The 115,725-nt window shown below is 49.2% G+C and overlaps 2 protein-coding genes across 2 annotated transcripts; one reads left to right on the top strand and one right to left on the bottom strand.

The window, feature by feature from the left end:
* Positions 1 to 830: 830 nt before the first annotated feature.
* LOC141983432 (GTPase IMAP family member 7-like) lies at positions 831 to 32,045 on the bottom strand. The gene is made up of 3 exons (XM_074946565.1): positions 31,823 to 32,045; positions 20,307 to 20,406; positions 831 to 1,474 (listed from the first exon to the last, which is right to left on the bottom strand). Exons 2-3 carry the CDS (start codon positions 20,350 to 20,352, stop codon positions 831 to 833), a joined length of 690 nt encoding a protein of 229 aa, XP_074802666.1. The 5' UTR covers positions 20,353 to 20,406; positions 31,823 to 32,045.
* Positions 32,046 to 32,233: 188 nt separating this feature from the next.
* Positions 32,234 to 73,475, top strand: LOC141981837 (GTPase IMAP family member 8-like). Its single transcript, XM_074943476.1, has 4 exons — positions 32,234 to 32,313; positions 46,322 to 46,410; positions 61,856 to 62,656; positions 71,673 to 73,475. Exons 2-4 carry the CDS (start codon positions 46,377 to 46,379, stop codon positions 72,485 to 72,487), a joined length of 1,650 nt encoding a protein of 549 aa, XP_074799577.1. The 5' UTR covers positions 32,234 to 32,313; positions 46,322 to 46,376; the 3' UTR covers positions 72,488 to 73,475.
* Positions 73,476 to 115,725: the final 42,250 nt, after the last annotated feature.

Here is a 115,725-nt window from a genome sequence, read left to right as displayed (position 1 = left end):
ACCTTACAGGGTAATTAGATTCAAACATAGAGAATCCCTCTAGGCAAAACCTTGAGTTACAAAAAAGACACACAGACAGGAATATTCATTCTATTCAGCACAGCTATTTTCTCAGCCATTTAAAGAAATCATAATCTAACACATACCTAGCTAGATTACTTACTAAATTCTAAGACTCCATTCCTGTTCTGTCCCTGGCAAAAGCAGCATACAGATAGCCACAGACCCTTTGTTTTTCTCCCTCCTCCCAGCTTTTGAAAGTATCGTGTCTCCTCATTGGTCATTTTGGTCAGGTGCCAGCGAGGTTACCTTTAGCTTCTTAACCCTTTAGAGGTGAGAGGATTTTTCCTTTGGCCAGGAGGGATTTTAAAGGGGTTTACCCTTCCCTTTATATTTATGACATGGAGAAGTCACAAACTCACGTTTCCATGAGTGTAAGTTATTTCACTGAAAAATGGGGTCAGAGGGATTCCATTCCACAGTACGGCTGGAAATCCAGACAGACAGCGTTGTGCTGGTGAATGAGAACCACACCTGAACAAACAAAGGGAAGCTGACTGGTCTGGTTTCACTGCTGAAGCAGAGAGAAATATAAAAAGTAAAACAATAAAATTATGAAAATTAAATTTGATTTAAAATTCTTCCAGGTTTTATTATCCAAGGTGAAATTAGTGATACATTTTAGGGAAATGTTGTAAATACATTATTTTAATCTCAGTTCTACGATTTTTATACCAATAAAAGTCTTAACATTAAACAAGTGTTCCAAAACTCATTTTAAAATGGTAAAAAAACTACAATAAACCCCTGTCTCAGATGATCATAATCAATTAGAGTATAGAACAAAATCTTTGGAGAAATGATTTGTCCTTCTTAAACATTTCTTCAGTATAATAGGGCTTTTTATAGTTTCCATGCACCATGGCATCAATCATTTCAAGCAACTCAGACACCTGATCAGACTTTTCTTTTCCTTCGGCTCTGTTGTTGAAAGCGAGGCATCGGTTTTTACAAGTCCCAATCACATTTTGAAGATCTTTATCAGCCTTTGCTAAGAACTCGCCCAGTGTTTTCTTCCCTAAATCTTCTTTTCGGGTGAACAGGACGATCATGTAGTCCTTTGCTTCAAACTTGAAAACCTTTTGTATCTCCTTGACCACTTCCTTTTCTTCTAGGGTGAAGCAACCCAGCTGTATGACGTGAATAATGGCATGGATTCCTGGAGAGAGGCTTTTAACAGACTTACCTATTTCTTGGCAAGTCTCTTCATTACTTTTCTTAGTGTCAAAAATGCCAGGAGTATCAACCACCGTAATTTTCCTCCCATTAACAACCTGTTCCTTTTTTTCACACCGCTGCGTAACTGAAGAGGGTGAGATATCCGAATGAAATTTATCAGCACCAAGAATCATGTTTCCTGTTGCACTTTTCCCACATCCAGTTTTACCAATAAGGACGATTCTCAGTTCAGAGTCTGCTGGGAACAAGAGAGAGAGAGAGAGAATGTCAGCCTGTCAGTACAGCTTACTTCAATCATGAAAAAATTGTTCATGAATAGTTTGTTGAACTGGAAGTCTTAGCTCAGTTTCCCTTGTTTGTGATGGTTGATTTCAAAAGTTTACTTATGTGACAGGGTCGGGACAGATGGCTACAGGAGAGTGATTTTTTTTTTTTTTTACAGGAGAGTAATTTTTATTTCCATAACATACTTACAAAAAATCACCAAAAAAGATAAAACAAAACTATGCAACAAAACACAAGCAAACGCAATGTATAACACAGCAGCCTTCAGGGGAGAGAAGTGTTCAGGCTTGCCTGGGCCCAGAGTGGGGGGGCTTCCTCGACACTCATGGTCTTCCACCCTCCTGAGTTACCTGGTGGCCTAGAGCGGGGGGGCTTCCTCAACACTCATGGTCTTCCACCCCCTCGAGTTACCTAGTGCCACACCCAGTGTCACCAACTATTCCTCTCCTGAGAGTGCCTTACAAGATGGGCAAGGCTGCGGGGTGGGCAGTTGGTGGGGGGGGGGACGTGCACCCACGTGATATAGGACCCCTCCTAGGTGATGGTGATGATGGTATCCACAGCGGCAATGGCTGGGGCTGGGGTTTCTCGCTCTTCCCCTCAATCAAAGGGTCAGACGGAGGGAACCGGACGGGGTCACCGAGCAGAGAACCTCGGACAGCACCCACCGCTCCTCGAAGGCATCAAGGGAGTCGGTGGACGCCACCCAGAGGAACTCCGCCGGGATACGTGAATGTACTGAGGATCGGAAAACGGCCCTACAGTCGCAGGACGCTTCATTGGCCAACCTCCTCTCTCTGGTTTTATAGATGGCTGTTTTAGCTAGGGCTAGGAGGAGGTTAACCAGGAGATCCCGCGACTTTGTGGGGCCACAGATGGGGAATGTGTAAATAAAAAGGTGAGGGGAAAAATGCAGCCAAAAACGTAAGAAAATATTCGTGAGGAGCCGGAAAAGGGGCTGCAGCCTGGCACACTCTAAATATACATGTGCCAGGGTTTCCCTCACGTTGCAAAAAGGGCAAGTATCCAGGATGGGGGTGAACCGTGTCAAAGACACGCCCGTGCTCACAGCTCCGTGAAGGAGCCGCCAACTGATGTCCCCGACGGGCCTCGGGACCAACGTGGAGTACAGGCTGGCGCATCGGGGCTGCTCACCCTCCAAAGGTGGCAGGAGGTCCCGCCACTTTGTATCAGGGCGGGACACCAGGGTGAGGGCGTGAAGGGTGTGAAGCGTGAGTGTGTATAGATGTTTCCTTGGCGCGGTTTGGAAGCTGACCAGCTGCAGTTCATGCAGCCGGCTCGCAGTGAAAGGGTGAGGGGTTTGTTGGGATCTACGGGGTAGGGGCCCAATTGAAAGGTCCGGTGGGCCTGGGGTAAAGGGTGGACGGGGTGTGCCCTCGCGCAGGGCTCGGTTGAGATAAGCCCGAGCAGCGGGCGTCAAGGCGGCCTTCACCTCCTAAAGTACGCGCCGGGGGGTACGAGGTCTGGAGAGCCCCATGCGCCGAGCAAGCATCAGGGGATCCAGCTAGTCTCCCTGGTCGTAGTCCAGGAGGTCTCCGACTCTCGTGACTTCCACCAGGACCAAACTCTGGCGCACCGAGGGGGACTCCGCCGCCTGCACACGGAGCTGGGGGTTGTGTAGCAGGAGCTCCGTGAGGAGATCTGCTCCCACGGTGGCCGCCACGGACCTGGTCATTGAAAACAGTTTCCAGGTCCGGAGGAGGTCCTGGTAGAAGACCGGCAGCCCAGAGAGGTCTCGCGGAAAACCTCTCGGACAGAGATAAAAGAGCTGCCGGTCGTATCGGAGCCCGTGGAAGCAGCGCAGGAAGGCGTGAGCCAGTATGCTCCACGTCGAACTACCTGCACTGTAAAGGAGCCTCTGCAGGGCCTGGAGGCGGAAAACGCAGACTTGAGTGTACAGACACTTCAGGCCCTGCCCTCCTTCCTTCAGGGGTAGATGAAGAACCCCAACAGGAGCCCAGTGCATTCCTGACCAAAAGAACTCGGGCATGTAGGAATGAAATCAGGAGGGCCAAATCGCACCTGGAGCTGCAGCTAGCAAGAGATGTCAAGAGTAACAAGAAGGGTTTCTTCAGGTATGTTGGCAACAAGAAGAAAGCCAAGGAAAGTGTGGGCCCCTTACTGAATGAGGGAGGCAACCTAGTGACAGAGGATGTGGAAAAAGCTAATGTGCTCAATGCTTTTTTTGCCTCTGTCTTCACGAACAAGGACAGCTCCCAGACTGCTGCGCTGGGCATCGCAACATGGGGAGTAGATGGCCAGCCCTCTGTGGAGAAAGAGGTGGTTAGGGACTATTTAGAAAAGCTGGACGTGCACAAGTCCATGGGGCCGGACGAGTTGCATCCGAGAGTGCTAAAGGAATTGGCAGATGTGATTGCAGAGCCATTGGCCATTATCTTTGAAAACTCATGGCGAACGGGTGAAGTCCCAGACGACTGGAAAAAGGCTAATGTAGTGCCAATCTTTAAAAAAGGGAAGAAGGAGGATCCTGGGAACTACAGGCCAGTCAGCCTCACCTCAGTCCCAGGAAAACTCATGGAGCAGGTCCTCAAGGAATCAATCCTGAAGCACTTACACGAGAGGAAAGTGATCAGGAACAGTCAGCATGGATTCACCAAGGGAAGGTCATGCCTGACTAATTAATCGCCTTCTATGATGAGATTACTGATTCTGTGGATGAAGGGAAAGCAGTGGATGTATTGTTTCTTGACTTCAGCAAAGCTTTTGACACAGTCTCGCACAGTATTCTTGTCAGCAAGTTAAAGAAGTATGGGCTGGATGAATGTACTATAAGGTGGGTAGAAAGTTGGCTAGATTGTCGGGCTCAACGGGTAGTGATCAATGGCTCCATGTCTAGTTGGCAGCCGATGTCAAGTGGAGTGCCCCAGGGGTCGGTCCTGGGGCCGGTTTTGTTCAATATCTTCATAAATGATCTGGAGGATGGTGTGGATTGCACTCTTAGCAAATTTGCGGATGATACTAAACTGGGAGGAGTGGCAGACACGTTAGAGGGCAGAGATAGGATACAGAGGGACCTAGACAAATTGGAGGATTGGGCCAAAAGAAACCTGATGAGGTTCAATAAGGATAAGTGCAGGGTCCTGCACTTAGGACGGAAGAACCCAATGCACAGCTACAGACTAGGGACCGAATGGCTAGGCAGCAGTTCTGCGGAAAAGAACCTAGGGGTTACAGTGGACGAGAAGCTGGATATGAGTCAGCAGTGTGCCCTTGTAGCCAAGAAGGCCAATGGCATTTTGGGATGTATAAGTAGGGGCATAGCGAGCAGATCAAGGGACGTGATCGTTCCCCTCTATTCGACATTGGTGAGGCCTCATCTGGAGTACTGTGTCCAGTTTTGGGCCCCACACTACAAGAAGGATGTGGATAAATTGGAGAGTGTCCAGTGAAGGGCAACAAAAATTATTAGGGGTCTGGAACACATGACTTATGAGGAGAGGCTGAGGGAACTGGGATTGTTTAGTCTGCGGAAGAGAAGAATGAGGGGGGATTTGATAGCTGCTTTCAACTACCTGAGAGGTGGTTCCAAAGAGGATGGTTCTAGACTATTCTCAGTGGTAGAAGAGGACAGAACAAGGAGTAATGGTCTCAAGTTGCAGTGAGGGAGGTTTAGGTTGGATATTAGGAAAAACTTTTTCACTAGGAAGGTGGTGAAACACTGGAATGTGTTACCTAGGGAGGTGGTAGAATCTCCTTCCTTAGAAGTTTTTAAGGTCAGGCTTGACAAAGCTCTGGCTGGGATGATTTAACTGGGGATTGGTCCTGCTTTGAGCAGGGGGTTCGACTAGATGACCTCCTGAGGTTCCTTCCAACCCTGATATTCTATGATTCTATGATTCTATGAACTCCAGAATCAATATCCGGAGGTTGGTCAGGAAACCTGGGGCCGGGACCAGGGTGTTGAGCCGGTACCAGAGCGTGGACAGGACTAGTTGGTTAAGCACCAGTGCTCTCCCTCAGAGGGAGAGACATCGGAGTAGCCTCGTCCATTTCTGGAGCCGCTCTATCAGCCCGCCTTCTAAATTTTGCCAGTTCTCCGGCGGAGAAGGGTGCGTGGCAGAAAGGTAAACGCCTAGGTAGAGCAGCGGACCCACCGGATGGTCTGAAGCGCGGGTGGGAGGGAGCTTACCTGTCGCCAGTCCCCCACCGCCAAGCCAGAGCTCTTGACCCAGTTGACTCAGGCGGAGGAGGCTGCCGAAAAGATGGCCTGGCAAGCCTCCACCCGCGCCAAGTCGCCCAGGTCCTGGACCACGAGGAGCACGTCATCGACAGGACCAGCAGCAGCTCCGGCTCCTGCAGCACCAACCCTGTCAACCTCCTGCGGAGGAGACAGAGGAAAGGCTCGATTGCCAGAGCGTACAGCTGGCCCGAGAGGGGGCACCCCTGCCGCACTCCTCGCCCGAAGCTGACTATCTCGGTCAGGGTCCAGTTGAGCCTAACCAAACACTCCGCGGAGGCGTACAGCACCCGGAGAAAACTCACAAACTGAGGTCCGAATCCAAACGCCTGCAGAGTGCTCAGGAGGTACTCATGGTCCACTCTATCGAACGCCTTCTCCTGATCAAGAGACAGGAGGGCGAACGACAGACCATCTCTACGCCCGAGTTCCAAAAGGTCTCGGACTAGAAATAGGTTGTCAAAAATGCTGCGACCCGGGACAGTATAGGTCTGGTCTGGGTGGATCACGTCCGCCATCATGGACCCTAGCCGCAGCGAGATTGCTTTCACTACGATTTCGTAGTCCGTACTAAGGAGTGAGACGGGACGCCAGTTTCGTAGATCGCGGAGGTCCCCCTTCTTCGGCAACAAGGCGAGCACCGCTCGCCTGCACGAAAGAGGGAGGACCCCGCCCTGCAAAGACTCAGCCCACACAGTGGCTAGGTCTGGGCCAAGGATGTCCCAGAATGCGCAGTAGAACTCCACGGTCAGCCCGTCCATGCCCGGAGATTTATTGGTGGGCATGCAACGGAGGGCTTCCGAGAACTCGGCCAGGGTGAGAGGCAGCTCTAGCCGGTCTCGGTCACCCACGCTGACCGTGGGGAGTTCCTCCCAGGGCACCCTGCAAGCACCAGGATCGGTTGGATCCGGGGAGAAAAGGCTTGTGTAGAAGTCACGGGCCCTCCCACACATCTCCACCGGATCCGTGAGGGGGGCGCCGTCTTCTGCTAGAAGGCAGGTGACGTGTTTCTTGGCCCCCCTCGTTTTCTCCAGGGCGTAGAAGAAACGGGAGCCGCGATCCATCTCCCGAAGGAGGCGGATGTGGGATCAAAAAAAGGCACCTCGGGCCCGATGGTCCTCGAGGGCCCGGAGCTCCTCCCACTTCTCCCGGCACGCTCCGCAGAGGAACGGGTCCTCGGGGCTGGCGGCCAGACGCCTCTCCATCTCTAAGACCTCCCGTTCCAACTGCTCTATCGCCGCATTTCTCCATCGGCTGGTGCCCCGAGTGTAGTCACGGCAGAAGAGCTTGGCGCGTGCCTTCCCTAGATCCCACCATCGCCGCACTGAGGGAAAGGCACGCCGCTGCTCTCGCCAGGCCAGCCAGAACTCCCGGAAGGATGTCACAAAGCCCTCATCCTCCAACAGGCTGTTGTTCAAGTGCCAATAGGCTGGCCCCGGCCTCTCTGCACGGAGGGAGGCTGTTATGGTGGCTAGATGATGGTCGGAAAAAGGGGCCGGCCGAATGTTGGAGGAGTGGGCTTGTGAAAGATGGAAACGGGATAAATAAATACGGTCCAAACGAGAGTGGTGTGACCGATGGGCCTCCACCCGGACAAAGGTAAACGTGGAAGTGTCATCTGGGTGGTGGTCACGCCAGACATCTACTAGGGAGCGATATTCAACTATTTCTCGGAGAATATTCGCAGCGGCCGGGCTCAGCTCGGCCCCTGAGTGGTCCTGTTCCTCGAGGGTGGTGTTAAAGTCCCCTCCCAGGACTAGGCACTCGTGAGAATCTAGGGTGCCGAGGAAGTCGGACACCCGCTGATAGAATTGTGGCCGTTTCGGGCTCATAGTCGGGGCATAGATATTAACAAAGTTGACCACGAGCCCCTCTATACGGACTCGGAGATGCAGCAGGTGGCCCGGCACGGCCTCAGTGACCCCTAGCACCTCAGGCCATAGGTTGGGGGAGAACAGGGTCGCCACTCCAGCTTGCCATATCGTGAAGTGGCTAAAGTAGACCCCGTCCCCCCACTCCAGCCGCCAGATGTCCTCGGCGGTCGGATCCGTATGGGTCTCCTGCAGGAAAACTACAGAGTACCCCCCTTCCTGAAGGTAAGAGAGCACCTGGGACCTGCGGAGAGCCATCCTACAGCCCCTGGTGTTCAAAGTTGTGATAATGAGAGGCGTCATGCGGAGGGCTGTGAGTGTGGGGGTTCCTTATTGGCGGGGGTGTTCATGGCCCTCGGCGGGTCGCGCAGCAATCCGTGACCCATCCCGTAAGTGAGCAGATCATTACGGAAGCCGCGGGCCCGCCCGTAGGCCGCAGCACCGCGCCTTCCTTGCCCTCTACCCTCCTTTATAAGGGCCCTTGTGGCCTGGAGGATTTGAACAAAGTCCCCCCATAGCTGGAGAGCCAGCTGTACCCTGTTGCGGGCACCACGGATGTCTTCTAAAAACTCCCGCAATGCATTTCGCAGCTCATGGGGGGTGGGGTTACGATTTCCGGGTTGTTCCCTGGTGGGGCTCTTGGTGCAGCTTCATGGTCCGCTGAGGCGGGCAGGCAGGGTGCGGACCACTGACGGGGCATCTGACAGGCTAAAGTTATTAGGTCCATCTCACGCCTTGGGGTAGAAGGGGATGGCGGAGGGAAAATTGCAGCTCCTAATGGGTCGTGGCAGGAAAATGCAAAGGCTGCTCCCTGGGGGGAATCCGCAAAAAACGGAAAAGAAATAACCCCAGGGGTGGCAATAGCATTGCAGGAGGAGGTGGATTGGGCAGGGACAGGGGTGGGGGCGGGGGCAGAGGCGAGGCTCTGGGCTTCGGGAGGCAAACAGCTGAAAGGTGGTGCATCCCGAACAGATTTGAGGGTTAAGGGGGTGGGGAGGGGGCTCCCAGTGATGCTAGGCGCGAGCTCTGTGGTGGATTTGGCGGCCATGGCATCAGGTGGTGGACCACCTTCTGTAGGGTGCCCACCCGGGAAGGCGGTTAGGGGGAGGGAGCATGGGGAAAGGGGGACTGGGGTGAGGTTGCCCAGATCGAGGCCAGCCGGCAGTAGATCATCCTCTCCCTGGGTGACCGGGGTCAAACCTAGGGCCTCAATCTCCTCGTACATGGAGGAGAAGTCGTCTTCTGCTACCCCGGGGGCTCTCCTCTGGGGCCTGCCTCGACGATCACTTCGGGGTTCACGGGGGGTTCGGGTGGTATCCGGGTAGAAGGGGCTTCCTCAGGGGTCTCGGAGGGGAGGGTCTCCCGTGGAGGGGAGATTCTACCTTCCAATGCCATTCTGTCTTCCCCTCCCGACACCGGCGGATGGATCTCACTTGTGGGCATAGCGGAAGGCTCAGTATCAGTGCCTCCCCTCCTGGTCTTCCGGGGGGCCTCCGCATCGGATGGGTGCAGCGGAGCTCGAGCCTTCCGCTTGCCTCGCTTGCCCTGGACTAGGGTACAGCCCTCCATAGTGTCGTCTGGGGTTTGGTTAGTAGGGGTCGTGTTGGGGGGCAGACGCGATGGTTCAGGGGTTCGGGGGGGTAACGGTGAGGCAGCATGAGGGGCGGGGGGTTCTCCTTGGGGCGGGCCCTCTCCTATACCCGGTAATATCTTTGCCACACCCTCCTCCATAGACTCTGCCGGATTATTAATAGCAAGGGTGGGATTCCCTTGCCCGCCTGGGCGTTGTAGTGGAGGTGTCTCTTGGGCCCGGACGGGAGCAGCAGTGGATCGAGCAGGAGGGGAGGTGGTTTCAGGTGCCGGGCGGCCAGGGGCGTCGGCAACGACGGAGCCGATGTCCTGCCGGGTCTCGGGGGTCTCAGGTGCCCCTCCCCCCTGGGTCAAAGGGCAGTCTCTTCGGACATGCCCCGCTGAGCGGCAGAGGTAGCACCGGGCCTCTCCGGTGGAGTAAAAGACCCGATAGCGGGCTCCCTGGTAGGGGACTAGGAAGGACCCCTCGAGCGCCTCTCCGTCACGCACCCCCGCCGGCGGTAGAAGCTGCACTTGCCGGTGGAAAGAAAGGACGTGACGGACGGTGGGGTCCTTGCAGCCCAACGGGAGAGGGCTGATGACAGAGACAAGTTTCCCCAGGGTGGAGAGAGCGGGTAACAGGGCGGCATTGGGTAGAAAGGGAGAGACGGAGGTGAGGACTAGGCGAACGCCCAGGTCCTCTAGCGGCTCCAGGGGGACAAACACCCCCCCCACCGCCAGGCCCTTCTCCACCGCCTCCTGGGCGGCTACCTCCGATGCTAAGAAAAAGACGACCTTCCCGTACATTTTGGAGGCCGCCACAATAGCCGTGGGTCCTACCACCCTCGCCAATGCCTGCACGTAGGTCTCCACGTGGGGCGAGGCGGGGACCAGGAGGCAATGGACGCCGTGCTTCCTGGTCATGGTGGGAAAGGGGCCCCGGCCGCTATTGATGGTAGCGGAGGCGGTGGGTGGGCGAGATGACGAGGCGGCAGGCAGGGGCGGGGGTGCCACCACCCGGGCATATGTCCCGGGGGCCAGGGGAGGGACACTTGCAGAGCTGGTGGAGGGAACAGCGGGGAGGGACGCCATGGTCGAGGATGAGGCTACAGCGGTGGGGGCAGCCCCTGCCATGGGGGGCCTGGTGGTTTTAGCGGGGCCCTTTCCTTTCTTCACACCCTGGCCTTTCCGGCCAACTGGGAGGGGGTTTCCCTAGGATCTGGGGGGGCGGTGGACGTTGCAGCGGCAGTAATCTCCCCGGTGTCTCCTACTGCCGATACCCCAGCGGGGGCGGTGGTAGGTGTTTTGACAGCAGTGGTGGGGGGGAGGGCTTGGGGGTTGGGTAGGCGGGTAGGTGGGGGAGGGGCAACTGAGGTTGTTAGAGGGGCCTCACCCCTCTCATTCCCCGCCATTGTGAGCAGGGAGAGACGGGGAGACACCAGGAGGAGGAGGGGGGAAGGGGAAGCAAATTAACCACTCCTCCCTGCTGGGCTGAAGGCGGCGGGGGGGGGGGGTGCCAAATGGGTCGGACTGGACGGGGGAGGAAAACAGGAATTGGGGTCTGGTAATAGGGACAAACTGTGGGGTAAACAGCCTGGGGGGGGGGGACAGGGGGACGTGGACCCACGCACGTTAGTCCAAAGCATCTCGTTTGGGCGGCTGTTGTGACTGGTCCGAAACGGCAAAATTCAAAACAAACAGCTGAATCCAAAGGCAGATGGCAAGTTGCCAGCAGGGACGGACGGCGGGGGGGCCGTGACGGTCATAGTAGTGTTGGGGGAGGAGCACCGATGGATCGGGGGGGCAGCTCCGTGCCACACCCCCGTGCCCCTACGAACGCAATTAAAACACAGTCAAACTCCCCCCACACGAGAGTACAATTCAAAAGTTACTCAGTCTTACGGCCCCCTCCACGATGGTTCGTAGCTTCCCTGGGTGATTTTTTTCTGTCGGCTATCTTCTCTTCCAGCTTTGTAATGAGGCTTTCAGCAAGCCAAGAATGTTGCAGAGATAAGAAGAATCTTCCTAGCTCGGTACGGGTTTAGAAATAACAGCAAAACGGCTGGGTCTGGGGGTTTCCACTCCCCTCCTCCAGGTAGCGGGTCGGCAGTCCTCCCCCCCTCCTCCGGGGGTTTCAGCTGGAGCAAATAGCAGTGTCCGAGAACAGGCGTGGGGGGGGGGGCTGGCAGCAAGCTGGCAGCCGACCAGCACTCGAACGGCAGCAAAAAAAACAGCAAAAAAAAAGCGTCTGGCCCGGTCGGGGGGGGAACTAAAGCAGGGTCAAAAGTAAGAAAAATCCAGGCCAGGGGGCTTTAGGAGAGAATAGAAAGCAGATAGCGTAGCAGCAAGCGAAGGAGGTCCCTTTTCCCTGGGTAAGAGAGCAGGGAAGGTTCCAGAACAATTAGGAACTTTATGGAAACAATTAAGGTGGACAGGCTGATTAGAAAACCTGCAGCCAATCAAGAAGCTGCTAGAATCAATTAAGGCAGGCTAATCGGGGCACCTGGCTTTTAAAAGGAGCTCACTTCAGTTTGTGGTGTGCGTGTGAGGAGCTGAGAGTGAGAGCGCGGATTGCTGGAGGACTGAGGAGTACAAGCGTCATCAGACACCAGGAGGAAGGTCCTGTGGTGAGGATACAGAAGGGGCTGGGAGGAGGCCATGGGGAAGTAGCCCAGGGAGTTGTAGCTGTCGCACAGCTGTTCCAGGAGGCATTCCAGACAGCTGCATTCCACAGGGCCCTGGACTGGAACCCGGAGTAGAGGGCGGGCCCGGGTTCCCCCCAAACCTCCCAACTCCTGGTCAGACACAGGAGGAGTTGACCTGGACGGTCAAGCTGAGGGCTGCCGTGAATCTCTGAGGTGAGCAAATCCGCCAATAAGTGCAAGACCAACCAAGGTAGAGCAGGAACTTTGTCACAACTGGTGTCAGGGTGGGATTTGGTGTGCACAGTGCAGTGGAGGAAGGAGGGTGATTTAAAAAAAAAAAAAAAAAAAAAAAAAAAAAAACCCCAACAAACAAAAAGGAGAAGAGGGGTTCCCCCCACCCCCCACAATGGAGGAGGTAGTGCGGGCACTGATACAAGCCACGGCTGCCCAGCAGGAGGCTACCCGTGTCCAGGCAGCCGCCCAACAGGAGGCAGTGTGGCTGCAGCAGGAGACTAATCGCCTGCTGATGGACCAGGCTGCTCAAGACCGGGCTATGTTGCGGGAACTGGTAAACCAGGTAAAGGCCCTTACAGAGCTGAACCGCGGCCATGATGGGACGCAGATCATGCGGGCCAGCAATTGGCTGCAGAAAATGACGCGGGAGGATGATGTGGAGGCATACCTCCTGGCCTTTGAGAGGACAGCCCTGCGGGAGGCTTGGCCCCGAGAACAGTGGTCTGGCATCCTCACCCCATTCCTCTGTGGGGAGGCCCAGAAGGCCTACTATGATTTGCCTGAAGAGGCTGCGGCAGACTACCCCCAGCTGAAAGCAGAGATCCTGGCCAGATCTGGGGTAACGACCGCAGTGCGGGCCCAGCGATATCATGAGTGGAGATACCAGGAAAACAAAACCCCGCGGTCCCAATTATATGACCTCATCCATCTGGCACGAAAGTGGTTACGAACTGAGTCCCGGAGTCCGGAGGAGATACTAGAGGTTCTGGTCATCGACAGGTACATGAGAGGACTGCCACCAGACCTTTGCGCCTGGGTAAGCCAGAACGAACCCTCCCCCTACGACGAGGTTGTCGTGCTGGTACAAAGGCGAAGGACGGCGAGGGAGCTGACCCGACCAGTTAAGGAAGAAGCATCCCAGGTTACACTAGCAGCACCAAGCCCTAGAGCTCGGGTGACTGGGCCACCAGGAGAGCCCAGGTGGAAAAAGAGGGGGGCTGAAGGCCACCAGAAGCCACAAAGAGTCGGAGCACTGAGGGGAAAGAGGATCGTGATGTTAAACTGCCCAAACCAAGAGACCGGGGAACACCTAGGGCTCCATACAGATGTTACGCCTGCGGGAAGTGGGGACACATAGCTGCACAGTGTCGCAATGCCGAGGAGCCTATGCAGTGTAACCTGGGGAACTGGGCAGACCCATGCCCCCTAATCCACCTTATGGGGGTCTCACTAACCCCACATATGCTCATAGTGAGGGACTTCCCAGGGTTTGGAGACTTACTCCTGGTAGGGGAATTAGAGAAAGGGGGAAACCCTGAAGTTAGTGAGGCATCCACAGTAGACTGTCAACCCCCAATCTTCTCTGAAATATCCCCAGATTTGTTCTCCACTCCCAGACAGGGTAGGAAGTCGAAAAGGGAAAGGAGGGCAGCTAAGGCCTTGGGAACCCGAATACTGGCCCAAAGCCAGAGGGTCGCTCTCATAGGTAGGCGGGTGAAAAGCCGAGCATCTGAAAAGGAGGCCACCCAGGAGGGAGAAGCACCCGAATCTGACCCACACCCTAACGCCTCTGAACCAGTAAAGGCAACAGAGACTGGCCCCCTAGATCTTGGGCAGATTAGGCCCAGGAGAGGAAATTTTGGATGGGACCAGGCTGAAGACCCAAAGTACGACAACATTAGAAAGGAGGTGACCGAAATAGATGGAGTCCCCGTGGAAGGGAAAACCCAGGGACCAGGACCCTACTTCATAATGAAGAAGAATCTCTTATACCGAGTTGCACCAGTACAGGGGCAGAAGGTACAGCAGATCCTAGTACCTCAAAAACACCAGAATGCTGTATTAAGTCTGGCCCATAGTCATCATTCTGGGGGGCATTTGGGGGTAGAGAAGACCCTGGCATGGGTCCTGTGATGATTCTTTTGGCCCGGAGTACATGAAGAAGTGCGGAGGTACTGTGCGTCCTGCCCGGAGTGTCAGCTGCACAGTCCCCATCCCCACTTGAGGGCACCTTTAGTACCCCTTCCCATCATAGAGGTCCCCTTCGAGCGAATAGCCATGGATCTAGTGGGATCCCTGGAGAAGACAGCCCGGGGCCACCAATATATACTTGTCGTTCTGGATTATGCTACTCGCTACCCAGAAGCCATCCCCCTGCGGAACACGGCCTCTAAAACAATAGCTAAAGAGTTGGTGGGGATCTTTGCCCAAGTGGGGCTACCAAAGGAGATATTAACAGACCAAGGTACCCCATTTATGTCAAAGCTAATGAGGGACCTCTGTACGCTGATCCATATACATAGACTGAAGTTCTCAGGGTATCATCCACAGACCGATGGGCTGGTAGAAAGGTTTAACTGAACCCTCAAGGCAATGATAAGGAAAGTGGTAAGTCAGGACGGGAACGATTGGGACACCCTACTACCCTACCTTATGTTGTTTGCAATCCGGGAGGTACCTCAGGCCGCAACTGGGTTTTCCCCCTTTGAGTTATTATACGGACGCCACCCCTGTGGCATACCAGATATTGAAAAAGAAATCTGGGAAGAGGAACCCAATGAGGGGAGAAATATAATTGACCATGTGTTGCAGATGCGAGAACGGATAGCCTGGGTCACCCCTATTGTATGGGAACATTTGGAAAAGGCGCAGGAGGCCCAGCGAACCCATTACAATCGCCAGGCAAAAGTCCGACAGTTCCAACCAGGGGATCAGGTAATGGTGTTGGTATCCACGGCAGAAAGCAAGCTTTTGGCCTAATGGCAGGGGCCCTATGAGGTGGTTGAACCCGTGGGGGAAGTAACCTACAAGGTGTGGCAGCCAGGACGCCGGAAACAAGAACAAATTTATCACATTAACCTCTTAAAGCCTTGGCACCAACGAGAGGCGTGTGTAGTGGCCCAAGAGACCCCGATCCAGGGAAATAACATGTAGGAGCAGATCAGGATATCCACTGATCTGACACCAAACCAGAAGAAGGAGGTAACTGAGATGATCAACCGATACCAGGACGTGTTTTCAACCAAACCAGGTCGGACCACCAAAACATATCACCACATTATCACAGACCCTGGGGCAAAGGTAACTTTAAGGCCCTATCGGGTCCCAGCAGCAAAAAGAGAGGCAATCAAGGCAGAGGTAAAAAGGATGTTGGAGCTGGGAGTCATCGAAGAGTCCCACAGTCAGTGGTCAAGCCCGATTGTGTTGGTGCCCAAACCTGATGGCACCACTAGGTTTTGTAATGACTTTCGCCGGCTGAATGAGATATCCAAATTTGATGCATACCCCATATCGATGAGTTAGTTGACCGCCTGGGCAATGCCTGATTTTTGACACCCTTGATTTAAAGAAGGGATACTGGCAGATTCCCCTTGCCAAAGATGCGAAAGAAAAGACGGCGTTCTCTACACCAGAGGGTCTGTTTCAATACACTGTTCTTCCTTTTGGGCTGCATGGGGCACCTGCCACCTTCCAGCGTCTTATGGACAAGCTCCTACAACCCCATACCAGCATACCTGGATGATGTGATTATTCACACCCCCAACTGGGAAATCCACTTGGAAAAGGTGGAAGCGGTTCTGGACACGCTAAGACAGGCTGGCCTCACAGCCAACCCAGCCAAGTGTGCTATAGAGCTAGCCAAGGCTAAATACCTTGGCTACATTGTAGGAAGGGGCATGGTTAAGCCCCAACTGAACAAACTGGAGGCTATCCAAAATTGGCCCCGGCCGAATCGGAAAAAGCAAGTCCGGGCATTCCTGGGTGTGGATGGGTACTACCGACTATTTATTTCCCATTTCCTGTCCCTACAACCTTTCCAATTCACCACACAACACCGGGCTGGAAGCCACCATGGCAATGTAGATGGCTTGTTATGGGTTCACTGCCTGTGTTCCCAAGTTGCCCAACCTGTGGTGTTGAGCAGAGGGGGGGGATATGTGACAGGGTCGGGCCAGATGGCTACAGGAGAGTAATAGAAGGCAGATATATTAGCCCCAGGTTAAGTAGGTCCCTTTTCCCTGTGTAAAATAACAGGGAAGGTTCCAGAACAATCAGGAACTTTATGGAAACAATTAAGGCAGACAGGCTTATTAGAACACCTTCAGCCAATCAAGAAGCTGCTAGAATCAATTAAGGCAGGCTAATCAGGGTACCAGGGTTTAAAAAGGAGCTCACTTCAGTTTGTGGTGCGCGTGTGAGGAGCTGGGAGCAAGAGGCACTAGGAGCTAAGAGTGAGAAGGCATACTGCTGGAGGACTGAGGAGGGGAGGGGGAACAATAATCCCAGCAGCTCCGGGCAGCGCCCCTCCCTCCTGCCCCCTTCCCTGCTGTGAGCAATAGGAATAGAGTGGGGCTTCTGCTCCTCTACCCTCCCCCTGCAGCATCCAGCCTGGGCAGGGCAGAGGAGGTGACAAGCCCCTGGATCTGCCCTCCCTGCCTGGAACAGAAAAGGGAACCCTGCTGCAGCCACCCAGGCCTGGGAGAGGGTGAAGCAGCCCAGGGGGAGCAGAGGTGAGGCTGAGGGTGGCTGAACTGATGGGGTTTGGGGCTGAAATAATTGCTGGGCAGGAGCTGGGCAGCTGTGGGTGAGAGCTCCTGCAGCAGGGGCCGCACTCACCTCACCCAATATGTGTGGGGGAGTGGGCAGCACTAAGTGTCACCCCCCACATGCCTGGGCTGGGCAGGGGGAGTTCACCAGCGAAACACCCCAATGGCCGACAACAGGCACAAACATTTCTGTGGTGCCCCAGGGTGAGAGACAGAGAGGCCGACCCCCATTGCGTAGCACAGGAATGGCTGAAGTGGAATTGCTACATCTGCGTGTGAGTCCTGGGGAAATGAGCCCAGCATAGGGATGTCTGGCACTGTTTGTCTTCGGCTTTGTACATCTGAAGGTGCTGGGCTGATCTGCACCAAATGGAGCTTGTCTAAGTGGATTTTACTTCAGTTAGTGTTTGACCCCCTCTTTAAACTCGGGGAAACAGTGTTTTAAAAAATTAATATACCGTCCTGTGTGGTGTCTGACAGGGAGTGAATTGGAGCATCCCTCAAAGGGAGCCGAGCTAGGACAATGTGGGGTCAGAGCCGTCCCGTCCACAGGGGGGGCCCCACGCTGCTGCCAGCCCGGCTTGGCCCCACTCCTCTGCCCCACCCCTGCTTCAGGGGGACGCGGCGGGGCCAGCAGCAGCACTACCAACCTAGCCTGGCCCTGCTCTGACCTGCCGGCTCCCAGCATTGCTCGGGGGAGGAGAGGGGGATGGGAGTTTGGGGGAAGGGGTGGTATAGGGGTGGGGCTTGGGGTGGAGTGGGAGGGTTGTCCTAGGCCCTACACTCCCCTAGGCACACCCCTGTGTGGGGTGCCATGTGGGGGACATGCCCTTAGCGTTGTGCTAACACATTTGCTGGCAATGAATTGCCCTTGTATTGTGAGGAACTGGTGGTGCTGGGGGGCCATGACTGAGGGGTTCCTGTGGGGAGCATGAGAGGGCTCCCTGGGCATACTTCACTGCCACTCAGCACCCAGCCCTCAGTATGGCCAGAGGGGCCACCAGAAGAAGGGAAGGTGATGGGACAAAGGGAGCATGTCTAGCATCCAGAGGGGAGCTCCAGAGCCCCATTGCATTTTGGGGGTTAACACAGAAGTGGAGAGGCCCTGCTCACCCATCTGCAGCACAAGAGAATCACAGAGGTGTGAACTGGCCCATCCATCTCAGCAGCTTTTCTCCTCCTTCCTCTCCCAATCCAGGTTCTGTGTGCCAGGGGTGAGCCCCAAGCGTATCCCATTATCTTCAGTGTCCCACATCGGTCTCAGAACAATGTGTGTGAGCCATGTACTGAGCGCACCTGTTCCCAGGCCAGACCCGATCCAGTGCACCTGGTGCTGCCTGGCAGGAGGTCAGCCCGCCTTCCAGGCACAGGAGGGATTTATCCAGGCTGGAACTCTTGCACTGGCCTCATTTTATACCCCAGCCCTGTTGTGCCAGACCAGTTTCAGCACAGTCTGCCTGTGCATGTGGATTTTAGAGCACTTTGAAATATCAGCTGGTGATGCTGGCGTACCAGGTACCAGTCAGCCCATGCCAAGATCCCCATGTCTCAACTGAATGTTGACAACACAGAGCTGGAATCCGTTTAGCTCACCTGTGTGTGAGTATTGCTAAAACAGGTACCAGAATTATTAGAACGGGTTTAGCGTTCAGGCGTTATTGAATGCTCATGAGTGGCTGCCTGCACTAATCTCTCTTAGAACATCTGTATCCCAGCCCATTGAGAGTTTGTGCTGTGAGCCTCTGACTGTGTAAATACCAGACAGAAGAGAGCCATTAACTAGTGTGAACCGCGGGTCTCCAACAAAAGGTGTCACATCCTGCCCGAGAGGGAAGGTCCATCGACCCCAGATGGACGTTGGCGGAATATTAAAGAGGACAAAAGACTTTGTTGTTTGTTTCCCCACCCCCACCCATGAAGATGGGTCGTGCAAGTGAATTGTTAGATCTGGACGCCCCCGGGTGCCGGTGCCTCCACTCTGTACCCTTTTCCTGCCCTCCCCTCGCCCCCTGGCTCCAGTCAGCTGTGTTTGTGTGTGTGTATATATTTACCTGCTTTAAAACTTCCTGTCAGGGTGGTTAAGCACTGGAATAAATTGCCTTGGGAGGTTGTGAAATCTCCATCATTGGAGATATTTAAGAGCAGTTTAGACAAACACCTGTCAGGGATGTGATAGATGGTGCTTGGTCCTGTCATGAGTGCAGGGGACTGGACTTGATGGCCTCTTGAGGTCCCTTCCAGTCCTATGATTGACCAAGAAACATGTGCGCTCCGGGGACTGCGTCAGAATTTGGATTGTGTGCAGTTCTGATCTCCCATGTGTAAGAAAGATTAATTCAAACTGGCACAGGGACAGAGAAGGGCTACTAGGATGATCAGAGGAATGGAAAGCCTACCTTATGAGAGGAGACTCAAGGGTCTTGGCTTGTTTAGCCTAACCAAAAGAAGGCTGAGGGGAGATATGATTGCTCACTATAAACACATCAGAAGGATAAACACCAAGGAGGGAGAGGAGCTATTTAAGTTATGACCCAACACTGATACAAGAACAAATAGATATAAACTGGTCATCAACAGGTTTAGGGTTGAAATTAGTTGAAGGTTTCTAATCTTTGGAGGAGCGAAGTTCTGGAACAGCTTTCCAAGGGGAGCAGTGGTGGCAAAAAACCTAACTGGCTTCAAGACTGAGCTTGATAAGTTTATGGAGGGGATGATGAAACTACCAACAATGGCATGTAGCTGATCTGTGACTGCTAGTAGCAAATATCTCCAACAGCCAGTGATCAGACACTAAATGGGGAAGGTTCCGAGTTACTACAGAGAATTCTTTGCCAGGTGCCTGGCTGCTGGGTCTTGTCAAAATGCTCATGGTCCAACTGATCGCCCTATTTGGGACCAGGAAGGAATTTTCTCCTGGTCAAATTGGCGAGGGTGGGGGTTGCCTTCCTTTGCAGCACTGGGCACAAGTCACTGGCAGGTTTAAAGTCGTGTAAATGGTGGATTCTCTGTAACTTGAAGTCTCATGATTTGAGGACTTCAGTAGCTCAGCCAGAGATTATGGGTCTATTGCAGGAGTGGGTGGGTGAGGTTCTGTGACCTGCAATGTGCAGGAGGTCAGACTAGATGATCACAATGGTCCTTTCTGACCTTAAAGTCTGTAAGTCTATAGTGGGGAACACAGGGTTAGCTTAGTGTTCTACAAGTCATTTCATGGAGAGGAGGCCACTGTGGAATTCTATTCCCCTCCCTCATGAGCCTGCCTGGGATGGAATTACTGAGTCAAGACTCTTCTCCTCTCTCCTTTGAGAGGACAGGCTGGGAAGGTTCATCATGCAGAGATTTAACTGCCACTGGCTCTCCAGGGAGAGTGGGAATCCTGAGCACGCTCCATCTGCCCCCTGCTCTGTCCAAGGCTAGACCAGGCAGAGTGAGATGGACTCTGAACATCTGGTCATTGGTGATTCTCTGGTGGGAGAGCTGCAGGGCCCATGGGGCCCTTCCAGATATGAACATAATGCCCAAACCAAACGCTGAAGTCAATGGAAAGGCTCCCCTTGATTGAGGTCAGTGGGTATTGGGTCAGGCCTATATTGAGCCAATGAACAACTGCCTGGCAGCACAACCTGGGCCCATGATGTAATGACTTGGTCACACAATTGTCACAACTTTCTCCAAATACAACTGGTAAAAATCTTACCTTTATGTGATCCAGATGCAGCAGGGGGAGTTGCCTGGTTAGACATTTTCTCTGCTCAGGAGTCTATCCCCACGTCAGTGCTCAGTATCTCACGGAATTTCTGAATTAAAAAAAGAGAGCGGAAAGTAGTCGTCACTTGGGCCTGGCTCCACAAAGGGACTGAGGCATTGTGATGGTGAGCGCTGCAGCACCTAACTTGCAGGCACCTAGAAAATCACTGGGATCCACAGAGCCTGAGCTGTCTGCCCAGGCTCCCTACACACTGAATGGGGAGAGACAGGCACCTCAGAATGGGATCCAGAAAATCCAACATGCTAGGTGGGGAGTCCCCTAAGGCAGCCAATGGGAAATGCAAAAAGGGGGTGTCACAGAGTGTGGGGGAGTCCAGGCCCTGCACCCCTCTTCCTGGGATTCACTGAGACTCTCAGCCAGCCAGTAAAACAGAAGGTTTATTGGACAACAGGAACACAGTCCAAAACAGAGCTTGTGGGTACACCCAGGACCCCTCAGTCAAGTCCTTCTGGGGGAACAGGGAGCTTAGACCCCAGCCCTGGGGTTCCCTGTGTTCCTCCACCCAGCCCCAAACTGAAACTAAACCCACCCAGCAGGTTCCCTGCTGCAGCCTCCGTCCACATTCCTGGGCAGAGGTGTTACCTCCCCCTCCCGGCTCAGGTAACAGGCTCTCAGGTCTCCCGTCCCCAGGGCACATTCCCAGGTCAACACTCCCCCCTCCCTGCTGCGTCACATCGTCACAGGGGGGGTGGGGTGTGTCCTAAGCCATACACCACTCTGGGATTTAGGCACCTAAGTCTGGGCTGCAGGCAGGTGGCTGTCTCTGTTTGGGATGCACAGCCGGGAACTCTGTCCTGGGGTCCTGTGCCTCAGCTCTTTCCCACCCAATACAGCTGAAGGGGTGTGGAGGCAGTGAGTGCCTTAACCCTGGACTATTGGGTCTGCTGATGTGGGTCTCTCAGTCTTGCTTGTTGAAGCCTTTGTATAAATAATTAATTATGAATTGGGCCAGACAGCAACTAAGAATGACTCAATAGTCCAGTGGTTTGGAGACTCATGGGAGACCCCAGTTCAAATCTCTTCTCATCCAGCAAAGGGGGTGACTTAAGCCTGGGTCTCCCACATCCTGGGTGAGTTCCCTAACCACTAGGTTAAAAATTATAACAGAGTCCTTCTCTTTCCTGTCCTCCCATCCCCCACCCATTTTGTCTGGAGGTAGGTGTTCTCTAAGTAGATGATTTGTGATGTCACATAGACTTGATACCTTTTCAAACACAAGCATGAATTAATGAGTTATGGATCATAAATTAACACATAGTTATTAACACAGGGTGAAGGCAACATACGAGTTTATTGTGAATTAAGATGAGGGTCACAGAATACTTGTGTTACACCCACTGGTCAATTTCCGGATAAATCTGAAGTAGCTTTGAATCACTTGTGACAAAGTTCTTCCTCTGCCTTCATGGTTCCTGCACTTATTGGTGGATTTGCTCGCCTCAGAGATTCACGGCAGCCCTCAGTTTGGCCACTTTTGCCAGTGGCTCAAACCTGCCCTTCACTCAGCTAACCTCATCACTGGCCAGCATGGGGAAAAGGAGGAGAACAATCCCCGCAATCTCTGCTGACCCACCTAGTGGGTCTGGGGACAGGCCAGGGACCTTCCCTTCTGGTGGAACACACAGTCCAGGTCAACTCCTCTTATATCAAATAGGGATTTGGTGGGATGGGGGGGAACCCGGGCCCACCCTCTACTCTGGGTTCCAGCCCAGGGCCCTGTGGATTGCAACTGTCTACAGTCTCTTTTGTAACAGCTGCATAACAGCCACAACTCCCTGGACTACTTCCCCATGGTCTCCTCCCAACACCTTCTTTGTCCTCACCACAGGACCTTCCACCTGATGACACTTGTACTCCTCAGTCCTCCAGCAGCATGGCTTCTCACTCCCTGCTCCTTGCACGCCTCTTGCTCCCAGCTCCTCGGACGCACCTCGCTAACTGAAGTGAAGTCCTTTTTAAAACCAGGTGCCCAGATTAGCCTGCCTGTCCTAATTGATTCTAGTAGCTTCTTAATTGGCTCCAGGTGTCCTAATTAGCTTACCTGCCTTAATTGGTTCCAGCAATTTCCTGATTGTTCTGGAACAGCCCATTATCTTACTCAGGGAAAAGGGACCTGCTTAATCTGGGGCTAATATATGTTCCTTCTATCACTCTCATGTAGCCATCTGGCCTGACCCTGTCACACACTACATGTGTGCTCAGGTCAACGTGTGATATCTAGGTGTGTGTTTTGAGAATGGAAAGATTGGCTACTGTGACAGACTATACCCGTGTTCACACCCTACACACTACTGTAATTATTTTTGTCTAGAGTATGTCTTGTAAAATATTATTTCAAAACTCATAATTTGCTGGTCAGTATCATCCTGATAAAATGTGTGACATCATTTTATGTAAAGTTATAAGATTTCCCTGTATGATGTTATTAACACATGTTCCAAAGTCCACAGCCGTCCCAAACAGAGGTGGGCAAACAGGTCTGTCCTAAACAAAGGAATGTGTGCTCTGCTTCATTTGCATTTAAGCATTAAACAGAGTCATTAAGCAGGAAGGGAAACAAAGAAAGCTCAAGCAGGTGAGAAAAAACCAGCAGGGAACATCCTTCCACCTAGACTCTTTGTCTTCTAGTGTCCAGCTGGAAACGTGTTTCAAGAGAGGCACTTGAACTACAAAAAGGAGGGACAGACAACTCTCTCTCTCTGCCCATTGCATGAGCTATGCCTGAAGAGAAAAGTTTGGTCAGTAAGACTGCTCGAAGCATGTGGTGAAACACTTTGCTTGACTCTGATATAATTTGCTAAGTTAGGAGAGCTGGCTATATTTCAAAGAAGCTTTATTGAGGGCACAGGAACAAACCATCCCGATGTGCAGAAAAAATAGCAAATATGGCGGGTGACCAGCTTGGCTCAACAGTGAAACCTTCAGTCAGCTTAAACTCAAAAAGGAACTTTACAAGAAGTGGAAACAGCCAAATGACTAGGGAGGAGTATAAGAATATTGCTCAAGCATGCAGGGTATAATCAGGAAGGCGAAGGCACAATTGGAGTTGCAACTAGCAACGGATGTGAAGGGTAACAAGAAGGGTTTCTACAGGTATGTTATCAACAAGAAGGAGGTCAGAGAAACTGTAGGACCCTTACTGAATGGGGAGGCAACCTAGTGACAGATGATGTGGAAAAAGCTGAAGTACTCAATGCTTTTTTTGCCTTGGTCTTCACAGACAAGGTCAGCTCCCAGATTGCTGCACCAGGCAACGCAGTATGGGGAGGAGGTGAGGAGCCTTCAGTGGTGAAAGAACAGGTTAAGGACTATTTAGAAAAGCTTGACATGCACAAATCCATGGGGCCGGATGCACTGCATCCAAGGGTGCTGAAGGAGTTGGCTGCTGTGATTGCAGAGCCATTGGCCATTATCTTTGAAAACTCACGGCGATCAGGGGAGGCCCCAGATGACTGGAAAAAGGCTAATGTAGTGCCCATCTTTAAAAAAGGAAAGAAAGAAGATCCGGGGAACTACAAGCCAGTCAGTCTCACCTCAGTCCCTGGAAAAATCATGAAGCAGCTCCTTAAGGAATCCATTTTGAAACACTTAGAGGAGAGGAAAGTGATCAGGAACAGTCAGCATGGATTCACCAAGTCATGCCTAACCAATCTGATTGCCTTCTATGATGAGATAACTGGCTCTGTGGATATGAGGAAAGTGGTGGATGTGATGTATTTTAACTTTAGCAAAGCTTTTGATATGGTCTCCCATGGTATTCTTGCCAGCAAGTTAAAAAAGTGTGGATTGGATGAATGGACTATAATGTAGATAGAAAGCTGACTAGATTGTCGGGCTCAACGGGATTGTAGTGATCAACAGCTCAATGTCTAGTTGGCAGCTGCTATCAAGTGGAGTGCCCCAGGGGTCGGTCCTGGGGCCGGTTTTGTTCAACATCTTTATTAATGATCTGGTTGATGGGATGGATTGCACCCTCAGCAAGTTTGCAGATGACACTAACTGGGGGGAGAGGTAGATACGCTGGAGGGTAGGGATAGGGTCCACAGTGACCTAGACAAATTGGAGGATTGGGCCAAAAGAAATCTGATGAGGTTCAACAAGGACAAGTGCAGAGTCCTGCACTTAGGACGGAAGAATCCCATGCACCGCTACAGGCTGGGGACCAACTGGCTAAGCAGCAGTTCTGCAGAAAAGGACCTGGGGATTACAGTGGACGAGAAGCTGGCTATGAGTCAGCAGTGTGCCCTTGTTGCCAAGGCGGCCAATGGTGTATTGGGTTGTATTAGTAGGAGCATTGCCAGCAGATCGAGGGAAGTGATTATTCCCCTCTGTTTGGCACTGGTGAGGCCACATCTGGAGTATTGCATCCAGTTTTGGGGCTTCCACTACAGAAGGGATGTGGACAAGTTGGAGAGAGTCCAGCGGAAGACAACGAAAATGATTAGGGGGCTGGGGTGCATGAGTTATGAGGCTGAGGGAACTGAGCTTATTTAGTCTGCAGAAGAGAAGAGTGAGGGGGGGGGATTTGATAGCAGCCTTCAACTACCTGAAAGGGGGTTCCAAAGAGGATGGAGCTCGGCTGTTCTCAGTGATGGCAGATGACAGAACAAGGAGCAATGGTTTCAAGTTGCAGTGGGGGAGGTCTAGGTTGGATATTAGGAAACACTATTTCACTAGGAGGGTGGTGAAGCACTGGAATGGGTTACTCTCATTCCAGTCTCCAGTCATTCAATCTCCATCCGTAGAGGTTTTTAAGGCCCAGCTTGGAGACTGGAGATTGAATGACTGGAGACTCTCATTCCAGTCTCCAGTCATTCAATCTCCATCCGTAGAGGTTTTTAAGGCCCAGCTTGACAAAGCCCTGGCTGGGATGATTTAGTTGGGTATTGGTCCTGCTTTGAGCAGGGGGTTGGACTAGGTGACCTCCTGAGGTCTCTTCCAACCCTGATCTTCTGTGATTAGTAAATGTTCTCTCTTTATTTCTCTTGTAACCATTTCTGACTTTTATGCCTTGTTACTTGTACTCACTTAAAATCTCTCTCTTTGTAGTTAAGCTTGTTTTACTGTTTTATCTAATCCAGTGTGTTTAAATAAAAGTGTCTACTTCTGATGATAAAATGGCCTCTTGTTACCTTTAAGGAATAATGTACTTAAAATATTTTGTACTGTGCAGGAGAGAGCTGGGCAATACAGCAGGGGTCCAGGACCCCCTCAGGAGCCACGAGCGGGTTTCAGGAGTCCGCCAAGCAAGGCCAGCATTAGACCCGCTGGGGCCCAGGGCAGAACGCTGAAGCCCCACCGCATGGGGCTGAAGCCCAGGCCCCTGAGCCTCACCACCCGGGGTGGAAGCTGAAGCCCGAGCAGTATAGCTTCATGGGGGCCCCTGTGGCGTGGGGCCCCAGGCCATTGCCCTGCTTGCTACGCCCTAACGCTGGCCCTAGCTTTTATATGCAGAAAGCCCGTTGTTGTGGCAAAGGTGGGCCGCGGAGCCTTTATAGCATTGGGGGAGGCCTCAGAAAGAAAAAGGCTGAGAAGCCCTGCAGTACAGGACATATGTTTCTGGGGGGAAATCTAAGACTGGGCATGTGTTGGGGTCCCTGCACAATCACCAAGGCTGGCCAAAGCCAGGGTGTAACCGGAGTGTGGCTCGCAGGCTGCAGTCACACACAGACACTCTGGGTGTGGCGTGCATGCTGGAAGGCTGTTTGTGAGAGGCCCAGGTAGGAGCTGCTTCAGCAAGGCATTGTAAGGCACCCAAGGGGGAAGGGCACGGGTGTCACAGCTGCTCATTAGTCTGGATTGTGCCCTGGTATATCACAGCTATGAATAATCGTTATCAAGCTTAATTACAATCGACATTTCAGTAATTAAGTAACTGTTTAACATCCTAAATGTCTATGTTCAGATTTACTTTGCTGAACTTTCACTAACAGTGCTATATCATTTGACTGGTATATGGGAAAAAGCTTGACTGGCAAATTGATAAGTATTAAATTGTTTATATTGCAATAGTGCCCAAGGAGGACCCCATTCAGGGGTCAGGGCCCTATAACCCAAAGACAGTCCACAGGAACCCAAAGGAAACCAAACCTGGGATCCAAAATTACAACTGACTATTTAATTTTGGGATCTTAACTTCTCCATGTCTCAATATCAGCATCTGTGGGCATATTTTTAATTTAAACGCTAACAGTGTGGTTGGAACTGTAGAAGATGCAGAAGAAAATTTAGTCCGTGTCCCTGGAGCTTCAGTCTAATATTCCGCTCCTCCAATTGACTGCACTCTGACAAACAGCTTTGCTCAGTGGTGCCCACGTTCCTATTTACAACCACTATTTAAATTAGGAATATTTTAACCAAGTCATTTGTGGTGCTGTGCACTAGGGGTGGAATCCACTAAAGGTCTTAAGCATTGCAACGTTTCTGCCTCTGGTTATATGCTTTGCTGGCTCGCTTTACGTGTGCAAATACCTATCTCATGCCCAAGCCCCAGTGCAATCCACAAACCAGGGGAAGATGCCATTCCCCTGCCTCTCCTGCCTGCAGTCCAGGGGGCATGCTCAGGAGAGGGTGACGCCTCCCTTATAACTTCCAGCCAAGTAGTTAGAGCACATACCCAGGATGTAGGAGATCCAGGTTCAATTTTCCCCCTCCAGCAGTGGAGGGAGAAAGGATTTAAACAGGGGTCACTCACCCCTCAGCAGGGTGCTCAAACCACTGGGCTATGGGATAGTCAGAGGTAGGGCTCTCTCAGTCCCTCCTGGTGAAGTTGTTTAACTTTGGATAAATATTTCAATAGTCATTGGGCAAGGGAGAGAGAGAGTGAGACTCATTACTCCAGTGGTTCGGGCACCCACCTGGGAGGGGTGAGATCTAGGGTCCAGCCCCCTCCTCCACTCACACTTTCACGATGTATCCACAGTGGAACAGCTTCAACAGGAGAGGCTGAGGGAGCCCTACCTCAGACTGTCCCACAGCTCAGTGGTTAGAACCAGGGGTGCAGCCCGTAAGGGGGAAAGAAGGAAGGGTGACCACCCCCTTGCAGGTGTATGCGTGATGCCTTTTTGAACCAGGAGGGGCAATGGGTCATTGGTGGTGGGCTGGAGAGTGAGCCCACCCCACTCTCACCCATCAGTGTCGGTTTCTGTCCTTCAGGTCTGGGCCTGGCTCCCCACTCCCAGCACTGCGATAAGGCACACGGGGTTCCATGGTGCTTTGGCCCCATGCACCATGTTCCAATACCACTCACTCATATTTGGCCTGTCTGCCCCTCTGTCAAGATGGAGGGGCCGCCGGGCCAAGGCTGAATGGCACTGTGACCCTGTGCACCGGGATGCAATGCCTAGGGTGGGGAGCAGGGCCCAGTCCCGCAGGGCAGGAGCCACAGCTGCTGGGTAAGTTGAGGCTGGCTCGCTCACCAGCGCATTACCAATGACCCATGATAAAACCTGGCTCACCCTGTTCAAAGCCTTTACCCATCTGGTGGAGGGGGAGACTGAATGTGGGTTTCCCACATCCCAGGCGAGAGCTTGAACCACTGGGCTAAAAGTTAAAGGTAGGCAGTGGCACCATCACCCCTTGCTCGTCCTGTGGACTCAGCCGAATTTTGAACGGACCCCCTCTGAGCACACCTACCTGACTGGATCCTGTATATGACACAGGGGGATAAACATCTGTCTTCCCCCTGTTCGTGACTTGCTCTGGGGCTTAGGTAGGAGACAGGCATCCAGATGCCCTGGGGAAGGCAGCAGTTCGCATTTGCAGAAACATGTGCTGAAGGAACTTCTCCCCTAAAAACTGAGGCACGTAAACATGGCCCCTACAGGGTTTGGTGGGAGTTTTATGGGCTGTAGTGGAGCTGAAACTGGGGCTTGGGTGCCTAAACCTGAGATGTAGGCACCAACCTCTGGGGTTGCCTAAGTACCTTTGTGGATCCCATCCTAAGGGTACGTCTGCGTTGGAATAAAACCCCCGCAGCACAGCCTCTGAGGGCCCAGGTCAACTGGCTCGGGCTCAGGCTTCGGCTGTGGGGTAAAAATTGCACTGTAGATAGTCAGGCTCCGGGACCCTCCCCACTTGTAGGCTCCCAGAGCTTGGGCCCCAGCTCCAGCCTGAATGTCTACACAGCAGTTTTACAGCCCCAGAGCCCAAGCCTGAGCCCAAACCAGCTGACCAACTGTACATGTTTAAATGCTGTGTAGACATATCCTAAGTGACTTGCCCAAGTGCAAACAGCAATCTCTGGCAGTGCTGGAACCAGAACCTGAGTCTCCCACAGCTCAGCTCAGCTTAATTCTAGTTGCTTTCAGCTCTCAATTCTCCAGCTAGGAGCTGGGGAAAGAAAAGGTAGAAGTTTAACTGTGCTGACAACTATGGATGGGATTCATAAAGAACTGCCATTGATCTCAATGGGGGGTAAGGGGCCTACATAGTCAGGGATTCACAAAGGTGTTTATTCAGCTTTTTAAATGTAACAGCTTATCTCACTAGCTCCAGTACAGACTAATTTCTCATTTTGAGGTCTCTCTCCAAGGAAGCAGGCTAGTGACTTGCTTTTATAGAAGAGAACCATTATATCTCCACAGAAACAACGAGTAGTCCGGTGGCACCTTAAAGACTAGATTTATTTGGGCATAAGCTTTCGTGGGTAAAACCCCACTTCTTCAGATGCATGGAGTGGAGATTACAGATACAGGCATAAATATACTGGCACATGAAGAGAAGGGAGTTACCTTACAAGTGGAGAACCAGTGTTGACAAGGCCAATTCAGTCAGGGTGGATGTGGCTCACTCCAAATAGCTGATGAGGAGGTGTCAATACTAAGAGAGCAAGAGGAAAATTGCTTTTGTAGTGAGTCAGCCAACAACAACTCTCCAACACCACAATCTACTGGCCACTATTCTCCAATCCCACTGAGGATTACCAAAGGAAACTACACCATCTGCTCAAGAAACTCCCTGCAATAGCTCGGGAACAAATCCACACAGACACACCCCTAGAGCCCCGACCTGGGGTATTCTATCTGCTACTCAAGATCCATAAACCTGGAAATCCTGGGCGCCCCATCATTTCAGGCATTGGCACCCTGACAGCAGAATTGTCTGGCTATGTAGACTCCCTCCTCAGGCCCTACGCTACCAGCACTCCCAGCTATCTTCGAGACACCACTGACTTCCTGAGGAAACTACAATCCATCGGTGATCTTCCTGATAACACCATCCTGGCCACTATGGATGTAGAAGCTCTTTACACCAATATTCCACATGAGGATGGACTACAAGCCGTCAGGAACAGTATCCCCAATAATGTCATGGCAACCTGGTGACTGAGCTTTGTGACTTTGTCCTCACCCATAACTATTTCAGATTTGGGGACGACAAAGTCAGCGGCACTGCTATGGGTACCCGCATGGCCCTACAGTATGCCAACATTTTTATGGCTGACTTAGAACAACACTTCCTCAGCTCTCTTCCCCAATGCCCCTACTCTACTTGCGCTATATTGATGACATCTTCATCATCTGGACCCATGGAAAAGAAGCCCTTGAGGAATTCCACCATGATTTCAACAATTTCCACCCCAGCATCAACCTCAGCCTGCACCAGTCCACACAAGAGATCCACTTCCTGGACACTACATTGCAAATAAGTGATGGTCACATAAACACCACCCTATACCAGAAACCTACTGACCGCTATTCCTACCTATATGCCTCCAGCTTTCATCCAAGACACATCACACAATCCACTGTCTACAGCCAACTCCTAAAATACAACCGCATTTGCTCCAACCCCTCAGACAGAGACAAACACCTACAAGATATTTATCAAGCATTCTTAAAACTACAATACCCACCTGGGGAAGGGAGGAAACAGATTGACAGAGCCAGACGGGCACCCAGAAGTCACCTACTACAGGACAGACCCATCAAGGAAAATAACAGAACGCCACTGGCCATTACCTACAGCCCGCAGCTAAAACCTCTCCAACTCATCATCAAGGATCTACAACCTATCCTGGAAAATGATCCCTTACTCTCACAGACCTTGAGAGGCAGGCCAGTCCTCACTTACAGACAGCCCGCCAACCTGAAGCAAATACTCACCAGCAACTACAGACCACACCTCAGAAACACTAACCCAGGAACACAATCCCTGCAACAAACCCCGTTGCCAACTCTGTCCGCATATCTAATCTAGTGACACCATCATCGGACCCAACCACACCATCAGGGACTCATTCACCTTCACATCTATGAATGTGATATATGCCATCATGTGCCAGCAATGCCCCTCTGCCATGTACACTGGAGAGTCTCTATGCAAAAGAATAAATGGACACAAATCAGAGATCAGGAATGGTAACATACAAAAGCCAGTAGAACACTTCAATCTCCCTGGACACTCAATATCAGATTTAGAAGTAGCCATCTTTCCACAAAAGAACATTGAAAAGAGACTTCAGACTTTAGTCTCTAAGGTGCCACAAGTACTCCTTTTCTTTAGACTTCAGAGAGAAACTGCAGAGCTACAATTCATTTGCAAACTTACCACCATTCATTTGGGCTTGAAGAGGGACTGGGAGTGGCTGGCTCACTACCAATGCAATTTTCCCTCTCTTGGCATTGACCAGTCCTCATCAATTATTGGGAGTGGGCCACATCCACCCTGACTGAATTGGCCTTGTCAGCACTGGTTCTCCACTTGTAAGGTAACTCCCTTCTCTTCACGTATATTTATGCCTGTATCTGTAATTTTCACTCCATGCATCTGAAGAAGTGAGTTTTTTACCCATGAAAGCTTAAGCCCAAATAAATCTGTTAGTCTTTAAAGTGCCACTGGACTCCTTGTTGTTTTTGTGGATGCAGACTAACATGGCTACCCCTCTGATTATGTCTCCTGCAGTTATTAGACATCTATTTGGCCTAAAGCACGGTTTCAAAGGAAACTAGTAATAGCTTCCTATGTTTTTAGTGTAATTACCTAACAACTGATTTCATGCACTTGATCTCAGGTGACTGCAGTAAACAGAGTTTAGGGTCTTCTGGTTTTTTCTGCTACAAAATTAGAAAAAAAAAGTTAGATTTAGGACATTTCTATTCTGAGCATGCTGTAATTCAGGAACCCATTCTCAGATTTGCTTCAAATTCAGTAGAGATGTTTTGCCTTGGTCCCAGACTTAGCCGACCCATTGTGGATTATGGGGCTGACCCAAGAGTTTACAAGGAAATTGGGTTGACAATCAAAACGCCATTGCAATCGTCTCTGTGAAATGCTCCTGCTACCCCCATGGTCTCATTAGCCACAGACACACACACAGAAATCAGCCTGTGGCATGTTTCTTCTACCTACAACCCAGGAGCGTTGGCAGTGACTAATTTCCACGGACAAAATTCTCTGTCCAAACCCTGGAGCAAAGCTTAAATCCCATTAGCCAGCAATACCTCTGCGCTGTCCCCTCCGTTTGGAGACCAGCGTGTGCTTCCCCGTAGCCTCCGAGCTCCCTCCAGCCTCTGCAGCGTCCCCCGGGCTACTGGGGTGTGGACAGGACAGGTCCATCCTTATAAGGCTGTGTCTGTTTCGTGATGCGGTTCCGTTTTACTCCGAATCAGACAACGCGCTCGCAGGAAGACGGCAGCTGCTGCTGGTCCGGGCACACGTCTCTCACTTCTCAGAGAGAACCGGCTCACCAGTCCCCTCTGCCGGACCCACAGCAGAACCACAGAATGAACCGAACTCGTGCTGTCTTCCTGCGAGCGCTTTGTCTGATTCGGAGTAAAACAGAACCGCATTACGTAACCGAGGCGGCGCTATATGTCTGTGTCCTCGTCCTTTTCAAACCCCAGTAGCCTGGGGGACGCTGCAGAGGCTGGAGGGAGCTTGGAGGCTACGGGGAAGCACACGCTGGTCTCCAAACGGAGGGGACAGCACAGAGGTATTGCTGGCTGATGGGATTTAAACTTTGCTCCAGGGTTTGGACAGAGAATTTTGTCCGTGGAAATTAGTCACTGCCAACGCTCCTGGGTTGTAGGTAGAAGAAACGCAACAGGCTGATTTTCTCTCTCTTTGCTTTGTGTGTGTGTGTACAGGTATGAGCCAGGGATACCAGTTTCTGAGAGAGGAAAGCACGGAGGAGCTGATTATTGGGAGCTTTAGTCGAATTTGGTCAGGGAGATTTTAAAAGCATCTGCTAATTTCCAGGCTAGTCCATTAATTTAGTGTCTTCGGATTCCCAGTGGGGAGATGTCCTAGCACTCCGAGAGCTGTGTTCAAGGTGTTCGGGCTTCCAGTTCTCCGCCTGGTTTAACCTGCAGCTGGTGAAACTCCTCAGTAAGGATCAGAGGAGTTGGGAACCCGGCTCCTTTTCTGATTAATGGGTCCCTCGCAAACCAGTTCTGCCTGCTGCAAATGTAGCTGTTATTTGCAGGGAGGCTCAGAATAGTTTCTACGTGTTTAGTCACAAACTCTTTGTCTTTGGAATATTTGTTAGTCATGTCACAGGGTTTCAGGTGAACGTTCATTTGTGTAAAAATTCATTTAGCGTTTGGGATTCACACAGTGTTTACTGAATAGCTCAGTCCCTTGTGTCCTTGTGAACTAGGCCCCCATGAACGGTAGCAGGTCGGACTTGGTGTTTTCATTCAAAGCCCAGAATTTACCAGGGATCTGGGTATCCGGGAGACCAGCGTCTTAACTGCTGTGACTAGCAGTCGGGTACAGTCTGCTGGGAAGCCTTGCTGGTGGCTAATGAGACCATGGGGGTAGCAGGAGCATTTCACAGAGACGATTGCAATGGCGTTTTGATTGTCAACCCAATTTCCTTGTAAACTCTTGGGTCAGCCCCATAATCCACAATGGGCCAGCTAAATCTGGGACCAAGGCAAAACATCTCTACTGAATTTGAAGTGAGACGACAACAGGTTCCTGAATTACAACATGCTAAATATAGAAGTGCTCCTAGAGGTTGTTTGTTTGTTTGTTTGTTTTTGTTTTTCAGGGGCCGGGGGCTTCATTTTCTGTGCCTCAGTTCTCCAGCTGTTAAATGGGGATAATGGAACTTCCCCAGTGCATGGGAGTAGTAAGGGTAAAAACAAACAAAAAAAATTGTGAGGCATTCAGGCCTAGATCCACAAAGGTACTTAGGTGCCACCATGATCCCTACATAAAACTCCCACTCAGCGACCACCCATCCCTGTAAGCACCTAAACTCACATGATGCCTGAATTTTCACTTAAAGTCATTGGGCCAGACAGTGACTCTGTAGCCCAGTGGTCTGGACATCCCCCAGGAGGTGGGAGACTCCTGGTTTAGTCCCTCTGCTTCAATGAGTCTCTCATTATTGGAACAGCTCCACATCCAAATGTCCATAGCTCAGTGGCTAGAGCACCCTCCCGAGAGGTAGGATTTGAACAGGGGTCTCTTTCTCCCTGTCTGACTGAGAGGGGAATGGAATCTGGGTCTCCCACATCCCAGATCAGTTCTCTAATCACTGAGCTAAAGGCTATGAGGGGAACTTCCTCCTCCTCCTCCCCCCCACCTCAATTTTGTGAGGAGTCAGACAGACACCTAACTCATTCTTGCAAGAAACAGCTTAGACATCTAAGCTAAACTGACTCCAGAGGCAGGGTTCCTGACTGTGGATCCCAAGCAGAGCTGGCACCTCCCTGCAACCCAGACTTGGGTGCTGAATCTGTGAGGGGGTGCGGCTTTGGCACGTCTCATTGACTAGTTTAGGCAGCTCACCACCTACTGTGCTGGCTTTTGGGGATCCCATTCTAAAGGGCTGATCTCTCCCCACCGTTGGACAGGCAGCCTAGGGCCCAGATCCCCAAAGATATTGAGGGTCCTAACGTCCATTTGAATCAATGGAAGTTAGGAGCCTAAAATAACTTTGGGACCTGAGCCAAGGGGCCTGGCTCAGGCTGTGTGGTTCCCATGTGTGGTTCCAGTGACTGTCTAGGTGCCTGAAAGTTCGGAGTTGTGATGCTCAGTGTCTCGATTCATAAGTCCCTTTGTGGATCCGGGCCTCAAATACTTCAGTAATAGGTGCCAGATAAATACCCCAGACAGATGTGACATTTTATGCAACTTATTTAATACACTAATTTGATGATCTAATGAACTAAACTTTATCTTGCAACAAAGTCAGACAGTTTTTTAAGGGCTCGCTCACTGGCCCTGGCGAGTGAGGCCCTCTGTTTATCTACACAGACCAGGCCCTGGCAGCTGCCTCAGCCCTGACCCGGGGAGGGCCGTCCTGTGAGAGCAGTGGTCACACTCCATGGCCCAGGCAGTTCTTGGCCTAGCTGAGTTTGCCAACTAGTGCAAAGCCTGCTGGTGAGTTTGTGATGTGGGAGCTGGGACTGAGACTTGCCAAACACCACCCGTTATCTGGGAACAGCTCTTAGTCGTCTCTGAGCTGGGCTGGATTCAATAATGGTTCATTTAAATGAGGGAAGGGGGTGGACACTGATAACGCTTGCAGCACTGGGGAAGTTCCAGGAGACTGGCAGAAAGCTAATGTTGTGTCAGGGTTTTTAAAAAGGTAAATGGGACAACGTGGGTAATTCTGGGCCTGTCAGTCTGACATCAGTCCTGGGAAAGATCATGGAGTCGTTGATTGCCATAAATTATATTGCCCTCCTTTAATTCTTTATTAATCAAGTGCTGATTGATTAATAAAGAATTAAAGGAGGGCAATATAATTTATGGCAATCAACATGGGTTTATGTAAAATAGATCTTGTCAAACTAACTGAATACCTTTTTAGGATGAGATTACAAGTTTGGATGATAAAGACAATAGTGTTGATGTAATAGATTTCTGTAAGGTGTTGGTACTGGGGGGAGGGAGAGGGGCTTGCAGGGACTATAGCCACCCCAAAATTCACCTTAAGCCCCCCGTCTCCCCTCCCTAATGCAAAGATCAAAGCTGGGCACCTGGAGGGTAGGAGAGTGCACCCCAGAGCCCCTGCCTCAGCTCCCTGTCTGCGCTCCTCTCCCAGCTCTACTTAGCACAAGCTCTGGGCTGCTGTTGCTCTGCTTGCTGGGATCCATTCTGGGGGTGCAGGAGGCCATCCTGGGACTTGCAACTAGGAGCGGTGGTGGTGGTGACTTGTTGGTGCCTTTGCCTTGTGGGGGCACCTTGGTGCTAGCAGTTCTGGCCCCACAAGTTCCCGGCACAGGGTTAAAGCGGTGTCAGGCTGCTCGCTGACACTGACTGATGTGGCAGGAGGCTGCGGGGGATCCGGGGGGACTGAAGGGATGAAGCACCCAGCTCCCCCATCACCCTTCTGAGAGCAGGTGCTCTCTGGGTAACGCATCTCCTGGTGCTGCGAGTATGGCCTCTTTGGCTTGGAGTGGCTCTGCTGGGGGAGGGGGCACTGGGATCAGTGGATGCCTCCCGGGGGGTGGGGTGATATGGGGGGGTGGAGCAGCCTTGGAGCAATCCCTGGAGCAGAAAGTCCAAAGGCCTGGACAGACTGGGACCAGCTAAAAAAAGGAAGGGGGCACCACCATCCTGAAGTCCCCAGCCATGTGCCACTCAGGTGGGAAACCCCCACCAAGGCGGCTTCCCCAGTTTTCTCAAGTCCCTTCTTGTACCATTAGCTGTTTCCCCGTCCCTTTACTTAATTCTTTGTCCAGAAGTTTTAAACTCCCCCTGCCCTCCCCGCCCCCCCGATGATTTCTGCCAATTCTCTCTGAAAGCCAGGCTTTGTCAGGAACAACCAGCTTCTACTTTGTTCAGCAGGCTCAGGAGCTGCAAGTACTTGCTTCCGTTCTTTGTTGGGGAGAAGGTGTTATGTCTCCAATGCTGGGGCAGGGCCGGCCTACAACATTTTGGCACCTGAGGCTGGGAGCTCAAATGACGCCCCCATGCCCCCTCGCTTGGGCCAAAACTTTGAAAGGTCTCAGTTCTGCCTTCTTCCTGTTCTACTCCTCTCATGGTACTGCTCTGCTACCTACCCCAACAAAGGAGAACTAACAACTTAAAATGCCTTGTTCAAAAATTTTAAGTAACACTTAACTTTCAAATGCCTGAACAGCAAAGTAACTTTTCTTGTCTGCATAGTAAACACTGGCATTTTTACCTGTTTGATTAATCAAAGTGGTGCTTTCCGTGCCTTCTTGGTTGCAAAGATTTGAACTGCTTCCTGATGGTCCACAGTCTGGGCCAGCTCATGCTCTATTGAGATGGTTGCAAGGCCAATCAGCCTCTCCTGTGTCATTGTCGAGCGTAGATGTGTTTTTATTAACTTCAGCTTGGAGAAGCTGCATTCTCCACTGGCAACTGTTACAGGAAGTGTTAGAAGTATGCACAGAGCAACAAAAAGCATTTGGAAAGAGGGTGGTCATCTTATCTGTGCACATATATTCCAGAACAGCCTTTGGAGTTGATCCTGCTGAAATGTATCTTGAAAGGGCTTTCAGTTCATCACCTAAATCACTCGCATCAATATCATGCATGTCATCATGTGTCAACGCTGTCTCTAGTGCCCTGCATTGCTGGTGTCGGTCTTCTTCAGATATAGTGAGGAGTTAGGGAATATCATACAACATCCCAAATATACTGCTGTGTTCCTTGAGCTGCATGAAACGTTCTTCAACTGACTGTATTGCACAATCTGGCACCTGGTTAAAGAATTCAACTTTGAATTGTTGTTTGGGGTCTCTTCTGGGATTATCCCATGCCTCGTTATCAAAATGTCTTCTTTGGTGACTCTTGTATTCTTGAAAGGGTGGGAAAATAGCTTCAGTGTGAAGTTCCTCTGCCAACTTCTGTGCACTCTTTAGAACGTTTTGAAATCCCTCATCTGACCAGTAAGGTAGGTATGACTTTGCTTTGTCCAGTTGTTCCATTGCTCCAGATATATCAAAGTCAACACCTTGGAGTCTCTTGCTTACAACTGTTAGGGGGCTTATTCCTTCACCCACTTACTTCCCTGGTCCTTCTCGCATGAACAGAGAGCAACAATACCCGAAGTCCAAAGGTGCAAACAATTCAATGATTATTGGGGTGAACTTCCAGCAAGCATGATTCCAGTTTCCTTCCTTAGTGTCCCCCTTCCCAGCTCTGACACCACAGAGCCTTACACCTGTGTCCCTGTTCCCATTCCTGCCCTTAGCCAAACATGATTCCAATTTCCTTACCCCCATTCCCTGTTCCCATTTCCCCTCCCCACACCCACTCACCCACCCACTTCCTGATTGACTACAGACTATATAGTAAAACTTGAGTTCTGCTTAGCTATACCTTAACCAATAGTTTTCCTGAAATTTAACTAACCAATCCTAACATATTGTAACATGATTATGTAACCAATTATATCCCACCACCATAATTAGTTTACACCCAGCAAAATTAATTATGCAGGAGACAGAAACAATCCCAGAACCAGACAGAGATTGTACAGACAAACAATGGGGAAATGGGGACTACAGTGATAGAACAAACACAGAAGTGAGGATTTCACATCCCAGCTATTGATAAGTGAGTTCTTGCCAGACAGGATGCTATCAAACTAAGTTTCCTTTTACATCTTCTAGGCACTTCCCTTTCTCTGGAGGCGATAGGCACTATCAGGACAGGATTGTATCCTAACAGCCCAATAGCACCTTCTTTCAATGTGACTAGTTTGGGATGTGAGGAGGTGACCGGTCGCTTCCCAGCTTATGGCAGCCTCTGCTGCTTAGCCAAAGGCCTTAGCCTAAGAACAGGGCCTCAGACTGTCACAGTAAGAGAAGGCCCTTACACCGCAGATAGTGATCTTGATTCTTTCTTTTATACCTCTAGAACTAGCCAAGTGATAAGAATACACCTAAATTCTTAGAGTATAGGCCTTTACAGACAGGCCTGAATATCTAGATCCTAACAACAACATTTATTTCAAACAGTATGTCATGTCACAACACTAAGCCACACAGAAATGTGAAGTTACGTATGTTTCTGGTGATTCCATTTCCCTCTGCCACTGTTCTCCCACGAACAGTTCCTATCATAACATTATCCTCCATAATGGCAACTATGGCATCATCTATCTTCCCAATTTGTTGTTTGATAGGCTTTATCGCCTCCACTCGACTTTCCCATCGTGTGGCACTCAGTGGTCTCAGTGTCAGAGAGGATGTTCCCAGATGTTGCTTCAAAATTTGCCATCAATGAGTTGATGCAGAGAAAAATACAGAGATGCTTTGAATTACATTAAAAAATTCAGCAGCCTCACTAGACGCTGATGCTGCATCACTGACCACCATGTTCAATGAATGAGAACTGCATGGGACAAAAAAAGCTCGAGGGTTTAACTCTCGGATCCATGTCTGCACTCCTCTGTTCTTTCCTCTCATGTTGGCACCATTATCGTAGCCCTGACCTCTCCTGTCAGCTATCGCAATTCCCGTATCTTCCAGCTTTTTAAGAAGCACATTCGTCATACCAGCTCCTGTAGTATCATTAATGTCAATAAATTCTAGGAAATGCTCTGACAGTCACCATGGCAGGGACATTTTCACTAGGTTCTGTTGTTGTTACAAAACGCACCATTAAAGTCATTTGTTCCGTATGGCTGATGTCAGGTGTGCAGTCCAGAATAACAGAGTAATACCTTGTTGACTTCAGAACTTCTGTTTGACTTTTGTTGCCAGTAACTGTATGATCTCATTTTGAATTGTTTTGCCAAGGTAGTGGTGTGTGTACATTTCTTGGGTGGTGACTCTTCTTAGATGCTTCTGGAGTACAGCACCAAACTCAGCCATCAGCTCCACAATTTAAAGGAAGTTTCCATTGTTTGGCACATACAGCTGATCTGAAGTGCCACGCAGAGCTAGGTTTTGGGGAGCAAGCATTCTCACAATGGCAATGAGCCTTTTCAGAACATTTTGCCAGTAAAGAGACTCTGATGGAATCTTCTCTTGATGCTGATCATCTATGGTGGCCTTTAACCTTCGTCTCACCTCAAGCTCTTTCCACCTATGGAATGCTCTCTGGTGATTTGCTGCCTTCTCATGGCATGCCAGATTTCTAGCCAGATTTTTCCGGTCCTTTCTTCCTGTAGAACCCAATGTGGCTGGAACATTAGACTGGAAGAGTTTGCAACAAAAACACTATGCAGCATTCTGGGTTTTTGAGTACATAAGCCATGGCCTCTCCACTTTGTCGCCATTGGGGATTTCACGCCAGTAATGTGTTGGATGGAAACTTCTATTTTCATTGTCTTTGGGGAACATGAAGTTTTTCACTTGCTGTGGCCCATGCAGTACAAGGAAGTCCCTCAGGCTACTGCTCAGGGGGTCCACAGTCTTGCATCCTCTAGACTCAAGGAACTAAACTCAGCAGCAGCTGTTTCTTGTGCCTCCACTACCCTCTTCTCTGATCTTCACTCTTCTTCAGGACTGTGCATGGTTACATCCATTGGAGATGGAGATACGGATGCTGCAGCAGCTGCCAGGTCACCTGCACTCTGACTAACTGGAAGATCAGGCCTCTCCTCACCACTCACATCCTCACTGGGGCCGGAAGGCTCACCATGAACATTTGTGTCTATGTATTTCAGGAGAGCTCCTTCCTGCTTAGATAGAAAAGCTTCCTTTGCTTGCTTTCTTTTTCTGAATGCTGCCCCAGAGGGGCGTTTTCTTCTTTCACTCATGATTGCTGTTCTGTGCCAGCTATAGTGGGTCTCAACACTTAACTGAAGGCGACAAATAAGCAGGCTGGTAGCAGGGCCTGAGGAGGGAAGATATCAGCGTCTTAAGGGCCTAACTGGCTCCTACTACTTCAGTTGACGGCCTGCTCTCCTCAAGTGGGTTCAGGGAAGCAGCAGGAAACCGGAAGCTCCCTGAGAAGCTGGGGTTAATCAGTCCAGGCTCCTGCAGGTGCCAGAGAGGTACATAAGAGGCTGCTCCTCCTCTCTCTCCCTGCAGCTCCTGCTGCAGACACAATTTTCTACACTCTGAGTCCTAGTGGAACACCCCTAGTCTGGCACCTGAGGCAGCTGCCTCCGTTCGCCTCTTGGTAAGGCCAGCCCTGTGCTGGGGAATGAACGGCTCTGCTCGAGCCGAGTGAGCTCGTGTCTAATGGGAGAGGACACTTCTCCGTCTCCACTGCAGTGGCTTCAGATGTTGGGGTCATACCTGGGCTTTGGTGACATTGATGCGCTATGTTTAGCGAGATGTAACTTTGTCTTCACCTTCGTATGACTCAATCCAGCCAGAAGCACCAAAGTTAGTTCCCCCAAATTAGTTTAGTTCTGGGCATTGCCCTAAACGGGAGACTATTTATGAGGAATAGCCAAGTGTTCCTTTTACTTTAAGGGGATTATTAAATAACTTAAATGTGATCAACATTAGCCTTCTTTCATCGTGGCAACATACCTGGCTATTACAATAAAGCTGACCAAGACTACTGGGGAAAATACTGTTTACCACAAGTAGATTTTCAGATTACAACAGTGCCTAATTGACCCATTAGCCATAGTCTGTTCAAGCACATATATACATGAAGGGCCTGATCCAATGCCAATTGTCTTCACTATGAAGCCTCCAATTAATTTCAGTGGGCTTGGAATCAGACCCTTGGTAAAAATACTGTTACCAGTCTCCATCAGGAGCCATGCACTCCAAATCACAAAGACTCCAGTCAGTGAAGTCCCCCCTTCTCCTTTGTTTCCATTTAAATTTATATTTGCTTTCAGGTCTGATAATTATATAACTAACTTTACTGGAAGACGGTATTTCAATGAAATAGAGATATGTTTTATTCTTTTTCAATATTTCATTGTGAATTTCCTTTCTAGATGTCGATTGTAATAGCAATGTAAAATCAACATTCACCATTCTTAACTTCTTCCAACTCTTTTCTTAAATTCGCCCTATTATCATTAACTATTGCAGTACGTATGGCATGTATTGTCATACCCTGGCCTGAGACGTCTGCAAAACCAAGAGTTAAGCATTGTTGTGAGTTTCAAGATGTCTTAGGGGAAAATCCACATAAAGAGTTGATAGAATAGTATGTTATCTGCTGAACCATTACACTGTATTATGTAAACACATGTTTACACATTTTTTAAAGTGTCTTTTAGAATCATAGAATCGTAGGACTGGAAGGGACCTCGAGAGGTCATCTAGTCCAGTCCCCTGCACTCATGGCAGGACTAAGTATTATCTAGACCAGTGGTTCTCAAAACCGGTCCACCGCTTGTTCAGGGAAAGCCCCTAGCGGGCCGGGCCTGTTTGTTTACCTGCCGAGTCCACAGGTTCGGCCGATCGTGGCTCCCGCAGTTCGCCACTCCAGGCCAATGGGGGCTGCAGGAAGGGCGGCCAGCACATCCCTCGGCCCGTGCCGCTTCCCGCAGCCCCCATTGGCCTGGAGCAGCGAACCGTGGCCAGTGGGAGCCGCGATCGGCCGAACCTGCGGACGCGGCAGGTAAACAAACAAGTGGCGGACCGGCTTTGAGAACCACTGATCTAGACCATCCCTGACAGGTGTTTGTCTTACCTGCTCTTAAAAATCTCCAATGACGGAGCTTTCACAACCTCCCTAGGCAATTTATTCCAGTGCTTAAACACTCTGACAGTTCGGAAGTTTTTCCCAATGTCCACCTAAACCACCCTGGCTGCAATTTAACCCCATTGCTTCTTGTCCTGTCTTCAGAGGTTAAGGAGAACAATTCATCCCCCTCCTCCTTGTAACAACCTTTTATGTATTTGAGAACTCTTATCATGTCCACCCTCAGGCTTCTCTTTTCCAGACTAAACACACCCAAATTTGTCAATCTTTCATCGTAGATCAAATTTTCTAGACCTTTAATCATTTTTGTTGCTCTTTTTTGGACTTTCTACAATTTGTCCACATCTTTTCTGAAATGTGGTGTCCAGAACAGGACACAGTACTCCAGGTGAGGCCTAATCAGTGCAGAATAGAACAGAAGAATTACTTCTCATATCTTGCTTACAACACTCCTGCTAATACATCCCAGAAACTGTTGACTCATATTTAGCTTGTGATCCACGATGACCCCCAGATCCCTTTCTGCAGTACTCCTTCCTAGGCAGTCATTTCCCATTGTGTATGTGTGCAACTGATTGTTTCTTCCTAAGTGGAGTGTTTTGCATTTGTCATTATTGAAGTAAAGAGGATGAAATTCAGACCATTTCTCCAGTTTGTCCAGATCATTTTGAATTTTCATCCTATCCTCCAAAGCGCTTGCAACCCCTACCTGCTTGGTATCATCTGCAGACCTTATAAGTGTACTCTCCATGCCATGAACTAAATCATTGATGAAGATATTGAACAGAACCAGATCCAAAACTGATCCCAGCGGGACCCCAATTGATATGCCCTTGTGGTTTGACTGAACCACTGATAACTCCGCTCTGGGAATGGTTATCCAACCAGTTATGCACCCATCTTATAGTAGCTCCATCTAGGTTGTATTTCCCTAGTTTGTTTAGGAGAAGGTCATGTGAGACAGTATCAAAAGCCTTACTAAAGTCAAGATATACCACGTCTACTGCTTCCCTCCTATCCACAAGGCTTGTTATCCTGTCAAAGAAAGCTATCAGGTTGGTGTGACACAATTTGTTCTTTACAAAGCCATGCTGACTATTACTTATCACCTTATTATCTGCTAGGTGTTTGCGGATTGATTGCTTGATGATTTGTTCCATTATCTTTCCTGGTGCTGAAGTTGACTGGTCTGTAATTCCCCAGGTTGTCCTTATTTCCCTTTTTATAGATGGGCACTATATTTGCCCTTTTCTAGTCCTCTGGAATCTCTCCCGTCTTCCATGACTTTTTGAAGATAATCACTAATGGCTCAGATATCTCCTCAGTCAGCTCCTTGAGTATTCTAGGATGTATTTCATCAGGCCCTGGTGACTTGAACTTTATGTAAATGTTTAAGAACTTTAAATTCTCAGGTTGTTACCATAATGGGTTGCAAGAGTTCGAACATCTGTAACAATTTAATTCATAATTAAAACAAGCCTAATAGCTAATTTTATATATCTCACTTCTCGTATTTTGAAAGAGTGAGTTTAAGGAACTAGGTATTTCAGCTCCATTGCATAACAGTGCTGCTACGATTAAAGGCTCTGTAACTGTTCTATTTTATATATCTTAGCCATTAGGAGCTTATCTTTTAGGTATAGATATTTGCTCCAGGATGGATTTTTGGATTAAAGAATCTTAGCCCAAATGATATTTTTAGTACAGTTTTAGTACACTTGTCAAAAGCCTGACCAGTGTATGTTTAATGCCCAGTGTGCCCCCCCTCAATGTGGAGAGGACAACGCACCATCCCCTGTTCCTGAGCAGATTTCCCTTTGCACTTCAAACAACACACTGTTTTAGGTAAAAAAAAATATAAAGCAGCTTTATTAGCTACAGAAAGATAGAATTTAAGTGATTGTAAGTAATAACCAACTTTGATTTGTACGCTATCTAAGAAATAAAACAAAATCGAAATCTAAGTTCTAGTCACTAGACAGGATTTGAATCAAGCAGTGTCTCACCCTGATGGTACAAACAGTCCTCCAAACTTCCATACACCAGCTAGAAATTCCTTCAGCCTGAGACTACATCCCCAGTTCAGTCTTAGTTGCTAAGGTGTTTCCAGGTGTTGAGTTGTGGTGGGAGTGAGGCCAAGTGATGATGTCACTTCCCCCTTTTATAGCTTCCATGTGGGGGGAACTTCATTGTTTCAAGCAAAGTCCCTAGCAGAGATTGTGGAAAAGTACAGGCACAAAATGGAGTCCAGTATCACATGATCTAGTCACATGCCCTTCCATGCTTCGATGAGTTATAGCAGCCATTATTCATATACTGGCTGAAGCATCCACAGGAAAATCCATCAGGTGAGGATAAACTTCTTCCATGGATGGGCCATTAACTTGAATAGTCGATTCACAACGTGCTGGCTAGGCTGGATGTAAACTACTGTGTGGGTGTTACCCAGGAGCAAACACATTTGAAATAGTAGTACATAGTCAATATTCTTAACTTCAGATACAAAAATGAAACATGCATACAAATAGGATAATCACATTCAGCAAACCGTGACTTTTCCATTGACACCTTACATGACATAATTTGTACAAGATTTGTTGCAATTATATAATACTGGCGAACATGGGGGTGCCAAGGTGTGACTTTGGGTACAAAATGCCACACCTTGGATGAACAATTTTTAACTTTGGGTTCTTGGCCAATTGTTCTGTTCGACTGTTTGCTATTAACTATTTGTTATTGTTGAGGTGGGATTTGTCACCTGTCACAAGATAGTGTTTCTACTCCTTGACAGGATGGCTAACTTTTCTGAAAGAAGAAAAATATACAGCAAATGAGGAATACTCTTGGTCATCCACAAATACCTAGGTTTACATGCGAATTTGTCTTTTTGTATGAACAACAGCCATTCGCCAAACACTTAGGCAACCAAAATCTGTTCACATTTATGTTCACAAATATCAAAATGGCTTGTACATGTTTGAATCAAGCAGTATTTCAGAATTTGAAGGATTTTTTCCAAATTGTCCTGGAGTATTCAACTAACTCTAGTTTATAGATTTTCATATATTTGGACATCTCTCTCAGTGCTTGAACTAGTGTTAGGATTTCACTTCCTCATCAGTAGAACTGGTTGACAAAGGATCACTACTAGTCTTCTAAAGTTGGGTCTGAATTAAGCATTTTAGATCTGTCTGCTTCCCCAGCCCTGTGCAGAGAGCTGGCACTGCAGACCTTGAGCAAACCACCCAATGACCACAAGATCCATGAAGGGACGAAGGCATCAGGTCAGATTTCTTGTTGATGAAGCAATAGCACCTGGCAGACTCTACGAGGATACTAAGACATGTCTGCCCTTGACAATGGACGCAGCTCAGTCAGTGGCGGGACTTTCCACTGCCTCTTAGGCCGGCCAGAGATACTCCCTCTGAGACACATCTTTATACCCTGATACAAACAAGTTAGTACTGCCCCCGACGTCACCTTGTACATGTTGGTTCGATCAAAACATTTGTATTGCATACTGTCATCCTGACCTTATCTTTCAGGAGGGGTCAGTGTGTTCCTGTTATCCTTGGGGAATGTTTTTGTACCATCCTTGATATCAGAGTATTTTGGTACCACTTAATATCGGGATGTGTTTGCATGAGTGCTCTGTGACCAGCACTTCTTAGTCAGATTCTGTGAACAGCTTCTGCCTCATACCAGGTTTCTGATACAAGGGCTTATGTCTTTGGCTCTCTTCTTACTCCATCTTCACCCCAAGGGCTCCCCGCAGTGTTCCACTGCCCAGGTCCCCTGCCTGGGCCTCCTACCCCTGCTCAGTGCACATCCCTCCAGAGTCCACCGTCTTGCTTCCAGGCTCGGCTTCCCCTGACCAAGCTGGATTTTCTCCTTTTCACAAAGGGCCACTGCCTGAGTTTTCTACTTGTCCAGGGTCCCCAGCTCTGGTCAGTTCTGACCTGCAGATCTGTTCCAGCTCTCTTCAGAACCTGGGTCTCCTGCAGCTTTCTCCAGCTGCTTCCTGTCTGACTCTCCTGCTCTCCACAGCTCTCACCTGCCAATCTCCTCCCACTACAGCCCAGGTGCCCTCTTAAGTCCTGTTGAAGATCAGCTGACGAATCATAGGTGCACTGGCCTCTTTCCTCTTAAACCAATCTCCCCACCGTATTTTCCACTGAATGCATCTGATGAAGTGAGCTGTAGCTCACGAAAGCTTATGCTCAAATAAATTGGTTAGTCTCTAAGGTGCCACAAGTCCTCCTTTTCTTTTTGTCATCTAAACTGTGTATTAGCAAAGCAGTAATATGAAAAATGCTTTTGTTGCATGAAAGACACATTCTGCACACACAGAATGTTTTGGTTGGTGCTAAACTGAAACTGTTATGACTACACCCTTTAACACAGGATAGTAAATAACTATGTTTTCTTCTCTTCAGTAATCCAGTGAGATACTGACTATTGGGATTGAACACCTTTCCGGTTCCAGGTGCGATGAGTACCTCCGAAGGCACTGAACAGCTTGAAGGTAAGGTTTTTATCACTTGTATTCAGGGAAATGTGACGGGGTGCACTCACCTCTCATGAGCATCTCCTGTCAGCTGGGTGAGAACCTGCACTCTCTTTGTTCACGGCGCCCCGTCTTGACTGTTGCTCTCGTCAAGTCTTCAGTGGCTCAGCCCTCTGGCTAAGTCACACGCAGTCTAAGCACATGAAGGAAGCCCTGCTGGGCTAACAAAAGTCCAACAGGGCCTGTCCCTGTGCCTTTGTTGGTATCTGCAGCCCTGCCTCCGGGCCCAGTTCTCAGCTCCTTCTGGGATAGTTTTACATCTGTCCCTGCCCTGTTTTAGAGCACTGCCCCCAGTGCTTTCTCCCTGGAGACTCTTTGCACTCAGAAATCTTCTGGTGTCCCTTTAAGTTCTGCCCTTCACTTGGGCCTCTAAACAAGCCTTATCGCCTCCTCAGGGCTTACACCACTTCCCCAGTGGCCGGTGTGGGGACCCAACCTAGGGTCAAATAGCCACCACATGCTGCTTTCTTCGCTAGTTGCTGCTTGTGTGTGCTCAGATGCAAATTACTCTGTTTCCTGTCATCTCCTCCCCCGGCTCTCTTCATGGTCATGTTTAAATTTAGCTAAACACACATTCCTTTGTTTAGGATAGACCTGGTCACCAAATCCCTCTGACATGCCTGGCTAGAACACATTTTAGTCATCATTCCAGTGTATGTCCATACTATTTAATACCCACCGTGTACATACATCACATAAGATTATTAAAGATCAGTGAGTTACTAGTTTTCAAATGATACCTCACAAGGCATATTTTTTACCAAGATTATTACAATAATGTGTAGGCTGTAAATACAGGGGTGCCTAGTGTCACACATGCGTTAAAAGAAAAGGAGTACTTGTGGCACCTTAGAGGGTAACTAATTTAAAAGAATAAATGGACACAAATCAGATGTCAAGAATTATAACACTAGTCAGAGAACACTTCAATCTCTCTGGTCACTCGATCTCTGACCTAAAAGTCGCAATATTACAACAAAAAGACTTCAAAAACAGACTCCAACAAGAGACTGCTGAATTGGAATTAATTTGCAAATTGGATACAATTAACTCAGGCTTGAATAGAGACTGGGAGTGGTTGAGTCATTACACAAAGTAAAACTATTTCCCCATGTTTATTCGCCCCCCCCCCCACTGTTCCTCAGACGTTCTTGTTAACTCCTGGAAGTGGCCCACTTTGATTATCACTACAAAAGGTTCTCCCCTCCCCCACCCCCACCCCGCTCTCCTGCTGGTAATAGCTCATCTTAAGTGATCACTCTCCTTACAGTGTGCATGATAAACACCCATTTTTTTCATGTTCTGTGTGTATATAAATCTCCTCACTGTATTTTCCACTGAATGCATCCGATGAAGTGAGCTGTAGGTCACGAAAGCTTATGCTCAAATAAATTGGTTAGTCTCTAAGGTGTCACAAGTCCTCCTTTTCTTTTTGTGGATATAGACTAACACGGCTGCTACTCTGAAACCTGACACATGCGTTAGTTACCACACCCTTTTTTCTCAGTGCAGATAAAACCTAAGTGGAAGGACAAACTCTTCCTTCTCAGCTGTTTCTCTAGGTCCATAAACTACAGCCCTATTCTAAGTTAGGGCTTCCCTAGTGAGTAAAGCTGGAATCATATTCACCTGTATTCAAGATGTTATAGATATTAGGATCCAGCCCTCACAGCAGACACATTGTGTGGGTATTGATCTGTCACTTAGTCCACAAGGGTGTCTTCAGCACTTGAAGTGTGTTTGTCAGTGGGGGTGGAGGGGCATCACTAGGGGTCATAGATGTAGCAAATAAATAAATTCAAGCCCAGTCATTGAGGGGTTCATTTCAAGCACTGTCTTCCCAAAGCTGCCCCTTCCAGATTATGTTAGCCCTACACACCCTTTTTTCATAGATTGCAAGGCCAGAAGGGGCCATAGTGATCATCTAGTCTGGTCTCCTGAATAGCACAGGACAGAGAACTGCCCCAAAATAATTCCTAGAGCAGATCCTTTAGAAAAACATCCCATCTCGATTTAGCAATTTGTCAGTGATGGAGAATCCACCACAATCCTTGGTAAATCGTTCCAATGGTTAATTACCCTCATTGTTAATAATTTCAGCACTGACTGTCTTTAATGCCTATATTTAACTTTCCCCTGCTGAATTCAGATTGGCTTAGCTCTCAGGCTCAGGCTGTCAGAGATGTAAAACTTTATGCCCATAATGGAGGCTTTTTGTCCTGCTTTGGAAAAACTAATGACTATGCCCCATAGCAAGACAAGTTAGATGTCTTCAGATCAGTAGGGCCTGATGCAATACATCCCAGAATACTTACGGAACTGGCTGAAGAGATCTCTGAGCCATTAGTAATTATCTTTGAGAACTCGTGGAGGACAGGAGAGATCCCAGAGGACTGGAAAAGGGAAAGTATATTGTCCATCTATAAAAAGGGAAATAAGGACAACCCATGGAATTGTAGACCAGTCAGCTTAATTTTGGTACCTAGAAAGATAATGGAGTAAATAATCAAACAATCTGTTTGTAAGCACTTAGAAGATAATATGGTGATAAGTAACAGTCAACATGAATTTGTCAAGAACAAATCACATCAAACCAACCTAATATTCTTGTTTGACAGGGTAATAAGCCTTATGAATAGGTGGGAAGCAGTAGATGTGATATAGCTCGACTTTAGTAAGGCTTCTGATACCACTTCACATGACCTTCTCATAAGCAAAATATGGAGATCTAGCCTAGACAAACCTACTATAAGGTGGATGCACAACTGTTTGGAAAACTGTACTCAGAGAGTAGTTATCAGTGGTTCACAGTTAAGTTGGATGGGCATAGCAAGTGGGGGTTCCACAGGGATCGGTTCTGGGTCCGCTTCTACTCAATATCTTCATAAATGTTTTGGTTTAAGCAACTTGCCCACCATCCCTCATATAGGCAGCCTGTGGCAAAGGCAGGGGTAGAATCCAGCTCTGTAATCGAATCCAGTGCCACAGCTACACTACCTTCCACCTATCGCAGCCAGCGAGGCGGGGGTCTGCAAACAACAGTCTCATTCACTACACAACTGGGCCTCCTTCACCATCCATCCTGCGCACTGAATGAGCAGGGTCCTGTGGAGAAACCCCCAGCATTTGATCATGTAATTAAAGACTCATGATTAGACCTTGTCAGGAATTTTCTGTCAATGATTTTTTTACAGAAAATGCAGTTTCCACAGAATCAAAATTTCCACAAGAAGACTTCAGTTTTGTTAACTTTCCATTTTCCCCTGGGACAATCAAAATAAAATATTTCATTTCAGGTTCGTTCAACGTGAATCGAAACATTTCAGTTTGTTGAACTGAACCAAAACGTTTCATTTTGAATCAATTCAATATTATATCTGATTCCCCAATTGTGTTGTGGTGCTTCATGGACGTAGTAGTCTGGGTGCTTTGTGACCCCGTTCTTCCCCATGGAGCAGTGCTCTTGCCTGGACTACATCTCCCATGATGTGCTATTGTCTCCCCTCTGACCAGGCCACGTGGTGCATTATGGGAGTCACTTGAATATTGTGCTTTAGGGAGATGTAGTCCAGCCTGGAAGCCCAGCCCACAGGGAAGAGGCACCGAAACCGTGACCTCCATGAAGCAGTGCAGCTCCTTAGAGAAATGCAGTTTACTGCTGAACTAACTTGATACGGATTTTCCCAGGGACAGCCAAAGGCACTTCTCTGAAGCTAGAACTATGCCCCAACTAAATGTCAAGTTCCTGCTGCAAATCATGGAGGCATTAAGGCTCTTTTTAGACAGACAATTTTTTATAATGGGAAGTGTCGGGCAGCCTAAACAGAGGGGGAAGCACTGTATGTGGAATGGGATGCAGTACTTAATACGGCAGGGGCTATTTTTTCCCACAAACCTCGGGGAAGATATCTGTCACTAAGACCTTTATCTGGCTCCTTTATTAATTGTGGTTAGAACTAGGGTGACCAGATAGCAACTGTGAAAAAATGGGACAGGGGGTGGAGGGTAATAGGCGCCTATATAAGAAAAAGTCCCTAAAAACAGGACTTTTTGGCCAAACCTAAGTGGCATTACAACCCCATGCACCAGGTTACAAAGCCACTCCCTTTTATCTGTCCCAGGCAACCCTGCCCCTACCTCCTCATCGTGCTGGATGGCAGGGCAGCTGGGCCAAACCTGAGTCGTGCTGCAACCCCACGTGCCAGGTCACAATGCCTGGAACAGGGAGGCAGGCCCAGCCCCGCTGGACAGGAACCACTGCATATCCTGATCTCCCTCACATCCACTCTCAACCCCTCTTTTACTCTTCTCCTCAGCCTCTCATCTTCTCTGGCTCTTCTCCTCACAATACAAACATGCTTCAGTCTCTCCCATCTCAAAAATACCCACCCTTGACACCACCTGACTCTCCAGTTACCACCCCATCTCCCTTTCATCTCTACCCTCATTGAATCCACTGTTTACAAGTGCTGTGCAGAGTTCTCCTCATCCAACTCCATCCTAGACTCTGTACACTCCAACTACTCCCTGCTGCACTCAACTGAAAGTGCTTTTAACACACTCTCTAATGATCTCTTCCTGGCCAAAGCTCAGAACCAGGACTCTCTCCACCTCCTCAACTGGCTGGCTGCCTTCAACACTGTGCTCTTCTTGAAATCTCATTGTCCCTTGGCACCTGTAACTCCATCCTCTCCTCCTACCCCTCTAATCTAGTCATTCAGAGGATCCTCCTCTTCTCTCCCCCTGCTTTCTCTGGGGGTATCACAAAGCTGTGTCCTCAAGTCCCTCCTCTTTTCATTCTACACTTTGTCTACACAAAAGTGTAGACTATATAAGAGTAGACTATTCTATCAGCCATCACAAGGAATGGGACATGCTGGTCCCCATCCCGTTGGTGCTGTTCTGCAAGAATAGCCAGCTGAGCCCCCAGTGCCCTATTGCACCTTCCCCCCATCCCATCAGACTGTGGGTGAGCTGGGTTGGGGCAAGTTTGGGGGATACCTAGAATCTCACAAAGCTGCTGAAACACTTTGGAGTCACAGTTTCTCTTTTGATCCATGTGTAACTCACCCGGGACCCCAAATCTGGTGAAGAATTCATTCACTAGGGCTCCTGCTGCTGTCACAGCAGGTCTGGATTGCATATCGGATAAGCCTCAGGCCATTTTGTGATGTAGTCGATAGCAGCCAACAAATATTGATTGCCAGCGTCTGTCTCAGGCCAGGGCCCAAGCACATGAGTGGCAATGAGACACTGCTGCAAAGGGCCCTCCGTGTCTTCAGGGACCCTTCTTTGCATTGCTAGAATCACGTTTCCCGCACCAGCTGTCATCATCCTGCCTGCATTTTACACACTGGCAATTCTCCCTTCACTTGGCTAAGGTTTTTGCAACCCCAAAATGTCCATCAATTTTAAGCTCTTGACATAAAAATTCAGAAAGTCCTTTTTCAATGTATCTGGTACAGCCATCTGGTACCTGTACCCATCACTCACTGGTCTCTCCCATCTCCTGTACTATATTCCATCTTTAAACTCCAAGATTTCCAACTGTGGCCAGAAAGCTTTTACCATGGTATTGTGAAGGAAGGGACACTACATTCCAGATGTCTGAATTTCCAGTTGATTTTCCAATCACACACTATCCCGACATGAGGATCCTCTCTTTGGGAAGCTTGTAGTTGCTCTGGGGTCCATTCCTGCTGCACCCCCACCCCCATTGTTCCAGAGGATGAACCAGGAACATGGGCATTTCTATGGATTAGCGGAAGAGAGGCCCACCCATCCCCTTGAGCAACTAATTCCTGGCTCTCTTATTAGGGCAGCGTTTGCAACTAGCCACCCAACAAGGCCATCTGGACAAGGTGTCAGCATTACCATGCCTATGGCTCAGGCCTGTCTGTGATTGTGTGGGATCGTAGCATGGCAGTTTCTCCAACTGCCTGGCAAGCTGTCCCTCAGGACTGCTGCATCAAAAGAGCCATTGCAGGGAAGCATGGTCTGTCCTGACCATAAACTTCTTCCTGTACAAATAGCGATGGAAATGTTCTATCGATTTAATCACTGCCAGGAGCTCTGTTCAGCTGGTGCAGTAATTTCTCTCAGGAGAACTTAGACTTTTACTATAATAAGCCCCCACCCTCTAAAGTCCCTTTTGTTGTTGTGTCAATACCTCCCCCAGACTGTAAGCACTAGCACCTGTGTCCAGCGGGAAAGGGGTTTTGAAACATGGCTGGGCCAAGGCGGGAGCAGTCACCAGAGCCTTTTCCCACCCTCAGGATGCTCCATCACACTCTGCTGACACTGAATGGGTTTCCCTTCCTCACGCAACCTAGCCAGTGGTTTTCCAGTATTGGCAAACCCACAATTGAACCTTCTGTACCAGGAGCAGAGCCCTGTAAAACAGCACATCTGTGCATGTCTGGGGCATTGGCCAGCTCTGTACAGCCTCCGTTTTCTTCTGGTCAGGGGAAATTCCCTCCCCACTCATTGAGTGCCCAAGGTAGGTTACCTCTTTGTGGAACAACTCACATTTCTTTGGGTTCAGTTTCCAATTTCCACCTTCAGCTTATAACAAACTATTTGTAAATGTTTTAGTTCCTGCTCAAATGTTTTAGCCTGCACCAGGCTATCCTCTAGGTGTAACAGACAGGCTGAGAGGGGCATGCCATGTAATACCCTCTCCATTCATCTTAAAAATGTGGCTGACTCATTGCACAAGCCAAAAGCCATCACTTTAAATTGCCCTGCTGTGAAATCAGCTTCTTCCCTGTCCTTTGGATCCACTTCCACTTGTCAATACCCACTTGTAGTGTGGAAAACTACATTGAACCTGCCTCAGCATCTGGGGTAGCATCTATTCATGTTAATGGATAAGAATCCTTTAAAGTGGTTTCATTGAATTTGCAATAGTCCACACAGAATCTGGTGCTGCCGTCCTTTGTCATAAGCAGAAGTATGGATGAGGCCCAAAGACTGTTTGAAAGCTAAACAATGCCTTCCTCATACATTCCGATGGCCGGTAGTACCTCTTCTCTTTTTGTTACTAGTGACAGCTCGAGGTTGCTGTTTAATAGGTCAGTTTCCCCCAGTATTAATCTTGTACTGGACCAGAAGAGTACAACTAATATCTTTGTTGGATGGGAGAAGAACTCCTGATTCCTAACCAGAAGGTCTCTTACCCTGTTGCGCTGTCCCCCGTTTGAGTGCGGAGCACTGCACTGAAGAAGTCCAATAGAACTCTAGCCGCTCACCTTCACCCCTTCACCACTGTTGTTTTCTTCTATACCAATATTTACCAGATCCACTGGTTCACATTTCACAGCCCCAGTTCCCTTTTTTACTCTTTGCTGCTTGTCAGAAACATTCAGCAAATGAACAGAGATCAGTTCTTGTTTCAGATCCACAAGAGCTTTAGCAGCTAAGATTCCTGTAAAAGCGGCAGAGAGTCCTGTGGCACCTTATAGACTAACAGACGTATTGGAGCAGGAGCTTTCGTGGGTGAATACCCACTTCGTCAGATGCATGTAGTGGAAATGATTCCTGTGAGACCCTGGGTCTGAAAACAGGTCCCAACCACTCCCCGTCTTTCTCTTACTGGAAAACGAACACAGCATGTAGCTGTTATAATGGTTTCTGCCCCCGAGGGCAGGACAATTTGTTCACTGCAAACCAGTTGCCTAAACACCATTTGTCATACCTGGGCCATGTCGTAAAAGAGAATTTACGGACTGTATTTGTAAGACACCTTTGCTGGCACTGATTACACAGTTATTAGCCATAACAAATCTAAGTCAATTAATAGCTCATTTACTATTTCAGCCGCCCAGACGTCTTGCTTGAATTCCAGAAGTCCAATCTTCAAACCCAGTTTTTGGACTGGTGCCCTTACCCCAGTCACTGTCTCCATTTGACACCAATTAAGTGTCTCCATTTTGGATCCCCTATTCTCCAGCTCTTTTAGTGTGTCAGGTCTAATAACTTACGTTTTGAGCCTGTGTCAATTATCCCCATACACATCACGGTTTCTATTATACACAATAGCCCAACCCCCATAGTTTTTTAAGTGCCCAGATTTAAACAAAACCTGTGGGGCTGATCCTTTAGTTTGGTGTCCCCTCATTTCCCAAACTGGGAGAAAGGGTTTCACTAGACACTTGCACCAGTCTGTCTTGGCCTGTCTTAAAAAGGAGAACTGTTATAAGTTTGTGGCCTATTTATTTATAGTACCAGTATTTAACTGAATTGTTTCCTTTAATTTTTGCATTATTGCCAATTTCCCTTCTCTTAGAAACCAAATTTATCATTTGTTCTAATTGTTCAATAAAGTTGTGAACCAGATAGAAATCCCCTCTTGCATCTTACGTATTAGACACAGAGCTGTGCTCACAGGGCTCATGGCGATCCGCTTCCATCTTCCTTTTATGATGCACGGCCACATGGAAAGATTCAAGTTCTATGGCAAACTCCGCAACCTCGCAAGTGTCTTTGCCCCCTTTTGCTGATTGTAATCTGCAAGTCCAAGTCCAGCTGAGCATCTAGAAATTGGTCCCTCGGCAGCTTATCCAGGAAGACCTTATTGGTAACTGGGTATGTCAGGAGCACAAGCCTCTGCAAGTCCTCTGCCAGTTCAGTTGGGTTTTTCTTTCCCTCTCCTTCCAGCTCTTAGCTGTGCCTTGGCCAGCTCAGATACGTTTCTAGCTCCAAATCGCATCTCAAGGCTGGTAGCAGATCTGGATAACTCAGTCTCTCTTCTAGGGGTAGGTTCAGCAGCACCATCAGAGCTGGGCTTCCTAAGCTGCCTGCTTGTAACCCCCACCTTTCTGTCCCAGCTCCCAGCCATTGCTTTGAGCTGCAATGTTGAGCTGAGCCAAATAAGCCTCCCAAGGAGCATCATTTGAGCTGGGACAGCCCAACCTCTCCCCTGTGGGCCTCTGTGGGTTCCAAACAGGGCAGAAATCTGTTGTAAATGTCCAGTCTTTCCCAAGTCCTCTGGCTGGCTCAGTTCTGCATCCAGGAAGGCTGCCTTCCACTGTGGTCTGTGACCCTTTGATTTCCTTCTGCAGCTGAATTTTTAGTTTCATAAGTCCTTGTTGCAGCATGTCTTCTTTGGAAAGTTCCAAACTGGCCAAAGTCTGTTTAGTCTCTATTTAATAGAAAAACTTCTTGTTTGTGTCAGTCACATTGTTGGTCACCTCATCATCTTTCCTGAAAGATGGGGACAAATTGGAGAAAACCCAAAGGAGAGAAACAAAAAAGATTGAAGGTCTAGAAAACATGACTTACAAGAAAAGATTGAAAACATTGGGTTTGTTTAGTCTGGAGAAGAGAAGACTGAGGGGGGACATGATAACAGTTTTTAATTTTATAAAAGGTTGTTACAAGGAGAAGGGTGAAAAATTGTGCTCCATAACCTCTGAGGATAGGACAAGAAGAAATGGGCTTAAGTTGCAGCAAGGGAGATTTGGACATTCAGAAAAACTTCCTAACTGTCAGGGTCATTAAGCACCGGAATAAATTGCCTAGGGAGGTTGTGGAATCTCCATCACTGGAGATTTTTAATAACAGGTTAGATAAACATCTGTCACGAATGGTCTAGTTATTACTTAGACCTGGCCTGAGTGCAGGAAACTGGACTAGATGACTTATTGGGGCCCCTTCCAAAGCTACACGTTTATAATTTTATGAGCAATCCATTTCACCATTCCAGCCTGGGGATGTTGCAGGTGGGTTTCACAATCTGTCCACTTTGTAGTTGCTGTTGCAACAGGGATCTCACCTCTGCCTGCAAGTCACCTCTGAGCCCTTTTGGGAAAACCTGCAGACGCTGCGTTTAATACCTTCTGTGAAGCCTCCAGCTCACGTTTCAGGCCGGGGTTTAAAACCCACTGGCCACTTTTGATTACTGCAATCACTTCCATCTTGATTCAACGGGAATATCAGCTCACAATCCCTCTCCTTGGAAATTGGATCCCACTGCTAACTCCAGCATTGCCCCTTTTTGACCCCGGTAGCTTGTCAAATTTCAGAGCCCTGGGGATGTTCCAGTTGGAAGTAGAAATTGATGGAGTGTAGCATTCTCTTTCATACAGTCTGGTTTATCTACCAGGAGTGTATAAAGTCCTGAATGCAGGAGGAACCACGAACAAAAGGAGCAGTTTCTTAGCTTATAGCCCAAAGTCTATTTAACCAACATACCCACAACTTCTCCCTCTAACTGTTCCCAGGGTCACACTGTGCTCACACATTACTGCTTGGCTTTCAGACCTCTCTCTCTCTCTTTGTCTGTTCCCAGTTTCTGTGTGCGCTCTCTCACACACCACACGCACACACACACCTGGTCACAAAAGCCAGTGGAACCCCCCGCCACGTGGTGCTAGTTTCTGAGCAGATTCTATGAGGCCTTGTTATAAGTGTGGCCCCTTAGGTATTTCTTACAACAATCTTAAGAGCACGGTTTAACTCAAACCACAGCAAAGTTTAACCCAGCTCACAACAATAAACTCTGTTGTGTTAACTATTGCTGATGCATAAACTTTATGTGCAGCTGTGCATGACAGAGGAAGGTAACTAATCTGAAGAAATGTCCCAGATTGAGGTGTCATCAGAGGAGGTTTTGGAACAAATCGATAAATTAAACAGTAGTAAGTCACCACGACCAGATTCACCCAAGAGTTCTGAAGGAACTCAAATGTGAAATTGCTGAACTATTAACTGTAGTCTGTAACCTATCATTTAAATCAGATTCTGTACCAGAAGATTGGAGGATAGCTAATGTGATGCCAATTTTTTTAAAAGGCTCCAGAGGCAATCCTGGCAATTACAGGCTGGTAAGACTTTCTTCAGTACCAGGCAAATTGGTAGAAACTATAGTAAAGAACAGAATTATCACACATAGATGAACACGATTTGTTGGGGAAGAGTCAACATGTTTTTTGTAAAGGGAAATCCTGCCTCACCAATCTACTAAAATATTTTGAGGGGGTCAAAAAGCATATGGACAAAGGAGATCCAGCGGATATAGTGTACTTAGATTTTCAGAAAGCCTTGGACAAAGTCCCTCACCAAAGGCTCTTAAGCAAAGTAAGCAGTCATAGGATAAGAGGGAAGGTCCTCTCATGGATCAGTAACTGGTTAAAAGATAGGAAACAAAGGGTAGGAATAAATGGTCAGTTTTCAGAATGGAAAGAGGTAAATAGTGGTGTTCCCCAGGGGTCTCTACTGGGACCAGTAGTGTTCAACATATTCATAAATGTTCTGGAAAAGGGGGTTGTCAAGGTTCCTTCCCCACTCTGAACTCTAGGGTACAGATGGGGGACCTGCATGAAAAACCTCCTAAGCTTACTTTTACCAGCTTAGGTTAAAACTTCCCCAAGGTACAAACTATTTTACCCTTTGCCCTTGGACTTCCACTGCCACCACCAAACGTTTATCTGGGTTACTGGGAAAGTGTTGTTTGGAAACGTCTTTCCCCCCAAAATCCTCCCAACCCTTGCACCCCACTTCCTGGGAAAGGTTTGGTAAAAATCCTCACCAATTTGCATAGGCAACCACATACCCAAACCCTTGGATCTCAGGACAATGAAAAAACATTCAGTTCTTGAAAAGAAGAATTTTAATAGAAGAAACAGTAAAAAAGAATCACCTCTGTAAAATCAGGATGGTAAATACCTTACAGGGTAATTAGATTCAAAACATAGAGAATCCCTCTAGGCAAAACCTTAAGTTACAAAAAGACACACAGACAGGAATATTCATTCTATTCAGCACAGAATATTTTCTCAGCCATTTAAAGAAATCATAATCTAACGCATATCTAGCTAGATTACTTACTAAATTCTAAGACTCCATTCCTGTTCTGTCCCTGGCAAAAGCCTCACCCAGACAGACACAGAGCCTTTGATGTTCTCCCTCTTCCCAGCTTTTGAAAGTATCTTGTCTCCTCATTGGTCATTTTGGTCAGGTGCCAGCGATGTTATCCTAGCTTCTTAACCCTTTACAGGTGAAAGGATTTTTCCTCTGGCCAGGAGGGATTTTAAAGGTGTGTACCCTTCCCTTTATATTTATGACAGGGGTAAACAGTGATGTGGCAAAATTTGCAGATGATACAAAAGTACTCAAGATAGTTAAGTCCAAAGCAGACTGGAAAGAGCTACAAAGAGATCTCACAAAACCGGGTGCTGGGCAACAAAATGGCAGATGAAATTCAATGTTGATAAATGCAAAGTAATGCACACTGGAAAATATAATCCCAACTATACATATAAAATGATTGGGTCTAAATTAGCTGTTAACACTCGAGAAAGGGATCTTACAGTCATTGTGGATAGTTCTCGGAAACATCCACTCAATGTGCAGCAGCAGTCAAAAAAGCGAACAGAATGCTGGGAATAATTAATAAAGGGATAGATAATAGGACAGAAAATATCATGTTGCCTCTATATCAATCCATGATATGCCCACATCTTGAATACTGTGTGCAAATCTGGTCACCCTATCTTTAAAATGACGTACTGGAATTGGAAAAGATTCAGAAAAGGGCAACAAAAATGATTAGGGGTATGGAACAGCTTCCATATGAGGAGCCATTAATAAGACTGGGACTTTTCAGCTTGGAAAAGAGATGACTAAGGGGGGATATGATAGAGGTCTATACAATCATGACTGGTATGGAGAAAGTAACTAAGGAAGTGTTATTTATTCCTTCTCATAAACACAAGAACTAGGGGCCACTAAATTAAATTAATAGGTAGCAGGTTTAAAACAAACAAAAGGAGATATTTTTTTCACACAACACACAGTCAACCTTTGGAACTCCTTGCTAGAGGATGTTGTGAAGGCCAAGACTATAACAGGGTTCAAAAAAGAACTAGATAATTTCATGGTGGATAGGTCCATCAATGGCTATTAGCCAGGATGGGCAGGGATGGTGTCCCTAGCCTCTGTTTGCCAGAAGCTGGGAATGGTCGACAGGGGATGGATCACTTGATGATGACCTGTTCTGTTCATTCCCTCTGGGGCACCTGGCACCGGCCACTGTCGGAAGACAGGACACTGGGCTAGATGGACCCTTGGTCTGACCCAGTGTGGCCGTTCTTATGTTCTTAAGGTTCATGTGCAGCTGCTGACATAGAACCTCTTCTCCTTGGCATCTGCACCTCTAGCTTTCTCCTGAAAGGTCTGCGCACCGCTCCACTCCCACGTAAGCCTTTAACAACCTGGGAGATTCATACACAAAAACATTTCAGTGAAGCAGTCAGTTTCCTACACACAATATGACTGACAAACCCACAAAAGCAAAAAAATGAAAAGTTAAACCACCTGCCAGTACGTAATCTCTACCCCTCCAACCGCAGGTACACACTTTACCATGACTCCAGCTCACATGTGTTAGGGGGCTTATTCCTTCACGCGCTTCCTTCCCTGGTCCTTCTCGCATGAACAGAGAGCAACAATACCCGAAGTCCAAAGGTGCAAACAATTCGATGTTTATTGGGGTGAACTTCCAGCAAGCATGATTCCAGTTTCCTTCCTTAGTATCCTCCTTCCCAGCTCTGACACCACAGAGCCTTACACCTGTGTCCTTGTTCCCATTCCTGCCCTTAGCCAAACATGATTCCAATTTCCTTACCCCATTCCCTGTTCCCATTTCCCCTCTTTAGCAAAACATGATTCCAATTTTCCCATCCCCATTCCCTGTTCCCATTTCCCCCACTCACTCACTTCCTGATTGACTGCAGACTATATAGTAAAACTTGAGTTCTGCTTAGCTATACCTTAACCAATCATTTTCTTGAAATTTAACTAATCAATCCTAACATATTGTAACATGATTATGTAACCAATTCTATCCTACCACCTTAATTAGTTTACACCCAGCAAAATTAATTATACAGCAGACAGAAACAATCACAGAACCAGACAGAGATTATACAGACAAACAATAGCAAAGTGGGAACTATAATGACAAAACAATACAGAAGTGAGGATTTCACATCCCAGCTATTGATAAGTGAGTTCTTGCCAGACAGGATGCTATCAAACTAAGTTTCCTTTTATATTTTCTAGGCACTTCCCTTTCTCTGGAGGTGATAGGCACTATCAGGACAGGGTTGTATCCTAACAGCCCAATAGCACCTTCTTTCAATGTGACTAGTTTGGGATGTGAGGAGGTGACCGGCTTATGGCAGCATCTGCTGCTTAGCCAAAGGCCTTAGCCTAAGAACAGGGCCTCAGACTGTCACAGTAAGAGAAGGCTCTTACACCAGCAGACAGTGATTTTGATTCTTTCTTTTATACCTCTATAACTAGCCAAGTGATAAAAATACACCTAAATTCTTAGAGTATAGGCCTTTGCAGACAGGCCTGAATATCTATATCCTAACAACATGTATCAACCTTAGCACTACCCCACAGGCTGCCAGTCTTCCATCATCCCTTCTACCAAAGTATTCCCTCCCAACACGAGACACTGCTAAACAAAACACCCACCACTATACCAAGAGTAATGGGCCAGTGCTCTTAGGTGATAAGAAAAATTTTCTTGCAGCTTGGCTCAGGAACTTCAGTTCTCGCCTGCCACCCAGCTTCCTGTTTCAGTTCTTGGGCTTCCTACGTGGCTCTGCTTATGCACGTCAGTCTTGAATTGCAGTATCCCCTGTTGCCCCAGCCATTGGTTTATCCCGAACAGCTGGCTAGATACTGTATATTTTTGTACTCTTGCCAAGCAGTAGCAGAATTCATGGCCATGCATGCTGGTTTCGTTGAATTGAATACAATCCCGGGAATCTTTCACTTCCTGCAATGGGCATGGAATCACGTGACATGCAAATGTGTCTTGAAGACCCATTCATGAACCTCAGTCTGAACTCTCAGCAACCCGTCCTGTTTCAATCCTGAGGCTCCATACTTCCCTCCTTACCCCCAATTCACCCTGCTCCAGTCCTCATTACAAATCAGCCCCAACTTGCTGAATCCTGCGCTTCTCCAGCCTTGGCCCTACAGCTGTGCCAATAAACTCCCGTCCTCGTCTGCTGCTTCTGTCTGGGACCGAACACAGCTCTATTAACAGGCCTCAGTCCTGAATGCAGCACTCCCCAGTCCTCCAGTCCTAGGTCTGTCCTAACCCGATGGTGCAAAGTGCTGTGCTGTGCGATGTTTTTCTGTGTATAAAGGTTCACTAGGATGAGACGTAAGCTCACTTCACTTTCAGCAGGACTCATTTGGATCCAAGACCTCTAGGATTTACTGACTTGATCAGTAGCCCCCTTGGCTGCCCATTTACCCTTCCATAGAAAGTTAAAGCATTAAGCCAAGTGTGAGCACAGGGCCACAAATCTTAGTTCTCTGCCACCTCTTTAGTACCTGCGCAGTGATGTTCTGAATCTGTCACACTTGTTCCCAACAGGGCCGGGGAGCGGCAGCCAATCCACTGGGGAATCCAAACTGAGGATCATACTCGTCGGTAAGAGTGGAGGAGGGAAAAGTGCAACAGGAAACACCATCCTTGGGGAGGAGAAGTTTGAGTCCGTACTGGAGGCAACGCCCGTTACTCAGACATGTTGTAAAGACAGCAGGACCTGGAAAGGAAGGCAGGTTGTGGTTATCGACACGCCTGCTATTTTTGACACCGAGCACTCTGATGAACAAACCCTCCGTGAGATCTGTCGCTGTGTCGCGTTCTCCTCCCCAGGCCCCCACGCTCTGGTGCTGGTGACCCAGCTGGGCCGTTTCACGGAGGAAGACCAGCACGCCGTGAGGAGAGTAAAAGAGATTTTTGGCCCCGAGGCCATGAAGTACACAGTCGTCTTATTCACCCGACGAGAAGACTTACGGAGTGGAACCCTGGAGGAGTATATCTCCCACTCGGATAACAAACAGCTTCAGGAGCTGATTGAACAATGTCAGGGCCGATACTGCGCTTTCAACAATAAAGCTACATGGGATGAACGGGCTGCCCAGGCTGATGAGCTGATGACTAAGATTGATCGTATGGTGGAGGAGGAGCATAAAGACTATCTGATGTGTAAAGCACCTGAGAAGTTTCGAAAAGAAGGTGAGACAGATGAAAGTAAAAATAAGATGGGCGAAGTGGAAGATGATACGAAAGCGGATATACAGGAAGGAAATCAAGGGGAAGAGGACTCATCCATGGAAAAAGAGAAATCCCATACGAAAAAAATAAAACTGCAGACAGAATTAAACAAGGGTAAGTTTCATTGTATGTTAGGTTCCTTAGGGCTTGTTTATACTACCCCGTGAGGTCGATCTAAGATACGCAACTCCAGCTACGTGAATAGCATAGCTGAAGTCAACGTACTTAGATCTACTTACCATGGTGTCTTCACTGCAGTAAGTCGACAGCTGACGCTCTCCCATCGACTCCACTTGCGCTTCTCGTTCTGCTGGAGTACCGGAGTCGACGGGAGAGCGCTCAGCGGTCGATTTATCGCGTCTAGTATAGACGCGATAAATTGACCCCCGCTGGATCGATCGCTGCCTGCCGATCCGGCAGATAGTGTAGACAAGACCACTGTTCAAGGTGCTCAGCGCTGTCCCAGTGATGATCGGGATTGAGTTACATCCATTTTGTAGTTCTCCTGTGTGTTTTCACCAGATTTCATAGCGTCAATGAAATTAGAGGTGGATGGAAGAGACCTATTAATTCACATTGAATGTCTATATTGGAAAATGTTGGAGGATTGTTCCCTACTCTGCAGTCTCCATTTTTTTTTTCAAATTAGTTTTACGCAAGTTTTTGATGGGGCTTTTATCACTTATGACATGGTTCCATCTGTTAGGAAGGTTTCCTGTTACCTTACATTTTCTTTTGACTCAGTATTAAACCATTATTCTTAGTTATAAATCCTTGAGCCACCCAACAAGTCCATCCTTCCAAAATGCCAATCAGTTTTATTGCTGTTCTCTAGTGCATCCGATGAAGTGAGCTGTAGCTCACGAAAGCTTATGCTCAAATAAATTTGTTAGTCTCTAAGGTGCCACAAGTCCTCCTTTTCTTTCTAGAACCCCTGTAACTTACCCTGCCTGGTGATGAAGTGTTGAGATTTGAATGCAATATTCCAATTGTAATCAAGCCTAGGGGCTCTCTCACCTCTCTGCTCTTGGACATTTTGCCTCTGCAGCCCAAAGCCATATTGGCTTTTTCTGCTGACATGTCACATTGCAAACTTACTTCTAAATTGTTTCCCTAACACCCCCACAGACTCTAAAAAGTCATGAAAGGAATTTTGCTGCTCTGTCACCCGACAGACTCATAAGCGTTTGTTTTCCTGTAGCACCTGGAGACTAAGGGTAATATTTTCAAACTTGCTTAAGTCTTAAATCCTGCATCTGAGCCACTCGGAGACCCGCACCTCTCTCAGGCTATGTCTACACTAGAAAGGCGACAGTGGCACAGCTGTAGCAGTTCAGTGTAGGCACTTCCTACACTGACAGGAGGGGTTCTTCCATCCCGGTGGTAAATCCACCTCTCCGAGAGGTGGTAGATGGTCAATGGAAGAATTCTTCTATCGACTTAGCACTGTCTACACTGGGGATTAGGTCAGCTTAACTACTTCTCTCCAGGGTGTGAATTTTTCATGCCCCTGAGTGATGTAGCTGGGTTGACCTAACTTTCTAGTGTAGACCAGTCCTTAGTGGAAAACATTTTATAAGGGTCAGTAAATGAAATTAGCAATTGCTCTTTACCAACATCACATACAGTGAAACCTTTACAAGAGATCAACTTATCAGGCAAGCAGGTCTTGAAATTACCTCCAAAGTATTCCCAAATGTACTGAATCCAGTTCAATTCCACCAATACTAAATGACTATTTCCATTAAGCAACCAGTTTGTCACACTCTTGAGAGGCTTTTAATTGAAGTGTCCCTCACTTTGATGTCACTTAATTGTAGACATGCCTGTGAGATTGCTTTCACGGACTGCAGAGGTAAATTCATTTCTATTTGGTGGGGAGGAGACAAGGATCAGCACCAATGAAATATAAAGATGAGATGCTGGAGAAAGAACTATTAGACTGGATGGTCATACCATTTCCCTGACTCTGGACTCCATTACGTGAAACTCACTGTTTAAGGATTGTGATATGTCCTCCTAAACTCATGTAGCTCTTTCATGACCTCCCACCACTTGTCTCCAATATTGCAGCAATCATCGTTCATGATCCACTGATTACTCCCCTCATTAAGTCTGCCATCATCCTTCTCAAAAACCCCACCTGAGGTCTCCTCTTTCACCGGCCACTGCCCGCTTTCCACCTTTATTAGCAACATCTCATAAGAGTTTAACTCTTCTCACCTACCTAGCAAGCTCTGACCACTCTCAGGGCTTGTCTACATTACCAGCTGGATCGACGGGCAGCGATCGATCCAGCGGGGGTTGATTTATCGTGTCGAGTCTAGATGCGATAAATCGACCACCGGGCACTCTCCCGTCGACTCCAGTACTCCACCAGGGCAGCAGGTGCAGGCGGAGTCGGCAAGAGAGTGTCAGCTGTCAACTTACCGCAGTGAAGACACGAAGTAGAACTAGGTACGTCGACTTCACCTATGTTATTCACGTAGCTGAAGTTGCATAACTTAGATCGATTCCCCGCCCCCCGCCAGTGTAGATCAGGCCTTAGTCTGTCTTTTCTCCCTCTCTAGGCACCCATTCAGCGAAGTCCTTAAGCACACACTTAAAGTTAAGTTCTTTCCTGAACTGAGGCCCTTGTACTGAAATTGTTTTAGAGCACACGTGGCCAGTTGTCATACCCAGGCTCACCCTCCTTGCTTGTCCCCTCCTTCCCCCATTTCACCATCCAGCCTAATTATAAAAATGAAAAAACTAGGACTCTGAAGTGATTAAAAAATTAATCATGATTAAGCCTGTTGTAATAATAGAATACATTTATTTAAATATTTTTGGATGTTTTCCACATTTTTCAAATATATTGATTTCAGTTACAGCACAGAATGCAAAGTGTACAGTGCTCACTTTATATTTATTTTTATTACAAATATTTGCACTGTAAAAAAGAAACAAAAGAAATAATATTTCAATTTAACTCATACAAGCACTGTCGTATAATCTCTTTATCATGAAAGTTGAACTTACGAATGTGGAATTATGCCCTCAAAAATACAACACTGTAAAACTTTAGAGTCTAGACATCTACTCAGTTCTTTTTGTTGTTCAGCCAATGGCTCAGACAAACAAGTGTGTTTACATTTGCGGGAGAGAATGCTGCCTGCTTCTTGTTTCCAGGGTCACCTGAAAGTGAGAACAGGTGTTTGCATGGCACTGTTGTGGCCGGCATCACAAGATATTTATGTGCCAGATGTGCTAAAGATTAATATGTCCCTTCATGCTTCAACCACCATTCTAGAGGACATGTGTCCATGCTGATGACGGGTTCTGCTCGATAACAATCCAAAGCAGTATGGACTGACACACGTTCATTTTCATCATCTGAGTCAGATGCTGCCAGCTGAAGGTTGATTTTCTTTATTGGTGGTTTGGGTTCTGTAGTTTCCACATCGGAGTGTTGCTCTTTTAAGGCTTACGAAAGCACGCTCCACACCTCGTCCCTCTCGGATTTTGGAAGCACTTCAGATTCTTAATCCTTGGGTCGAGTGCTGTAGTTATCTATAGAAATCTCACATTGGTTCCTTCTTTGTGTGTTGTCAAATCTGCAGTGAAAGTGTTCTTAAAACGAACAACAATGTTCTGGGTCATCATCTGAGAGAGCTATAACATGAAATATATGGCAGAATGCAGGTAAACACAGAGCAGGAGACATACAATTCTCCCCTGAGGAGTTCAGTCATAAATTTAATTATTGCATTATTTTTTTAATGAGCATCATCAGCATGGAAGCATTTCCTCTGGAATGGTGGCTGAAGCATGAAGAGGCATACACATTTTTAGCATTCTGGCACGTAAATACCTTGCAATGCCAGTTACAAAAGTGCCATGCGAACGCCTGTTCTCACTTTCAGGTGACATTGTAAATAAGAAGTGGGCAGCATTATCTCCCATAAATGTAAACAAACTTGTTTGTCTGAGCCTTCGCCTGAACAAGAAGTAGGATTAAGAGGACTTGTAGGCGCTAAAGTTTTACATTGGTTTGTTTTTGAGTGCAGTTATGTAACAAAAAATAATTCTACATTTGTATGTTGCTCTTTCCCAATTAAGAGATTGCACTGCAGGACTTGTATGAGGGGAATTTCTTTTGTTTATAATCCTTTTGTTATGCAGTTTCCCCTCTCTTGGGGAAATGCTTGTCTCCCTCTTCACGCCGTGCCATGGCTCTGCTGCTGCAGCCGTGCCCAGGCCGAGGGTGGTGATGGCAGGGGCCAGCCACACAAGGGCTGGGTGCTGGGCTGGTGGGGTCCTGCCATTGCTCCTCTTTGTGCAGGCTGGGGCCTCCCTCCTTTCTGGATCACTGCGCCCAGCCTTCAGGCAGGTGGGGCCTGCCCAGGAGGACGCACCTCACTCCCTTCTGAGCAGAGCACCTACCATGACCACTCAGGGACAGATTTGCACCTTATGCACCTCTAGGGACAGCATTTTCAGTGCCCATCCCCTCCTACCACTGACCCTCGTGTTTTCCATAAAAAAATGAAACTTTTAACCCACTTTTAACTTGTAGGCAGCCCTAGAACGCCAGCGCCACCAGGCATGTGCCTACTGTACCTAATTGGAAATCCGGCCCGATCACAGCCCCGGGCCCTGGGTGCAGGGTCTCGCCACCACCCTCATAGAGCTGACGTGGGGTGTCAGCAGATCACACACACACACACCATGCCCCCACCCCGACACACAGAGATGGTGTCAGCAGGGACCCCCAGCCAGGAACCCCTGCTCGAGGGGAGTGGGAGCGGCAGCCAGCGGTCTCTGTTTTATTCTGTGTGCAGAATGAGTGCTCAAGCTCAAATCTCAGACCGCCAGCCTCCCCTTCCCCTTCCTGCTCCTTACTGTGTCCCCAACTCCTTCCAGTGACCCCTGCAGTCACTGCGACCCTCTCCTCCCTCCCTCCTCGCTCATTCCAGCCCCATGTCCACTGCCACCTCCTCGCCCTCCCAACCTCTCATTCTCTCTCTTCCGCCCCCTCCTTGCTCTCAGGTATCAGCTTGAGCTCTGGGCTCCACACCCTCGAGAGGGGAGCTCTCCTCACAGGCCCCCATTTCCTCCTCCAGCTTCCCCCTCACCCCTGGCTACCTGCAGGAGCTCAGGCCACACCCCATCCCACCCCTTCCCGCGAGCAGTGGCAGCAGGGGCTCAGTCTGCCCTGGTGGTGGGACTGGGACCCGGCAGCTCCTCTCAGCCCTAGGTTCCTCCCGCACCCCCTATTCCCCCTACTCTCCATTCCTGTGAGCCCCCCGCTCACACCGGTCACCAGCCCCGCCCCCGGACCCTCTGCTTCTCTGCTGGGGCCCCTCCCTCACATCCATCCAGAGGTGAAAGTAAGCTGGGACGCCCCGGTACGGTGTACCAGCAAGAGCCGATGTGCCGTACCGGGACCCGCTTTCCCAGACGGCAATTTAAAGCCCTGGGGTAGCGGTGGCGGGGCTGCGGCGGGGATTTAAAGGGCTGAGACGGTAGCTTGAGCCCTGGGGCCCTTTAAATCCCTGAGGGAGCCCGGCCGCCGCTACCCCAGGGCTCGGGCAGCAGGGCTCCGACGGGGATTTAAAGGGCTCGGGGCTCCGGCAGCTGCTACCACAGCAGAGCCCCAGGCCCTTTAAAGCTCTGCCAGAGCCCAGAGCCCCGGGGTAGCGGTGGCAGCCGGGAGCCTCCAGGGCTCCTCGGTGATTTAAAGGGCCCAGGGCTCCGCTGTGGTAGCAGCAGCTGGAGCCCTGGGCCCTGTAAATCACCCCTGAGCCCCGGGGCTCCCAGCTACCTCTGCAGCTGGTAGCTCGGGGGTGATTTAAAGGGCCCAGGGCTCCCAGCCACCACTACCGCAGCTGGAGCCCTGGCCCTTTAAATCAGGATTTAAAGGGCCCGGGGATTTAAGGCCCCGCCTCTTCCAGTTGAGGCCACGCCCCCTGCGCAGGACTCCGGCGTAGCGGTAACTCCTCAAACTTACTTTCACCCCTGCATCCATCACCCTCCCCTCTGCCTTCTCCCTTCCTGCCCTGCCCCGCCTCTGGTAGCCAGGCAGCAGGTGCCCGGGGAGGGTGATGCTGAGGAGCAGCAGCTCAGCACGCTCCCCATTGGCACACGGAGCTACCAGCACCGAGCCTGGAGACAGCCTGTGCTGTGGTCAGTGACCTCCAACCCCACAGACAGACCCATGTGTCCCCCATTCTGTGCGTGGGAGCAGGTCACTGACACCAGCTGTCTCTGCTCCATGGCCGGGCCCGGTCCCTGGCTGGGAGGAGTCCAGCACATTGAGTGTAGACAGCTGTGTCTTGGCGTAGGGACGTTGCTAGTTCCTTGATCTTACTGAGATACGGGATACTGCGCCTGCTGGTAATTAGGAGGATCTGCTGGGTCCATAGACCAGGGGTCGGCAACCTTTGGCACCCGGCCCGTCAGGGTAAAGCCGCTGGCGGGCCGGGACAGCTTGTTTACCTGGAGCGTCTGCAGGCACGGAGCCTCGGCCCAGGCCGCTTCCCACAGCTCCCATGGGCTGGGAACAGTGAACCACGGCCAGTGGGAGCTGCGGGGCTCCGTGCCTGCGGACGCTCCAGATAAGCAAACCGTCCAGCCCACCAGCGGCTTACCCTGACGGGCTGGGTGCCAAAGGTTGCCGACCCTTTCCATAGACATTGTTACTGAGAACTGGCTGGATTAGGTGTGCTGCAGGGTGGGCGCTGGGGTTACCTCCTCTTGGGGATGCTGCGAATCTCTCAGAAAGCGCCCGGCCTGCTGCTGGGGGTCTTTCACTCCCCACATTGGGCACAGAGTCAAGTGACGTGCACACGTATCCCAAAGATCCGCCCATGACAGAGGATGTGGAAAAAGCTAATGTACTCAATGCTTTTTTTGCCTCTGTTTTCACTAACAAGGTCAGCTCCCAGACTGCTGCGCTGGGCATCACAGAATGGGGAAGAGATGGCCAGCCCTCTGTGGAGATAGAGGTGGTTAGGGACTATTTAGAAAAGCTGGATGTGCACAAGTCCATGGGGCCGGACGAGTTGCATCCGAGAGTGCTGAAGGAATTGGCGGCTGTGATTGCAGAGCCCTTGGCCATTATCTTTGAAAACTCGTGGCGAACGGGGGAAGTCCCGGATGACTGGAAAAAGGCTAATGTAGTGCCAATCTTTAAAAAAGGGAAGAAGGAGGATCCTGGGAACTACAGGCCAGTCAGCCTCACCTCAGTCCCTGGAAAAATCATGGAGCAGGTCCTCAAAGAATCAATCCTGAAGCACTTACATGAGAGGAAAGTGATCAGGAACAGTCAGCATGGATTCACCAAGGGAAGGTCATGCCTGACTAATCTAATCGCCTTTTATGATGAGATTACTGGTTCTGTGGATGAAGGGAAAGCAGTGGATGTATTGTTTCTTGACTTTAGCAAAGCTTTTGACACGGTCTCCCACAGTATTCTTGTCAGCAAGTTAAGGAAGTATGGGCTGGATGAATGCACTATAAGGTGGGTAGAAAGCTGGCTAGATTGTCGGGCTCAACGGGTAGTGATCAATGGCTCCATGTCTAGTTGGCAGCCGGTGTCAAGTGGAGTGCCCCAGGGGTCGGTCCTGGGGCCGGTTTTGATCAGATAAATGATCTGGAGGATGGTGTGGATTGCACTCTCAGCAAATTTGCGGATGATACTAAACTGGGAGGAGTGGTAGATACGCTGGAGGGGAGGGATAGGATACAGAAGGACCTAGACAAATTGGAGGATTGGGCCAAAAGAAATCTGATGAGGTTCAATAAGGATAAGTGCAGGGTCCTGCACTTAGAATGGAAGAATCCAATGCACCGCTACAGACTAGGGACCGAATGGCTAGGCAGCAGTTCTGCGGAAAAGGACCTAGGGGTGACAGTGGACGAGAAGCTGGATATGAGTCAGCAGTGTGCCCTTGTTGCCAAGAAGGCCAATGGCATTTTGGGATGTATAAGTAGGGGCATAGCGAGCAGATCGAGGGACGTGATCGTTCCCCTCTATTCGACACTGGTGAGGCCTCATCTGGAGTACTGTGTCCAGTTTTGGGCCCCACACTACAAGAAGGATGTGGATAAATTGGAGAGAGTCCAGCGAAGGGCAACAAAAATGATTAGGGGTCTAGAACACATGACTTATGAGGAGAGGCTGAGGGAGCTGGGATTGTTTAGTCTGCAGAAGAGAAGAATGAGGGGGGATTTGATAGCTGCTTTCAACTACCTGAAAGGGGGTTCCAAAGAGGATGGCTCTAGACTTTTCTCAATGGTAGCAGATGACAGAACGAGGAGTAATGGTCTCAAGTTGCAATGGGGGAGGTTTAGATTGGATATTAGGAAAAACTTTTTCACTAAGAGGGTGGTGAAACACTGGAATGCGTTACCTAGGGAGGTGGTAGAATCTCCTTCCTTAGAGGTTTTTAAGGTCAGGCTTGACAAAGCCCTGGCTGGGATGATTTAACTGGGAATTGGTCCTGCTTCGAGCAGGGGGTTGGACTACATGACCTTCTGGGGTCCCTTCCAACCCTGATATTCTATGATTCTATGATTCTATGAACCTCAGTCTGATTTCACAGCACCTCTCCCTTTTCAAACCTGGGGCTGCAGCCTTCCCTCCTTATCCACCTCTATAGCCCCAGTTTACCCTGTGCCAGCCCTCATTTCAAATCAGCCCCACTTGCTGAATCCTGCACTTCTCCAGCCTTGGCCCCACAGCTGTGCCAATAAACTCCCATCCTCGTCTGCTGCTTCTGTCTGGGACTGAGCACAGCTCCATTAACAGGCCTCAGTCCTGAATGCAGCACTCCCCAGTCCTCCAGTCCTAGGTCTGTCCTAACCCGATGGTGCAAAGTGCTGTGCTGTGCGATGTTTTTCTGTGTATAAAGGTTCACTAGGATGAGACGTAAGCTCACTTCACTTTCAGCAGGACTCATTTGAATCCAAGACCTCTAGGATTTACTGACTTGATCAGTAACCCCCTTCTCCACCCATTTACCCTTCCATAGAAAGTGAAAGCATTAAGCCAAGTGTGAGCACAGGGCCACAAATCTTAGTTCTCTGCCACCTCTTTGGTTCCTGCGCAGTGATGTTCTGAATCTGTCACACTTGTTCCCAACAGGGCCGGGGAGCGGCAGCCGACTCCCTGGGGAATCCGAACTGAGGATCATCCTCGTCGGTAAGAGTGGAGGTGGGAAAAGTGCAACAGGAAACACCATCCTTGGGGAGGAGAAGTTTGAGTCCGTACTGGAGGCAACGCCCGTTACTCAGACATGTTGTAAAGACAGCAGGACCTGGAAAGGAAGGCAGGTTGTGGTTATCGACACGCCTGCTATTTTTGACACCGAGCACTCTGATGAACAAACCACCCGTGAGATCAGTCACTGTATGGAGCTCTCCTCCCCAGGCCCCCACGCTCTGGTGCTGGTGACCCAGCTCGGCCGTTTCACGGAGGAAGACCAGCACACCGTGAGGAGAGTAAAAGAGATTTTTGGCCCCAGGGCCGTGAATTACACAATCGTCGTCTTCACCAGCAGAGAAGACTTACCGAGTGGATCCCTGGAGGAGTATATCTCCCACCCGGATAACAAACAGCTTCAGGAGCTGATCAAACAGTGCCGGGGCCGATACTGCGCTTTCAACAATAAAGCTACAAGGGAGGACCGGACTGCCCTGGCTGACGAGCTGATGACTATGATTGCTCGTATGGTGGAGATGAATAATGACCCACCATTCTACACTAATGAGGTGTACGAAAAGGCTGAGAAGCTTCGGAAGGTAAAAGACGTGTCGTGTGAGAAAAGTGAAAGATCACATCGGTGTGAAATAGGGGAGGCTGAGCTGATAAAATTGATAAAAACACAGAAATCTTATGAGAAAAAAAAAAATCCGAGTTTGATACAAAAAATTTATTCCTGGCGTTCCTTTTTCTCATGATGAAGTGTCCTGAGTGTCAAAATGTCCGTGGTTCAGAAATGATGGTAACTGAGTTACGTCTGTTTTCTGGTTCTCTTGTGGTTTTACCAGGCTTTGTAGAGGCTCAGTAATTAGAGATGGAGGGAAAAGAACTTTTAACTCTTCTTAAGTAAAATTTTCAAAGCGTCTCAGAGTGTGTCTACACGGCATTTTGGAGTGCGCGGGAGCACGTCTCTCGGCCCAGGTTGATAAAAGCCCACCCAAACCCTCAGGCTTCGGTACCCGAGCTTCAGCTCAAGCTCAAACTTCCCAGAGCTGTCTCTAAAGCTGTTTTTAGAGCACTAGTGTGAGACCTGCTAGCCCAGGCTGGGATGCTGGCTCCAAAATGCTGTGCAGACGTACTCCACGTGACTTCAGAGCCTATGTCCCCGTTGTCTCCAGGTCTTGGGGGATTGAGACTTTGGAGGATTGTTTCCGACAGTATCTACTCCAATGTTTTGTTCCATTCAGTCTTAAACAAATCACTGATGGAAACCAGCTGTTTGTTGATGAAAGCCCCACTCTCTGTTAGGAAAATGTCCTGTTACCCTAATTGTTCTTTTCTTCAATTTCACCCAGTTATACCTACGTATAAATCTTTGGCCCATCCTAAACAATTCAGTTCTTCCAAATGCCCAATCCATTTTACTGCTCTTCTCCAGCACCCCTATAATTCACCTTTTCTGGTAGTGAAATGCCAAGATCTGAAAGCACCATTCCAGGAGTGATCACTCCAAGAGTTCCAGCCACCCTGTCACCTCCCTGCTCTGGGACAGGACGGCTCTACAGCCCAAAGGCATATTGGCTTTGTCTGCTAACACCTCACATGGCAAACTCATGTCTAATGTGTGTGTTTCCCTCAATCTCTAAAAAGTCATTAAAGGAATTTCAGTGTTTCATAACTACGAATTCCTAAATCCTGCATCTCAACAGCTCATATGTCCTCACCCTATACTAGTGCAGAATGTTTATACAGAGATCAGTAAGTCAAATCATTCATTAGCATTTGTTCTTTACTGATATTACTTACTGAGAAATCTGTACCAAAGACACCTTACTGTGAAAACATGTCTTAGGACACTGCTGTAGTATAAACCTCTCAGAATTAAACAAACATTGTTTAGAGTTACATCAGAATTATTTTATATTCCTGTTTTGATTTATGATGAAAATGAAATTGAGCAGCTAATCTATGGCTCTGATGCATGAAATATTAGACAGTTGTAGTGAAAAATATATGAAATAAACAAATTAATGGTAATTTTTACATCCTGGTAGAGTGAGACTTTTTCTAAGTTACTGATACATTGGTTGCCAAAGCTTGGAGAAGACTGCGGGAGATACATGCCCTTTAAAGTGAGAGAGCCGAACGAGCCTTCTCTTTGTTCTTCTGAAGTATTAGAAAAGGAATAGTAAATATGGCAGGCGACCAGCTTGGCTTAACGATGAAATCCTAGCGGATCTTAAACATAAAAAAGAAGCTTACAAGAAGTGGAAGGTTGGACATATGACCAGGGAAGAGTATAAAAATATTGCTCGGGCATGTAGGAATGATATCAGGAGGGCCAAATCGCACCTGGAGCTGCAGCTAGCAAGAGATGTCAAGAGTAACAAGAAGGGTTTCTTCAGGTATGTTGGCAACAAGAAGAAAGCCAAGGAAAGTGTGGGCCCCTTACTGAATGAGAGAGGCAACCTAGTGACAGAGGATGTGGAAAAAGCTAATGTACTCAATGCTTTTTTTGCCTCTGTCTTCACTAACAAGGCCAGCTCCCAGACTGCTGCGCTGGGCATCACAGAATGGGGAAGAGATGGCCAGCCCTCTGTAGAGATAGAGGTGGTTAGGGACTATTTAGAAAAGCTGGACGTGCACAAGTCCATGGGGCCGGACGAGTTGCATCCGAGAGTGCTGAAGGAATTGGCGGCTGTGATTGCAGAGCCATTGGCCATTATCTTTGAAAACTCGTGGCGAACGGGGGAAGTCCCAGATGACTGGAAAAAGGCTAATGTAGTGCCCATCTTTAAAAAAGGGAAGAAGGAGGATCCAGGGAACTACAGGCCAGTCAGCCTCACCTCAGTCCCTGGAAAAATCATGGAGCAGGTCCTCAAAGAATCAATCCTGAAGCACTTGCATGAGAGGAAAGTGATCAGGAACAGCCAGCATGGATTCACCAAGGGAAGGTCATGCCTGACTAATCTAATCGCCTTTTATGATGAGATTACTGGTTCTGTGGATGAAGGGAAAGCAGTGGATGTATTGTTTCTTGACTTTAGCAAAGCTTTTGACACGGTCTCCCACAGTATTCTTGTCAGCAAGTTAAGGAAGTATGGGCTGGATGAATGCACTATAAGGTGGGTAGAAAGTTGGCGAGATTGTCGGGCTCAACGGGTAGTGATCAATGGCTCCATGTCTAGTTGGCAGCCGGTGTCACGTGGAGTGCCCCAGGGGTCGGTCCTGGGGCCGGTTTTGTTCAATATCTTCATAAATGATCTGGAGGATGGTGTGGATTGCACTCTCAGCAAATTTGCGGATGATACTAAACTGGGAGGAGTGGTAGATACGCTGGAGGGGAGGGATAGGATACAGAAGGACCTAGACAAATTGGAGGATTGGGCCAAAAGAAATCTGATGAGGTTCAATAAGGATAAGTGCAGGGTCCTGCACTTAGGATGGAAGAATCCAATGCACCGCTACAGACTAGGGACCGAATGGCTAGGCAGCAGTTCTGCGGAAAAGGACCTAGGGGTGACAGTGGACAAGAAGCTGGATATGAGTCAGCAGTGTGCCCTTGTTGCCAAGAAGGCCAATGGCATTTTGGGCTGTATAAGTAGGGGCATAGCGAGCAGATCGAGGGACGTGATCGTTCCCCTCTATTCGACATTGGTGAGGCCTCATCTGGAGTACTGTGTCCAGTTTTGGGCCCCACACTACAAGAAGGATGTGGATAAATTGGAGAGAGTCCAGCGAAGGGCAACAAAAATGATTAGGGGTCTAGAACACATGACTTATGAGGAGAGGCTGAGGGAGCTGGGATTGTTTAGTCTACAGAAGAGAAGAATGAGGGGGGATTTGATAGCTGCTTTCAACTACCTGAAAGGGGGTTCCAAAGAGGATGGCTCTAGACTGTTCTCAGTGGTAGCAGATGACAGAACGAGGAGTAATGGTCTCAATTTGCAGTGGGGGAGGTTTAGATTGGATATTAGGAAAAACTTTTTTACTAAGAGGGTGGTGAAACACTGGAATGCGTTACCTAGGGAGGTGGTAGAATCTCCTTCCTTAGAGGTTTTTAAGGTCAGGCTTGACAAAGCCCTGGCTGGGATGATTTAACTGGGACTTGGTCCTGCTTCGAGCAGGGGGTTGGACTAGATGACCTTCTGAGGTCCCTTCCAACCCTGATATTCTATGATTCTATGATTCTATGAATAGTTTCCTGGTAACAAATATTAGAATTGTACATGCAAGATCAAGTCTGGATTCTGCTTTCTCGAACTCTAATTTGGTTTGTCTTTAAAAACTATGCTCACAGTTTGCACTTGTATTTCAATGAGTTACAATAAAATATTTTCGTCTCTATTTTACATGTGGTTACAAATATGGGATTTTTTTGTTTTGTTCTCTTAGGGTGAAAATCACCCTAGTGCAGAGAGTCAGCACCAGGCCAAGGCACCACTTTAAACCCACTTAAGTCCTTAAAATACGTCTTTAAGTGGATTTAAATGATGGTGTTGTGTGTGCTGGCTCTGTACAGGGGTGAGATTCACCCCTAACATTTCAGTTGCAGGCCCCCTCTGTGAACATGTTTATACTGACACTTTTAGATAAAAAAGAATTTAGACCGTTTAAAAATCAGAGAACTCATGAAAATATTTCAATGTGTTTGTAAAAATCATCAACTTTGAAATTGAACCCCAGCCATAAGAACATAAGAACGGCCACACTGTGTCAAACCAATGGTCCATGGCCAGTGTCAGGTACTTAAAAGGGAATTAATAGAACAGGCAATCATCCAGTGATCCTCCCCTCTTCTCCACTCCCAGTTTCTGGTGGTCAGAGTTTTAGGACACCCAGAGCATGGGGATTGAGTCACTGATCATCTTGGTTAATAGCCATTGATGGACTTATCCTCCATCAACTTATCTAATTCTTTTTTGAACCCTGGTATATTTTTGGCCTTTGCAACATCCCATGGCAATGAATTCCACAGGTTCACTGTGTGCTATGTTAAGAAGTACTTCCATTTGTTTGTTTTAAACCTGCTGCCTATTCATTTCATCGGATCACCTCTAGTTCTTGTGTTATGTGAAGAGGTCAGTAACACGGCCCTGTTCCCTTTCTCAACACCATTCATAATTGTATAGACTCTATCCTAGTCCCCTTAGTCATCTCTTTTTTAAATTGAACAACCCTAGTCTTTTAAATCTCTCCTTGTGTGGAAGCTGTTCCATACGTTTTTGTTAGCTTTTCTGTACATTTTCCATTTCTAATATATCGTTTTACAGGTGGGGTGCCCAGAACTGCACGGCATGGATTTCTATAGTGGCAGATATTTTCGTTATCAATCCCTTTCCTACTAGTTCCTGTCATTCTGTTAGGGTTTTTTGAGTGCCTCTGCACATGGAGCAGATGTTTTCAGAGAACATGACTCCAACATCTCCTTCATGGGTAGTAACAGCCAATTTAGACCCCCTCATTTTGTATGTATAGTTGGGATTATGTTTTCCAGGGTGCATTACTTTGTACTTATCAATACTGAATTTCATCTGGAATTTTGTTGCCTTGCCTGGTCACCCAGTTTTGTTAGATCCCTTGGTCATTCTTTGCAGTCAATTTTGGACTTAATTACCTTGAGTAATTTTGCATCATCTGCAAACTTTGCCTTCTCACGCTTTACCCATTTTTCTAGGTCATTTATGAATATGTTAAAGAGCAGAGGTCCCAGTACAGATTGGTGGGGGACTCCACTATTTACTGCTTTCCATTGTGAAAACTGACCATTTATTCCTATCCTTTGTTACCAGTTAATGATCCATGAAAGAAAGGACCTGCCCTGTTATTCCATGACTGATTACTTTGCTTAGGAGCCTTTGATGTGAGACCTTGTCAAAGGCTTTTTGAAAGTCCAAGTACTCTATATCCACTGGATCCTTTTTGTCCACATGCTTGTTGATCCCCTCAATGAACTCTTCTAGATGGGTGAGGCATGATTTCCTTTTACAAAAACCATGTTGGTTCTTCCCCAGCAAATCGTGTTCATCTATGTGTCTGATAACTCTGCTCTTTACTATCGTTTCAACCGATTTGCCTGATACTGAAGTCAGGCTTACTGGCATGCCGTTGCCAGGATCTCCTCTGGAGCCTTTTTAAAAAATTGGTGTCACCTTAGCTACCCTCCAGTCATCTGGTACAAAGGCTGCTTTAAGCAATAGTTTACATACCACAGTCAGTAGTTCTGCAGTTTCATTTTTGAGTTCCTCCAAAATGCTTGGGTGATACCATCTGGTCTTGGTGACTTATCGCTGTTTAATTCATCAATTTGCTCCCAAACCACCTCTACTGACACCTCAGTCTGGGACAGTGCCTCATATGTGTCACCTAAAAAGAATGGCTCGGGTGCGGGGATCGCCTTCCCACCCTCTGCAGTGAAGACTGATGCATTTAATTCATTAAGCTTCTCTGTAACGGCCTTGAGTGCTTCGTTAGTACCTTGATCCTTCAGCGGCCCCACTGATTGTTTGCCAGGCTTCCTGCTTCTGATGTACTTTAAAGGGTTGTCTCCAGTCTGTCTTCTCCCGGGGCAGGGGTGGGGTGGAAGGTTGGCTGTTGTGCGTGATGGAGGAGGAGCTGCGGGGCAAACAGCACAGACACTCTCCCTCTTGCAGCCTGCACCCTGGGCTGTGTCTCCTGCGGCTACACTGGTATCATGTGCTCTCCAGGCCTGGCATGTGCGGGGGGAAGCTCTTGGACATTGGGGTTAGTTTCCTCATTTTGGTCCTTGTACCCCTTGGCTGGGTGAACCCCGACTGTCTATAGACTGTCCCCTGCCTCAGGAGACCCTGGCATATCATCAGTTCATGCTGTTCTCCCCTCTGGGGTGTGTTCATTCAATCTGGTCTGCACGTTTGGGACAAGTACCCGAGGTGTCCATCTCAGCACAGAGTAGCTGCCTGGGCGCTGATCTCCTGTCGTTTTATTTCTCCTGGGTGGTGCTGGCCTTGGGGTGCTGCCCAGGGGCCCCACGTTCCCTTTGGATGGTTTGTCCTGCAGAAGGAGAGGCAGGAGATTAGTGTCTGTTTCAAGAGGTGACACTAAATTGCTGCTGATTGTGACTGGCGCGTGGGGTAGCCATAGAGCCCCTACTAAGGGCCTGAAATAGCCAGAAACAGAGAGGTCACCAGTTGCTGTAGGATGAACAGTGGGCAAGAAACCAGTGGTCTCAGGGGCTTTGTGTAGAGGGGATTCACCGAAGGAGGAGATTACCCAGGGAGATGCTCCGCACATGCATCACATAATGTGTTGGTGAGCCCAGCACCAAGCATGGTCTCCTGCTGACGTTGCTGGCTCGGGGCGGTTCCTTGCAGTGCAGGGAGGTGGCTGCATTTCCCGCCTCTCTTTTCCCTTGGGCCATGGGTTATGTTAGCACCACAGCAGCCAAGGCAGCGGGTCTCTGGTGGACTTGGCTTCTCTTTCCATATCAGTGACGTTCCCTTCTGTCCCCACCATTGCTACAGTGACCACATCCCTGAGTGTCTCCCGTGGGAGGTGAGAGACGGCGGCCAGGGTTACAGTCACAGCAGCCCACGCTCTGCTCTGCCCCTGAGCCATTCCGGTGGATAGGAGGGAGAGAGCTGCTCCTGCTGGATTTATTCCCCTCGTACCAGCAGGGCTGGAGGTCCATCGAATCACATAGCCTAGAGCTGGAAAAGGTGCATTAGCTCCCAGCTAGTCCAGCCCCAAGGATCACAACAGGGTTGCCCCTTGCTTTGTCCTCAGCTCTGTCCTCCAGTGACTCAGTGGTGGGATTAGAAACGTTCTGCTGGGGAAAGCTGCCCCCTCCCGTCCCAGGGAGCACACCCCAGGGGAGGGAGCAGAGGGAAGTTCTTGTCTGGTTTCCCCTCCAGGGACAATGAACATGTCCAAACAAACACATCACACGAGGTCTCAGCGTGTAAAGGGGGGAACAAACACCCCAGACCAGGCTTGTAAAGGGCTGACTCTGACCCAGCGCAAGGCAGGGGAGCAGAGTGACAAACAGCCCAGAAGTTCACCCGTCCACCACCACTGGGCTGGGCTGTTCTCAATCATTCCCAGCCATGCAACGTCCCTTCCATATCTAGTGCTAAATTCTCCCCTGATGTAACTCCCTGGAGGCAATGGGGTTGTGTCAGCGGAGAATTTGGCCCTTAGCGTTTGGCTTTGGTTTGGTTCCAGTGTGTCGCCGTCGGGGGCAGGAATGGGTCTCCCCTGGGTGGTGTGGTCTGGCCCAGCTTCGGGTGCAGTGAGAGAATGAGCAAGTAATGGGGGCATTTTCATTGAACTGCCTGGGCCCGAGGGCAGGTAAATCCTGCCAGATGCCAGCAACAGAGCCGGGTCATACAGCAGGTCGGCCCACAGGAATCCTTTGTTGGAGATACACTAGCCATGACCGGGCCCTGCTGCGGGCGGTACGGCCAACTCCTCTGGTTTTATTGCAACTTTCACAGTTTTATCTCGACTCTAGCGAGTCGGGGGGGTTGCTTTATTATCTGTCTCATGAAAACATGACGGAAGGGGCCACGCCTCAATTTTCCCTTATTCAAAATGGCTGCCATCTCCTATTACTGCCAGTGGGGCTGAAGCAGCAATGTGGTCGCCGCGGCCCTATGGTCTATATCTGCGTGGGGAAGCGTGAGGCTGCCCTTAGTAAAGATGGCTGCCACCGCCAAGTGTTTTCAATGGGATTGAAGCCCCGACCACAGGCACGGTGGCTGCCACTGCAGGGTTCAGAGGGCTGGTCAGGGCACAGGGACTGTGAGGAGCAGCAGAGACCCGGTGAAAGGGGGATGGGGAGAGTGAGGGGGAGCAGGGCACTGGGTGAGCAAGAGGCCGATTTAGGGGGTGCAGAGAATGGGGATCATGGGAATGTGGAGGCAGGAGGGAGGATGGGGGGGTGCAGAGCATAATGATGGGGTGGAAGATGGAGGAGATCAGCAGGCAGCTCTCCCAGCCTGAGGCAGTGGTGGGGAAGGGAGTCCCCTCCATGCAGCCAGGGGAAGGCCGTATTGCAGTGTTGCTAACTCACATGAACTGATTGCAAATCCTGGGGATTTTGGTGCTGCAGAAGGAGCTGTCATAATAATGTGAGAAGTTCCTCTAGGCCCGTGATTGTCAGGGCTGGGCAGAGCTCTGTCCAAGAGCCTCGGGGCTGAGGACACAGACCTGGCCTGCCACTGAGTCCTGCCTTCCACACATGGCCCGAGAGCAGCGGGAGGTGCTGGGGCAGTGGGAGACAGGGGTCGGGTTGCCAACTCGGTCGGACCAGAAGGAGCTGATGCCACTGTCGGCAATGGCGTCCGACCGAGCTGGCAACTCTAGACAGGAGGGGGGAGTCGGGAAGCGATGCGGCTGGGCCCCAAGCAGAGACGTGATGCTGCTGGGTCAAGGAAATGGCTGGCAGTTCCCCTCCCTTAGGGGTGAGGAGTGGTGTCTCTGTCTGAGCAGCGGGGAGGGGGAGTTTGTGTGCATTAGAGATTAACTGCTCAACCTGAGATTATCACCCACCCATCAGCAGGGGAGTGAAAAAGTCAAAAGACACAAACTGAAAACCCCGGACTCTCTCTTACTGGGGGGTTGGACAAAGCACATCGCCCTCCCCCCGCCCCCGCCCATTTCCCTGCTGCCCTGGTACCTGAAGCCCAGCCTTGCTAAGCACGGGCCAGGAGGGGCCAATTTCATCCCTGGTGTAATTCTACTGACGTCAGTCACTGATGCTGAATCCCTCACCTCCACTTGTCTCCTTCCTTGATTGGGCCAAAATCCTCCCCGTCCTGCACTGCTCTGTGTCAGGCTGTCTGTCTGTCTGTCTGGGTCACGTCACACTGTCTGTCCAGTTCTTATATCAGTGCCCACCCCTGTGGTAGCTGGGTACCAGCCCTGTATCTAACCAGTGGCAAATTAGCCATTGGGCCCCCAGCCTGTGCCCAGGGGCCCCAGCCAAATGCGGGGCCCCCAGTTTCCACCACCTGGCAGGTGGGGTGGGGGAAGCCCCTGCACCCCCCAGCCCCATCCACGTCAGAAGCCCCAGATGGAGGAAACCCCCAAAGCACCCCACCCCATCCCCGGCAGAAGCCATGGGACTGGGGAAACCCCCGCAGCGCCCCACCCCATCCCCGGCAGAAGCTGTGGGATGGGGAAAGCCCCTCCCAGTGGCCCCGTCCCCAGCAGAAGCCGCGGGGCAGTGTTATACAGACAAAACTGCACAGGATCGTTTCAGGGGACAAAACAAGATGTCACGTTTATTATAATAACACAATTTGATTTAAGACCAATAACTAATATCTAATACCTATGTATACACACACACACACACACACACACACACACACACACAAACACACATCAAATGTTCTGCAGCTGCTAGATAGTTACCAGTCCTGAATGTAGCTTGAGTTTGTGGCTTGGGTTCGTAGCTCGTGGCAGCTCACTGGCCAGGAAAGCCGGGCACAAGGAAGGGCTGGGTCTCTGTTGGGCATGCACCGGTGCCCTTCCATGTTGGCAGCAGAATGTTACCCTCCAAAGTCTTCCATCTCCCCCACCCTTTTCGTAGGCTTCGGTTTGAATCCAGAGTCTATAGTTCTTGCGGTGTCACACTGCCTCTGGGTCCGGTGTGATTGATCACCCGTCAATTGCAGACGTGACTTTCAGCCTGGGACCTGGCTTTGATGTTTCTTCAATTGTACTTTTGTTCTTTTCTTTTTAGGGTGGACTCCTCTTACTTTGTCAGGGCTGTTGTCTGCATCTTCAGCCCTTGGTGTTTACACTTTATTTCATCAGGACGGGCTGGTGCTGGAGGTTGATTCCATTATCCATCCATGCCTCATTCCCACATCTGAACTACACGAATCAGATTACAGCAGGGTTTTGCAAAAATGAAGTGAGCATTTTAAAATGGAGTTTGGGACAAGTTAAAATGGAGTTTGAGTTACACCATGGACAAGTGTAAGGAACGGCAAACAGGGAGCAGAAGTTCCACTGTTGAAGCCATGCAAGTTTCAGGGATTTAAGCAGCAATTGGATTGCAAGTGAAACTCAATTAGCCAGTTATTGGGGTACCTGGTTTTATGAATGAATGTTGTTTCATTCATAAAACTTTACTTATGAAGTTATATTAATAAAGTGAACAATTAAAAACAATTTAATTGATCAGTTCTACAGCAGCAGGGGAAGCCCCCAGCGCCCCACCCCAACCTTGACCCAGAAGAAGCCGTGGGACGTAGTCCCCCCCGCCCAGTGGCACAGGCCCAACCCATCCCTGGCAGAAGCCGGTGGCGGCAGGGAAATCTCCCGCACCTGACCCCATTCTCCAGCAGAAGCTCCTGGTGGGGCAGAAGAAGCCCCAGTGCCCCGACTTTGGTCCCCCACAGAAGCGTGGGAGGTTTCGGGGCGAGCCCCAGCACCCCGACCCCCACTACATCTCTGGGACTGGAGGAGCTCTCACTCCCCACTGTGCCCTGGGGCCATGGCGGGGGGGACAAAGCTTCTCTGGTCTTGGGGTTGCAGTGGGGGGGGCAGAATGGAGCAAAAGGGGTTGCAGGGCTGTAGTGGTGGGTGGAATGGGGGACCCTGGGTAGAACAAGGATGGGCCCCGGGCAAGTGGCAGAAAGGGGTGGGACTGTGGGTGGGACTGAGGCAGAAGGGGTGGGGAGGGGTCCCCCCACTTGCTCTGGCCCAGGGCCCCAGGAAACCTGAATTCATCTGTGTCCAACTGAGCACACTGTGCGTTCTGGCAGCCCCAGCCCCACCAGCTGAGGAGGAGGAGAGGGTCCTTCTGGGGGGGTGACAAGCTCCAGCAGTCCTAGGGGGCTATTGAAGGCCCCCTATACCACAGTAAATATTCAGGCTGCTATTACCCTACTAACCGTGGGAGAGAGAGAGAGGAGCTCTTCACAGATTGTATCTTGCCCCACCGGTGGATCTTGGGCTGTTTCATGTAACAGCAATTCAGAGAGGAGACAAGGACAAAACAAGAAGCTTGGTAACTTTAGGGTGACCTTCTGCTGGCACAAGTGGCCAGGTGACTCCAAGAGCAGCTGCACACACAGCAGAGCAGAACTTGGCTTCCCGTTGTCTCTTTCCTTGTGCAACGTCCTCCTGGGGGATCATCAGCAAGGATAGAGCCCCGGAGGCTGACATCTAAAACCAGGAGCCGCAGCACTTCGCCAAGCAAGTATAGACACAACCAGTCTTCTAGGCAGGGCTGGATTTATACCTTACGTGCCCCTAGGCCCAGCATCGTCAGCGCTCCCCCCACCCCCAGCTGACCTTTGTGTTTTCTGTAAAAAATGAAACTTTTTAAACCACTTTTAACTTTTAGGTGCCCCAAGAACACCGGCACCCCAGGCAGGTACCTACTGGAAATCCAGCCCTGGTTCTAGGCATGTACTGGACACACCAATACCGTCTGGCAAACAGTGGCTAGCAGTGGTTGGAGACGTGGGGCTCAGCCGTTATACTGAGGAACACACAAATCACCAAATTTCTTATTACAGCCACTTATGATCATCAATCATCAGTTTCTTAGCACCTAACCCAGTCATCATATTTCTAGTATTTCCTCCAGGAGGAAGGATGCACTTGTCTGTACGGTCCCTGTTGTCTGAATGGTTTAGCATGAAATGGACAATCTTAAAATATCACAAGTAATTGCTTAACATTATGGTTCCAATCTCTCCGGGTCTGTCCACACGGCAATGTGAGGCTCAACCCTAACCCCCCTTGCGTCCACACACCAATTGTGTTAATCGAGGGCTCAAGCCTAGGGTCCCAAGGCCCTGCAGGGCTGGAGGGTCCAAGTATCTGTTAAGATGGGACCTGGGGTCCGAGCCCTATTGCTGTCCTGTGTGCACATGTCCCCAGCTTGACACAGGTCCCAGAAGTCTTCTGGATGTATCCCAGAGTTCCTTGGAGCAACTTCTTTAGTCCTCTCTATGCCGACAAGCCGAAATCCCTTATAGTTCCTCTAAACCCTGCATTCAGTGGCCATAGTCTGGCCGTTGACTATGTCTAAGAGTTTTCTCTTCACCTGTTCCGAGGGGTATCACAGGATGAGGCATTTGATTGGCGGAACAAGACCGATCGTTGACATAGAGAGCCCTAGATCTCATTTATAAGACAAATGTACAGTTTGGGGTGATGGCCAGGCGGTTTGGATTTCTTGGGGAATAGGCAGTTTGCCCCATTTGACCTTTGCTTTTCTGGGCCTCACAGCAAGTTATTCCAAACTCGTTTAAACTTACATTTTCTACTTCGTTAAAGCTGTAGCTTAATTAAGGCTCCTCATTGGGATGGGCCTATTGACTCTCATTGTCTTTTCCTCCAAGAGGAAGCCAAAGGTTTGGAAGATGCATAAAGGTGATTGATGGCAATCTGAGAACAGATTGAGACAGAGTGAGAACCACCACTCTTAGTAATATATTTTCAGGAGAGACAAGGTGGGGGAGGTGACATCTTTTATTGGATGAACTTCTGTTGGTGAGAGAGACAAGCTTTCGAGCTACACAGAGCTCTTCTTCAGGTCTGGGAAAGATACTCTGAGCAATCACTCTGTATCTGACCTATCAGTCCTCACCCTCATCCTCAAAGGAAACCTGCACAACACTTTCAAAAGATGAGCCTGGGAGCATAAATTCACAACTCTGCTAGACACTAAAATCATGGGCTGAACAGAGACACGGGAGTCCTGGCTTATTACAACCATCTGTAACCCACGAACCCCTGCTGTTTTACCCGATGGCTGCAGAGTTGTTAATGGGCCACTCTGCCTTGAATGGTCCCTTGGAAGGTGTGTTAACTACTGATGCTAAACAAATTGTTCTACCTGGCATTTAGCTGTGATGCTTGGGGTACCCTTTTAAAAAAAGTGTTGATATGTTGAACATTTTAAGATCTTGTTGGATTGTATCTATGATCATTGTAGATGACCTTATGAAGTACTGCGATATGTGCTACTGAAATTAAAAATGTGAGGTTGGGAGATGCCCACAGCTGGCCTTTCCATATGGACAAAGGAGCAGCCATCACTGGCCAGACAGGTGTTAATGGCTCATCAAGAAGAATTACTCCTGGGGGAATTCTGCGCCACTGCCCACGTGCAGAATTCATGTGTCTTGCAGAATTTTTTTCCAGAAAATACATTCTGCCCAAGCAGTGCTGCAGTTCTGCCTTTCACCCTCCACAGGCTGCTTTGGCACCAGAACAGCCGGCAGCATGAAGGCAGCCGTTCCTCTGCCTCTTTCTGAGCTTTGTCCCCGGTCCGGCACAGAGACAAAGCCGGAGATGATTTGTCTGTTACCAGACAGGGGATGCCATTGTGTAGAGAGCTCCCCTCCACCCCAGCTGCCATCACCTTACCTGCGCAGTGTGGGCGAGGTCACACCGGCTGGGGCGGGCCAGCGAGCTCTTCAAAACAGCGTCCGCCGTGCGGTTTGATGGTGCGGGTGAGGTCACGCCAGTGGGGGTGGGATCACATCAGAGGGGGCAGGGTCACGCTGTTCCCAGAAGTACCAGAACGTCCGGTATTCCAGGAATGCATGAGTGGCCCCCCTACTAGGAGCTTCCATTTGAGTCACCCTAGCCCAGGCACCTGACCACTCCTTGACCCTTCCCAGCTGTGTCCAATTACCCCAAACGCCAGTCTGGGGCAGCTGGGAGAGGGGGAGCACTGCCCCACTCATGCTACAAGGTTCCTGGTCCCAGGCCTTTGCAGGAACTGTGGTCTGGGTTTTTCTCTACCTTCGATCTCCCAGACACAGATTCTTCCCCAGGATCAGCGGCCTCTCTCCCAATGCCTGCTTCAAGGCCTCCTTCTGCTTTTCCCTGGACACATGGAATGAGTAACTACGTCCTCTAGCCTTAAAGGGCCAGACCCCCATTACAGCCTGCATTGCTGGAGAGTCTTTGTGGGGCAGGAGAAAGCTGATCCAGTGTTCAGTGCAAATTCCCTTCTCTGGCTTCAGCATCCTCAATATTGGCTGTTTGTCAAAATCTGAACATACCTCTAGTAACCCCACCCCCCACTATTAGCTACGGTGTGTTTGACAGCCGCTAGTAACCTGTGCAGAGCAAAGCCTTGAGCTGAGACCCTTTTGCTTTTTATCTCTCTAGCTTTGTGAGGTGTCAGACAAACTTGCTGCATTGCTGTGGGATTCGTCACAAACCTGAAACCCCAGGGGCATGTCTCTGTACTGAGCATTGTACGTGCAAAGGAGGAGATGGGGTGCTGCTTATGGACAACAGCCTGGTCTCATCTCATCTATCGATCTTACTTGCTTGAAAACTCCTGGCCGCAGTCGCAGGACCCTGGGTCACCCCGAAGGCAAGCTGTTTGCATGTCTCTGATGTGGAAAGAGTGGAGAAAACATGCATTGTTTGCGGGGGAGAGGGGGGGTGTTCTGGCTCAGGTCTGGAGACAGGCCTTTTGGTTTCTTGATCAGCGTCAGGGGAAACGATCTTTGCTCCTTTCTGCAGAAGGCGATGCTGTACGAGTGTCTGGCAGAAGGTCTTCCTGGGTCTGTCTGGGTGATGCTGTTCCCCTGTTCACACCACAGAACATGTCGTGTAGTCAGCAGAGCTGGAGTGAGCAGATGCAATTTTTATTTGACAGCATCTCTCCATAGAGCAGTTTGCCCCCTGCAGAGGGAGCTGCTGCCCCCTTGCCGTGGGGCTGGAAGAGGAGGTGTCCCGAAGCTCCTTGTGTCACAGAACTGGAGGGGTGATAGAGGAGAGCTGCACTGTGGGTTCATCTCTCTTTTATATCAGTGATCGGAGCTGAGGTGCTGAGGGGAGAAGGAGCTGGGAGCTGTAAAGATCCGGAGTGGGGAGCTGGGAGCACCAAGAAAGGTTTCTGTCCCCAGCAACAGATGAACCCCTTAGTTTTGGGGGTTTGTTTCACAACCTTCTTCTGTGAAGAGACTCTTTAGGTTTCAGAGTAACAGCCGTGCTAGTCTGTATTCACAAAAAGAAAAGGAGGACTTGTGGCACCTCAGAGACTAACAAATTTATTTGAGCATGAGCTTTCGTGAGCTACAGCTCACTTCATCAGATCAGACTCTTTAGGGTATGAGGTTATATAAGCTCAGTAGATACGCATGTGTATAGAAAAAGCTTTACCGGCAGAGGGTGAGTTCTGGCTACACGACTGTATCCAGCTGTGCTGACCTAGTTGTACTTTTTACAGTTATTCAGTAGCTATCACTCCTCTGGGACGATTTCAGGGGTTGCTTGCAAGGGAGCCTGGTCACTCAAAGAGAAAAAAGCAGCGTCAATAGGGTTTAGGTGAATGAGGCTTTAGGTAGCTCTTGTATAATTACATGAACTGGTGACGTTATAATAAAAACCAGCTGGATTCTTTTCATGTTGTAGGGCTCAGCACTACAAATAATACAAACCTTCTTCATTTCCTGGAGGGGGCGCTGTTTCACTCCCCAATGAGACCATCACTGAACTCCAGCAGCTGCCAACCTGCCTGAGGCATTACCGCACAGTCTTGCAGTGGTGCGAGTCCTGAATCCAGACGTCAAACAGGCTTTTTGCTTTCGTTTAGGCTAAGTTTTCAATTCTGTTTCAGAGGAAAAGAAAGCATCAGGTAATCTGCACAGGTAGGATATTTATTCCCTACCGACGGGCAGCTGTCTGATTTGTTCTGAAGCCAGATGGTATCATCCTCACTCCTACAAACCGAGACAAAACTGTGTTGTTATTAGGGCACTGTCTCATGAAAGGTTTAACTTGAAAAATGTACTTAAACACATTTGATCTGTGCTCCATTTTAAAACGTGTATAAAGTCCCATCTCTGACGGGACAATTGGGGAAAATCTCCCCTAATCCTGCCCCAACTTCTTCCCCCCTCATCCTCTGCAGGACATTTATCCCCACTCTTCCACCCCACCAAAACATCCCTGTTTTCCTTTAAATCTCATGTGGCTTCAGGGGACGTTGTGGGAGGTTCTGCACCAGCTCTGAGGGCCTTTCCCGGTTTGCCAGAAGCTGGGAATGGGCGACAGGAGATGGATCACTTGATGATTCCCTGTTCTGTTCATTCCCTCTGGGGCACCTGGCACTGGCCACTGTCAGAAGACAGGACACTGGGCTAGGTGGATCTTTAGTCTGACCCAGTCTGATGGTTCTTATGTTCTTAAGAACATGGGCAAGGGGACGGGGCCAGATAAAGGGGTTTCCCCAGCCTGGGGAATGCCGGGTTCGGGAGTGGCACCGTTTGAGCAGCGGGCAGATTGTGGCTAGAGCTTGTGGTGGATCCTGCTACCTGCAGCAGCCACGCACCATTCAAGATGATACATTAATATTGTCACCAGCTTTCATTTGAAAACCCCATTTTAGCCCCCCTATAACTTTAGCCTGGAAAATGTGTTAGGCCCAAAAAATCCCAGATTTACTTTGTAAACCAAGAGTTTCTGAGGAGTCTGACGGTGACTCGTGAAATGGTGTTTGAGTAACGGAACATGAAAACATTCCCCCGATTTGACATTTCCACATGTGAATGTTTCTTTGGCTCCCTCTAGCTCAAAGAGCTGCTTGTTTGTTCTTCAAACTTCCTGTATTGTTAAATCGCCCTGAGAGGTCATGTACTGGTGATATCTGGTAACAGGAGATTGTACTTAGGCTGTTATTTAATATTTTTTGTTGGGTCCCAGCCTAATTCCTGTTGATAACAAGAGGAGTCATTTCTCCTGGGCTTCGATGGGATCAGGACTGGGCTCTGTATGTGTGTGTGCTCTGTAACAGGGTCCCTCCTTGGTCCCCTCCGCTTCTCCCTAAACACACTGTTTTTGGGTGATCTCAGGCCTGCCGATAGGGGCGCAGGGGGCAATTGCCCAGGGGCCTGGGCGATTTCAAAGGGCCCGGGGACGCCAGGCATGCAGGAATGATTCAAGTAGGGTGACAAGATGTCCCAATTTTATGGGGACAGTCCCAATATTCAGTGCTTTTTCTTATCATAGGATCATAGAATCATAGAATATTAGGGTTGGAAGAGACCTCAGGAGGTATCTAGTCCAACCTCCTGCTCAGAGCAGGACCAATTCCCAACTAAATCATCCCAGCCAGGGCTTTGTAAAGCTGGGCCTTAGACACCTCTAAGGATGGAGATTCCACCACCTCCCTAGGTAACCCATTCCAGTGCTTCACCACCCTCCTAGTGAAATAGTGTTTCCTAATATCCAACCTAGACCTCCCCCACTGCAACTTGAGACCGTTGTTCCTTGTTCTGTCATCTGCTACCACTGAGAACAGCCTAGCTCCATCCTCTTTGGAACCCCCTTTCAGGTAGTTGAAGGCTGCTATCAAATCCCCCCTCACTCTTCTCTTCTGCAGACTAAATAACCCCAGATCCCTCAGCCTCTCCTCATACGTCACGTGCCCCAGCACTCTAATAATTTTTGTTGCCCTCCGCTGGACTCTCTCCAATTTGTCCACATCCTTTCTGTAGTCGAGGACCAAAACTGGATGCAATACTCCAGCTGTGGCCTCACCAGTTCCAAATAGAGGGGAATAATCACTTCCCTCGATCTGCTGGCAATGCTCCTACTAATACAGCCCAATACACCATTGGCCTTCTTGGCAACAAGGGCACACTGCTGACTCATATCCAGCTTCTCGTCCACTGTAATCCCAAGGTCCTTTCCTGCAGAACTACTGCTTAGCCAGTCGGTCCCCAGCCTGTAGCGGTGCATGGGATTCTTCCTTCCTAAGTGCAGGACTCTGCACTTGTCCTTCTTGAACCTCATCAGATTTCTTTTGGCTCAATCCTCCAATTTATCGAGGTCACTCTGGACCCTATCCCTACCCTCCAGCGTATCTACCTCTCCCACAGCTTAGTGTCATCCGTGAACTTGCTGAGGGTGCAATCCATCCCATCATCCAGATCATTAATAAAGATATTGAACAAAACTGGCCTCAGGACCAACCCCTGGGGCACTCCGCTTGATACCATCTACCAACGAGACATCAAGCCATTGATTACTACCTGTTGAGCTCGACAATCTAGTCAGCTTTCTATTCACCTTATAGTCCATTCGTCCAGCCCATACTTCTTTAACTTGCTGGCAAGAATACTGTGGGAGACCGTATCAAAAGCTTTGCTAAAGTCAAGATATATCATGTCCACGGCTTTCCCCATATTCATGGAGCCAGTTGTCTCATCATAGAAGGCAATCAGGTTGGTCAGGCATGACTTGCCCTTGGTGAATCCATGTTGACTGTTCCTGATCACGTTCCTCTCCTCCAAGTGCTTCAAAATGGATTCCTTGAGGACCTGCTCCATGATTTTTCCGGGGACTGAGGTGAGGCTCACCAGTCTGTAGTTCTCCGGGTTCGCTTTCTTCCCTTTTTTAAATATGGGCACTATATTTGCCTTTCTCCAATCGTCTGGGACCTCCCCTGATCTCCACGAGTTTTCAAAGATAATGGCCAATGGCTCTGCAATCACATCAGCCAATTCCTTCAGGACCCTCAGGTGCATTAGATCTGGACCCATGGACTTGTGCATGCCCAGCTTTTCTAAATAGTCCTTAACCTGTTCTTTCACCACTGAGGGCTGCTCACCTCCTCCCCATACTGTGCTGCCCAGTGCAGCAGTCTGGGAGCTGACCTTGTCTGTGAAGACCAAGGCAAAAAAAAGCATTGAGTGCTTCAGCTTTTTCCATGTCATCTGTCACTAGGTTGCCTCCCCCATTCAGTAAGGGTCCCACACTTTCCCTGACCTTCTTCTTGTTGCTAATATACCTGTAGAAACCCTTTGTTACCCTTCACATCCCTTGCTAGCTGCAACTCCAGTTGTGCCTTGGCCTTCCTGATTACACCCCTGCATGCTTGAGCAATATTTTTATACTCCTCCCGAGTCATCTGTCCAAGTTTCTACTTCTTGTAAGCTTCCTTTTTGCATCTAAGCTCACTGAAGATTTCACTGTTAAGCCAAGCTGGTCACCGGCCATATTTGTTATTCTTTCTGCACATCAGGATGGTTTGTTCCTGTGCCCACAGAAAGGCTTCTTTAAAATACAGCCAGCTCTCCTGGACTCCTTGTCCCCTCATATTAGCTTCCAAGGGGATCCTGCCCATCAATTCCCTGAGGGAGTCAAAGTCTGGTTTTCTGAAGTCCAGGGTCCGTATTTTGCTACTCTCCTTTCTTCCTTTTGTCAGGATCCTGAACTCAACCAGCTCATGGTCACTGCTACCTAGGTTGTCACCCACTTCTACTTCCCCTACCAATTCTTCCCTGTTTGTGAGCAGGAGGTCAAGAGGAGCACGGCCCCTAGTCGGTTCCTCCAGCACTTGTCAACAGGTCATCACCGAGCTGTCTACAGTGATGCTCAGGACCCTTTGATGAGTCAGTACAATTACCCTAGGAACCTACAAAATATCTGAGGAGTTTAAATCTTTCCCTCCAGTGAGCATCACTTTGCATTTATCAACAGTGAATTTTACTCGTTGCCTGTTCCTACAGCTTCTTTAGGTCTCTCTGAAGTTCCTTACAGCCCCCTCTGATCCTGACTAATCTAAATAGCTTGTTGTCAGCTGCAGATTTTGCTCCCTCCCTGCTCACCCCTCCCACCAAGCAGATCTTTAATAAATATCTTAAACAACACGGGACCTAGCATGGAACCTTCTGCCATGATGGAAGGTGGCCTTTGGTCCAGCATGGACTGGGAGTGTGGACTCTGCGCACTAGCCCCTCTGGAGGCTTCACTGTGCTGTTTACACAGCTATTGTTACCCACGCTAGCTGGAGTCAAGCTACCTGGGGGAGGGGAGCCCATGCACAGCGTTTGCTGTGTGCACAGACCCTCAGACTTCCAAAGGGCCTCTGACAAAGTCCTGCACAAGAGGCTACCAAACAAGCTAAGCCGTCATGGGCCGGTGCGAGGATATTTTGCGCCCTAGGGGAAACTTCCACCTTGCGCCCCGCCTCTCCCTTCCCCTCCCCTCCCTGTAACAACCTCTGAAAACTAGTAAACTTAGCATTATAAACAGCCTGTCAGAACGGGTAACAGCTGTTGTAATGTTTCTTAACATTAAGAAACATTACAAGGCGTTTCAATTGTTTGCCATTGCCTCTGATGGTGTCCCATTCAAGGTCTTACTATTGGCAAAGCTAAACACTTGAGCCTTGCATTGCATCACCAGCCAGGTTAGGCAGGGTGACAAATCCCCTTGCCCCAAAGGGCCATTATCCCCTGGTGACTAATTTCTACCCCAAGTCTGTAAAGCAGACTTTTAAGGTAAATACATTATTCCTTCAGTATTACCCATGCACACATCTCACAAAGATTCTCACTCTTGACAAGTTACCAGCCTTGTGTAGATCCCTTCCAGGTTCTTCTTTGTGGGTAAGTGCCCTGTAAGACACGTGTGGGGTGCAGTGAGTTTGTCAGGCCTGCGGTGACAGCTGTTTGTGAAGATCAGGGGGCCCTTTGCCATGGGGTGCTGGTGTCACAATGAGCTTGGGGTGGCTGACAGTGTGGGGCAGGGCACTGAGGCTGGTGGGGCAGGTAACACTCACTGGGTTGGGGGGCAGGCAGTGCCAGGATAGGGCAGGGGCAGGTACCTGTCAGTCTCCAGCGCTCGGGCTGGGCAAGGGCCAGCAGGCTCTTCACCTCGGAGTCTCCCACGCTTGCCTGGGGGCCACTGCTCCTCTCAGGCTCCCCGGCTGCGGTCCCCCGGGAGGAGGCGGGCGGGGGGCACCGCCGCAGAGGAGACAAGGGGCCGGGCTTGGCTGGGGCCCCGCACCTGCCGGCCGAGAGCGGCAGGAACTGGGCGCTGCTCGGGGGGAGCCGGGCGGCCCAAGCCCAGGGGGCGGCAGCCTACACAGCAGCAGGGGCAGGCGGGGAGTGTAGGCGCCCTGGGCTCGGGCCACCCAGCTACCCCCGAGCGGTGCCCGGTTCCTGCCGCTCTCAGCTGGGGAGCCTAAGAGGAGCAGTGGCCCCCGGGCAAGCGAGGGATACTCTGAGGTGAAGAGGCTGCTGGCCCTGGCGTGGCCCGAGCACTGAAGACTGACAGGTACCTGCCCCTAAGCAATACTGTAAAAAAAAATTGGGGGGCACTGCTTTTTGGCGCCCTCAAATCTTGGTGCCCTAGGCGACCGCCTAGTTCGCCTGGTGGTTACACCGGCCCTGCGTTGTCGTGGATCAAACACTGGCGAGGAGAAAGAAAGCAAGAGCAGGCTCCGATGGCTCTCCTCTGTCCAGGGAACATGTCAAAGAATTCTGAGACGAGTGAGACGTAATGTTTGTTGGCAGAATCCACGCTGGTTAGACCCTGTAGGATCGTGACCTTCCTGATGTTCTTTTTTTAATGAGTGATTCAACCAGTTTGCCAGGTGGAGCTGCAGGACGTATGGGTCTATAGCGTACACGCAGTTGACTCTCTTTGGTACGTCAGCTTGGCTCCACCTATGTTGTACTTCCAAACTTTCGCCTGAAGAACTGTGGGAATATTGCTTCCCGAACGGCACAGACACTCGGTGAGATCAATCCCAAGATGGTGAGAACACCTGGGGGGTGGGGGTGGGGGTGGGGGTTGGGGTTGGGGTTGGTAGGAGGGAGGAAACAGAACCATGTGAGCTTCAGAGGCAAACAGAAAACCACCATGAGTGCTAGGAAATGTAGATGCCATGTGATTTATAGGGGGCTTCATCTCACGACCCACTTAGTCAAAAATCCCAAATATGGACCATTAACCCTGCCTGGCACCCCCAGGGGCACAGTAATTTTCCATCTGATTCAGCAGGTACATTGCAGAGCACTTAGAAAATTCTCTGTTAAACAGTAAGTGAGTCTCAGCCGTGGCTGCCGCTATAATTAAACAAGTCTTCATACACCCCTGAGAAACTGCCCACATTGGTGACAGGAACGAGCTTTCTGGTGCGACAGACCCAGAGCCCAGGGTTCACGGATGTGCAGCGATGGGTTCCCGAGCTGCGGTGGAGCAAAGGATGGCGCACACGTCCCTGTTTTGGCACCGGACCCCCCTGCCACAGATTACATCACGAGAAAGGGAGACTTTTCCCCTGGCTCCCCTGTACAATCTGCTCGTAGAGGTTCACGTTTCTACGGCTGGTCCATACCTGTGTCTGCACCGCCTCTTCTCCCCATGGGCCCAGGGATCCCGTATCTCCTGTCTGCTCCAAGCAGGAGGGCAACTGGCGTGTGGGGCCGGCAGGGTCGGCTGGGGAGCTGCACACCCAGGGTCTCCCCAGGCTGGACAAGCAGGAAAAGGCCTTTCAGAAATTCACAGGGCTTTAGAGGAGTTGGGGGGCTTCCGGTCTCCGGGGACTCCTGGGCAGTGGAGTTCACATGATTATATCAGAAAGGGGATTATAACTCAGTAAAAAACCCACCGAACAAACCCAGCTACGTTCAGTTACAGGAAATAATGCACCATTTATAAAAGCATTTTCTTTTAAATACCAAGAGTCTTGGCTTACATTGTACCTAACCTTTCATTTACGTGCGATCACTGTCAGGCATTGTGGGACAGCTGCTGGAGGACTCTGAGCATGGGTGGCGGGTCTCAAAGGCAGGGGAAAGCTGAGCCTCCCCCAATGGCCTGTGTGGGCCCCCCACACTCCACCCCCAGGCTCCCTCCTGCTTCCCACCCCCCTCTGCTGCAGATCTGTCCTTCCCCTGTGTCCGGGCCGCTGGGCTAGTGGTGCCGGAATGGTGGGGGGGCAGAGACCTCCCACTTTTCACCAGGACAGACCCCGCTCCTGTCCCCTCCTCTTCCCCCGAGGCCCTACCCCTGGCCAGGCCGGCATGGAGACCGGCCAGGGAGCCTGGGCAGCTGTGGGGAGCTGTGGCGGACCGTTCACCTGCCCAGGGTGCGGGGGTGGGGGGCAGAGAGTGGCCAATGTCCCAGCCCCCACAGAATCCCCCTCCAGCCCAGGGCAAGTAGAGGGTCTGCGACTCCACATTGGCTCCGCACAGCTGTCCAGACCCGGTTCCAGCCAGGGTGGGCCGGGCTCGGAGCTGCAGCCTGGCCAATGTAAGAGCTGGGCAGTCAGCTGTGAGGGGCCATGGAGTCGTGGACCCTCTCCCTGCCCTGGGCGGGGAACCTGTGGGGCCGTGGAGGGTCTGCCGCGGCTCCCCACAGCTGCCCATCCAGCTCTAAGCATGGCCAGGCTGTGGCTCTGAGGGCCCCCCGCTGGAGCCGGGTTGGGGAGATCTGCACGGCCAGCTGTGGGACACGGACAGGGGGCTGTTTTGCCTCCATCTCAGGCCGGGGGGGGGACCCTCAGCCCCACTTTTGGGAGGGCTCAGGCTCCCTTGCCCTGGGCTGGGGCTGACGGGGGCTGGCCTGCAGACAGGGAGTCCAGGTGGCTGGAGCCAGGGCTTGTGCTGCCCACCCCCCTGGCGCTTGGGGGGCTGGGGCCGTGCTGCCCGCTCAGGCTGGGGACCGCTCTGCCTGCGCAGTGCTCCATGGCGGGGGGTGAGGAGGGTGCAGCACCCGTACGCCAGGGCTGGAGGTGCTCGGGCAGCCCGGGGCTGGCAGAGGGGGGGTCTCTGGGCTCCCGCGAAGGAAGGGAGGCAGGAGGGGAGGGCCCTGGGCAGAAGGAGCAGGACAGCCGGGAGTGGGGCGTAGCCTCCCCAAGCCCGCGGTTTATCCACCGCCCATGCGTCAGGACGACAACTAACTCCGTGTCTACACTCACGCTGTGTCGGCCTCGGTCAGTTGACCCTGGCTCAACACTGCTCCAGGCGGCGGTGTGACTGTGTTGCTGTAACGGGGGACTGACTTTGGCGGGACACAAATTTAAGTGTGGACACATGCACACCAAGTCAACCTGACTTTGTAGTGCAGAGTCAGACCAGTCAGCTGCCGCCCCATGTGTGTGGAATGGGGCTGAGGGAGGTGCCCAGCAAACGCTTGGGAGACACTTTCTGTTTCTCGGAAATCACAGAAACACACAAACAAGCCCTGTTCCAAGAATACAGTGGCTCAGCCGGCTTTACCTCCTCCCCTGCCACCAAAGCAGCTAAACAGTAACTAAGGGAAACGCTGCACAGAAATAATTGCTCTCAAAGGGCACGAGTCCAAGTGATGCTGGATGATGTTCAAGAGGAAAATCTGTCAGGATTCAGTGACAGCATCGAATGGGGGCAATTAGTAGAAAGAGGGGGTAGAAATGGCTCCCCAGTGGTGGAGGGGGTGGAACGACCAGCGGCGATACAGAGGGGATGCGGAGTGGGAGGAAAGCCCTTTAACAGTGGAATATGAAGCATGGGGAAGCCAGTAATAAGGACGCTGCTCTCTGATGCAGGAAAGCGTTTTAGATACACGGCTAGTTCCTGCCCCTCTGGTTCTCGCTCACCGGAGCATTGAGACACATGGAGTCCATCACTCTCCAGACATTCATAAGCAGCCATTTCAGGTCAGCCAGATGCCATTGGTACGGCAAGCTCTCTGAATGCTGCCAAAGTGGTTTAAAGCCAGGCCTTGCAGGTGTCTGTCGGGGGTGGGTGTGACCGACCCAGGATGCAGCCGCAGGGGACACCACGTCGGAGTAGGGAGATGTTCGCTGTGCATACAGCACTGGGGAGACTGTGACTGGGGAACTGTGCTCAGGACAGGGTGACAAGTGTGTTTGGAGTTTGATCCCTGGGTCCATTTCTGTTCAGTCCTGCCCCAGTGGCTGGTTGCTCTGTAGCGTCAGCCTGTCATTTTCCATAGTGTGAGCCGCATTATTCCCCAGGGAGATGCTGTTATAACTCCTGATAAGGTGGTGGAATACTGCTTTGGGTTCGTATTTGGGGCACTGAGAGAGGAACTCTTTCGACTCCGATCTCGGCTCTCTCCCACTGGGGTCACAGGCTCCTTTCTGGGTTTTGACGATGCTTTGTGCCCCCCTGATTCCACCTTTAGTTTAGGGTGGCTGAGTGTGGGCTTGGGAAGGAAAGGCCTTAGTTCTGCACGTCTTTGTGGCGAGGTGTCTGCCTGTGCGATAGTTCTGTGCAGGGGTCTGTAGCAGTCCCGCTTGTGGCTGTTGTTAATTTCTTCCTCCCACTGACTGGCCTAGTGTGTTTCAAGGGCTGCTCGAGCATTCTGAGCAGCTTTTCATGCCGATGGTTTGCTCTGCTCCTTGGGGCAGGGGCTCGCTGAGCCCAGGGAAGATGGTAAATAGGAGAGTGGATTGTGTTTTCATGTGGGTTTAGTTTTCATCCTCTCGCGCTGTGCAGGGGGGCCAGTCGCACTCGCTGCTTTGGTTGTGGTTGCACCAGAAGTCAAATATTTGTTCTCTGTCTCAGCCCAGCTGTAACGCACAGTGGCTGCTGCAGGGCCTGTGCTCAGCGGAGAGTTGGGGGGTGTAGGGAGCTGCTGCCAGGGAGTTCTCCAGGGACGGCAAGGGGGGAAGGGAGCTGCAGCATTTGTGTTTGCTGCCTGAGAAGACCCGTTATGCTCCAGACTTAGTGCGTCTCCTGTGTCTTTTCTCGCTGGGACTCCCGGACCTTTCTCTTGTCCGTTCTGTCCGTCTCCGTGCTGTCTGCCCATCCACGCTGGCCCTCCGGGCCCTTGGGTTGCCGTCGGATGCAGCCTTGGCTTGCGGGATCTTGCGTAACGTGTCCGCCCTATTCCTTTTCTTTCTCCTCCTCCTCAGGGTCAGGCGTTCTGCAGGCGTGAAAGGGGGTGAGGATAAGGGAGGGGTTGGGGTGAGGTGAAACAGGATGGAGAGGAGGCAGTGAGCCCGGGGCAGACTGAGGAGAAAGAGAAGACAAAGAGATGAGAAAAGGAAAAGGGAAAGCTAGAAAAACAAAAGGAGGACTTGTGGCACCTTAGAGACTAACACATTTATTAGAGCATAAGCTTTCGTGAGCTACGGCTCACTTCATCGGATGCATTCAGTGGAAAATACAGTAGGGGGATTTTATATACACAGAGAACATGAAACAATGGGTGTTACCATACAGACTGTAACGAGAGTGATCAGGTAAGGTGAGCTATTACCAGCAGGAGAGCGGTGGGCGGGGGGAAACCTTTTGTAGTGATAATCAAGGTGGGCCATTTCCAGCACTTTACAAGAACAGTAGGAGGGGAAATAAATAAGGGAAAATAGTTTTACTTTGTGTAATGACCCATCCACTCCCAGTCTTTATTCAAAAACAAGAAGAGGAAGCTTGGGGGAGGTGGGCTGAGAAGAGAAGCCGAAGGGGGAGAGCAAGAGTGTAGGATATGTAATGTGCAGAACATATATTTTAGGGGCTGGGTCATGTGACAAGATGCCTGCTTGTCTGGCAAGGAAAGAGACCAGCCAGCTGAAAAGCTGAGCCAGCAACCGGATCAGATAAACAACTTGGTCAGCCATCCAATCAGGTGAACAACTGAGTTAGCCAATTAATCTCAGTGTTAGGCAGAAAAGTGTTCATACAATAGCTAATGAATCGCTTTGTAACAGTGTATTAAAGCTGAGCATCTGAATGTGGGGGTGTGCTCGCATTTAACCTGCGCTCTGCCCTGTTTCGGTGGGCTGATCACTCGCTGAAGCAGCAAAGAAATGACATACTTCTTCAGCTCAAGAGTCAGTCTGTGAACCTGGCCATTCTGGGTAATGGGGAAAAGAACTGGTCAACAAAGAGGTAGAGTGGGATTGTGAGCCTGGCACCCTCTCCCCTCCTGCAGCTCCCCTTCATCGCTACCATTTATTAATTATTTGTCTAACCCTTCTGCCAGGTGGAGTTGGCGGCAGTCAGGGCCAGGTTCACTATCTAGGGGTTCCCCTTTCAACGATACAACACAGAACCGGCTCGAGCCCCCCCACCGTGGAAAAATTACACACCACCCCGGGAGCCTCTGAGAGGCAATACTTCCCCACTCACATGCACGGAATCTGAGTGTAGGAAAGAAACATTTAATGAAAGGAGGGAAGTTACCTGACATACATTAAGGAAAGTGCCACAAGGGGGATTCATAATCATAGGACTGGGAGCAGGACGCCCACCCCAGAGCACGTGGGGAAGAGTCTTCTGCCTCATCTTCTTGATTTCCTCTTCCGTGCCCTTCTCTGCTCCCTCACCATACCCCACTCACAGTGGTTGTCCTTGATCAGTGAGGACCGAGGGTTCAGAGGTGCCTCTGTCTGAGTTCACCTCCTACATGTGGAAGAAGGCATCCTGTTTGCTCTGCCATCTGAGCACTTGTTCTGGCTGGCTGCCCCACTAGCCACTGTTCCATCCCCTCACTGCTTTTCTGGCTACTTGCCTCTCTACTGTGATCTCTGCAGGACAGTCTCCTGAGGGTCTATCCAACTTTTAGCATAGAAACCTGAGGCAAGCTGGTCAGAAATGCTATCCCACCACAAGTGATTATCAGCTCTTTTGAATACTATAAAATGACAAAAGCTCTATCTTTGAACAATACGGAGAACCAGGTTAAACCAGACCAAGTATCCTTAGGGAGCGTTGACATTGCCAGACAGGAATATCTCTCTCTATCTTCCCTTACTGTTACATGGCTCTGGCATTTGAGCCCCTGGCTTAGCAAGTTCTTGTCAGCTGAGGGTGACCCCTCTCCATCCGGACCTGCACAATTTTGCTCTCCTTTACTCATACAATAAGGACAACAACATTGATAATATTTCACTACCCGCATTCAGGTTTAATAATTTTATTAAGATAATGTTGAAATAAGCAACGGTACAGAGTTCAAGCATAGAAGTTTCTGGTTGTCAGGGGATAAGATACAGATTATCAAGGGGTACAAAATTCAATTTAGAAGCTGGTGGAACAAGGATCACATAATAATCTGCAAACTCCCCGACTGGGGGAAAAAGTTTAACCGGTCAGAATACAGACATCGAGATATGGGGTAAGTTGTCCAGTGTTTTGTAACCCAGCACCAGCCAAAGTTGATCACTTTGAACAACACTCCTCTGTCTGCTGGATACCTAGGCAGAGTGAGTGTGTTCATGTAAATACAGTTTGCTCCTGAAGTCTCTTCCCCTCCCCAGCTAGCTGTCAGTGGAGAGTTCCTTCAGACCCTGCTTACACCTGTATTCCTGTAATGTCCAGGGGCCCCCAACTCAGATCGGGGGTCCTATGCAGATACAGTAAGGCATGGTGCCTGCCTCACAGAGCTTACAACTTCAGTGCACAATAAACCGTCCACCATGATCTTCTCTGACCCCTACAATTGCCCCCTCCCCACCAATGCTTTTTCCTGGCCTACCATCAGCATGGAGAGAGGTGGTCTCTAGTAACATAGCTGGTGAGGTTCCTTTGTAATTATTTGCTCTCCTTGGTCCATAAGTTAATAAAGGTTAGAAGTAGCAAATTGTAACAGGATAGAAAAAAAGAACATCACCCAGTGTCAATAACTGCTACTGACAAGTACTGGAGAAGTAGTCATGTTAATCTGTATCCACAAAAACAACGAGTCCAGTAGCGCCTTAAAAATGAACTGATTTATTTAGGCATAAGCTTTTGTAGGTCAAAACCCACTTCTTCAGATGCATGGAGTGAAAATTACAGATACAAGCATAAGTATACTGGCACATGAAGAGAAGAGAGTTACCTTACAAGTGGAGAACCAGTGTTGACAGGGTCAATTCAATCAGGGTGGATGTGGTCCACTCCCAATAATTGATGAGGAGGTGTCAATACCAAGAGAGGGAAAATTGCGTTTGTAGTGCTTCATATTCCACTGTTAAAGGGCTTTTCTCCCAATTCCCATCCTCATTCCCTCCCGTGTCTATCACTGCTGGTCGTTCCAGTCCCCTCCACAACCTGGGAACTATTTTTACCCCCTCTTTCTACTAATTGCCCCCATTCGATGCTGTCACTGAATCCTGACAGATTTTCCTCTTGAACATCATTCAGCATCACTTCGACTCGTACCCTTTGACAGCAATTATTTCAGTGCAGCGTTTTCCCTTAGTTACTGTTTAGCTGCTTTGGTGGCAGGGGAGGAGGTAAAGCCGGCTGAGCCACTGTAATCTTGGAACAGGGTTTGTTTGTGTATTTATGATTTCCAAGAAACAGAAAGTGTCTCCCAAAGAGTTTGCTGTGCACCTCCCTCAGCCCCATTCCACACACATGGGGCGGCATCTGACTGGGGCCTGGTCTGCACTAGGGTGACCAGATGTCCCGAATTTTTAGGGACGGTCCTGATATTTGGGGCTTTGTCTTATATACGCACCTATTACCTCCCACTGCCATCCTGATTTTTCACACTTGCTGTCTGGTCACTCTAGTCTGCACTACAAAGTTAGGTCAATGTAGCCACCTTGCGTCCACCTAGGTGTGCATGTGTCCACACTTAAATTTGTGTCCCACCAAAGTCAGCACCCCGTTACAGCAACGCAGTCACACCACCGCCTGGAGCAGTGTTGAGCCAGGGTCAATTGACGGAGGTCGACGCAGCGTGAGTGTAGACACTGAGTTACTTGTCGTCCTGACCCATGGGCGGCGGATGAACCGCGGGCTCGGGGAGACTGCGCCCCACTCCCGGCTGGCCTGCTTCTTCTCCCAGGGCCCTCCCCTCCTGCCTCCCTTCCTTCACGGGAGCCCAGAGACCCCCCCTCCGTCAGCCCCTGGCTGCCCGAGCACCTCCAGCCCTGGAGCACCGAGCAGGCAGAGCCACCCATAGCCGTGGCCCTAGGAGTGGCAGGTGGCGGGGGGGGGGAGGGGGCAACACAGCGCCAGGGGGGTGGGCAGCGCAAGCCCCAGCTCCAACTGCCTGGACTCCCTGTCTGCAGGCCAGCCCCATCAGCCCCAGCCCAGGGCAAGAGTGCCTGATCCCTCCCAAAAGTGGGGCTGGGGGTCCCCGCCCCCCTGCCTGAGATAGAGGCAAAAGCAGCCCCCTGCCCATGTCCCAGGCCCCCCACCCAGGGCAGGTGCAGGGACCCAGGCTCCTCACAGCTGCCCGTGAAACTCTCCCCGTCCTGGCTCCAGCGGGGGGGCCTTGGAGCTGCAGCCCGGCCATGGTAAGAGCTGGATGGGCAGCTGTGGGGAGCCGCAGCAGAACCCCCATTTGCCGACCAGGGCAGGTAGAGGGTCTGTGACTCCATGGCCTCTCACAGCTGACTGCCCAGCTCTTACATTGGCCAGGCTGCAGCTCCGAGCACCCCCCACCCATGGAGCCAGGTTGGGGCAGATGTGGGGAGCCAACATGGAGTCGCAGACCCTCTACTTGCCCTGGGCTGGGCGGGGAGCCTGGAGGGCTGGGACATGGGCCACTCTCAGCCCCCCCACCCCCACACCCCGGGCAGGTGGAGGGTCCGTCGCGGCTCCCCACAGCTGCCCAGGCTCCCTGGCCGGTCTCCATGCCGGCCTGGCCGGGGGTAGGGCCGCAGGGGAAGAGGAGGGGAAAGGAGCGGGGTCTGTCCTGGTGAAAAGTGGGAGGTCTCTGCCCCCACTCCCCCCCACACCGTTCCAGGACCACCAGCCCAGAGCCCCGGACACAGGGGAAGGACAGATCTGCAGCAGAGGGGGATGGGAAGCAGGAGGGAGCCTGGGGGGGGAGTGGGGGGGCCCACACAGGCCATTGGGGGAGGCTCAGCTTTCCCCTGCCTTTGAGACCCGCCACCCATGCTCAGAGTCCTCCAGCAGCTGTTCCACGATGCCCGACAGCGATCGCACGTTAATGAAAGGTTAGTTACAATGTAAGCCAAGACTCTTGGTTTTTAAAAGAAAATGCTTTTATAAATGGTGCATTATTTCCTGTAACTGAACGTAGCTGGGTTTGTTCGGTGGGTTTTTTACTGAGTTATAATCCCCTTTCTGATATAATCATGTGAACTCCACTGCCCAGGAGTCCCCGGAGACCGGAAGCCCCCCAACTCCTCTAAAGCCCTGTGAATTTCTGAAAGGCCTTTTCCTGCTTGTCCAGCCTGGGGAGACCCTGGGTGTGCAGCTCCCCAGCCGACCCTGCCGGCCCCACACGCCAGTTGCCCTCCTGCTTGGAGCAGACAGGAGATACGGGATCCCTGGGCCCATGGGGAGAAGAGGCGGTGCAGACACAGGTATGGACCAGCCGTAGAAACGTGAACCTCTACGAGCAGATTGTACAGGGGAGCCAGGGGAAAAGTCTCCCTTTCTCGTGATGTAATCTGTGGCAGGGGGGTCCGGTGCCAAAACAGGGACGTGTGCGCCATCCTTTGCTCCACCGCAGCTCGGGAACCCATCGCTGCAAATCCGTGAACCCTGGGCTCTGGGTCTGTCGCACCAGAAAGCTCGTTCCTGTCACCACTGTGGGCAGTTTCTCAGGGGTGTATGAAGACTTGTTTAATTACAGCGGCAGCCACGGCTGAGACTCACTTACTGTTTAACAGAGAATTTTCTAAGTGCTCTGCAATGTACCTGCTGAATCAGATGGAAAATTACTGTGCCCCTGGGGGTGCCAGGCAGGGTTAATGGTCCATATTTGGGATTTTTGACTAAGTGGGTCGTGAGATGAAGCCCCCTATAAATCACATGGCATCTACATTTCCTAGCACTCATGGTGGTTTTCTGTTTGCCTCTGAAGCTCACATGGTTCTGTTTCCTCCCTCCTACCAACCCCAACCCCAACCCCAACCCCAACCCCTACCCCCACCCCCACCCCCACCCCCCAGGTGTTCTCACCATCTTGGGATTGATCTCACCGAGTGTCTGCCCCTTTCGGGAAGCAATATTCCCACAGTTCTTCAGGCGAAAGTTTGGAAGTACAACATAGGTGGAGCCAAGCTGACGTACCAAAGAGAGTCAACTGCGTGTACGCTATAGACCCATACGTCCTGCAGCTCCACCTGGCAAACTGTTTGAATCACTCATTAAAAAAAGAACATCAGGAAGGTCATGATCCTACAGGGTCTCACCAGCGTGGATTCTGCCAACAAACGTCACGTCTCACTCGTCTCAGAATTCTTTGACGTGCTCCCTGGACAGAGGAGATCCATCGGAGCCTGCTCTTGCTTTCTTTCTCCTTCCCAGTGTTTGATCCACGACAACCCTTTGCCTCTCACCCCATGACGGCTTAGCTTCTTTGGTAGCCTATTGTGCAGGACTTTGTCAAAGGCCCTTTGGAAGTCTGAGGGTCTGTGCACACAGCAAATGCTGTGCATGGGCTCCCCTCCCCAAGGTAGCTTGAATCCAGCGAGCGCGGGTAACAATCGCTGTGTAAACACCACAGTGCAGCCTTCAGAGGGGCTAGTGCGCAGAGTCCACACTCCCAGTCCATGCTGGACCAAAGGCCAACTTCCATCATGTCAGAAGGTTCCATGTTAGATCCCATGGTTGTTTAAGATATTTATTAGTGATCTGCCTGGGGGAGGGGGGGTGAGCTGAGCAGGGAGGGAGCAAAACCTGCAGCTGACAACAAGGTATTTAGATTAATCAGGATCAGAAGGGGGCTGTAAGGAACTTGAGAGAAACCTCAAGGTTTCTCTCAAGGGAGGGATATCTCAGTGGTTTGAGCATTGGCCTGCTAAACCCAGGGTTGTGAGTTCAATCCTTGAGGGGACCATTTAGGGATCTGGGGCAAAAACTGTGGGATTGGTCCTGCTTTGAGCAGGGGGTTGGACTAGATGACCTCCTGAGGTCCCTTCCAACCCTGGTAATCTATGATTCTATGATTCTAAAGAAGTTCTAGGAACACGCAATGAGTAAAATTCCCTGTTGATAAATGCAAAGTGATGCTCACTGGAGGGAAAGATTTAAACTCCTCAGGTACTTTGCAGGCTCCTAGGGTAATTGTACTAACTAGGAACTGACTAGGGGCTGTGCTCCCCTTGACCTGCTGCTTACAAACAGGGAAGAAGTGGTAGGGGAAGCAGAAGTTGGTAGTAACCTAGGCAGCAGTGGCCATGAGATGGTTGAGTTCAGGATCCTGACAAAAGGAAGAAAGGAGAGTAGCAAAATACGGACCCTGGACTTCAGAAAAGCAGACTTAGATTCCATTATGAACTGATGGGCAGGATCCCCTGGGAGGCTAATATGAGGCAGGAAAGAGTCCAGGAGAGCTGGCTGTATTTTAAAGAAGCCTTATTGAGGGCACAGAAACAAACCATCCTGATGTGCAGAAAGAATAACAAATATGGCAGGCGACCAGCCTGGCTTTACAGTGAAATCTTCGGTGAGCTTAGATGCAAAAAGGAAGCTTACAAGAAGTGGAAACTTGGACAGATGTCTAGGGAGGAGTATAAAAATATTGCTCCAGCATGCCGGGTGTAATCAGGAAGGCCAAGGCACAACTGGAGTTGCAGCTAGCAAGGGATGGGAAGGGTAAGAAGAAGGGTTTCTACAGGTATGTTAGCAACAAGAAGAAGGTCAGGGAAAGTGTGGGACCCTTACTGAATGGGGGAGGCAACCTAGTGACAGATGATGTGGAAAAAGCTGAAGTACTTAAAGTACTTAAAGTACTTTTTTTCCTTCGGTCTTCACAGACAAGGGCAGCTCCCAGACTGCTGCACTGGGCAACACAGTATGGGGAGGAGGTGAGCAGCTCTCAGTGGGGAAAGAACAGGTTAAGGACTATTTAGAAAAGCTGGATGTGCACAAGTCCATGGGTCCAGATCTAATGCACCCGAGGGTGCTGAGGGAGTTGGCTGATGTGCCTGCAGAGCCATTATCTCTGAAAATTCGTGGTGATCAGGGGAGGTGCAGGACGATTGGAAAAAGGCAAATATAGTGCCCGTATTTAAAAAAGGGAAGAAAGAGAACCCAGGGAACTACAGACTGTTGAGTCTCACTTCAGTCCCTGGCAAAATCGTGCAGCAGGTCCTCAAGGAATCCATTTTGAAGCACTTGGAGGAGAGGAAGGTGATCAGGAACAGTCAACATGGATTCACCAAGGGCAAGTCATGCCTGACCAACCTTATTGCCTTCTGTCATGAAATAACTGTCTCTGTGGATATGGGGTGGATGTGATATCTTGACTTTAGCAAAGCTTTTGATACGGTCTCCCACAGTATTCTTGCCAGAAAGTTAAAGAAGTATGGATTGGATGTGTGATGGGTTGGATCATAGAGACCCCCTTGGGACGGCCACCCGATGTGCCAAGACTACTTCTGCCCCTGCTTTCCTGCCCAGTCAGCTTAGTACTTCAGTGCCTGCCTGGTTTGAGCCAGACCCACTAGCCTGCTGCAAACCCAGACCCAGGTCTGAACCATGTCCCCTAACAGCTGTAGGCTTAACTGAAAGCAGCTTACAGAAGTGTTCCTGTCTTTAACACTCAGATGCCCAACTCCCAATGGGTTCCAAACCCCAAATAAATCCGTTTTACCCTGTATAAAGCTTATACAGGGTAAACTCATAGATTGTTCGCCATCTATTATACTGATAGAGAGATATGCACAGCTGTTTGCTCCCCCCACCCCGGTATTAAATGAAGTGAGCTATGGCTCACGAAAGCTTATGCTCAAATAAATTGGTTAGTCTCTAAGGTGCCACAAGTACTCCTTTTCTTTTTGCGAATACAGACTAACACGGCTGCTACTCTGAAACCTACATACTCTGGGTTAATTAATAAGTAAAAAGTGATTTTATTAAATACAGAAAGTAGGATTTAAGTGGTTCCAAGTAGTAACAGACAGAACAAAGTGAATTACCAAACAAAATAAAATAGAACACGCAAGTCTATGTCTAATCAAACTGAATAGAGATAAAACCTCACCAGTTCCAATAAGCTCTCTTTTACAGACTAGTGTCCTTCTAGTCTGGGTTCAGCAACCACTCACACCCCCTGTAGTTACTGTCCTTTGTTCCAGTTTCTTTCAGGTATCCTTGGGGGTGGAGAAGCTCTCTCTTTAGCCAGCTGAAGACAAAATGGAAGGGTCTCCCCAGGGTTTAAATAGACTTTCTTTTGTTGGTGGAGACCCCCTCTTCTCTCCTATGCAAAGTCCAGCTACAAAATGGAGTTTTGGAGTCACCTGGGCAAGTCACATGTCCCTGCATGACTGAGTTCCTTACCAGCCAAGCCACCTTCCTGGGAAAGCCCAGATGTGGATTGCTGTCTCCAAGTTCATTGTTAGCTTAAAAAGGGCTTCTTGATTGGGCACTTACTGAGAATAGTCTTTTCTCAGGAAGCTGACCAACTGCTTCACTAAAACATACTCAGAATTAAACAAGTATGCAGCCAATATTCATAACTCAAGTACAAAAATGATACATGCACACAAATAGGATCAATAAATTCAGTAGATCATAACCTTTACAGAGCTATGTTACACGGCATATGTAGCATAAAACACATTCTAGTTATGTCATATATACATTCATAAGTATATTTCCATAAAGCCTTATGGGGGGCACCGTCACAGGATGAATGTCCTATAAGGTGGATAGAAAGCTGGCTAGATTGTCAGGCTCAATGGGTAGTGACCAATAGCTCGATGTCTAGTTGGCAGCCGGTATCAAGCAGAGTGCCCCAGGGGTCGGTTCTGGGGCTGGTTTTGTTCAACATCTTTATTAATGATCTGGATGATGGGATGAATTGCACCCTCAGCAAGTTCACAGATGACACTAAGCTGGGAGGAGTGGTAGATACGCTGGAGGGTAGGGATAGGGTCCAGAGTGACCTAAACAAATTGGAGGATTGGGCCAAAAAAAATCCAGTGAGGTTCAACAAGGACAAATACAGAGTCCTGCACTTAGGACGGAAGAATCCCATGCACTGCTACAGACTAGGGACCGAATGGCTAAGCAACAGTTCTGCAGAAAAAGACCTGGGGATTACAGTGGACGAGAAGCTGGATAGGAGTCAGCAGTGTGCCCTTGTTGCCAAGAAGGCTAATGGCATATTGGGCTGCATTAGTAGGAGCATTGCCAGCAGATCGAGGGAAGTGATTATTCCCCTCTATTCGGCACTGGTGAGGCCACAGCTGGAGTATTGCATCCAGTTTTGTTTCCCCCCACTACAGAAGGGATGTGGACAAATTGGAGAGAGTCCAGCGGAGGACAATGAAAATGACTGGGGGGCTGGGGCACATGACTTATGCGGAGAGGCTGAGGGAACTGGGGTTATTTAGTCTGCAGAACAGAAGAGTGGGGGGGATCTGATAGCAGCCTTGGGGAAAGAGCTGATCAACCTGACTGCAGCCCTGAGGGGAGAGAGGTACCAGCACTTCAGTCCTCCGGTTCACGCACTGCTCTGTTTCCGATGCTGTGGCAGATTGAGAGCTGTCAGGTTACCCAGAGTTCCTATAAAGCACATCTGGAATTGTTTTCCAGACAGAGGTCGCTTGCTAATCAGGTTCCAACTCCAGCCCACCACCCCACACAAATTACACAGACCAATAATGAAACTGAAATAATTGATTCTATCGCTGTCTTTCCATAAGCAAAAAGAAAAGGAGGACTTGTGGCACCTTAGAGACTAACAAATTTATTTGAGCATAAGTTTTCGTGAGCTACAGCTCACTTCATCGGATGCATGTGAGCTATAGCTCAAGAAAGCTTTTGCTCAAATAAATTGGTTAGTCTCTAAGTTGCCACAAGTCCTCCTGTTCTTTTTGCGAATACAGACTAACACGGCTGCTGCTCTGAAACCTTTCCATAAGCACTTAGTTTCTATCAGTGACATAACAGAAGCATCCCTATAAATTGGCATCAGTCCTGTGAGAGCTCCAGTAGCCTGGCCGGAGGGCACAGCAGCTGGAAGGCGCTCCAGAGGCTGCAGGAGGAGCAAACATTCGTTCTCCAGGCACAGAGGTATTGTTGGCTGCTTGTCCTTCACTTGGTTGTAATGTCTGACTAAAGAATGTGTATAAATGAAGATCTGTCACTGAAAATGCTCCTGGATTACAGGAAGAAAAAGGTTTTGACTGGCAGATCTCTCTCTTTCTCTCTCTGTCTGTACAAGATCCAGCTAATAATTTCCAGGAGAGATGGAATCACCCAGAAGGTGATTCTTGAGAGCTTTGATTGAACTTGGTTAATCATCTCATGCTAATTTGAAAGCTTCTCAATTAATTTAGTATCTTTAGCATCATATTGCAGAGGATGCCCCCTTCCCAAGAGATACGATAACCATGAATTCACGGTGTTCAGGTTTTTCTGGCCTTTAGGTCATTCCCTGGTAATAACTACAGCTGGTCAGATATTATGTGTCAAATGAATGATGAGCTTATCACATTTTTGGCTGGTGAATCACTCCTGACTTCTGCAAGTGTATTCATGATTTGTAAACTATTCAGAATACTCCGGATGAAATGCTTTCTGGCAGCGTATGTGTTTGAATCCTCTTTGCTTTGAATGTTATTCATTCCAATAAGTTTTCAAAGAATATTCATTTCTGCAAAAACTTATTAAGCTTTTGTGATTTGTGAACCTTTTACTAGATAACCAGCAGTTGCCTGAATACTTGTAACGAGTGATATAACTTCATGAATTCTAACCAGTTGAAGTTGGTGCTTTTAGTCAAAGCTCTGAAATACCCCGGACCCAGCTATCTTGGAGACCAGCCTCTTTAACAGTGGTGACCAGGTATCAGGTAAGATCAGCTGGGTGGATCTCAATGTTGCTGAGTCTATACTAGTAACTGAAAACCCCAGGCTGTCACACAGATGTAATTTGGAAAGTCATGTGTAAAAAAGCCAAAAATGGTTGAAAACTTAAACATTGGACCGTAACAGACTGTGAATCCCAGTGTGAATGGAACCGGGTGATATCTGGAACAAAAGAAGCTCTCAGCCAGGCTCATAGGAGTTTCCATCACTTCACACTGGCTCAGACAGTCTAGATTTCAGAATGATGTCTGAAGCCAGGGGCAGTGGATGCATCGGTGCCGACTCTGTGGGTGCTCCGGGGCTGGAGCACCCAGGGGGAAAAATTAGCGGGTGCTCTGCAGCCATTGGCAGCCAAACTTCCCCCCTCGCATACCGCATCCCCACTGCCCCCAGCGCTTCCCACCCCTCCCCCCCGCCAACTAACAGCTGTTTGGCGGCGCTTAGGACTTTCCGGGAGGGAGGGGGAGGAGCAGGGATGCGGCATGCTCAGGGGAGGAGGCAGAGAAGAGGCAGGGCAGGGATGGGGACTTGGAGGAAGGGGGTGGAATGGGGCTGGGGTGAGGGCGGTGCAGGGGCGGGGCCAGGGGCTGTGGGGGGCTGTCGAGCACCCACCGGGCAGAGGGGAAGTCAGCACCTATGAGTGGATGAAGCTCCCCAGCCCAACTTTTCTGCCTGTGGCCCTGCCCATGCTCCACCCCTGCTCTGCCCCAGGCCTCGCCCCTCCCTCTTTCCCCCTCCTCTCTTCTCTCCCCACCCCGCTCACCCCTTCCAGCCAAATCCCTGAACCCAAATGAAGCAAATGATGTTTGAAAAAACCACTCCTCTGCCACTTTTTTCTAGAGAAAATGGAGCGTGTTTCCCACTGCATGCCAGATGGTGAGGACTGGACATGCAGAAAGTACCTAATTAAAAGCACTTTAAACTTGGGAATAAGAAGTGTCCGTCACGGGTTTTTTGATATACCCTGAAGTTTGTCAGAGGTTTATTTGCAAAAGCTTTGTAGTAAAGGCGAGTCAGCTGTCCTGCTGAACACAACGTTAAATATTATGGGATACATGATGCAGCTCTTCTCTGTTTTACATTTTCTTAATCAGTATTTCTAAGCTGGTTTTATATTTTAAATGTACTCTTAAGCCTTCAGAAAGGAATCATTCCAGAGTACTACATATTTAACTCACTGAAACAAAGACATTATTTTAAATTCATCAGTCACAGAGGTTTAGTGTGTTCATAACAATGTTCACTGCTTTTAGAAAAAGGGACACTAATTTACTTTGTGTGATCTCCATAACAATAGACGTGCTTATGAAATTTCACCGACTTCAAAAAATATGTTTCCAAAGATTTTAGGCACAACAAAGGATTTTCTATCTTACTAAGGTACTGATTTTGCTGGAGGGTTCTCTTAAAACTAGGTTCACCAAATTGTCAGAACAGTAAAGAAAGGTGGACAAACGAGATTCCTTATCTGGAAGAAAAGGGATGTTGTCCCTTTAAGGGCTCTCTTCCACAGAAGGTGACAGGAGAAAGATTACAAGGATGGACAGGACAGGATGACTTTGGAAGCAAGTTTTTTAAAATTAAAACGTGTATTTTAGAGAAGGGTCGTCTTTTGAAGGACTTGTTTTAAAAACGATATGTCTGAAGATCCAAGCATTTAAGGCTAAAGATGAATATTCAGATTATGCATCTAAAAATCTATGCAAGAATTTTTTTAGGGATGTGATTTAAAATCTTCAGCAACACACTAATGAAATATTTTTAAAGCAAATTTTAAACTAAGGTCCTGTAGGCTGACATGTTCTGAGTAAATATTACAGCAATGCACAACTGTTTTTGGTGGTCAGTTCAGAAACTGAGAGTATATACCTGCCAAGAACTTGATGACAACATCATTAAGCCAATGATTTTTCTTCACGGTCTCTCTTGCCCAGGTTTTGGACAGGGTATTGAGGCATTGCTGTGCTCAGGGTTGCACATCTAGTCTATGTAGGAACCGGTTTTATTTTCAAAAGGGAGTTAGGCAGGTAGGAACCTAAATGCTATTGTCTGGGCCTGGGTCACTCCAGCCTTTTTTTAGCTCCAGTAGGAGAGACCCTTCAGAGAAGATACATTGCTTGCTAGGAGCTGCCGTACAGGGCTCTGGAGCACCATTTAAAGTTGGGGGGGGCCTCAGTTCTCCCCTCTCCTCCTCAGCATGTAGGCCCAGCAGCCTAACAGAGAACACTGTTTTAAATAATAATTAATGTAAGTAGTAACAAGCATAATGTATTTTAATTTAGCAAAAAGAACTCGTTTTAGTAGTAGTAAGAAGGAATTGTTTTGGTACGCTTTGCTTAGCTCTGTAAAAACTCTTTGCTCTGCAAGAAGTCTTGCTTTCGAAGTTATTTCCTGTTCTGCGGGTGAGGAAAGGACTGTCCGGTGTGCTAACGGAGAAGAGATAGGAGGTGCCAAGTGGGCAGGATAAACAAAGGGGAGCAAGAATTCGAGAGGCGCCGACCAAACTGCCAGGGTCGTTTGAAGGGCTGAAGAAGGGCAAATTAACAACCCTAAAGCAAAGGCAAACACCCCCAAACTAAAAGCAAAGTAAAGCCGAAAAAGCAAAATAAAAATTATGCTGCAAAAACTCCCCCAAACAACCCAGCACAAAGCTAATTCAAACCAGCCTTCACTACTTTCTAATTAACAACTCCAGCGTAACACAGCGAGACCCCATAAACTTGCAGGGGGTCTTGTTATGCTCAACAGCCTAATATTGCAATAATCACTAAAAGCCAAACAAAAAGCACTAACAATGATGCATCTCAGCCAGGAAATGGCGCCCCAAGCGATTCTAAACGTACCCCCAAAAAGCTTAAAAAACAAAATCTGCTTAATGTAGCTGTGACGAAGTAGGACTGTTCTTAATGTTTCCTCTGAATCGTGTGGGGGTGCCTCAGTTTCCCCTATGCAGTTCTTAAGTATTTGCAGAGCCCTAGAGGGCAGGTGTGTGCAGGGGTCTGGACACAGAGAATGGCCAACACCCTGTTTCCTGGCAACTGATGGCCTGGCCCTTCCCCCCGCAAGGTGAGAGCTAAAGGATTGGAGAACAAAGGAATCAAGTGACCTCCTGGCCCGGGAAAGGGACAAAGCCCAGAGGAGAGGGGGCTGGAGGGAGTTTCAGTTTGGGGCAGGCTGGGGACATGGAGTGAAGGGCAGACGTGGTTGTCTGGCTCACTGCCCCCCAAAATGGACCCAGCTGAGGGGTCCTGTTCTCTGCACCTACAAGCTCTGTTTTAGACCATGTTCCTGTCGTCTAATAAACCTTCTGTTTTACTGGCTGGCTGAGAGTCACGTCTGACTGCGGAGTTGGGGGGCAGGACCCTCTGGCTTCCCCAGGAGCCCGCCTGGGCGGACTCACTGGGGGAAGCGCACGGAGGGGCAGAGGAGGCTGAATGCTCCGAGGTCAGACCCAGAAAGGTGGAAGCTGTGTGAGCTGTGTGTCCTGCAGACAGGCTGCTCACAGAAAGGAGACTTCCCCAGAGTCCTGCCTGGCTTCATGGGGAGCAGTTCCAGAGCATCGCCCAGGGACTCCGTGACAGTAGCCCACCAATTTATGCACAAAGGTGTAAAACAAAACAAAAAAGAAACACTAAAACATTAGAGCAAGTAGCTAAATGAGCAAATATAAAAACATGGGTACAAAATTCTGTTCGTTGTGCAAGGAATAAAGCTCGCCCCCACATTGGCAGCCAATAATCCACCAGCAACAACTTAAACCGTGGCACAAAATTCAAATTAATTTCATGAATAAATTACCAAAAAGTAAAAAAAGATTTCCATCCCTACTAGTCATTGTGAATTCCTTTTCAAAATGAGGAAAAGCTTTCCCTCAAACAACAGCGCCAGAGCCGCTGCTAAAAAGCTTAGTTCAAAAGTGGTCTGTAGGTACAGAGCCCCCAAGGTTATAAACTCAAATAATGGGGGGTGCATTCGTCAAAATAATCTTTACCATAATAACGCATGCCTTCAAAATTAAACAAAAATTTCATATCCCATACCGACCTCCATCCTCAAAACAGGTAAAAAAAATAAATTGTACCATTAAAAAGGAAATGCAAAAAGGGATGAACCACACCAATAAAAACTGGCCTAAAAAGCTGCCCTTACTCCTGGCTGCCATCCGCAGCTGTGACAGACTAAAAGCAAAAATCCAGCCGTATCAAATTCTGTTTAAGCAGCAAATGAGGTTCATAATTAATCCCAAATGCCTCATTAAAAATGATAAAAAACACCCTACGGCAACACAGCATAACTACTTCCAGTGGCTTAAACAATCGCAAATAACAAAACTACCTTATAATACAAAGTAAACCAAGCCATTAAATAAATACAAAATTATACAAGCAAAAAGCCACTAATTCTAAGCTATAAAAGGACCAAAACCAGGTAATAGCTCTAAAATTAAAAAAAAAAAATTAAAAAAATCATGCGCTAAACTCCAAATAAACAGGCCCCTATTCCATAATTAACCGTCTTAGCCGACTAGTGTACCATATTAAAAAATAAATAAATAAAACAACCAGCAAACTCAGATGGGTTCATATTTTACAAATACAATTGTTTTCCTAATTAGTTTGTGTTTAATTGTTACGGGCACGGACTGGAGGTGTATACCTGCCAGTCAAAAGTCCAAGGAACATGCAAATTCGTGCACCCCAATAAAAGTTTATTTGCACACTGCTTAATCCCATCAAAAAAGTCCTGCCAAAAACCTGCTACATGCAAAAATGTTGTTATTCTTGGAAATATTTATACATTTTGGTGGTTCAGAAACAGCACTCACACACTAAAGCATACAAGACTTTAATTTTACAAACTACAATAAAATCCCAAAAATACCCATGCATAACAATACTCTGTATGGACCTTTTGCAAAAATCACATTGCAAGTCCTGGGTCAATATAACCAGCAAAAATCATAACAGCATAATAAAGGTAACAACCCCTAGGGGGCCATTTGTACATTTTAAATTTCTTTTATAAATGCTGTGGACCCAGTCCACTCACCTTCCCGTCTTTCACACCAAAACCACTAAGGTGCGCAGTTACAGTTGCAAAAAAACATAACAGTGCTCACTTTAAACAGCCCGCCAATTATAAAAAGGCCTTATCCACACTTGCTTAAAAAGCAACCACCCATTAAAGCATATGTAGCACCCATAACAGCCACCCTACATATTGCAGTTAATTAAATAATAATTTGACCCTCACACAGCCCAAATGTGCACCAACAGCACCCCTTTATTCCAGGCTTGGTACAACTCCTTACAACAAACATCTCTCCCGTTTCGTAAAAAAAAAAATTAAAAAAATTAACCCATACGATACTAAAAAGCATGAAAGCTGGTACAAAAATATTAAATTCTGTAAACTTAATAGCACTAAAAAAACCAACGCTAGCGCAGAACAAGCTTTACGCCGCATAATAATACATTACCCGATTAGTACAGACGGGGTAAATCCACGAACTCTACAACGGCACACTTAAAACCACATCAA

The sequence above is a fragment of the Natator depressus genome, chromosome 2 (genome assembly GCF_965152275.1).
Source record: "Natator depressus isolate rNatDep1 chromosome 2, rNatDep2.hap1, whole genome shotgun sequence".
Classification (NCBI taxonomy): Eukaryota; Metazoa; Chordata; order Testudines; family Cheloniidae; genus Natator; species Natator depressus.
Note: the sequence above shows the minus strand (reverse complement) of the source record. Positions and strands in the feature narration are given on the sequence as shown.

What these genes read in the sequence shown, in the direction of transcription:
- LOC141983432 (XM_074946565.1), bottom strand. Translation starts at nt 20,352, where the DNA reads ATGTCTAACCAGGCAACTCCCCCTGCTGCATCTGGATCACATAAAG. An exon ending in TGCATCTGGATCACATAAAG is followed by an intron (nt 1,475 to 20,306) that starts GTAAGATTTTTA and finishes TGTTCCCAGCAG; the next exon opens with ACTCTGAACTGAGAATCGTC.
- LOC141981837 (XM_074943476.1), top strand. Translation starts at nt 46,377, where the DNA reads ATGAGTACCTCCGAAGGCACTGAACAGCTTGAAG. An exon ending in AGGCACTGAACAGCTTGAAG is followed by an intron (nt 46,411 to 61,855) that starts GTAAGGTTTTTA and finishes TGTTCCCAACAG; the next exon opens with GGCCGGGGAGCGGCAGCCAA. An exon ending in GCAGACAGAATTAAACAAGG is followed by an intron (nt 62,657 to 71,672) that starts GTAAGTTTCATT and finishes TGTTCCCAACAG; the next exon opens with GGCCGGGGAGCGGCAGCCGA.